The sequence below is a fragment of the Macaca fascicularis genome, chromosome 12, assembly GCF_037993035.2.
Source record: "Macaca fascicularis isolate 582-1 chromosome 12, T2T-MFA8v1.1".
Lineage (NCBI taxonomy): Eukaryota > Metazoa > Chordata > Mammalia > Primates > Cercopithecidae > Macaca > Macaca fascicularis.
In genome coordinates, this window is record NC_088386.1 from 33,886,278 (window position 1) to 34,030,456 (window position 144,179).

Here is a 144,179-nt window from a genome sequence, read left to right on the forward strand (position 1 = left end):
ACCTTAGCAATTTGTATCAACAAGAAAGGAGCAGAAGCTGAGACTTTGAAGAACATAAGACATGCCAATCTTGAACAGCTAGCTTCTGAGGGACTAGCCAGGAATTCCAATGCCCAAAAATAAAAAAATATGGAAGCCCAATGCTGAGTCCCCATCAGTAAGGGTCCCCATCAGTCAGGTAGGGAAAGCATCAGAAATCCATCTGATGTTGATTATAACTCCTGTCACAGCAAACTTCTTGATGGGAGCCAGGATCCACAGGAGAGAGGCTTGGTACAAGCCATATAGGGAATTGGAGTCACAGCCAAGTTAATTGCAGCTTGAGGAGTATCTCAAGCCCAGCAAGGAAAGCATAGCAAATTGATGATCTGAATTAATTTGGTGGGTAACAGGGGAGAAACAAAAACCGTGCAACAAAAGGTTTATATGCTCCAGGAGCTTGGCAGGGCCATGCCAAGTACAAATTAGGAAGAATAGTTCTAGACTCTGTCTATAGGTGGTGCTAAGAAAACTGCTTTTACTACCTGACCTGGTTAGGCTCTGCTAGGAAACTGGAGTCATTGGGGGCAGCTTGAGAGGGGCATTTTTGACTTCAGCTGGATGGACCTGGAGAACACAAAAGTAAAGAAAATGAGTTCATTAAGGACAACAGGCACATATTTGTAACTACATAAAAAGAAGCAACACGAGTCCTATTTCAAAACTATTATATATGTTGTTTCCAAGGAACCCTTGTCAGTGAGGAATCAGAGTTTTTAATGAATAGGGTTATGGGAGTTCTACACTACACATTTTCAGGAACTGTGCTCCTGAGCAGGTGAATGAAAAGAAACTTCTGCACATTTACTTAGGGAGATATTTGTTCAGTGTGGTAACAGGAATTGTTATGTTTTGAGCTCAGTAATAGTTCATGAAGCCTACTGGACAGTCATGGAAATGATGATCAAAGCAAGGACATAAATAATCTATACTTTATTTTTCCAGTAGAGTATGAAAAAATATCTCATTAGCCTTTGAAAAAAACTTGGGAAATAAAATGAGATGTCTGGGGCCAGGTGCAGTGGCTCATGTCTGTAATCCCAGCACTTTGGGAGGCTGAGGCAGGCGGATCACCTGAGATCAGGAGTTCGAGACCAGCCTGGCCAACATGGTGAAACCCTGTCTCTATTAAAAATACAAAATTTAGCCGGGCATGATGGTGCACACCTGTAATCCCAGCTACTGTGGAGGCTGAGGCAGGAGAATCATTTGAACCTGGGAGGTGGGGGTTGCAGTTAACTGAGACCACACCATTGCACTCTGGCCTGGGTGACAGAGTGAGACTCTGTCTCAAAAACCAAAACAAACAAAAACAAACAAACCAAAAAAACAGATGTCTGAAGAAGTCATCAAGAAAAGCAACTAGTTAAAAAGAGATTTTAAATAGCTATATAGTTAATGAAGTGGCTGAAGGTGTTTTTGTCATTGTTTTGTTTTTTCCTGTTTCATTCCAACTAATCCCACAGTGTTGGCTGCAGGATGTTGAATGGCAGGGTATCAATCAGCACTTTTCCAAGTCTGAATAGGCTGTCATTCTACTTTCTTTGGTAAGAGAAGACTTAAAGTGGATGGAAACATGTCTTGGCCTACCAAAAGAGCTTTATGCAGCAACCCAATCCAACTACTTTCCCCTTAGTCCGCAGATACAGTAAACCTGGACCTGGAAAACTTGGAATACATCTTCATCTGTCCATCTGTTACACTTGCAAGGAAAAAATTATGAAGTCAACCCTTATAAAGGCTGTCCTGATTCACAGAATATTCATTCAGTGATTTTTCTTTATTTCATTTCTCCAAGTTCCACTATTTAAAAACAAAAATTAAAATTAAAATACCCTTTAGTAGTTGGGATACTTTTTTAAAAGAGGATAGGTAACTTTTTCTATCTAGTTAATGGTTTGGGGATAGATAGGCACATCATTTCTGGATAAACAGATCTCCTCCAAAGAGTCAAGTAATTTCTGCAACTTTCAATTTTTAATTTAACTCTAATATAGCAGCCAATGGTTTTAGTGCTATAAGAGGTCTGAAAAGATTATCTTGCCCTATCCCCTATATTCTAACCAATAAACGATAAGTAGATACATGCCTTCATTTTATGGAGTTCAGTGCTATGCTCAGGTCTCACAGCAAATAAGAGGGTAGAGAATCCAGGACATGTGTACCTCTTGTGGAGGGTCTTGATCTACCATACCATGCTGCTTCTCTTCCAGATCTGTGACTGATTTAAGCTATGTTATTATAAACCAGGCCATAGACATTAATTCAGTAACTGAGTTCTGTGAAATTTCCAAGCTAGATTAAGATGATTAAAGAGTGTCTTCTCAAAAACAACTTTATTATTAAAATTTAAATAGATCTTGTAGAGTAAGTGTCGGTAATAATACACATTTTTTTCCTCTTAATAAAGCAGTATGGCCGGGCGTGGTGGCTCACGCCTGTAATCCCAGCACTTTGGGAGGGCAAGGCAGGCGGATCACGCGGTCAGGAGATCGAGACCATCCTGGCTAATACAGTGAAACCCCCGTCTCTACTAAAAATACAAAAACAGTAGCCGGGCGTGGTGACGGGCGTCTGTAGCCCCAGCTCCTTGGGAGGCTGAGGCAGGAGAATGGCATGAACCCAGGAGGCGGAGCTTGCAGTGAGCTTAGATTGCGCCACTGTACTCCAGCCCTGGGCAACAGAGGAAGACTTCGAGAAAGAAGAAAAGAAAGAAAGAGAGAAAGAGAGAAAGAGGAGAAAGAGGAGAAAGAGGAGAAAGAGGAGAAAGAAGAGAAAGAAGAGAAAGAAGAGAAAGAAGAGAAAGAAGAGAAAGAAAGGAAGGAAAGAAAGAAAGGAAAGAAAGGAAGGAAAGAAAGGAAGGAAAGAAAGGAAGGAAAGAAAGGAAGGAAAGAAAGGAAGGAAAGAAAGGAAGGAAAGAAAGGAAGGAAAGAAAGGAAGGAAAGAAAGGAAGGAAAGAAAGGAAGGAAAGAAAGAAAGGAAAGAAAGGAAGGAAAGAAAGAAAGGAAAGAAAGAAAGGAAGGAAGGAAGGAAGGAGAAAGAAGGAAAGAAAGAAAGGAAGGAAAGAAAGAAAGGAAGGAAGGAAGGAGAAAGAAGGAAAGAAAGAAAAAGAAAGAAAGAAAAGAAAGAAAGAAAGAAAGAAAGAAAGAAAGAAAGAAAGAAAGAAAGAAAGAAAGAAGGAAGGAAGGAAGGAAGGAAGGAAGGAAGGAAGGAAGGAAGGAAGGAAGGAAGGAAGGAAGGAAGGAAGGGAAGGAAGGAAGGAAGGAAGGAGAGAGAGAGAAAGAAGGAGGGAGGGAGGGAGGAGGGAAGGGAAGGGAAGGGAAGGGAGAAAGAAAGGAAGGAAGGAAAGAAGGAAGGAAGGAAGGAAGGAAGGAAGGAAGGAAGGAAGGAAGGAAGGAAGGAAGGAAAGAAGGAAGGAAGGAAGGAGGAAAGAAGTAAATAATGGTAGAGTCATTGTTTATATTACCAATGCTTATAATCATACAACTTCTTCATATCACAATGAATATATTCTGGCTGGCGATAAAGTTCAAGTCAAGACTGTAATCAAAGGGAAAAAAAATGAAATCACTATACAGAAGGATATGGTAGCATATGCTGGTGAAGTGTGGCAAAAAAAATTTGCATGTGTTCCCTGTGTCTCTTGGTGGATGAGACTAGAAGACATGATAAAGAAGGATATAGGAAACCTAAAATGGGATATTTCCAAATTGGAATAATGGGCTTTCCACTGTGCTACCCTTATTCCAGAGAAAGCCATCATTCTCCACCAAGCATAAGTAAACCAAAACCCTGGTTTTCCGAGGTAGCAGATTACCACAGGGTATGCACTAAGAAGTGAGAAGTGGTGTTTCTGCAGACAGTCTCAAGATGGTTGGGTTGGTGGCTCAAGCCAGTCTTTGAGAAATCCTTATTTCCAATGGAAAAAATGAGGATATAGAAAATACAGTTTACTATCAAAAATATATATTGTTATAGGCTGGGCCCAGTGGCTCACACCAGTAATCCCAATACTTTGGGAAGCCAAGGTGGGCGGATCACTTGAAGTCAGGAGTTTGAGACCAGCCTGGCCAATATGGTGAAACCCCGTCTCTACTAAAAACACAAAAATTAGCTGGGCATGGTGGCGGGCCCCTGTAGTCCCAGCTACTTGGGAGGCTAAGGCACAAGAATTGCTTGAACCCGGGAAGCGGAGGATGCAGTGAGCCAAGATCGCATCACCACACCCTAGTCTGAGTGTCACAGCGAGACTCCATTTCAAACAAACAAACAAAATACATCTTGTTATAAAATGTTATTAAAGTTATTGAAGCATATATTCCTGTGAAATATTTTTAACACACATTTTATGAAACTAGAGATTTGTTTCTTTACATTGACAGTGTAGACAAAGACCTCTATCTGGTAAATTATCATTTCTAATTCCAAGTGTGTGTGACCATGCATATTCCTATCTTATTTTAGAATAAAGTTTTTTGGTTTTATATTGCTTGTAAAACTGCAGGGTTTTTTTCTGTTTGTTTTCTTTATGTGGAGTTTCGCTCTTGCTCAGGCTGGAGTGAAGTGCACAATGGCTCACTGCAACCTCCACCTCCCCAGTTCAAGCAATTCTCCTGCCTCAGCCTCCCAAGTAGCTGGGTGGGATTATAGGCACCCGCTACCACACCCAGATAATTTTTGTATTTTTAGTAGAGACAAGGTTTCATCATGTTGACCAGGCTGGTCTCAAACTCCTGACCTCAGGCAATCCACCCACCTCGGCCTCCCAAAGTACTGGGATTACAGGCAAGAGCCACTGTGCCAGGCCAGAAATGCAGATATTTTAAAACAAGATCTACAAATTGATTTTTCAGACACTGTGGTAACAATATTTAAAGGTAAATTAATATAAACATATGATTGATGATACTTAAAAAACTTTTATTTTTCAAAAGTGGTAGTCTTTTAAATTTTACACTTGCAGGTAAGAATATTTCTGGAGAGCATGTCCAGACTGACTTATTTATATAAGTGTTATTTTATACACTGTTTTTTTTCCTAAAAGAAAGTAAAGGACATTACAAAGATACAAACAGTATGAATCTACGTTCAGATGGCTAGGTTAATTCAAGGAAATATTGTAGACAGTTGTATTTGTCAGTATAGGCTAGGTTATACTTTGCTTGAAAAACATAGATTAATAAAACAGAATTTTGTAACTTATTTACTGTAAGTCTGTTGTAGGTCAAGGTTACTCCTAAGGCTAATGTCCTTCATCCAAAGACTAAAAAAATTGATGCTGCATTTATCACCTTCCAGTGGGTTTCAGAGCATATCATTTTTAGTTTTGTCAAAATTTTTTTAGTTAAAGAATTATTTAAATGGTATATGATGCTATCAATTCTAAATTTTGTTCCAAGCCACAAGCATCTATTGATATAATGTTAGGATATATACTTTCTGTTTTCTGTTTTTGTGTTTTAGGGAGGATGATGCCTATGTATATTTGCACATTGAAATTGTTTCTAGAATAACAAATAAGTTCATGTCAATGCTTACTAAATTTTTTTGTGTGTAATTTTTTTGTTAAACCACTTTATTGAAGTATGATAGATATATGAAAGGTCACAAATATTAAATGTACACAACATGATGCGTTTGGAAGTAGGCATACATCCATGAAACCATCACCATAATCTATGCCATAAATCTACACATCACCTCCAAAGTTTTCTCCTGCCCTTACTACTATTGTATGTGTGTATGATAAGAATATGTAACAAAAAGTCTACCTTATACATTACAGTATTGTTAACTGTAGGCATTATACTGTACAGTAGATCTCTAGAATTTATTCATCTTATATAATTGAAGCTTTGTACACTCTAATACTTTCCCATTAATACCTCACCCACAGCCCCTGCCAACCATCATTCCACTCTCTGCTGCTATGAATTTGACTATTTTAGATTCATCATATAACGAAGATAATGCAGTATTTGTCTTTCTGTGTCCGGTTTACTTCACTTAGAATAATACCTTCTGGGTTCATCCATGGTGTTGCAAATGGCAGGATTTCTTACTTTTTTAAGGCTGAATAATATTTCATTGTAAATATATACCACATTTTCTTTATCTATTCATCTGTCAGCAGGCTTTTAGGTTGTTTCCATTTCTTCGCTATTGTCATGAATCTAGTAATAGAGATATATCTTCAAGATCCTAACATTAATTCCTTCGGATAAATATCAAGAAGTAGGATTATTGGATCATATGGCAGGGTTATTTATAATTTTTTGAGCAATCTCCTTATTGTTTTCCATAGCTGCTGCACCAATTTACATTCTCACCAACAGGATACAAGTGCTCCTTTTTTTCCCACATCCTGGCCAATACTTGTTAACTTTTTTTCATTATTAATAGTCCTCCTAATATGTATGAGGAAATGATCTCATTGTGGTTTTGATTTGCATTTCCCTGATTAGTGATGTTGAGCACTTTTGATATAAGTGTTGGGCATTTGCATGTCTTCTTTGGAGAAATATCTATTGTGATCCTTTGCCCATTTTTAACCAGATTATTTGTTGTCAGGCTTTTGCGGGGTTTTTGGTATGGAGCTGTAAGAGTTCGTTATATATTTTGGATATTAATTCTTTATACAGACCTATGGCTTGCAAATATTCTCTCCTATTTTATATTTTGCAAGATAGGTTTGTCTCTCACTTGATTTGTTTTCATTCACCGTATCTTCACAATATTTATATTTGCCACTAAGTGAGATTTGAAAAGCATGTTTACATGGTATTCTTGCAATTGTAAAATCCTCCCAGAAAAACTGAATCATTTACATTATCATGCCTTATTCCCGCTCCCCGCCCCCCCCCCCCCCGCCTTAAACCAATTCTATAAGCACTTAAATGATCTTGATAGGGATTTAAAGTGATACCATCTCACACTAGTCAGAATGGTGATTATTAAAAAGTCCAGAAACAACAGATGCTGTTGAGGATGCAGAGAAAAAGGAACAGTTTTACACTGTTAGTGGGAGTGTAAATTAGTTCAATTGAAATTAGTTCAATTGTGGAAGACAGTGTTGTGATTTCTCAAAGATCTAGAGGCAGAAATACCATTTAACCCAATGATCTCATTACTGGGTATATACCCAAAGGAATATAAATCATTCTGTTATAGGCCAGGTGCAGTGGCTCACATCTGTAATCCCAGCACTTTGAGAGGCCGAGGTGGGCGGATCACTTGAAGTTAGGAGTGTCTGCGTTAGTTTGCCGAAGATAATGGATTCCAGCTCCCTCTATATCCTTGCAAGGGAAATGATCTCATTCCTTTTTATGGCTGCATGGTATTCCATGGTATATATTTTCTTTATCCAGTCTAACACTGATGGGCATTTGGGTTGATTCCATGTCTTTGCTATTGTGAATAGTGCTGCAATGAACACCCGGGTGCATATATCTTTATAATATAATTATTTATTTATTTATTTATTTTTTGAGACTGAGCCTTGCTCTGTCACCCAGGCTGGAGCGCAGTGGTGCGATCTTGACTCACTGCAGCCCCTGCCATCCAGGTTCATGTGATTCTCATGCCTCAGCCTCCTGAATAGCTGGGACTACAGGCACATGCCACCACACCTGTCTAATTTTTGTATTTTTAGTAGAGACAGTGTTTCACCCGTTGGTCAGGCTGGTCTCACCACAGGCTCTCACTTACAAGTGGGAGTTAAATGATGAGAACACATGGACACTGGGAGGGGAACAACAAAAACTGAGGCCTTTCATGTGGGAGGTGGGGGGAGTGAGGCCATCAGGAAGACCAGCTAATGAACACGGAGCTTAACACCTAGGTGATGGGTTGATGTGTGCAGCAAACCACAATGGCACATGTTTGCCTGTGTAACAAACCTGCACATCCTGCACATGTACCCTGGAACTTAAAATAAAAGTTGAATGAAAAATAAATAAATAAATAAATAAATAAATAAATAAATAAATAAATCTAGTATTGATTTGGGTTGTTTCAGTTTGTGTTCTCCAAATAATATTTGTTCAAAATAAAGTAATTTAGAAAATGCTTTAAAATGTGAAAGACTTACAAGAACTTGAATGTAAGACAACATCCTTTTATTCTAAGGCATACTTTTGGACAAAGTATTAAGAGTCTATTATGTGCTTGGCATCATACTAAATAATAAGAGAAATACAAAGAGGCAGAAAGAGATCAGAAAGCTGGAGATGTGGGTATCTCACTGATATCTCATACACACTGTGGTGTGCATGCCATTTTGACTCAGAAGGCAAGGGTTGGCTTTTCTCAAAGGATGATATCATGCTGACTGCTAAATGAAGAAGAAAGTGAACAACATGGAATTTTGGGGGTAGGACATGGGTAGGTAAGGTGTGAATCATACCAGGCCATAATGGTCATAGCATGGGGTCTAGATTTATGTGTGCTAAGAAGCAGTTCTTGGGGTATTTTTAGTAGGGATGTAGTATGATCTGATCCATATTTTTTAATATTGCACCCTGTCTTGTACATAGAAAATAATAGTGTCTTGGTGGCAGAGTGGAAGGAGAGATTTAGTAGGAGGCGAGGGTTTAGTGTAAGTGGGAGCTGAGAGAAGGAGGCTTGGCTCAGTAGAAGAGATGAAGAGAAATGGACAGAATTCTAAAGACAGGTCGGGTGCGGTGGCTCACACCTGTAATCCCAGCACTTTAGGAGGCTAAGGCGGGCAGACCACCTGAGGTCAGGAGTTCGAGGCCAGCCTGGCTAACATGGTGAAACCCCATCTCTACTAAAATACAAGAATTAGCTGAGCATGGTGGTGCACACCTGTAGTCCCAGCTACTCAGGAGGCTGAGGTAGGAGAATTGCTTGAACCCAGGAGGCGGAGGTTGTGGTGAGCCAAGATCGTGACACTGCACTCCAGCCTGGGCGACAGAGCCAGACTCTATCTAAAATAAAATTAAAAAAAAAAAAGAAAGAAAGAAATTCCAAAGACATAAGGTACTAGGAAAATATTTGAACCTCATATTGCTTTTCTACAGATCAGTAAGAAAAAGACTGAAAACTAAAAAATAAAATGAACAAGGAAGAATGTTAACAGGCAGTTTGCAGAAAATAAAAAATGCTTCTAAATATATATTAAGCTGTTCAATTTCACTCCTAATAAGATAAATGAAAATGAAAATTACATTGAAATGTATATTTACTAAAGATTAGCAAAAAGAAGAGAGTTTAATAGAATATAAACTTGGGGAGGGTAGAAAGAAATATTCTCATACATTTCTGGGGTGCATATAAATTAGTATACTCTCTGTGATGGACAATTTGGAGGTATCTATCAATATTACACATGTACTTATTCTTAGACCCAGAAGAGTCTTCTCATTTTAATTTATCCTAGAGATAAACTTTATTCTATATCCCCTAACAGATGCTGTCGGTGCTATGCTCATGTTCATCAGATCTGCAGCCTCCTATCAATGACTCTCAGAAGTTGGTGTGTATTCACTTCAGCTATCTCACTCTTGAGGTTAAATAATTGTGAGGAGTGTGTTTTTCTTCTTTCTCAGGTTTCCTCATTTGAGCTTCCCATAAGGTTAAACTCCAGTTGCCCATGTCAGTACCTTGGCTCAATACCGCACCATTGGATGACTGCCTTCTTTTCCCTGGATCACTTCCCTCTTCCTTTACTGGTTTTCCCAGTATTTATGAATCAATTACTTAAAATCGAGATTTGTTTCTCGAGAAATTGAACTAAGACAATCAATCCGAGCTTTTTCTCTGAATGTTCTTTCTACTTTTAGATTCCTAACAGGGGTGCTACTGGCATTTGGGTAGCATATGTCTATGTCATATAATCCTGCCACTACCTTTCAGGATGTTTAGCTTGTCTCTTCTTTGGACACAAAATTCCACTAGCTACTGTGACAGCCAAAAACTTAATACATGCATTTCCATATTTCCACGTGTCTTTCTCTCTCCCCTGGAAACAGAGCTTTTCCTATAGCCCTCTCAAGTAGTGCCAATATCTTCTCTCAGATGCCACATACCACTAGGCCAGTCGGGGGCTCCATACTGCTTCCAGATCATTTTCTCTTCTTCTTCCCCTAAAACTCCAGCTTTTAATATCATATCTTCCCATCATAATATTGCTATGATTCACTGTGTTTCCCTTGACCACTCCTCCTTATTCCTTAAAGATTTAGCCTTTAGTTGACTGACATTTTATCAAACGCTATTCCTATAAAAATTCTTGGCCGGGCGCGGTGGCTCAAGCCTGTAATCCCAGCACTTTGGGAGGCCGAGGCGGGCGGATCACAAGGTCAGGAGATCGAGACCACAGTGAAACCCCGTCTCTACTAAAAATACAAAAAATTAGCCGGGCGCGGTGGCGGGCGCCTGTAGTCCTAGCTACTCAGGAGGCTGAGGCAGGAGAATGGCGGGAACCCGGGAGGCGGAGCTTGCAGTGAGCCGAGATCGCGCCACTGCACTCCAGCCTGGGCAACAGCGTGAGACTCCGTCTCAAAAAAAAAAAAAAAAAAAAAAAAAAAAAAAAAAAATTCTTGATGATTGTAATATTCATGTGGATGATTCTTTTAACTCCATGACCTCTCAGTTCCTTGACTTTCTCTCTTCTTCAATGATCTTATCTGTCCTTCCTAAGGGAACCTCCAGAATCTCCTACCAAATACCTACCTATGGCTCTGCATCTGTGCCCACCTACCGCCTTTTCTGTTACTGTAAATGAACACCCTGTGCCTATCCAGACCCATATGTCTTCTAGTGTTCTAATCCCACACTTTCCTGCCTGCTGAAGGACATAATTCTAGCAATTCATCTTGCTCTATCTGCATCCTAAATTTTCCCTCTTCACAGCAGTCAAATATGCTGCAATTTTGCTCATCTGAAAATGATAATATGCTCAACTGGTTTTTATTCTACATCACTGGCTACTTTGTCACAACCTACTTTGCTAGTTTTGTCTTGTCTCTTTGATTCTAACTATTGGAGTGCCCGCAGGGCTAAGCCCATGAACTTTTCTCTATCTGTGCTGGTTACATTGTGATTTTGTTAATCTCTGTGGCTTTCAATATCACATATAAACTGAAAATTTCAGAATTTATTTATCCAGCTTGATCTCACCTCTGAATTCCAGACTTATATATCCACTATCCTTTTTGATAGCTCTATCTGGTACCTGATAAATAGTTCCAACTGGAAATTTTAAAAACCAAATTTATATCCGCCTATCCAAACGTGCTCACTCAATGATCCTCTACTCAGGAAATGGCATACTCATCATTCCAATTGCTCACACCAAAGTCCTGGCATCATTTAATTTCTCTTTCTTTTACACTCCACATCTACTTTATCAACAAATCTTTTTGGCTCTATATTAAAAGTATAAATAGAACTCGATCACCACTTACACCTCCATTGCCCCCAACATTCTAGTACGAACCATAATCCTTTTTTAAAATTTCAATAGCCTCCTGATTGGGTTCCTTATTTTCATTTTCCCCCACAGTCTAATTTAAGTATAGAAGTCAGAGTGATCCTTTTAAGACTTAAGTCAGATCATGTTATTACTTTGATCAAAACTCTGTCATTTGGAATAAAGGTGAATGTTCATACAATTGCTCACAAGACCAGATAGATTCTAATCCCTCAGGCACCATTCCACATGCCTCTTCTTTAACCTCTGAATAAATAACTGGAGAATGGAGACAGATTCCACATCGATTTTTGGAGGTAGAACTACTAAGACCTGCCAGTGGATTCGATGCGGTAGGGTTAGGGAAAGACAGCAATAAAACATGGTAAACAACTCCTGAGGTTTTGGCCTGAGCACCTGGAGAAATGATTGTGTGTTAACTCTCATGGGAAAGACTAGGGGAAGAGTAGGTACGGGCCTACCTAAAGTGCATTTGTAGGATGTAGTTATAGCAAGTAGATAAGAATTCTGTCATATACATGTTAGGTTTTAGATACCTACTGGACATTTAAGTGAAGATTTTGAGTATGCAGCTATGACGTCCAGTAAGAGAAAACTAGGTGAGTGTATTTCATGAAATCTATAGAAGATGATGCTGTTACTAAAAAGATGCCATGTTGAGAGATTTTGATGCTGCTGAGAGATTGAGGAAAAATTGAACAGAGGTTGACAATGAATTAGATACATTCAGGTCATTGGTAACCTTGTGAAACCGTACTAGTGAAAAGATGGGATGGGTTAGGGACAGAATAGGAGGAGTGAAATGGAAGAGAGTTTATACAACTAATATGGTAGTAGAAAGTTATATTGATTCCGATTGAATCCATTTTTAACCATCATTGTTATGATATAATTAACATACCATAAATTTACCCATATAAAGTATACAGTTCAGTGGTATTCAGTGTATTGAAAAGATTGTACAACTATCACTACTATCTAATTCCAGAATATTTTCAATACTTCCCAAAGAAACCTCACATTCATTAGCAGTCACTTTCCAATCTCCCAATCCCTGCCAACCACTGTCTTCTTTCTGTCTCTATGAATTTGCCTATTCTGGACATTTCATGCAAGTGAAGTCATTCAACACACGGGCCTTTGTGTCTGGTTCTTTCACTTAGCATGTTTGCAAGGTTGCAGTGTGTGTCCATGATTTATTCCTTTCTATGACTAAACATATTTGATTATTTTATGTATATCCCGTATTTTGTTTATCTGTTCATCAGATGATAGACATTTGGGTTGTTTCCACCTTTTGGCTGTTAAAGATAAGGCTGCTAGAAGCACTCATGTATGAGTTTTTGTGCAAAAATATTTTCATTTCTCTTGGGTACATCCTAGGAGTAGAACTGCTATGTCATGTAGTAACTATACGTTTAGAAATTTGAGGAACTGCCAGACTTTTCTAAAGTGGCTGCACCATTTTATATTCCCACCAGAAATTCCATCCAGATTCGGGGCTTTTAAAAATATATTCCATCTCTACTTAGCCTTTTGAACATTTGGAACATAGTCACAATAATTGTTTTAGTGTCTGTCTCTGCTAATTATATCATCTGTGCCAATTTTGGGTCCGTTTTGATTGATTGGTTGCTCTCCCCATTATGAGTTGTGTTTTTCTGTTTCTTTGTATGCCTGGTAATCTTTGATTGCATGCATACTTTGTGAAGTTGTTGGGTGCTGGATACTTTTGAACTCTCATAAATCTTCTTGAGCTTCATACAGGTATGATGTTAAGTTACTTGGAAACAGTTTGATCTTTTCAGATGTTGCTTTTATGATTTGTTTGGCAGGTTGAAAGCAGTTCTCAGGCTAGGGCTAATTATTTCCCACCACTGAGGCAAGACCTTCTTGAGTACTTTATCCAGTGCCTGTGAATTATGAGTTTTTCCAATCTGGCTGGTAGTGGGAACAGACACTATTTCTGGCCCTCCTGGCCCTATGTATGTCATGGCCACAGGTTCTGTCTACTTCCTCCAGATGGTCCTTTTCTAGGCCTCATGTAATTTCTTCATAGTCATGATCAAAACTCTTCTGAATACTTGACGGAGATCTTTCTGTGGACCCCCAGGCTTCACTCTGCACAGCTCTCTCTCTCTCCTCTGTCACTCTCTCCTAAGAAATCTCACTGCATTGATCTTCCTGGACTCTCAGCAACGTTGCCTCAATTCAGAATCATAACTGGGCTCACCTCCGTTCTCCTACCACATGTCATGACCTGAAAACTCTCTCAAATTAGTAAGCTGGGGCAACAGTAGTTCTCATCCCTTTTATTTCCTGTATTTCAAGAATCACCATGTCCATTGCCTGATGTCTAGTGTCATGAAAACCATTGTTGCATGTCCTTTGTCTGTTTTTGTTATTGTTTAGTTGTTACAGGTAGGAGGGTAAATCTAGTTCTACTACTCCATCTTGACCATATATTTTTTTCTAAATCAGAGATAGCAGGGAGGACTCTGAAATGGCCCATCATCAATGCCTTTCCTTCCTTATTTATGATGAGAATGAGGGCTTTGACTCAAATCATTTCTATGTATATTTACATAGCTGTTTCTCAGATCTTAAAAAACAGATGGGGCAAGCACTGATACCTCAAATAGATTTCTTTTTTGGAAACAAAATATTCCACTGGGGAATAGTCATTTATAGTACGGGATGCTAGCCCAAGCTTTGTCCTGGCAGAGTTTACAGATCCAAATGTCTGCACAGAGGCTTGACAGATGTGAAGTGTAGGCCAGATGTAAAATGTGATGAACTGAGAACATGACAGTGAACTGGAGAGGCAGGCTTGGTCCAAAGTCCTTCAAATTCAAAAGGATGACAGCAAATGAAAATGCCCTAACTTTCTGACTGAACTTAATCCCACTGTCTGCATCCAAAACTCTGACCACCTGCCTCGATTCTAAGATAGTTTTTATTTATTTTTCACCAACTACAAAAAGCAGCACTGAATAAGATTGTTTTATTAAAATATCTCGTACAAAAATATCTTTAAAAGAAGAGCAACACATACTAATTTTTGTATAGTGATATTATTATTAATGCCTATAAGTCCTTCAAAGGAGGCTCATTGTCTCCCAAAAGATGATTAACTAGGAGAATGCAAAATGACAGATGAGGAAATAAATGTAGTTTTACTGAAGCAGTAAGTATTTTAGCAATCTCAGAATGTGTGTCCACAAAGCTTAGCAATATACTTATGTCAAGGACAGTAGTTACATCTCTTTTATCTTCCCAGCAAAAAGTAACTACAACCAGTTTCACCTGTTTTGCAACTTGCTTTGGTCAATATTTTCTTTAGCTGGGAAGAAAGCTAACTGACACAGTGGAGATGGAAAACTGGTTTTAGAAACCTATTGATATAAGTTAGAAGAGACATATTTGTAGAGCTGGAATCAACATTTTAAATACAACAATTTCTAGACTTTAAATAGTTATACTTTGGTTTACAGTTTTCTAGAAATTAAATGGTAGCTAAGACTATCATATTAGGAATTGAAATATGAATGATTCTATAGACTGTGACTTAGCTGTGATGCTCATAAAATTCTAAGTCCTGCACCTACTTAAGGTAGTCCATACAAGTACAAACCCAGAATATCTGAGTCATGTTATGAGTGAAATATATGTTCCTACTAATATTCAATCAGAGTTACCTTGCCTTTTAAAGGACATCAAAGGATTTCAACATACAAAAGTCAGATATAAAGTGTTAGTGTATATTTTTTAACACCTAGTAAAAATAACAATGGTATTAATTGTATGAAGAAGAAAGGCCATCTTGGTCAGGTCGTCCAACCACAATACTTAACAGGAAGATTAGCTTCTCCAACATAAATACTTAGTTACACACACCACTGCTGTGACAATCACCACTGACTTTCACTGTAGAGTTTATGGATCTTTAAGATTATATTTCATGACTGAACTGCATTTTTAAAAGACTTTTCCCAAATAATGTATGAAAAACCAGACTTCTTTTAATTATTGTTTGTTGTAACAACTTATATTAAAAAGAAGTGACATTTTTCCAAGTAGGTTTTGTTGGATCAGTGGTTTTCAATTTGGGGCTCATTTGTCTCTCTCATTTTTTCCCCCAGGGGACCTTTGGCAATGTTGAAAAATGTTTTGATTGTTATAACTAGACAAGTGGGTGCTACTGGTAGAGATGCCACCAAAAATCTTACAATGCACAAGACAGCTCCCAACAACAAAGAATTATCCAACCTCAAATGTCAATAGAACTGAAATTGAGAAATCATGTTAGATCAAGACTCTGTGATGTTAAGCTTCCGTATAAATTCTAGTTGAGAAATACCTTTGTGGTAACTTTTAAAATTACAATTGTTTCAAGAAAAACAGCTAATTTAGGCTTATTTACTATATCAAAACAATAACTTCTTATTTGCTTAGCATTTTATCTTAAAAAAAATTTTTTTTAATAGAGACAGGACCTCTCTATGCTGCCCAGGTTGGTACTGAACTCCTGGGCTCAAGTGATCCTCCTGCCTTGGGCTCCCACAGTGCTGGGATTATAGGCATGAAACACCATACCTGGTCTTTTTTCTTTTCTTTTAGCCTTTTATCTTTTGCACAATCTTTTCATATGTTTCATCTCATTTTCTCCTCATAGATTTGTGGTGAAATTATCTTTTTTTCTGTTCTGCTATCCAGGGCACTGTTGTGCAGGACAAGAATAGGATTCAAACAAGTGATACTGATTCGCATTCTGAATGAAAAACCCAGTGCTCTTTTGCTATCCTATCCTACAGTAGTGACACTCTTGTTAAGGACACTATATGAAAAGAAATGTAAAAATAAACAAAAACAAATCATTGTGCACCTCTGGGAATGTGACCCCAGAAGATAGGTATCATATGCTCTAAGAATGGAGGAAGCAGGAGAGACATAGGTTGGATATGGGAGGTGAGGAGCAAGTATGGGGAGTAAGAGGTGCAAAAAACAATGACATTACTAAAGCCATCTGGAGAAGCACAGGCAGATTCCTAAACTGAATGTGACTGCTTTCCTGTGAAAATCATTCCTTCTCCCCTAAGCAGGGTAAGACCCTTATGAAAACACAAAATGCATGAATCTGCTGAATTCAACTAGAAAAACAGAAACCACACTTATTTCTTCGAACAAAGAATGTGATACAAGGAATCTGTTGCACAGGTGATGAAAAAACTGAGAAGAATCCAGGGGAAATTCTTCCCTGGAGAAGCAACCACAGGAAACTATTACACTTTTTAGTAGGTGGCAGGAGGAGGTGGTATTGTCAGATCCCAGCGCTGATTTCATGGTAGGCCTGTCCAGCAAGAGAGGGAGCCTTTGGGGAGAGAGCTGCTGCAGGGGATGGTGCCTAAAGCAGAAAGAGATGGGGAGATACATTGGTTTTTCCCACCCTCCAGTCACCGGACAGTGCTCCCTGTTAGCCTAGCCCAGTAGGAAGCCAGCTGACACAGGGGTCTGGAAAACAGCCTGCAGAAGCCAGCTGAGATAAGAAGAGAGAAGGGCAGGGGAGGAGTATCTTCCAAGACTAGCAGGCTAGTCATCACATGTCCCGTGGAGGAATGCCAATGGAGGAACACCATGGATTGGTTCAAGTGATCAAGTAAATATTCCAGGAGCTCAATCATGTTTTCTTTCAAAATAAGATGTTTTAAGTCTATCTTGGACCAAACAATTAAATAACTAAAATAAAAATCAAACTCAGAAGAGAAAGAGTATTTGACAAATGAAGCCCTGTACCTTTTTGTATAAATATCCAGGCCTCGTAGGGTTAAGTGATTATCACAGAAAGAAAAGTTTTTTTTTAAATAGAAAATAGAAAACAGCTCTAATAGGTGGGATTTTGTCACACCTGTTTTGCACACAGTAGGCTCCACGGTAAAAATAGAGGAAAATTCTTGCTGAGCTTTTGACGACATGAAAATAAAGGCATTCATCACCTTTCCTCTCAAAATTGCAGACTGTAGCAGAACACCATTTTTAAAAATCTAGTCTAATTTCCTTTTTGGGGAAAAAAATGAGAAAGGAGACTAAAGAGACAAAAATATATAATTGCAGATTCTCCCTCTTAACTAGATCACTGTGTACCCAAAATATGTGTAATTCAATTCTAAGAAATATATTGAAATTGCAGAATCACTAGTATAGAAACCTCAGAAATCCTGGAACAAAAAAGCCAACTATTAATGGCTATTTCAACTGAGTAATGGTTAACATTTAGAAGAGATGTAATCTGGGGTAATTGCTGGGGATACTTTGACTTTCTTGTATATGTTCTTAATCTGCATAAATCTGCATAAATGATCAGAAAAGCCACAGAGAAGTGTAGTAGGGATGCCACATGTAACTGAGTCATAAAAGGCTCCTTTAGAGAAGGAGACACTCAAAGCACAGGGAAATGTAACAGGCACCTTAAGTAGGAAAATGTGAAGTGTGATTTCTGGTAGCTGTCCTACTTGGGACACAAGTGGCCTTTGCTGGTCAGTCCCAGCAGGCAGGGCAAGACTGAAGGACCCAATATGCAGTCCCAGACCAGGGCTTTGAAAGGGGCTCCAGAGAGCCAGATGAAGCTGCAGCCTTGAGAGAGTCCAGTTATCATTTCTACAGGGTCAAGCAAACAAATGCCACAGTCCAAAGCGGCAGTCGCCTGGGGGCAGGGTCCTCAGAGGTGGAACAAGAGCTTGAAAGGGAATCTAGGGGCTGGTGAAACTCTTGAAATCCAGGCAGGCCAGCTCGCTTTGGGAGTAAGGGGAGTGTTTATCTGACAGCTACTGGCAGAAGGTGAGGAGCCAAGACAGAGGATCAGGCAAAGAAGCCCATTAGGATATAGAAACTGGGCAAGAGAGAGATTTAAGTGATGATGGGGGTGAGGGGCTTGAACTGTGTCATAGAGACGTGTGTAAGTGTTTGCTTCCCTCCCAGTGGCATTTTTCTAATCCTTTGAGGCTCAAGTTCTCACGGTAGGTGCAGTGCCCAGAGCTCATAAGCCTTTCCCAGTCTTATCAAATTGTTTGAGAGCTGGACAAGAAAATGCCCTGGCTCTAAAATACAAAGCAGACTGTAAAATGAAATTAATAAATACTTCAAGAGGAAAATTATATGAATTCCTTTAATTTTTCATAACAAAACATTGTGCTCTTCATGTGGGATAGGACTACATTTTCCAGTGTTTGATAGTGTGTGGGATGAGGCCTCTAAAAGAATATGCAGGGTTTATGTAACCCTTGAATTGGTCTTTCTTCTGCTTGGCATAGTTCAGGCAGGGGAGGTTCAGTGTGTTAAGACTTCAGCAAGGTTGGGCAAAGACTGGAAGGCAAAAGTCCAAATCACACATAGCCAGAAATGTGGGGGAGGGGAGAAGAGACTGGAAGGAAGGGTGTCTGGGACAGTTGCAGAGGTTGGGTTGACTAAGTGCTGAGAGATGCAGGCACAGTGCCCCTGGAGATGGTGCAGTCTGGTTTCTAATTTTGGAAATGGTCATACCAGGGTTTCCAATTCGGCAGGCAGGCTAGCAGTAAAAGACTGAAGTGTAGGAGAACCATCTAGAGGCCGGTGGCCATTCAGTGTTGTGTGGGGGTATAAATACAGAATTGACAAAGTAAGACAGGGCTTAGTTTCTAAAGCAGGTAGGCAGCAGAAGGGAAGCGATGACTGAACAGGAGAATCTGGTTCTTCTGAGGCACCAGACCAGTGGAAAATCAGTGAGTCAAGGAACACTGAGGTCCAGAGGTTCCAAGGCTCCTGGGTTTACTTAGTGTCTGATTGGCTACAAGGCAATTTCAGGAACACCACAGAAGGTCAACCAATGAGAATGGACTTCTAGATTGCTTGTCTGGGATCAGGGCCTAATTCTATTCTATATGCATCCTCGTTGGGAGCAGGGGCAACAGAGTCTAAGTGAAACAGGGAGTGATCCAATTGGAGATTACCCTGGAGACAGGACCCCTTTGTGTGTCCAGAGAAATAGGTATGGAACTGCCATTTCTTGAGTCAGGTTCCAAGATGACTGGGGTGAAGTGGCTCCAATTTAGGAGAAGGACACAAAGACAGGAAACCACCCAGTAGGCACTGCAGGGGCAGATGTTTAAACAAACTCTTCTAGCCAGGTACGGCCCTGATAGGGAGGAGGGTGTGTCTCTCTGAGGAGACCACAGACCCTGACAGGGAGACACTATGATGACTGAGCAGAGATAAAAGAGGAGGAGACCTATCATTTGTACCTCTAGAGCCAATTAGGGCTGATGCAGATGCTGGTGGCCTCTGGCTGAAGAACAGAGTGGAGAGCTTTAGACTTCCCCTGGGTCTGTATCCAGGGTCCAGGGCCAACCACAACTCCTCTCTCTGTTACCTGAGAGCACAGAAGGGGCAGGGCCAGGGCGCCAGCAGGAGAGAGCTTAGCTGGCCAAGCTGAAGAGAGAGGTCATTAGGGACTAGATCATGGCAGCAGCAACTGCCTGGATCCTGGCAGAATAAAAGAATTCCAGCAACAGTAAGCGACTTTGGATAAGAGCCCTCAGCTGATGCCTGGAGGGATGCTGTAGGAGTTTTGGATAATCTTGTAGAAGAGATCATTTTTATTGTTTTTCTTTTACTACATATGAATAGAAGACCTGCAGGTAGCATAGCCAAGACTTTTCCCAGATGATATATTTCCCAGCAGAGGTACTGCTATTTCTAATGTGTGAGACACTAATGATACAGAATCTAGGAATTACTAGCATTTCAAGAGCCTCCATCACGTTTAAAACCTAATTCAAATGAATATTTAACTGAACGGCTATAAAATGTAGCAGTATGCCAACCATTCAACTTATTCTTCAAATTTTTCACAAGAAAAACAACAAAAATCATCTCTCCTATAGTAGACCTGACAGATTATCCAAAGAATCAAAGCAGTAAATTTATGAACATGTATTTAATTTGGAACAAAGAAGCATTCTGAAATATTTGACATAATGTGACTGGGGACATAAAGGTGAGGCTGTTGGCCGGGCACTGTGGCTCATGCCTGTAATCTCAGCACTTTGGGAGGCCAAGGCAGGAAGATCACTGGAAGCCAGGAGTTCCAGACCAGCCTGGGCAACATAGTAAAACCCTGTCTCTACAAAAAATAAAAAAAAAAATTAGCTGGACTTGATAGTGTATGCCTGTAGGAGGCTGAGATGGGAGGATCCTCCTTGGGCCCAGGAGGTCAAGACTGCACTGAGTTATGATGGAACCACTGCCCTCCAGCCTGGGTAACAGAGCAAGACACGGCAAGGGAAGGGAAGGGGGAAGGGAGAAAGAGAAAAGAAAGAGAAAGGAAAAAAGGGAAGGGAAGGGAAGAAGGGAAGAAGGAAAAGAAGAGAGAAAAGAAAAGAAAAAAAGGAAAAGAAAAGAAAGAAAAAGAGAAAGGTGAGAAAGAAAAGAAAGAAAAGAAAGTAAGAGGAAGGGTACCAATGAAGGACTTAAAGGACTTAAAAATGGTCCTGTTCTCAGAATTCAGGGTAGGCCCTGTTCTGAGTTTTCTGAGGATTCTCTGGGAATGATTTTTGAGTGAGTACATCAAATGTATGGGTCCTTTTTTGCCATAGGCATCACTAGACAAGGGTTAGAGGTATAATTGTTTGAGTTCTGAAGTTTTTTGCAACCTTAAGAAGTCAGTATCATATAATATAAAAGTACTACAAAACTAGGAATTCACAAGCAAGATGAAAAGCCAGAGGCAGAAAAACGAAGACATGAGAAGAGAGAATGAAATTATGTGTACAATAATTTACAAGCTATTAATATTAAACAAGGATTTGGTGTTTCCTTCGAGATAAAAGGCCTCATATTTATTACAGTGAAAAATAATCAGCAAATGAGTTGTCATTTCTTTCCACATTGATTCCAGAAACTAAACGTCATTCTAATTGTATAAGTGTTAGCTTGTGGAAGTTGGGACTGAGTTTGGTTTCCTTGAAGAAAATTTAGGAAAGAAGGGAATGATACTTAGAAAAATACGTGGGATGCCAGGCATGGTGGTGTGCATCTGTAAGTTCCAGCTACTCAGGAGGCTGAGACAGGATTGTTTAAGTCCAGGAGTTTGAAACTGCAGTGAGCCATCATCATGCCTATGAATAACCACTGCACTCCAGCCTGGGCAACAAAAGGAGACCCTGTCTGTTTCTTTCTTTTTAAAAAAAAAAAAAAAAAAAAAAAAAAGAAAGAAAAAGGAAACGGAAAAATAGTGGAAATCAGCTTACTAGCAAAGAGCTTGGTGGACTGCATTAAAACTTGTAGAGGCATTAGCAAAATCCCCAGAAGCAGCAAGCCCAACAAGTACATCACCAAGGATTCATAAAGTATTGCATGTTTGCTAACAAGCATATTCCTTGCTTTTTTATCTCTACATGGAAGATAATAATGGATTTGTGAGTTTTGTATAGCTTAGTTTTTGACAACTAGAATTGGAAAATTATTGTATAAAGCAGGTGGTGGTATGGAAGGCAGTGGTGAGTCCATCGTGCCTACACAGCCATGAAATGGGAGCATCTGTGGTGTTTAATTTAGAAGAGGAACAAGATGCTACAGTCACTAAAATATCAAAGTGGGAAGCTTGATTGGTTCTTTAGGCAGAGCCTCATAGGGTTGGGTCATGGAGATCCAGAGTCTGAGGCTCATCTGTGTTTATTAAACTCAGAACGGCTGTTCTGATCATCTTCACTAACTGCTGACATAATTATAGGAAGTAGAACTTCCAAGTTGGCCATATACACTGAGTATAAATAGTTTCCTATAGAAAATCAACAATAAGTAGCAAAATAAATATGCAAAAGTTATATGCATATTTATTCAGTAGGCTTTTAGGCAGGACAGGTTGGGTGATCCTAATGGTTAATGCCTTAAACAAAGCAAGCCTGATACTGGCCTAGCAGAGGCACACTGCGCTCTACACTAATGATAAAGCTGTTATTTATCTATTTTAAAAATTTACTTATGGCAGCAGTAAATGAAAGCCTATCTTATCTCTCTAGTTTTCCAATAGGTATCCAGTAAGTAGGAAATCAAATTAAGAAGGTAGTTCTTTAGCAGACTGGTAATAAAGCATCAAGCTTTAATAAGCTTAAATCCAAGCTTATTGACCATAAAACCATCTTCTACTTTGCTAAGCCGTTACAGTTTTGTTAGCATTACTTACAAGCCATATTCACTCTTACTATCATTTTATTGGTGGGTAAAGTCATTATATACTGCTAGCAAGAGAGGAATGGTGTGTCCTAACACTTAAGGATAGTAAGGAGATCAAGCCTAGGGAAAAGACTCTATGAGAATACCCTGAGGAGCAATTTGACATCCTTGTGGTGGAAGTTTATTGAATCAGTTCCCAACTTTAGCCCAGTCAACTGTGAAGGGTCAGCATTATTCTTAACTTCCAACTGGAAATGTACTTGATGAACTTATAATTTAATTCTTTGAGTGTATTATATTTACTAGGTGTCTTAAAATTTTTAATTAGTGGAAGAGAGGGAGGTGACATACTACGAAGGGGTTGAAAGAGCTAAAAGCCTTAGTCAAAAATTACATGTAATTTTTGCTGTATGTCACATACTACAAAGTTAACACGGTTGCACAGTGAGTATAGCAAATAGTTTTAACTGTTCTTTGCTGGTGTTTGGAGATGTTGAAATGTTTACACTAATATTTCCTCTCTCCACCAACTCTTCCCCACTCCCTATACTCACTTCCACTTCTGTTTTTTAACTTCTGGAGTTTCTTGATCTGCATAAACATTCTATGAACTCAGCCCAAGGCAACTTTGAATTTTATGGTTACACTGCTAATTTTATCTTTATCTGAAAACTTTTGGCACAGATTTTGTTTTATAAATCTGTTTTGTAAATAAGTCAATAAGATTGCTACTGTAAGGCCAGATGTGGTGGCTCACACCTGTAATCCCAGCACTTTGGGAGGCAGAAGCGGGAGGATCACTTGAGTCCAGGAGTTTCAGCCCAGCCTGGGCAATATGGTGAGACTCCGTTTCTACTAAAAATACAAAATTTAGTCGGACTCACGCCTGTAGTCCCAGATACTTGGTGGCTGAGGCACAGAATTGCTTGAATCCGGGAGGTGCAGGTTGCAGTGACCCAAGCTCATGCCACTGTACTCCAGCCTGGGGTACAGAGCAAGACCCTATCTCAAACAAACAAAAAGAAAAAAGAAAAAAGAAAAAGAAACAAAAAAGATTGAAATGAGGGGATCTGACTGTCCAGTATTCAAATCCCAGTAAACTTTGGATGAATTACTTCCCATTTCTAGTTTTTGTTGCTTAATTTTAAGATGGAAATAATTTCTACCTTGAAGTTGTAGGGAGGTTGTTGAGAGAATAGAGATGATACAAGTCTATGCTTAGAATACTCAGCACATAGCAAAATAATAAATGTTTTCCCTCCCCCACCTCTTTTCTTGGAAAGCCAGGTAAGCAATGAGAAGTTGATTTATGGCCGGGTGTGGTGGTTCACGCCTGTAAATCCCAGCACTTTGGGAGACAAAGGTGGGAGGATCCCTTTAGCTCAGGAGTTCGAGATCTGCTTGGGCCACATAGCAAGACCTCATCTCTACAAAAAATTAAGATTACCTGGGCATGGCACACACCTGTAGTCCCACCTACTTGGGAGGCTGAGTTGGGAGGATCACTTGGGTCTAGGAGGTCGAGGCTGCAGTGAGCTGTGATGGCACCACTGCACTCCAGCCTGGGTGACAGAGAGCCCTGTCTAAAAAAAAAAAATTAAAAAAAAAAAATTAAAAAAAAAATTGCCGACATATGCAGTTAAAGTAGAGTTGGGATCCTTGAATGATGTCCATGCCTGTTCAGGCAAAGCCCGAGTTGCTGGTCCCCCAAACTTCTTTAAAGAAGTTTACTCCTGGTAGCTTGATTAAGTATCTTTGTCCCATGACCGTGGGGAATAAAGAGTTCAGTTGTAACCCCCTTTTTAAACTAAATGGCCGCAGAGACAAGGCAGTCCCATCCTCTCTTCACACATTTGTGCAAGTGCAGCTTTATTTCCCACCGTGCAGCCCCAGGAGGCCGCCTGCTCTTCTGCACTCACTTCCTAGGCATCCCTGGCCGCCCCTCGCCCCTCCGCAGGCTCTCCTTCTGGCCTGAGACTTCCAGCTAAGACTCATCCCCTCCACCCGAAAACTGCTCCATGGGGCACTACATCTACCTGGAAAGTTCTCGATTTCCAACTGGAGCCTGTATATTGCTGGTTGTGTCTCAGCAGTTCTTACAGATCTGGGCTCACAACGGGAGTTTAGCAACAGTTCTACCCTGGCTTCCTGGACCCAAGAAAATCCTGTGTGCACATACGGCCGCCGCCTTTGGCGTCTCCCGCGGATTAGACCAGTTAGGAGGTCTCAGTAGGCTTTAAGCAGGACAAGTTTTACACTTGGCCAAATAAGGGTCAAGCTAAGCAAGGCGCCTCCGCACGCCAAGCCAGAGCGGTGCGGGCTGCGGATCCTGCCCAGCCGGGAGCCCAGTGCCAGGCGGCGGCGGCCTCCCAAGCGCGGCGGCAGATCCGGGCCCGCCCGGAAGTGCCCGGCGCTGGAGGAGGGAGCAAGAGCCCGCAGGAGCCCGCGAGCCGCCGCCGCCGCGCGCACGCGCCCTCGCGGGCTGGGGGCCGGGGCAGGAGTCGTAACTCGGAAGCAGGAGCCCAGACGGACCCGCGGCGGGGGGGTGGGGGCTGCGCGGGGGCGGGAGCGGCGGAGGTGGCCGCCCCTGGCGGCGGGTTTGTTTATCCCGGGGAAGAAGTTTAGAAGCGGGAGATAGGGAAGGAGGGCGGGTCGGGAAGGAGGGATGCCGTTCGGCGGAGGCGGCCGCCACAGGGACTTGCCGCCATCACCCCTGCCGCTGCCACCGCAGCCTCGGGCTCCCAGGGCCGACGCGGCCGCTGCCTCTGCAGGAGAGGAGTCTCCGCCGGGACTGACCGCTGCCGCCCCGCACGTCCAGGTAGGCGCCCCTCCCCCTCCCCCTGGTCCCGCGGCAGCCCCGGGCGCTTGCTCCCCTCCCCCGGCTCGCCGAAGACCGGCGGCCTCCGGCTCGTGCCTCACTGCGCCCTCTTCCCTCTGGGTCCCGGACCCCCGCTCGGGCGGCGAGCTCCGGCCTGCTCTGGGGTCTACCTCCCAAGCCGCCGGACCGCCCTTCCCTCGCGCGGCGGCGCAGCTTTCCCCGGGGATGCCCCCAAACCCTCTTTGATTTCCCAGCCTCCGCCTTCCAGGATCCCCTTTCGTTTTACACCCGGGCCTCGCCCCTTCTTTTCCTCTGGTCTCCCTCCTCGTCTATACCTGTATACCTCCACGCCTGCCCCTTTTTACCTGAGTGCTGCCCAAAGCCAGAAACTGCCTCCTCTCCCACCGCGCAGCGTCCACTTTCATACCTCCTCATCCCAAATACAGACACTTGAAACTCTCATCCCTGGTAGCCCATTTTAGGCAGAGTTCTCAGCTCCGCACACCGCTCAGTACCTCCACTCCCATGGTCATGCCTTTAACCTCGCCACCTGCTTTCTAATACATTTTTGCTCACTTATACCAGAGTACATCAAGCTAACCGAGCGGTTCGGGGTCCAAGTCTTGAGAAAGCCCACTTTTATTCCTGCTGCTCTCCTTTTTCCTAATTCTTTTTGAGTCGATGTATTTGTATACTGATTCAACGTAAAAGAAAAGGGATGGTAGCATTTTCTCTCTCAAAGCAGTCACAGAACCCAGTAGAAATAATATTCACCGTCTGCTTATCCTAACTTTCGCTTCTCTTTCCTGACTGAACTCTGTCATTCAGTGATTCTTCCCAGGCTTCTGATGCTTTGTCTATATTTGAATAATCTTGGGCCTAGTTTGACCCGTTGTAGTACTCACTTTCCTACTTGCAATTGAATTCACTGTTTCTTGGACTGGAAACTGACGAGGTAAAAGGTTCATACCTTGAAAAATTACTTCTCTCCTGCCACAATGGGATTGGTGGAATATTTCAAATTATCATTTCATCATTCTTGTGAGAAATGTTGCCTAGTGGTTAAGAACTCTTCTCTAGAGCTCAAACTAGTATAGTTACCAGGGTGTAAATCCTTGCTCTGCCATCTACCAGCTTTGGCTTTGGAGAAGTTATTTAATATTTCTTGGCCTCAGTTTTCTTACAGCTGTAAAATGGGGTTATGTATTACCTCATAGAATGGTGCTAATAATTGCACAAGTAAATACAAGTAGAGTACTTAAAACAGTACCTGGCACAGGGCAAATATCTGATAAATGTTATCTTTATCATCACTCCTTAGTTTTACTTGATCCGACTTGTGGGTAGGTTAATTCCAAGACAGGAAAGTGGGAATGGAAAGCTACTGTCTTTTTTTTTTTTTTTTTTGACATTTAACATCCTTTTTTTGACATAGATAGCATTTATAATTTGTTATTGTATAAATTAATTCCTTCTGATTTGAAAACTACAGGGTTGTAGCCCACCAGTTGCAAGTCAACTGACTGCCAAGCTGCAGATAGGTCAGTCTTTATTTCAGATGTCTATTTGGAACTTCTACAATTTTACTTTTGTTTTGAGAATAAACAAAGTGAAACTACTGTGTATAATAGATTCATCTACTGGAAACTGAGATTTTACAGATGAAAATGTTAGTACTGTAAGTTAAATACTCAAAACTGGTGGTATTCTTCGTACTCATCTGACCTTTATCTTCAATCACTACTCAAGATAGAGCTTTGGCTTGGCTTCATTCAGAAGACTGGTGGCCGTTTTCTCTTCATGTGTTACATTCATTCATATTCACATGTCTTCTTGGCTTGGTGTTTACAGAATTTTACTCACTTAAAAAAATGCTGACAGTTTTTGCCGCATTTGCTTACCTCTTGTGCACTATTGCTTGTTTATTACATTTTTAAAGGACTCACATTAAAGGATCTGAATAGATATTACTTACTTTAGTGTTGTTTTAAATAGTAAAAGTTTGAAATCACTATTTGCTGTCCTAATTACATGTAAAAATATGTACATATGTAACTATCAAAATAAAAATGTTTTTCCATTTATAGTTTAAAATCATTCTTGTGCCACCATGGAGCATATTCCATACTTGGGGTGACACTGTTTTTGGTAATCCTGTTCCCTGACCTAGAATAACCTTTGCTCTTTCTCCTGCATATCCAGGTTCTACCTGTATTGCACCTCTCACTGATTCCACCTAGTTCCTTCCAACATTTCGTTTCTTGGCTTTCCTAATGTCTATATCTGCATTTTTGGCCATGAATTTTTATAAGCAGTGCAGATTGAAGAAAACTTCCCTAGAATCAGACTTTTAAAGCTTATAGAACTTTGAAAGGCTGGGATAAAATTGACATTTAGCATCTACTCTATGCCTAGCACTATTTCTTTGGTTTTGTAAATACTCTTTCCAAAAATATTTAATGAGCATCTACCATGTGCCAGGCATTGGGGATACATGAGAGTGACCCTTCTGCACCATGTTTCTGGGTGAAAATCAAACCCTAATGCTCTGAGGCATCTAAGCTATGTAATGAATTATCTCATCTCCTGTGCACCTAGAATGGTACTAGCTATGTACCATTCTTGAGAGAACTGAGGAAGTGGTTACTCCAGTCAGTTTTTGTGGGGCTTAATTTCTGCAAAGCCCTAGTTGAGAAAAGCTCCTGTACAGAGAAGAGTAATATGCAGTCTCTGCTTTTTTTGTAATTTATATTCTAATGTGGCACTGTCAGGCAGTTTATATATATTAACTTTTTTAAACCCCATAATAATTCTTTAAGAAGACTTTTTTATTCCTATTTTACAAATGAGGAACTTGAGAAACAGATGAGTTAACTTCTGCAAAATCAGACAATTGAGAAAGTATTGCAGCCAGGCAACATAGTTCTCATCGATTACTCTTTTGACTCTCACACCTTTCACTTCCTTGCTGATTTACTTTAGAGAAGACTCACTTCCTTGTTGATCAGAGAAAATTCTTCACCTTTCTGAATATCTTATTTATTTATTTTTATAAATGTAAGCTTCACAGCAGAGTTTCCTTCTCTTTTCATGTTGTTTAGTAAAGAAAGTAAAGGAGATGTAACTCTTGTAAAGCACCTCGTCAAAAGTCTTATGTCAAGCCTTATGAAGGCCTTTACATTTAGTGGTCAGGCTCACTGTTTTGTTTGCTTACTTGGATTTGTTCACTTAACGAAAGTTTATTAACAACTCATCTGTGCCAGGCACTGTGCTAGTCTCTGGTGACATGTGGTAATGGAAAGATATTACTTGTATTCATGGAGGCAGAAGTCTGTTTGGGGAATAAAATAAAGAAAAAAATTACAGGCCAGGTGCAGTGGCTCCTATCTATAATCCCAGCACTTTAGGAGGTTAAGGTGGGCTTATCACTTAAGGTCAGGAGTTCGAGACCAGCCTGGCCAACATGATGAAACCCCGTCTCTTCTTTAAAAAAAAAAATAGCTGGGTGTGGTGGCACGCGCCTGTAGTCCCAGCTACTTGGGAGGGTGAGGCAGGAGAATCTCTTGAACCCTGGAGACAGAGCTTGCAATGAGCTGCACTCCAGCCTGAGCAACAGAGTGAGACTCTGTCTCAAAAAAGAAAAAAGAAAAAATTGTAAAAAGTAATTAGTTACCATTACTGCTACAAAGGAAAATCATTGTAAAGAATGAAGGCCCACCAATCCATCAGGGAATGCTTCTCTGAAGAAATGACTTTTAGACAGAAACCTAAAGGATGAACTTTTAGTGACCCAAGTGATGTTGGCAATTTCAACTTTCTAGAACTGACAGACCCAGTAAGAACTGAACCTTAGTACATGCGGTTGGTTGATGGGGAATAGACTGGAGCAGATCACAATGGCCAAAATCCATGCTAAGCATTTTGTACTTAATCCCAAGAGCACTAGGAAGCCACCAGAGAAAACAGCTGAATAAGTTACCCAAATTTTTGCTTTAAAAAAATCACTTGGCTGCTCTGTAGAGAATAGGTTGGAAGGAGGCAAGTATAAATACGGGGAGACTAGTTAAGTCATTGTCTCTCAAGCTTGTCTGTGTTGAAGGACCAATTTTGTTTTAATTTTCAATTCATACTGGTATTTAGTAACACACAATAAGATGTTTGCTGTGGCAGTGTCAAATTGCTGTAAAAGTTCCTAAATGCTTTCTCTAGGTTTCTATATTTATTTCATTTCAGACCAATAACAAAAGTTTGTGGATCAGTGTCAGTGCACAGATCACAATTTGAATAGTATGGAGATTAGCTGTTATAATAATGTAGTCAAGAGTTGATGGAACCTTGGTTCCGGATGGCAGTGATAGAGGTAAACTAGCCTGATTTGACAAATATTTGGGAGGAAAAATTATATAGATATAATAGATATAGAGGTGGATGAGATTTGGGGATCCTGGGGAGAGGAAAAGGCTGACTTCCAGGGCCAGTAGTTCTTGTGCTTCAGGTGGGAGTACTGGGGGAGGAGCAGTTTTTTATTTTGTAGTTTCAGGGAAGGGGGAGGTATTGGTCATTTTTCAATTTGAGGCTTGTTAAACTTGAGACTAAGACACAGAAGTAGAGATGTCTAGTAGCAATTGGATGTATAGGTCTGGAGCTCAGCAAAGAGGTTTGGACTGGAAATAAATTGGAAATAGTCAGCGTACAGTTTATAATTGATTTCTTGGAGTGAGGGATGAGATTGCTTAAGGAGAGAGTATAGAGAAGATAAGGGGGCTTATGAGTAAGCCCTGTGAATCTTTTGCATTTGAACTTTGGTAGAAAGAAATGGAACTAAAGAGGCTGAGAAGGAAGAAGCTAGAGATTGGAGGAAAATTTTGTTGGTATCACTGAAGCCAAGGCAATAGACTGAAAAAGAAGGGAGTGGCCGGCTGAATATTTTGAATGCAACTGGGAAATCAATCAAGTGGCAAACTAAGGAGCATATGCTGAATTCAGCAACAGGAAGAAAATTTTATATTTCTGGTAGTCAGTCCACCCATAAACTGTTTGACGATGAATTTTGTATTGATCTGCTAAAACTACAATCCTAAATTAAAATATTAAATCTATAACATGAGCCTTATCTGTCTTCCTGAGTTCAGACATGTTTTTGTTTATCATTTGGCTGTTCTATAAGTATCTAAAACTTTTCACAGCTTATTCATTCATAGTATGTATTTCTTAAATAGTCACTATTTATCAGACACTGAATACTAGACTTCTAGGTATGGGATTAGAATTCAGAGATTAGGGACCATGTATGATTAAACAAATATTTGTTTTTCTTGTGTGATGAGTGCTGTCATGGCAATTTATTCAGGTTGCCTTGGAAGCACAGAGCAGGGGCATCAAGGGAAGCTTTCTAAGGAAAGTGACCCTTGAGCAGAGTGTTTCTGAACGTCGAGTTACATAGGTGGAGAGGGCGAGTTAATCATAGGTGGCAGAGGAGTTTAAAGAAATGATACTTTAAGTAATTTGAAAGTCTGCAAAGGCAGAAAATGGGGCTAGATTACATGGGTAGTAGGTTGGAGAGGTTGGCCGTACCATTTAAAGGTTTCTCACTTGAACTTGTATCTTTTTTGGATTTGTTTTTTTGATTAATATCCTTACCACCCATACAGTCAATAATTGTGGAGGTATCTTTTTACTATCTTTAAGAATGAAATATTTCTTCGTTTGAGTATTTATTGCCCAAGATAGTGTTTAATTTTGCTAGTTAGCTTTACATTATATGTATGAAACCCATACTTACAGATTCATTCAATAACTGATAGCATACTTAAATATTTTAGTTATATTCCAGTGACTTAGTATGGAAGAAATTTTATGTAACTTTTTCTCTCAATTTTAAGGAGTTAAGGAAAGCCTTGCTAAGGATTGGTGAAGATGTACTATTAAACCTATGGGTTTATGGTCAGTGATGGTGTTTTTGGGCTCAGTAGAATGACAGCCGTCCCCTGATAGCTTAAATGTTATTTTAGGTGGTTGTATTACATCAAACAGTCTACAAATCCCTGGACTTCTCTCTTGAATCATGGGTAGTATACAGTTTATAGACATGGATAAACTTTTTGAAGAATACTGTAGTTGGTAAAAGCTTAATTGGCAAAGGCAGTGTCTCATAGAAAATAATGGGATAGAAAGGAAAATTATGTTAAAATTAATTGTATTCTTTATTTTATTTTATTTTTATTTTATTTTATTTTTTCGAGACAGAGTCTTGCCTTGTCACCCAGGCTGGAGTGCAGTGACATGATCTCAGCTCACTGCAACCTCTGTCTCCCGGATTCAAACAATTATCCTGCCTCAACCTCCCCAGTAGCTGGAACTACAGGCATAGCCACCATGCCTGGCTAACTTTTGTATTTTTAGTAGAGACGGGGTTTCACCATGTTGGCCAGGCTGGTCTCAAACTCCTGACCTCAAGTAATCTGCCCGCCTCAGCCTCCCAAAATGCTGGGATTATAGGTGTGAGCCACTGGGCTGGCCAAAGTGAATTTTAAAAACACAGTGAATGAAAAGTTCTAGAAGACATGTACTTTGTTTTATTTTTGGCAGAGACAGAGATCTCGCTGTATTTCCCAGGCCTGTCTCAAACTCCTGGCCTCAAGCGATCCTCCCACCTTGGCTTCCCAAAGTGCTGGATTACAGGTGTGAGCTACCCAACGCAGCCATAGAAAGAATATACTTTAAAAGGGGGTCAGCTTTTTCAAAACCTGTTTCTGAAATACCTTCTTGAGTTATTGTGGAAACATCATTGTGTTATTCTGATCTGCTAGGGTGGTCTTCCTGAAATTTCATGTTAGGAAAATTATAACTTTAAACATTTCTTTTTCCTAGTTCATACTGGCTTTAAAATCTTTTGTTCTTGCCTTTTCCTTGGTTTTAAGTTTTGTATGTCTTATATAAAAACTGTATGCTTTTCATGTATTTATTATGGCTCTTACAGGTACCCTTTTAGAGGCCTTTTATCTTTATGTTGAACATAACTATAGCTCCTGTTTGGTATTCTTTATACCTGCTTATATGTTCTAAAAGAGGTCAGAATAATTATTAGCATTATATTCTGAATTGTGTAATACATGAGACTAAACTTTACATAGGTAAAAGCTAGCAGATTAAAATGATTTTTTTATTCTCAAGTATAAAATTTTTGCACCTCAAAGCATCATTGAGACAGGTTAGATATACCTGAAGTGAAAGTATGATGAAGTTACTCATCTCTGCAATATGGATATATTTAGAAAATACTCCCCTTCCCCCAGCACCCACACTTCTTTGGAGTTGGTGTGTTTGCTTTCATCCTATATTAGATAAATAAATACAAATATTTAGGGTTAACAGTTAAAATCAAAGAGGTGTTTTTATTTTCTGCAGAACTGTAAGGTTAATAGTATACCTAAAAAGTAGTATCATGCTTTTGAAATATTATTTTATAGGTGTGAGCTGAGAATAAATTAAACAAAAATAACGAATAAAATATAATGTTTTATTTATTGACAAAGAAAATACCATTGTTTCCTGTTTGGGTATGTTTTCCGAAGCAAATTTAACAATTTTTTTCTTGTGTAAAATACATTTGTATCTCCCCTCCTTGAACCCCCCAGTTAAGTGATTTTTTAAAAAAATATATTTTATGTTTTTGAAGCTGTTTTAGGTTCACTGAAGAAGTTGAATGGAATAACAAATAAAATATAATGTTATATTTATTGACAAAGGAAATAATATTATTTCCTGTTTGGGTATGTTTTCTAAAGCAAATATAACAATTTTTTTCTTGTGTAAAATACATTTGTATCTCCTCTCCTCAAACCCCCCACTTAAGTGATTTTTTTAAAAATAGATTTTATGTTTTTGAAGCTGTTTTAGGTTCACTGAAGAAGTTGAGCAGAATCTACAAAGATTTTCCATATATCCCCTGCACCCATACAGACATAATCGCCTCCATTATCACCATTCCCCACGAGAGTGACCCATTTTTTAAACTGATGAATCTACATTGACCCATCATTATCATCCAGAGTGGATGGTTTACATTAGATTCACGGTTGGTATTGTTTAGTATATTCTATGGATTTGGACAATTTTTATGACATCAATCTACCATTATGATGTCTTTTGCAGGGTACTTTCACAGCCTAAAACTCCTCTGACCTAGGCCTGTCCATTCTTCCTTCCTGCAACCCCTGACAGCCATTGATCTTTTTACTGTTTTGCCATTTCCAAAGAGTGTAGCCTTTTCAGATTAATTTCTTTCACTTAGTATTATGCATTTTAAGTTTCCTCTGTGTCTTTTCATGGCTCAATAGCTCATTTCTTTTTAATGCTGAATAATATTTCATTATCTGGATGTACCACAGTTTATCCGTTGACCTACTAAAGGACATCTTTGTTATTTACAAGTTTTGCAGATTATGAATAAAGCTGCTATGAACAACCTTGTGCAGGTTTTTGTGTAGACATAAGTTTTCAGCTCTTGGTAAATACCAAGGACCATGATTGATGAGTAGCATGTTCAGTTTTGTAGGAAACCACCCTGCTGACTTTCAAAGTGACTGTACCATTTTGCATTCGCACCAGCGATACGTGAAAGTTGCTGTTGTTCCACATCCTTGTCAGTGTTTGGTATTATGCCGCTGTTGGTTGACGTACTCTATAGATGTCCATTATGTCCAGTTGATTGATAGTATTGTTGAGTTCAAATTTGTCCTTACTGATTTTCTACCTGCTGGATCTGCCCATTTCTGTTAGAGGGGTGTTGAAGTGTCCAACTACAATAGTGGATTCATCTGTTTCTCTTTGCAAATCAGATTTTGCCTTACGTGTTTTGACACTCTGTTGTTAAGTACATACAAATTAAGAATTATGGAGAATTTACCTCTTTATCACTTTATAATGCCCCTCTTTATTCCTGATAACGTTCCTCAAGGTATAATTAAGTGATTTTTTAAGGTAAAGATTGCAATAGTCTCAAGGTGTTTTTTAAGCTGTCATTTGGATATATTTTTTAATGTTTTAGTAGGAAATTCCTCTGTAGTTTTTATAATATAAGACAAAAAGTGAAATAACAGTGCGTGTAAATTTGTTCTGAGATTGCCAAGGCAAGTACAAAAACAGGAAGCTACCAAATACCTAAATGAATTTAATTTCATTTAATTACACTTTTTTGGTGACAATATTTAGGCTCAGTTTAAACCTACTAACCATTTAGGAATTACGTCGAGTTTTGGTAGAAAAGCTCAAGTGGGGCATGGGCACACACTAAGCAGATTTGGTCATTTCTGATTGCATTTAAAGTGCAACCTTTATCCTGCATGTAGAATTTAAAAATAAAAATAAAAAAAATAAAGTACATCTTTTAAAACATGAAAATACTTTTTCCTGTAAGCATTTTATCAATGGCATTTGAGAACTGCCTTGAATTGTGAAGTATCTTGGTTTGTGCGTTAATATTGTTGATTTTATTTTCTCGGGTGTCTGATTTATTTTTACTGTTGTCTCTCTGCCTCTCCGTACCCCAAGTCTTTTATCAACAAAAATTTCATCTTTAAGTAGTTTAATGAAACCAGTATTTTTATTCGCACATGGGCCTGAGAAACTGACAGCTTTCTACAGTGGTAAATATAACCTTTACATCAAATTTCCTCATAGATTATTTTACTAAAAGAGAAGAAGTACCCTTTGTAAAGCACTTGTGCCGGACAGACACTGTGCCGAGTACTTAAGACATTTTATCTCATCTACTTCTTATCAGTAACCCATGAGGTATAGATAATATCGTAATTTTTTTGAATCACAGTTGCTATCAATTACCAGATGGATTATTATTTTATGTACCCCAGAGAGAGAGAGCACTGCGGATTTTAATTGTAAGATGCTATCAACTTCAGAAATGTTAAAATGTGACAAAATAGCTGTCTTAGAATTAGTGAAAGATGGAATTAGTGCTACCTTGTTTTGTGGTTATCACTTAGGGTTCTCCAGACAACTCACCTCCCAAAATGATGTGAAGTCAAGACAAATGTAGGTCTGCTTTACTCCAGAGCTCTCCAGGCATCAGAGCATAGAGACTAGGAGCATACAGCCAGCTTGCCATTTAATAGCTGTATGACTTCAGGGAAGTTACTTAAAGTCTTAGTTTTCTTTTCCGTAAAATGGAAATAGAAATGACAATGGTAAAACCATATAGTTATGAGAACTGAATGAGTTGTATATACATTTATAATGTGCTTTCCATGAGGTTAAATGCTCTGCACATATATTGGTTAATTAAAACAGTATTGTTGTTTCTGATCTAAGTAGTTGCTTTAAGCTTAAAAGAGAGAGGAAAAGAGCCTTATCAAATGGTTCATTGATGTTTTGTGCACATAATAAATATTAAAGTAATTTATTGATTTGTCCTTTAAAATTAATGTAAGATTGCAGTCTTGACAATTTTGACATCTAAATTATATTTTTATTTTGATAAAAATAATACTGTATAAAAGTTTGGGTGAAATCTGCTTTCCTTTCATCTCTGTTATGACATATTTAGTCAGAATATTGATGTGCTATGATGGATATCTTGAAAATAACCTGTGATACAGTTGGGATTCCTGTCAACCTCGTAAGAAACTGATTCAGAAATTTTTTTAAAGGGTTTCAGTATTATTGACGCATGTTTTAATTTCAGTTAAAATACACTGCCTTTTCATTGCACGGTGTATAGAGGAAAGATAATACCGAGACAGTTTTTGTAATAGCTTTATGTGCGGATGATTTTGTTGGTTCACTTTGAGATTTAAAATCTTGTCATCTTTCTGAACCACAGTTCTGTACAAATAAAATAAAATCTTTTCATATACCCTGATAACAAAAATGGATTAAGACTTCCTTTGAACTTCTTGCTTTTTGCCTTATTCCCACTTTTGCTTTGTTTTCATTGTTTTGTTTTGGTTTTTTTCGGACTCACATTATTCATTTACTTCACAAATAGTTATTGACCGACTGTTAAATGCCAGGTCCTGTGTTTACAGTGATGAATTGGAAATAGCCCTTGACCTGGAAGAACTCACTATTTATTAAATGTCTAGTCATTGAGTATTTAGGCATGGTGCCGAGGACTTTCTATATACATCTTTTGATTTAATCCTCGTAACTACACTACTAAGATAGGTCAGTGCTTCTCAAATGTTTCTATTAATAGATGGCAGAGAAGAGGAAACTCTTGGGGAATCAAAGGGAGGTGACAGTCCAAGTGTGGTAATGGTGATGGTGAAGGGGGAGAGCTTTGATGTTAAAATTCTTTTCAGTTTAGTGTTTTCTCTTACAAATGATTTGAGGCCTTGGTGGCTGTCACCTGTAATCCCAACACTTTGCAAGGCCAAGGTAGGAGGATTACCCGAGGCCAGGAGTTCTAGACTAGCCTGGACAACATAGCAAGACATTGTCTCTATAAAAATTAAAAAGTTACACTGGACATGGTGGCTCACGCCTGTAATCCCAGCACTTTAGGAGGCCAAGGCGGTTGTATCACCTGAGGTAAGGAATTTGAGATTAGCCTAGCCAACATGGCGAAACCCCATCTCTACTAAAAATACAAAAATCAGCCAGGTGTGGTGGCACACGCCTGTAATCCCAGCTACTTGGGAGGCTGAGGCAGGAGCGCTTGAACCTGGGAGGCGGAGGTTGCTGTGAGCTGAGATTACACCACTGCACTCCAGCGTAGGCAACAGAGTGAGACTCCATCTTAAAAATAAAAATTAAAATTAAATTAAAAAATTAGCCACATGTTGGTGTTGCTGTGCACGCATGTAGTCCCAGCTACTCAGGAGGCTGAGGCAGGAAGATCACTTGAGCTCAGGCATTTGAGGAGGCAGTGAGCTATGGTCTTGTCACTGTACTCCAGCCTAGGAAATAGAGCTAGACCCTAACTCAAAAAAAAAAACCAAAAAAATTGGCTTTTGCATTCTGTTAACATACCTTTCTTTGTTTTGATATAAACAAAATTTTAATGTAAAAAAATTTTAATTAGCATGAGGGAAGATTCAAAAAAGTATCCTGTTCCCATTTTAGGGTAGAGGGAGTGTGATACTGGGAGCAGGATTTTATTACACACTTCAGAGCATCAAGGGTGCTTATTTATTTGTTAATTTTTTTTTTTTTTTTTTTTGCTTTTTTAAGTAAACTTTTGAAGTATAACATGCAAAGACATGCACATATCATCATACATCATGTATGGTATTTTATCCTGGCTTCTTACTCTAAACATACATATATGGTTATGTGATCTGTGAACCCGAATATCTGAGACAGGTCTCAGTTAATTTAGGAAGTTTATTTTGCCAAGATCGAGGACTTGCGCTGGGGTAACAGCCTCAGGAGGTCCTAATGACATGTACCCAAGGTGGGCAGAGCATGATTTGGTTTTATACATTTTAGGGAGACATGAGACATTAGCCAGCATATGTAAAATGAATATTGGTTTGGTCCAGAAAGGCGGGACAACTCGAAACTGGGATAGGGCTTCCAGGTCATAGGTAGGTAAGAGACAAATAGTTGCATTCCTTTGAATTTATGATTAGCCTCTCCAAAGGAGGCAATCAGATACACATTTATCTCAGTGAGCAGAGGGGTGGCTTTGAATAGAATGGGAAGCAGGTTTGCCCTGAGCAGTTCCCAGCTTGACTTTTCCCTGGGGAATGTACCTTGTAATATAATCATTGGGTCATATGTGTGCTTTGTTCAGTTTTAGTATAACCCAGTGATTTCCAAAGTTGTACCAATGTATATAACCTCATCAGCAGCAGATGAGAGTTCTAGTTGTCCCATATACTCTGGAACATTGACTTGATATTCTCTCTCATATATTTAGCCATTCTGGTGGGTGTAACATGGTATTAAGTTGTGGTTAGGCTATTTTCTCAAAGTAAACATGATTCCTTTCCCTACTCCTACCCTTGGTCCCCTCTGTGCACACCAGGTGAAAGTGGAACAGAGACTTGTGTATTTTCGTAAAACCCATCAGATGATTCTGGTCGCCTTGCCAGTTGGTAAGAGGCAAAATATACAACAAATTTAAGTATAATTTAAGGAAAATGAGATGGTCGTGAAAATTATAGCTCCACAGTGTAGTTTATTGGTTTTCTGACAAATAGTGCACTTCTGACTTGCTAAATATGGATGAGTTTTAAGATTTTGCAGGCTGGCGAAAAGTTTTATAGGCTTTTTTATTTTACTGAGTGAGTTTGCAACATTGGCCCAAAGCTCTAATTACACAATGCTGGAATGCGCTTGTTCTTACTTGACCATCTACCCAGATTGCAGGTTGTGTTCATTCATTATTCTATGGGGTTTTGCTACAGTTTAAAGAAGGGAAACACTATATGAGCAGATGTTTCTCAATTTTCAGAACTTGAAAAAAGTTGACAAAGTAACCATTTCCTCACAGCATCCTGTGTGTTGTTTTATATTTAATTTCTTGTTGTGTTTTTCTTTTAAGTTTCACAGAAGTGTTGCTAAGCTGTATTTTTTGTCATTTTGTAGTGAAAGCCCAAGAGTGCAAAAAATATTTTTCCCTTGTATCCTTTTCAGTGTTAGGATTGTCGTTAATCTTTTCTCATTCCTTAATCATTATAGATTATGTTAGAATAATATGTAGGGAAGTGTCATTCCTGTACCTTTTGGGAATAATATTTGTTGATTTCTTTTAAGATATGCACATAAACTCTTAACTCCAGATAAGCCCATAGTTTTCCCTTTCTACATTTTATATGCCTAACTTTTTACAGCTATTATTTTTATAACTGGCTTCATTTCTTACTGCTGCAAACTACTGTTTTAAGGTAGAGCAACCATTTGATAAATACTTCTGCTCTACATATTCAAGTATTTACTGATTATTGCTAGTCACAGAACTCTTGGAATTATTAGCTCATCATCAGAAGAGCTAAGATGTCATTCATTATTTGTAAGATTTTTATTTTGAAATAAACGTGTTTGACAATAATTAGCTAAAAAATAAACAAACAAACCAAGTTTAATGAAAGCATGTGCTTATGAAGCTGCTATTCTGCTTTTAAAAGTTTTCTACAGCATTGTTCATCAGCTCAAATAAGCAGACAGTGGGTGGTTAGATTGATAAGGGGTGGAGGGTTTACAGGATGGTTGCGGTAAAAGAACAAAGGAGTGAAATGTTAAGTATGCTTGCTAGAGGGTGTTTGAAGTGGTGATGCATTGTGGGTTTTGAGGTTTGATAAGGAAGGAAGTGAAGCCATAATGGGAATAATGACTTAAATGGGAAGGGGCTAAGGAAGTATTGGTAATAAGAGATATTGAGGGATTAAATTGGTGACAGAACAGGAATAAGGTCTGTTGTAAAAGATATACTGAGGTTTATTTTCAGAGTTGGTCAGGCTATTGTAGGTAATAAGTTTGTTTGGAAAAGACTGCTATAATATTATGTGGGTGAGATCATTCGGGAATGTCAAGGAATTTGATGCTGGTAGGTTGCAAGTCCACAGGGTACACTCATCCAAGGTGATGATAGAAATAGTGAAGAAAACTATGGAGGGAGACAAGTGCTGAAGTCCTCCATAAGGGAACCTAACTATTAATAGAAGAGGTGAGCCCATGATAGCCAGGGAGAAGAGGGGAAGAGGGTATTGCATTTGACTCACACAGTTGCCAGTTTTGCAAGAAGGCTGGAAAAGTGGTCTGGAAACAACATCAGGGAGTTGAAAGAACTCTAATTGCTCCATACTTCTTTGGTCTAGATCCTTCACAGGTGTAAGAAAAGAGTATTATTTGAGCAGTTCTGGTTTATCTGCTTTAATTAGGTATTTACCTCTTTGACCTTATCGTCATAATCTTTGTTTCACCAATGCCTGACCTATTTAGGTACTTAATAAATGTTTGTTCTGTAAATGCTAGACAAATTGAAATTGTGCCAGTGTCCTGGAATTCTAGAACAAAGAACATTGCTTAGACATTTAAAAAAGTGATTTGAAAACTAGTAAAAGAACTGTTACTTTAACACAATTATATTTTCAAAGTATGGAATTAAGTACCATAACTATAATGAGACATGTTTGTGTTTACAGGCATAATACAGGAAATAAATTACATAATTTTTTACATAAATAGGTGGATGACAGTTTCTTGATGGATTATAAAGGGTAGTTGGGATGTTTGGGAGAACATTCTTGATTTTTAGAAGTTGGCAGGAGGATATTGTGAAATTGATGCGTATCTTTTAGAACTTTCGACAATTATTACACCTCTGATGTCTGGCTGCTTTTTACTTTGTTGTTTCCTTTCATTGGAGCATTAGACTTTTGAGGACTGAATTGTAGCAGATTAATTTTGGGGCAAGATGGGTAAAGAAATCTTCAGTAATTTAAAGTAAAAAATTTCTGGCCGGACATGGTGGCTCACACCTGTAATCCCAGCACTTTGGGAGATTGAGGCGGGAGGATCACGAGGTCAGGAGGGCGAGACCATCCTGGCTAACACGGTGAAACCCCGTCTCTACTAAAAATACAAAAGATTAGCTGGGTGTGGTGGCAAGCGCCTGTAGTCCCAGCTACTCGGGAGGCTGAGGCAGGAGAATGGCGTGAACCCAGGAAGCGAGCTTGCAGTGAGCCAAGATCGTGCCACTGCACTCCAGCCTGGACAACAGAGGGAGACTCTGTCTCAAAAAAAAAAAAAAAATTCTGACCTAGGCCACGGCACAGTGGCTCATGCCTGTAATCCCAGCATTTTGGGAGGCTGAGGCAGGCAGATCACCTGAGGTCAGGAATTCAAGACCAGCCTGGCCAACATGTGGTGCAACCCCGTCTCTACTAAAAATGCAAAAATTAGCTGGGTGTGGTGGCTCATGCCTGTAATCCCAGCTACTTGGGGGGCTGAGGCAGGACAATCACTGGAACCTGGGAGGCGGAAGTGGCAGTGAGCTGAGATCTAGCTATTGCACTCCAGCCAAGGCTACAAGAGCGAAATTCTGTCTCAAAAAAAAAAAAAAAAAAAAAAAATTCTGATTGCTAAATGAAGAAGGAAGAGAAATAATGAAGGCAAATGACTCTATTATGATTTTGTAAAAAGAAAAATAAGACACAAAACCTTGGAATTTGGGGAAGCTTTAATGAAATGTTTAGCCAAATTGTTCTGAAACAGAAGAGGTTGGGGAAGAATGAGAGAAGGGAGAGGGAGAGAACATAGCTTTTATTATAGATGAATGTTTTAGAACTAAGGTAAATTTGAAAAATGCCTAGAGTTAATATTAGTAGGTCCAGAAATGGCAACTAACTGTGCAGGAACTACCCTAAGTGCTTTATAGACCTTATCTCCTGTAATACTCAATATGACCTTTCTGAGTGAAGAATTATTCCCTTTCTGAAAATGAGAAAACTAAGGGCCGGAAAAGGAAAGTAACTTGTTCAAGGGTATAAAACCTAAGTTTTTGTTTAATTTACAAAGTTTTATACACAGACTTTACAGATATATTTCAGTGAGTTTCGAAGGAGGTATTCACCAGTGTAACAACAGCCAAATCAAGATATAGATCATTTCCATTACTCCAGAAAGTTCCCTTGAAGGTTACACAATTCTTAAGAGACATGTTAGACATCAGTCTGTCTTCTTCCAGCTGCACCTCCACATTGCTCGTATTAAAAGGCAGATGAGAGCTGCTGGAGATAATCAGTGTGAGAAGAGCAGAGTTAATAGCTGGTATATACCTGATGGAGAGCCAAGCAATAAAAGTTTAAACAGCAAGACTAAAACCTCAAAAACTATATTTGGACAAATTTAACTCTGCTGTCCTTCATAGTTCCCAAGATTATTACTACTTTGTAAACAAGTTCTATCTTTGAGTTTTATATTGAATAATTTATTGAGTGCTTTCTGTCTACCAGACACTGTACTAGGTGTCTTTTCTACATTCCCATTCGATATACCAGTCATTTGAGAGAATTACCATTTGTTATTCCCATGTTATATACAAGAAAACTGAGACCCAGAGACCTTACACTGCTTTGGGATCGAACCCAAATCTGATATCAGAAACTAAACTTTTAACTGTGATGGTGTTCTCTGGATCATTCTGTAATACTAAATTATTTTTGATGCTTTATTTTAGAAGGCATTAAATTATGTACTGTTTTGTAAACATCTAATTCTTTACTAGTGGTTGACTTCTTATCCAGTCAGCATGTCTTTGCTTACTGTCTGTCACGTTCTATACTAGGCAGTGGTTGCATAAAGATGGAAATATAGTGATCTCAAGGAGCTTAGCGTATTTGATGAATTGGAGAAGTCATAGTGTTTTCACTTAAAAATTCTGGATTCATTTGCTGGGCGTGGCAGCGGGCGCCTGTAGTCCCAGCTACTCGGGAGGCTGAGGCAGGAGAATGGCGTGAGCCCGGGAGGCGGAGCTTGCAGTGAGCCGAGATGGCGCCACTGCACTCCAGCCTGGGCGACTGAGCAAGACTCCGTTTCAAAACAATAAATAAATAAATAAATAAATTCTGGATTCAATTTCTGATTTCTTGGGCTTAAAAAAAAAAAAACTCTGTGACCTTTAGTAGTGTTGCTTTTCTGTGTTTCAGTTTCCCTATCTGTAGAACAGAAGTAAATACTTAACAGGTTTGTCTAGAGGATCAAATGAAATAATGTGTGTGAAGAATAAAGTTTAGGTGGGAGGATCACTTGAGCCCAGGAGTTCAGGACTGGCATGGGCAACATAGTGTGAGCCCGTCTCAAAACAGACATAAAATTACGCAGGTATGGCATGCGCCTGTAGTCCCAGCTACTTGGGGGAGGCTAAGGCAAGAGGATTGCTTGCCTAGGAGGTCAAGGCTGAAGTGAGCCATGATCACGGCACTACACTCCAGCCTGAGTGACAGAGTGAGACTCTGTCAGAAAAATAAAATAAAAAATAATTTTTTTAAAAAAGTAAAGTTTTAATGTGTAAAGCAAACTCTTACAGATTATTGTACTATTAACTACAATACATTTGATTAATTCTATGTGGGTAGCATTTTTTGTGAAAGTCCCAGTTAGCTAAGGAGTAATTTTTACCCAGGAAAATGGTATAGGGCCAAAGGGTGGTTAGTGAAAGTTTTACAGAAGAGGTGACATTTAAGATTAAAATGCAATGTTGGTGCTTAAAGAGATAAGGTTATATTATCTGCCACTTACTAGTTGAAATATCCTTCTCCTCTATGAGCTGAATAAAAGAATTGTGTTACTATAAACTAGAGCTTGAATTAAATTGACTAAAAATTTTGTTATATCAAAACTGTATATTTTTGTATTCCATAATGTTTTATAAAAGACTAATTATGCATAGGTAATTTCTGATTCCTTCTGTCTTTTAAGAACTTTAAGCCATTGCTGAAATTTGCAAAACTTTGTAGGCCAGTACTCGAGTAAATTTATTTTTAGAGACTGTAGTGAACTTGGAGGTACTGCTTTGGTATTACGAGTATTTGGATGATCCTGTTGCTTTTATCATGTTTGTGTTGCTTAAAAATACATACATACCTGCATACACACATGTACACAGACATACATTTGGTCACAACATTTGGTTTCAGCTATTTGTAATTTTTACCAAAAAAGGTATGGTCAGGTTTGCTATTTTGTTTATTTACTTAAGCACATTGGAAGTTGTAGAAGATTTTATCTGGAGGACCTCTGAGAGCTAGTTCAAATTATGAGGTCAGATACTGTCTTTGTGTTGTCCTTCCTTATTTCCACATGGCCTACATTAGTGTAGGTTCCCCCAAAATACTCAAATGGGTCAATGAATAAGAAAGTGAACAAATGAATGAATGATTTTTTTAAAAAAAAGAAGAGGCTGTGCAAGTTTCCTTTGTGAGTAGTCACCTGACTGCTAGTCTGGCCCATTGTAGTTTACTACCCTGTTTATATATTACTATAATTTAAAATCTTATCTCTTATAACTGTAGTTATAACTGTAGTTATAAACTGTGATGCTAACTGAATACAGTTGATTTTTTAAAATCCTAATACCGTATAAGACTGTTAACATAGGTACACTGGGCTTCCTTTTTCCTTACATGCCTGTTTATACAATATTATTAATACATAATAGAAAAAATTGTACTTGTCACAACTAGCATGCTATATAAATGTAGTTGTTTGCAAATGATGATTTTAAAAATTGGTTTCCAGAGATCCAGAATATCTTTAATATGTTATGCTGTAGAAAAAGTAGTCAGGTTCTGCAGTGACCTATAGTTTGTATTTTAAAAGAAGGTAATTGCAGTGTGAGGAAATTATTTGGTGATGTTGAGTAAATTTTACACTACAGTTTATGAATCTGTATTAACTTATGGTAGAACTGGACAGAACTTAGTAATTCTTGCCTCCAATTCTGTCTGTAGCCAGAAGCTCAATGATGTGCCAAAGAGTACATAGCCTGAACCATGAAATTGGTAGAAGTAGAATCCAGGTATCTCAGCACATGGACCCCAGAGCTTTTTTTTTTTTTTTTTTTTCCTTTTTTACTGTTGCCATGGAAAATGACATTATGCCTATATCTAGAAATATTGTTAGATGATTTCTTGCTTTTAATCTTTTCTTTGAAAATACATTAAAGCAACAGAAATGAAGTGATTTTGTGGGATTATATTGTGGTACACAGGGGTTCACTCTTAGTTTAATTTTCAGTTGTTTATTTTTTGTGGGAGAACCCTGGCAGTAAGTGACAAGGCAGCAGTAAACAGAGGCTCTAAATCTCCTCTTTTATAACAGCATGTGTTATTAGCTTTTAGGAATCATCAAGCAGAAAAAGAGTTGTTCCAAAAATATCTGGAAGTCTTTTTTCTACCCTTGTAAACTTTTCATATATCTATACAATGTAATTAAAACTACCTCCTTGCTTTCAGTGTTGGAGGATGTTGTGGATTTCAAAAGAGATTCCCTAACATTGGAATAAGACTCCCCAAAAAAGAAGTTGAAAGTAGTCCAGTTCCTCAGGATAGTACCCAAGTAAAATGGAAGACTTATTCAGAGATGGAGGACAAATGAGCAGCTGGGCAAATGGTGATGAGTTTTTTGGGTGTGTTAGTGAGATTGATAGCTTCCTGGTTCAGCTTTCAGACTAGAACCAAGGTTCTTAATGTGAGATCCCAGGACCACCTGAGACTTCATTAGAAATGCAAATTTGGGAACCTGACCCAGACCCATTGAACCCTTAACACCCAGACTGAAGCCCAGCATTTTGTTTAACCAGCCCTCGAAGGTTATTCTACTGCACACTTAACTTTGAGACTTACTAACCTAGAAAAACATAAGCCTTAAGGTCTACCATTGTAATCACTTAGAGTGGGGGACTGTTGGCTTTAGGACCACATGAAATTACCAGTATTCTGCTTTTGACATACAAAAATGTCAGTGTCATGTAATTCAACCTGATACAATTGACTGAAAAAACACTATAGAATAGCGATTTCTCTTATGACTGAAGGACCCAGGTAAGTAGACTATAAGGTAAATGAAGGTATTTGTTCATCTCCACCCTTTTTTAAAAAAACTGGGGTTCTGTGTAAATATATTACCAATGCCAATTACTTCAGTGTACCCATCCTCTCCTTCCTTTCCCCCAGCTCTGTTGGCTTCCCCCTTAAATAGAAATATATATAAGAAGAAGGAATATTTTTTCATGTCCTTAGCCAGTTTTTTTTTCCTGAGGGTTCAGCTGTTGCCATTACTGCATCTTTAACCACCCACTCTTCTTGCCCCTGTAACATTCTTTTCAATAGCAGTGGTGTCCAGCTCTGCCACTTAGTCTAATCAGTCTGCTGAAAGACACAGCTGTTTCTGTTTCAGAGAGGAGCCTAAATTGACTAAAATTTAGTACAAATTTTAGTCAACTTTAAGTAAACTGGTTTTGAGTAATTAAAACTACAAGATGGACTTTCTGTTTTCATGTGTAGGTCAAAATGAGCTATTCCATTAATTCTCTCAAAACGTGTAACCCCCTTCCTTTTTCATTTTATTTTTAAACCAACACTAAGTGTTGTGCTAGGCTTTGCCTTACAGAAATGAATAAAATAGAGATGATATTATACTTAGGTAATACTGCAGCCATGCACCTAAACTTTATAGTAAAAGACAATAAATGAAGTAGGCTAGTGGGGGTGTATATTAGTCCGTTTTCATGCTGCCAATAAAGACATACCCGAGACAGGGCAATTTACAAAAGAAAGGTTTAATTGGACTTACAGTTCCACATGGCTGGGGAAGCCTCACAATCGTGGCAGAAGGCACGTCTCCCATGACAGCAGACAAGAGAGCTTGTGTAGGGAAGTTCCTGTTTTTAAAACCATTAGATCTCATGAGAACATCACGCAAAACACCCACCCCCATGATTTAGTCATCTCCCACCAGGTCCCTCCCACAACACATGGGAATTATGGGAGCTACAAGATGAGATTTGTGTGGGGACCCAGAGCCAAACCATACCATTCTGCCCCTAGTCACTCCTAAATCTCATATCTTCTTCGCATTTCAAAACCAACCATGCCTTTCCAACTGGTTTTGAGTAGTTAACCCCCAAAGTCTCAACTCAGAAGTCCACAGTCCAAAGTCTCATCTGAGACAAGTCCCTTCCGCCTATGAGCCTGTAAAATCAAAAACAAGTTAGTTATCTCCTAGATACAGTGGGGGTACAGGCATTGGGTAAATATAGCTGTTTCAAATGGGAGAAATTGGCCAAAACAAAGGGGCTACAGGCCCCCATGCAAGTTCAAAATCCAGCAGGACAGTCAAATATTAAAGCTTCAAAATGATCTCTTTGACTCCATATCTTGAATCTGGGCCATGCTGATGCAGCATCCTATGGTCTCAAGCAGTTCTGCCCGTGTGGTTTTGCAGGGTACAGTCTCCCTCCTGACTGCTTTCAAAGGCTGGTGTTGAGTGTCTGCAGCTTTTCCAGGCGCACAGTACAAACTGTCAGTGGATCTACCATTTTGGGGTCTGGAGAGTGGTAGCCCTCTTCTCACAGCTCCACTAAGAGGTGACCCAGTAGGATTCTGTGGGGGGCAGGGGCGGGACTCTGACTCCACGTTTTCCTTCATCACCGCCCTAGCAGAGGTTCTCCATGAGAGCCCCATCCCTGCAGCACACTTTTGCCTGAGCATTCAGGTGTTTCTATATATCTTCTGAAATATAAGCAGAGGTTCCCAAACTTCAATTCTTGACTTCTGTGCACCTGCAGGCTCAACACCGCGTGGAAACTGCCAAGGCCTGGGGCTTCCACCCTCTGAGGTCACAGCCTGAGCTGTACCTTGACCCCCTTTAGTCACAGGTGGAGTGGCTGGGACCCAGGGCGCCAAGTCCCTAGACTGCATAGGGCAGAGGGACCCTGGGCCCAGCCTATTAAATCATTTTTTCCTTCTAAACCTCCAGCCCTGAGATGGGAGGGGCTGCTGCAAAGGTCTCTGACATGCCATGGAGACATTTTCCCCATTGTCTTGGAATTAACATTCGACTCCTCATTACTTATGCAAATTTATGCAGCTGGTGTGAACTTCTCCTCAGAAAATGGGATTTTCTTTCCTATCACATTGTCAGGCTGCAAATTTTCCAAACATTTATGCTCTGTTTCCCTTATAAAACTGAATGCCTTTAACAGCACCCAGGTCACCTCTTGAATGGCTTGCTGCTTAGAAATTTCTTCCGCCAGCTACCCTAAGTCATCTCTCTCAACTTCAAAGTTCCACAGATCTCTAGGGCAGGGGCAGAATGCCGCCAGATCTTTGCTAAAAAGTAACAAGACCCACCTTTGCTGTAGTTCCTAACGCTTTCCTCATCTCCATCTGAGACCACTTCAGCCTGGATTTCATTGTCCGTATCATTATTAGCATTTTGGTCGAAGCTATTCAACATGTCTCTAGAGAATTCCAAACTTTCCCACATTTTCCTGTCTCCTTCTAAGCCCTCCAGACTGTTCCAGTCTCTGCCTGTTACCCAGTTCCAAAGCTGGTTCCACATTTTTGCGTGTCTTTTCAGCAGCACCCCACTCTACTGGTACCAATTTACTATATTAATCCCTTTTCACACTGCTGATAAAGACATACCTGAGACCGGGCAATTTGCAAAAGAAAGATTTACTTGGACTTACAGTTCCACATGGCTGGAGAAGCCTCACAATCATGGCAGAAGGCAAAACACATGTCTCGCATGGTGGCCGACGAGAAGAAAGCTTGTGCAGGGAAATTCCGGTTTTAAAAACCATCAGATCTCATGAGACTCATTCACTATCATGAGAACAGCATGGGAAAGACCCGCCCCCATGACTCAGTCATCCCCCACCGGGTTCTTCCCACAACACATAGGAACTATGGGAGCTGCAAGATCAGATTTGGATGGGAACACAGAGCCAGACTGTATCAGGGTGGTAGAAGTGTTTCACGTGAGCTGACTGGCAGTAACTGATTTGTTTTCCAGATAATTGACATACTGTGTTATATACTGCTTTTTTCCTACTTAATAGTGCTTTTTTGAAAAGAGAAGTTGTGGCTGGGCATAGTGGCTCACACCTGTAATCCCAGCACTTTGTGAGCCGGGATGATTGCTCAGGACCAGAACTTTGAAACCAGCCTGGGTAACAGCAAGACCTGCATCAGTACTGAAAGTAGAAAAAACAAACAAAACAAAAAAACAGTTAGCAAAGTATAGTGGCACATGGCTGTAGTCCCAGCTGCTCAGGAGGCTGAGGCAGGAGGATCACTTGAGCCTGGGAAGTTGAGGCTGCAGTGAGCCTTGATTGTGCCACTGCCCTCCAGCCTGTTAGAATGAGAACCTGTCTCCAAAAAAAAAAAAGTTGTAATTGTATCAATTTTTGCGTTATGTAAGAGAGTAGAGAGAATAAGATATCATCCATTTTCACCTTCACTCCCAGTTTTATTGTGCTTGCTTTTACTTGTATAAGTGATTTCTGTAATGTTCTATATGTTCTTTATTAGCTCTAGATAGTATTACCTATGTTTCTGAATCATGGTCTTGTTCCTTTCCTTACTCCTTCAGTCTCACAATTTTAATTAGTTGTTAATTTTGCATCATCAAGGTATTTGCATTTTGTTCTGACTATAACTTTTTTTACTTTTTAAATCAGTTCTAATGATGATTATATGAATACTTACTATGGAACAAAGTGGAATGTCTCTACAGTATGAAATGTAATCCTCTGTACATGAAAATTTCATCAGTTGAAAATTTTCCAAGTGGAAAGTTCTTGTGGATTCTCATCTGATTGTTGTTGTTTCCTACTCTTCCTCTGAGGTTATTCAGCTCTACTGTGTCTTCACTTCCGTGTTTTCTTCTTCATTTGGTTAGAGCTGTGGTCTTTAAAATTAGACATTAATGTAGAAGGAGGCACACAAAATAATTTAGAGGAGTATCAGGATTTATTAGAAATTAAATTATGTGTTAATTTTTATCTATAATTTTTAATTTTTATTTTGGTATGTTTTACAATACATGTATTAATATAGGGATGTATATATTTTATAAAACTATACTGAGTATATTCAGATTTTTTTTTACTCATAAGGGTGTGCCATACAAAAAAATTTAGAGTTTAATTGGGTTCAGAATACATTTTAAATATAGGATGTCAGACTTTTCAAGTACGTATTATCTGAAAATGTCCTTTATTTGGTCCTCATTCTTGAATAAATTTGAGTATGGATTTTTTTTTTTTTTTTTTGGAGATGGAGTCTCGCTCTGTGACCCAGGCTGGAGTGCAGTGGCACAATCTTGGCTTACTGCAACCTCGGCCTCCTGGGTTCAAATAATTCTTCTATCTCAGCCTACCAAGTAGCTGGGACTACAGCACTTGCCACCACACCTGGCTAATGTTTGTGTTTTTAGTAGAGACAGGGTTTCGCCATGTTGGCCAGGCTGATCTCAAACACCTGACCTCAAGTGATCCACCTGTCTCGACTTCCCAAAGTGCAGAGATTACAGGCAGCAGCCATGGCACCGAACCTGAGTATGGAATTCTAAGTTCAGCTTTTTTTTTCTTAACAGCATTTACCCCTTGCCTTAATATAGTATTCAGATTTTAGTCTGACTTGTTCCTTTGTAGATAACATAGAAGTTTTAGGATTTTCTTTTTTTAATGGAATTTTGGAGTTTTATCCAGATTTGTCTAGGTATAGATCTTTTTTCAGTACTCATTCTTGGCAGTTGATGAGGCCTGTCTATGAACTTGTGTCTCCCTTCAGATTATGGAAATAATCTTGTGTTTTTCTCTTTATATATCTCTTGCTCCTAGTCGTACCTTCTTTAAGAGCACCTGTCAGGTCAATACTGGACCTCCCCGGTCTGACCCACAGTTCCCTGATTTCTCATATTTCCTATATTTGTGTTTTTAATCTGTCTCCTTAGAAGTCGTCTTTATCTTTTATTTTCTACTCATGCATCAGTTATGACCATATTATTATTTATCTTGCACGTTAAACTTATTTTGTGATTTATTTTTAATCACGAAGTCTTTGTTTCTGACCACTTTTGCAAAGCAGCTTGTTCTTGTTTTATTCAATTGTGCTTTATGAGAAAATTTTTTAAAAGTATATCATTCAGTCCCCTGAATTGTCTCCATTTCTGTGAGAGTTCTTTGTTAATTTTTTTCTTCCCATTTTGTACCTTCTCTTTTATCTATTAGTTTTGGGGAAAACTAATAGATAAAAGAGAAGGTGCAAAATGGGAAGAAAAAAAATTATCCTTGGCTTTCCGTTCATATGTTAGGATGAGGGACTGTGTTGCTAAAAGATGGTATTTGGCTGTCATGGTCTTCAGTGCAGTTGTGTAGATCTGTTTCCCCAGCATCCTCTTTCTTGAATAGAAAGGTTATGGACACATTTGGTATAAGTGGGCAAGGTGTCTCAACATGATGACTTCCCTGAAGTTGCATGTGTAAGTTGGGAACTGTCACACATGTCCAACTAAGGAGGGCTTTATTTTGTGTGGGAGGGTGCTCTAATACTATTTAATTTCTATTAGAAGTTATCTTTTCTCCTTTTTCTTCACGTCTCATTCCTAATGTCTGCTATGGTATTGAGAGTTAGTCCAAGCTGTATCCTGTTTGTGTCTCAGGAATTGGCACTCTCACAAGAAACATACCCAGACAGGTGGCCCTCTTCCTTTAGAGGGCAATTGTTGGCTTTGCTGTGATGGTAAAAGCTACAACTGCCACCCTTGGGGAAGGGTAGAGCCCCAGCTGTCTCATCTAGCCTAAATACTGTTTCTGAAATAATTACTCTGAGGCTTGCCTCTTGACCGTTTCCTGTTCTTTGTGTACGTGATGAAAGGTTAATTTTTCTTTGGGCCTCCTTAAAAGAAACATGGATACTTACAGTATCCTGGATTGTGATTTATCTCCCTTTATATATCTGCTAATTTATTGCCATTCCTCTGACTTGAATTTTTCAAAATGTCTGATCTACCAGTATCACACCCTTTCTTATTTTCTAACGTTGTTATTGGTTTTTTGGTTTGTTTGTTTTTTTTTCTTTTTTTGTAAAAATTTGTTGTTATCTCATTGAGTATGGTGTTGGGAAATAAAAGAGATTGATAAATGTGTTCCTTTCACTGCCTTGAACTGTATATATTTTTCTCAAAGTTCCATCTTGGGTGCAATATATGACTCAGGTATCTAGAAATCAGAAAATTAATAGAAAAACTGTATACGATTGTCACATATGAATTGACAAGATGGTATGACTCCCTTTTGTTCTGGGTTTTTAAAACCAAGCATTGTCTGTTACTTACATTCTGGAAAGGACATGTCTTAAAGAATTTAGTGTAAGCTTGGACTCAAATCCAGTCAAGTGCTGCCAAATTTTAGTGCTAGGACTTTGAGTAGGTTACTTTGCATTTTTGCAACCTCGTTTACTTATCTGTAATATTGGCAGAGGCAGTTATTATCTTCCTCTTAGAGTTAATTTGAGAATCAATTAGATAAATACTTAAGTCTGGCATATTGAAAACCTTTAGAAAATATCTGTTCTCATTGTTTTTAAATTCCCTCTTTTCAGGAAAATGTTATTTATACATTTTAGATAGCCCCTTCCTTACAGGACAGATAAGTTTCTGCAGAGTTGACTGTGAAGCAGATTATTATAAAACAAATTTCAAAATAGTTCTCTTTATAATATCTGGGGAGAAAAATTATGAGTTGAAAGCTCTTGGTGAAGAAGTTTGTTAGTGGCTTGCTGGAATGAGTAGCAAGTACACTTGCAGAGAGAAGTTAGCTACTAGAAATGGTTGTCCCGCTTAGGAAGCACCTGCTGAAATAGTAGAGCCCTTTGCATAATTGGGCTCATAGGAAGCCAATAAGTAATACCCATCTTGTATCATTTTTCTGTGTATACTTCTATAAAGTTATAATGAATATGATGTATTCTTTATGGCCCTTTTGAATATGTTTTTGACCACCCCGTTTCCATACTGTTCTTCATTGTTACCTTGGTCATAAATGAACTGTTTGTGTGTGTGTGTGTGTGTGTGTGTGCACGCTCATGTGTCTGTGTGTGTGTGTGTTTCTGGACTCTTTTTTTCTTTAATCAACTTCTCTGTTTTTCTACCAGTACCACTCTGTCTTAATTACAGTTGCTGTATTTTAGGTTTATGTTTTCTAAGTCTTTCAACTTTGTTGTTCATGATTGCTTTGGTATTCTTGACCCATTTGCATTTCCATGTAAGTTTTAGAATCAACTTGTCAGTTTCCACAAAAAGCAGCATTGGGATTTTTATTGTTATTACACTGAGTTTATATGTTAGTCTGAAAATATATACTTTTTTTAAACTTTTAAGTTCAGGGGTACATGTGCAGGTGTGTTATATAGGTAAACTCCTGTCATGAGGGTTTGTTGTACAGATTATTTCGTTACCCAGGTATTAGTCTAGTACCCATTAGTTATTTTTCCTAATCCTCTCCCTCCTCCCACTAATAGGCCCCAGTGTGTTGTTTCTTGCTATGTGTCCATGTGTTTCCATCTTTTAGCTGCCACTTATAAGTGAGAACCTGTGGTATTTGGTTTTCTGTTCGTGTGTTAGTTTGCTAAGGATAATGACCTCCAGCTCCATCCATGTTCCTGCAAAGGATGTGATCTCGTTCTTTTATATGGCTGTGTAGTATTCTGTGATGTACTACCTTTTTTTAATCCAGTCTACCACTGATGGCATTTAAATTGATTCTGTGTCTTTATTGTGAATAGTGCCGAGGTGAACATATGTGTGCATGTGTCTTTATGACAGAATGATTTATATTCTTTTGGCTATATCCCAATAATGGGATTGCTGGGTCAAATGGTAGTTATGTTTTTAGGTCTTTGAGGAATTGCCACACTGTTTTCTACAATGGTTGAAGTCAGTCTGAATATATTAAAATCGATGTCTTTACAATAATGAATTTTCTAATTCATGAATACTATATATCCCTTCATTAATTTACCTTATCTGTACTTTCTCTTAATCTTTTGTAGTTTTCAGTGTAAAGATTGCATCCTTCATTAGATTTATTTCTAGGAAGTAGACTTTTAAATTATACTTTGGTATCTTTTAAAATTTTTGTTTTCCGATTGTTGCTAACATAAAAATATAATGGATTTTTATATGCTGACTTTGTATACAGCATCCTTGACAAACTTCATTGTTACTCCTGTTACTTTGTCTGACTCAAGCATGTTATCTGTGAATGGTGACCATTTTCTTTATGCCTTTCCAATTCTTATGCTTTTGTTTATTTATTTTTACTTTAAGGTACTGGATAGGACCTCTAATACAATTTGAATGGAAGTGGTAATAGTAGTCTTGTCTCATTACCATTTCTCAGGGAAACCTTACTGTAGGGTGTGTGTGTGTGTGTGTGTGTGTGTGTGTGTGTGTGTGTGTCTGTGTGTGTTAAGACACTTTTAAAATTAAGGATTTATTCCTAGTGTGTAGCATTTTCATCCTGAATGGATATTGAATTTTATCAAATGCTTTTTCTGCAACTATCAAAGTGACCTTTTCCCTCCTTTTTCTGTTAATGGGATAAATTACATTAAAAATTCTAATTTTTAATCTAGTCTTAACAGTTGGAGTATTTTGGCTTATGTATAAAAATGTAATTATAAATAATATAATTATATATTTATTTACAATCTTTTTTCTCTTCTTTTTAAAATCTATTTCATTTTTAGTTATGCTGTCTTTTCTTGTAGTGGTTACTGTAGAGATTACAGTGTACTTCATGGAGTAACTTGAGCTACTACCAAGCATTATTTTTGCCCCACTTCCCCAAGAATGCTAAAACCTTACTTAGAATACCTTTTTCCCTATAAAGAACACTTTTTACTCCATTTATCCCTCATGGTTTTTACATTACTGTTGGCATGCATTTTAATTCTATTTATATTTAAGCCCCAAGACATTACAATTTTTCATTGGCCAGTTTTGGAAAATTCTTACTTATCTCTTCAAATATTGCTTCTCTCTTTTGCTTCTGTGACTCCACTAAATAGGTGTTAGACTCTTGCACTGTGTCTCACGTTTGCCTTTGGCTCTTTGTAATACCTATATTTTTTTCTCTGGTTTAGTGAAAATATCTTCATTGATCTTTTAAAAAGTTTTCTAGTCTTACCTTTTGCTGTTTAGTCTATTCAACTTATATTAAGTAATTTCAGTTATTTTCCAGTTCTAGAATTTCCATTTGATTATTTTTAAATGAAATTATTAGTAAAACTCCGTTGCCTGTTTTTTTTTTTTTTTTTTTCCTCCTAGCTTTGATTCATAAGCATCTGTTTTTTGGCAGCCTGATAATTTTTGATTGAATAACTGTAAAAATTGGGAAGGCTCCAGATGATAATCTTCTTTTAGACAGGATTTATTATTTCTTTTCTTAGACATGTTAGCGTGGGAGCTGATAGCTTTCATCCAGTCAGGGACTAAAGTGAATCAAGACTGTTTTAAGGCTATTTGTACATTTGATTTGTCTTCATACAGTCTAGCTTTACTTTACAGGTGTTTCAATTTAGTCTTAAATTCTTGGGACACTGTGGCAAATCTGAACTCTAATCCTTGTCTTGTTTGCAGTGTAAGATGTCTGAAAACTTTGCTGCTTGAATTACTGTTGCATGCAAGTCAGCATTTGGCCGAAGTCTTAAAGAACACCTCACCAGGATCTTAACCCCTTGGGTATCCTATTTTATCTCCAGCGCCATGAGGCCAACAGAATCTTTGTTGATAGTTTCATCCCATGGCAGTGGCTCTGTCTGGGTAAAGTATGGATTCTCGCTCTTGCATTATGGTTACAATCCGCAAATATTATTGAGGAGAAAAGTGGTGGTAGTCTGTCAGCCCAATTTATTTATTTTTATTTTTGTTCGCTTTTTTTTTTTTTTTTTGAGATGGAGTCTTGCTCTGTTACTCAGGCTATAGTGCAGTGGCGTGATCTCGGCTCACTGCAAGCTCTGCCTCCCGGGTTCACACCATTCTTCTGCCTCAGCCTCCCGAGTAGCTGGGACTACAGGCGCCCGCCACCACACCCAGCTAATTTTTTGTTTTTGTTTTTGTTTTTTTATTTTTAGCAGAGATGGGGTTTCACAGTGTTAGCCAGGATGGTCTCGATCTCCTGACCTCGTGATCCGCCCTCCTCGGCCTCCCAGAGTGCAGCATGAGCCGCCGTGCCTGGCCTTGTTTTCGTTTTTACTTCTGTGATGACTTGAAATGTCAGCCCATCTTTAGGTTGTTCTCCCTTCTCTGGAATCTTGTGACCTTTTGTCCTGATTGCTTGAGCAGCTCTAGATACCTTTAAACATACTTATTTTTATTCGAGTTTTTCTATTTCTCAGCAGAATTTACTTTACCTGCCAGTTATTCCATTATCCCCAGAAGCAGAACATCTCATGATAACCTCTAAGTACTTTTCTCATACGTTGTTTTGATCATTACCAGCCTTATCTCCCCTGCCCATCTTTACCGTCAACTGTCATCAGTAAAGTTTTACTTACTGTTTCTATTCAGTACTCACGTTGTGGTAAGAGTGTGTATATGTATAAAATTTCCTATTATCCACTCAACAACCATAGGGCAATGAGGTGCTATAATAATTTAATAAACAGAGGAGAGGCCCAGTACCTATAAGATCACAGAATTCATGGCAAAGCACTGATTCACACTGATCTCAGTATATAACTCTTGCTATTAAAATCTATGCTCTTGTTTGTGGTCTTCCTATAATCTTGTTTGCTTCCTATAGAATACAGCTCAGGGAATATCTTCAGGACATTCTTGCTGTCCTGAAGTGCTTCATTATCACTCTGTACAGTTCTCTCTCATATTATCATATTCAAAATATCTCAGTGAGTGTCTGTATCCTCTACTGTGTTATAGTTTTTGCCAAGAATAGGGAATGTGTTTTGTCTTTGTACCCCAGGGTTCATTAGTGCATGATATATCTAAGCATATAATAAATGTTTATTATATTTCCCTAAAGTCTTTGTATACTTAATTTGAATGGATTTAAGAAATGTGTGTGTGTATTACTATTTTATCACCTTTATAAACACTTATTAGAATCTAATTCTACTCCCTGGTAACAGTCGTAGCAAAACTGTTGAACTATATGTTAAGTTACATATTATATTAACTCTTTTTCATCATATATATAAAGTTGTTTTGACCTCAGGCAATATTTTGTTATGACATCCTGAAGCAGTTCAGAGGACTTTTAGCATAAATATGGTGGTATTTCAAAATTGTAAAGTAATTTACCATTTGTTAATTGTAGAATTAATAAACAAAAATGCTATGTGTGTAATTAAATCACAGTTGATTAAGCTACCTCCTAGAAGATGAATGAGCTGATTGCAGATAACAATGAAAGACATAGCTCATAAACATCAGTCTCATTTTATAACTGTATAAAATTTTGATAATACTCTTTAGACAGCATGATTTTTTTTAACCCTACTTTCCTGGGTAATTTATATATTTTATTGGTCTAGAAGCCTGATAGCTAACACACTTGATATACTGCACAGTTGAAGACATTTGTTAAAGAAACTTAATAGTTTTTCCTTTGGGTGATTAAAAATAACAATTAGTACTTTATTCTCTATTAGTGGCTAATTTAGACTCAATAGTTATAGAAGATATTTTATCGAGTTGACCCTCTGTATCCACCGATTCCGCATCTGAGGATCCAACCAACTGTGGATCAAAAATATTTGGGAAAAAAATAATTAACAATACAACAATTTAAAAAATTCAAATAAAGCAGCACAGTATAACAACTATTTACATAGTATTTACATTGTATTAGGTGTTAAGTAATCTAGAGATGATTTAAAGATACCAGAGGATATGTGTACGTCAAATACAGTTATTATGCCATTTTATATAAGGGACTTGAACAAATCTGTGAATTTTGGTATCCATGGGAGTCCTGGAATCAGTCTCCCATGGATTGTTGTAAACAAAGGGACAACTTTGATTACTTTTCAATCACAAAAGAAATGTGTATATATTTGCATATGGACATGTATGTGCAGGTACTTTTTAAAAATGAGGTAAAATTCATACAAAATTTATCATTTTTTTTAAAATAAAAAGTACAGTTCAGTAGTGGCTTAGTACATGGACAGTGTTGTGCAACTAGCATCTCTGTCTAGTTCCAGAACACTTTTATCAGTCCCAGAGAAAACTCCATAACCAATTACTTACCGTTTCCCCCTCCTGACAGGCCCTAACAACTACTTATCTGCTTTTTGTATGTATGGATCTGCCCAGTATTTAATACAATGTGGCCTTTTGTGCCTATCTTCTTCACTTAGCATAATGTTTTGAAGATTCATTCATGTTGTAGCATGCATCAATACTTTATTTCTTTTTATGACTACATATTATTTCATTGTGTGACCAGGCTTAATGGCTCACACCTGTAATCTCAGCACTTTGAGAGGCTGAGGTAGAAGGATCCCTTGAGCCCATGAGTTCAGGACCAAACTGAGCAACAGTGAGACCTCGTCTCTATAAAAAATGAAATTACCTAGGCATGGCAGTGAGCTGTGATTGCATCACTGTATTTCAGCCTGAGTGGCAGAGCAAGACACTGTTTAAAAAAAGGAAAATTCATTGTGTACATGTACCACTTTTTAAAAATTCATTTATTCCTTGGTGAGCATTTGGACTGTCCAGCAGTGGATGGATTATTAGCTAGTAACCTTTTGGCTATAATGAATACTGCAGCAATGAACATTTACATCTCAGTCATTTGAACACCTGTTTCCAGTTCTTTTGGATACATACCTAGGGGTAGAATTGCTGGATCATAGGGTAATTCTGCGTTTAATATTTTGAGGAGTCCTTAAACTGTTTTCCACAGCGGTTAAACCATTAAACATCTCCACAAGCAATGTCCACGGATTTCAGTTTCTCTATATCCTCGTCAATGCAGGTGATTCCTCACTTGGTTTTTTTTTTTTTTTTTTTAATTTAGCCATTCTAGTGAGTTTTTTTTTCCCCCCCCAGCATTTTTACTGTGATCCATACATTTGCAGATTTCTTTGCTTTTAACCTACTTGGACTTGATTGAGCTCCTTAAATGTATATATTATTGCTTTTCAATAAATTTAGGAAGTTTTCAGCCATTATTGTTTTAGCTATTTTTTTCTGCTTCTTTTTTCTTTCTTCCCCATCTGGTTCTCCTGTTATGTATACGTCAGTATGCCTAAAATAGTGTCCTACAGTTCTCTGAAGATGTTCATTTTTCTTCATATTTTTCTATCTGGATTGTATAAACTCTATTGATTTGTCTGTAAGTTCACTAATTCTTCTATTAGTTCACATCTACTGTTGACTTCCTCTAGTGAATTTTCATTTCAGTTGTATTGTTCAGCTCCAGAATTTTTATTTGGTTCTTCAAAAAAAAAATAACCTTTAACTTTTTGTTGATATTCTTTTTTTGTTTTGTTTTGTTTTTGTTACATTGTCATCATACCTTCCTCTACCTTGATTATGGTTTCCTTTAGTTCTTTAAACATATTTATTAATGGCGATTTGGAATGCTTTGTCTGTTAAATCCAACATGTAAGTGTAATCACAGTTTCTGTTATCTGCTTTTTTCCCCAGCATATGGGTCATACTTTCTGTTTTTTCATGCCTTCTAATTTCCTATTCAAAGCTGGACATTTTACGTAGTATATTGAGAAATTCTTGGAACTGGTTTCTTCTTTCCAGGACATGCTGTTGCTTCTTGCTTATTTTGTTTATGGACTGTTTTAGTGGAGTCTATTTAGTGCCCCCCCCCCCCCGCCCCAGCCCGCCACACACACAGTGTTAATTTAAGCCTCTGATGTTGCACCTCTGGGGAAGCAGCCTTGGGTATTCCCAGTTACCGTGGGTGATAGTGGTTTGGCGGGGCTCTCTTTTTGCCTGACTACACACATCTGTTAAGGTCCATTAATCTAGTGCTAATTACAGTTTTCAACAATGCCCTGGGGCATTATGTTGTTCTATAGACTCATCAAATTTGGTTTCCTTTGAAGAAATAGTTCCCTAAGTCAGTGCTTGAAATTTCTTCTGAACCCAGGTGGACTCCTCTCAGCTGTCTCTTTTCCTGTTTTTTTTTCGGGCAAATCAACTGTCCAGTTTAGCCTTTGTGTCTGTTGATTCCTCCAGTCTCTTCTCATTTGCCTCTCACAGCCTCTACTATTTTTCAGATCATGCTTGCATGTTTCCTTGCAAATGAACTTTGTTTCTCTGGGAAGAGATTAAAAGCAGTCTGCTTTATGGTCCACCTCTTTCCACAGGCAAACATCTCCAAGCCCAGGCTCTGGAGTAAGGAGTAAGGAACAATGGTATTTCTTTCCCAGTGATATGTCTACTGTAGGAGCTGAGCTGGAGGGAGGCAGTAACCTCAGTTCTTCTTATCTTCACGCTCCTGGTATGGAACCCACAGCTTACAAGTCAAGAAAACAGTGATTATTACCCCGACAGCACCATGCCCAAAGTAGAGCCTCCACCTTTCCAGCAGTGACTGATTTGAAGAAGGGAGTCAGCCCCTTACCTCTTGGCTACATTCACGTGGAGTATCAGCATTAGGTAGCTAGAGGTGTAGCAGGATGAGCCAAACAAACAAACAAAACCCCTCAGACACCAAGTTGAGAAAGGAAAGGACTTTATTCAGCCGGGAACGTCAGCAGACTTAACGCCTCAAACAACCGAGCTCCCCAAGTGAGCAATTCCTATCCCTTTTAAGGGCTTACAACTCTTAAGGGGGTCTGCGTGAGAGGGTCCTGATTGATTGAGCAGGCAGGGGGTACGTGACTGGGGGCTGCTTGCACCAATAATCAGAATGGAACAGAACAGGATGGGGATTTTCATGATACTTCTCCATACAGTGTCTGGAATCTATAGCTAACACAAGCACTTAAGTCATGGGTTGATTTTTAACTACGAGGCCCAGGGTGTGACACCGGGCTGTCTGCCTGTGGATTTCATTTCTGCCTTTTAGTTTTTTTGTTTTGTTTTGTTTTGGTTTTTTTTTGAGACGGAGTCTCACTTTATCGTCCAGGCTGGAGTGCAGTGGCATGATCTCAGCTCACTGCAAGCTCCACTTCCCGGGTTCACGCCATTCTCCTGCCTCAGCCTCCCGAGTAGCTAGGACTACAGGCGCCTGCCACCACACCCAGCTAATTTTTTGTATTTTTAGTAGAGACGGGGTTTCACCGTGTTAGCCAGGATGGTCTCGATCTCCTGACCTCGTGATCCACCCACCTCGGCCTCCCAAAGTGCTGGGATTACAGGCATGAGCCACCACACCCGGCCTGCCTTTTAGTTTTTACTTCTTTTTTCTTTGGAGGCAGAAATTGGGCGTAAGACAATATGAGGGGTGGTCTCCTCCCTTAGAGGCAGGATGAGAAATGTTGACATCCTTCCTGTCACAGGAAGACTTTGACTGGACCTGTTGGAAGAGGGAACATAGTGCTTATTGCTACACCAGTCTGGAGTGGAGTTTCTGACTCCTTGAGTTGGGACAGAGCAGGTCCTGGTTCAAAAACACCACAGACTCTCACTTTTCTCAGAGTCTCTACTAAATTTTCTTGAATAAATGTTTCTTCATTTGTTCTGTGCTTCCAGCAGTGTTTTTATATTTTTCAACAAATTTGCTGGGCAGTGTGTCCATGGAACTCCTTAAGTTGTCATGCTGAAAGCTTTTTTCATTAATGGTTCAGTCTTTGCTGTTTATGGAGGTCTGTTCACATTTTCTGTTTCTTCTTGAGTCAGTTTTGGTAGTTCCACATTTGTGAATTTTAATTTTTTTTGTTCTGTTACTGATTTATAGTTTCATTCAACTGCAATCAGAGAAGATACTTTGTATAATTTAATTTTTTAAAAATTTGTTGAGACTTGTTTTGTGGCCTAGCGAGCATATGTTCTATCCTTGAGAACAATTCGTATGCACTTGAGAAGAATGTGTGTTCCACTGTTGATGGGTGAAATGGCTATTAGGTCTAGTTATTTTATACTACTTTGAAGTCTGCTATCTCTTTATTGATCTTCCTGGTTCTATGCATTATTGAATGTTGGGTATTGCTGTCTCCAACTCTTACTGTAGAATTGTCTATTCTCTCTTTAATTCTGTTAGTTTTTGCTTGATATAGTTTAGGACTCTATTATGTGGTGTATATATGTTTGTATTTGTCATACTTTCTTGATGAATTGACCCTTTTGTCAATATATAATATCCTTTGTCTCTTGTAACAATTTTTGACTTAAAGTCTCTTTTGTCTTATGGTAGCATAACCAACCAACTCTCTTCTGCATGAAATATCTTTCTTCATCCTTTCACTTTCAACCTGTTTTTGATTTCCATAAACATAAGAACCCTTAAAGATACTCTTCCAGTCTTTGCAGATTGCCTATTTGTTGGATCACTTCTTCAGTGCTTAGCCAGGCCATTTACAACTCTGCCTTAGTCTTCACTTCCTGTTGGCTCAGCACTGTGAGCCAGCTTAGGACCTTCTTACCTGTTTTCAAGATGTGTTTGCCCCTGGCCATGCCCATGGCTTTGTAGATTTCCTGGGATATATGGGAGCTTTTCAAAGCTTTTATTCCCCAGCTTCTTCCTTCCCACACTTTTTTGCCTGGTCATTGCTTGTGCCAACTCTGATTCCTTCTCTAGGTGGCTATAACTAATACATTTGCCTCTTAATGTTTTTGATAAATGCCAGATCCCAGAATGCTGTCCCCTACCTTGGTGAAGCTCCAAGGCAGGTGAAACTGGCCCTTCAGTCAGTCCTTCAGGGAATTGCCAGACTGGTCAAAGTACATAATGACAATATGTTTTAGAATAAGATCCCTGTTGCTCCCTTTGGTACCAGCACCCTATACCAGGAATGAGGGCAAATGACTTTCTACCAGCATCCTGTATCAGGAATGAGGGTTGATGACTTAGGTGGACCACCAAACTGGGGGAGGGGGCCATAGTAAGCAGATGTGTTAAAATGCCACAGCCCTTTCTCACTGAAATTCTGTAGCTGCTTTCTTCACTAAGCATTCCCTTAGCTGTTAAGTTTTTTATTCAGTTCCAGAATTTCAAACAAGCTGATTCTGACCATTTCACCAGCTATTCATTTCTTTTGTGGAGGGATGGAGTTTTGGAGCTCTCTACTATTTTGTGACATCTACATGTATATACATTATTACATATCTATGAATTTCTACCTATATAGTTTAGGGATTCATAGATATTTTTAAAGAATGTCAATAAATTTATTGGTATGATAATCAGCAATTCAGGATATAGGTTACTTCTGGTAAAGAGAGGAAATGTGATGGTGGTAGGGACGCACCAGGATGGTGGGTACGTGATTGTTTGACGTGTGATTCTTTTTATGTTTTCTGAATACTTGAAATTTTTATATAAAGTTAGATAGTTGTATGTGTCTATATGACATATATAAAACATTGTGACACTCAAGCATTTTGTTGAAGTAGAAAGTCTTGTATATGTTTATTCAAATAACAAATCTTGCTTTCCCTTTAATAAGTAAAAGTAGGAAATATCACACTTGAAATGCTTAAGACTGTACGATGGGATAGGGAAGAATCTTCTACTTATTTGTTGATGTGTATGGATTGATTGTCTTGTGTTTTTCTCTAGATCTTAGTTTCATTGTACCCTCTCTGCAAGCTTTTTCTGTAAGAATGAGAACAGGAAGGCCTGAGTGTTAATAGGTAGTTGATAGTCTACTGTTTTTATTTTCATTTTTCTTCTTATGAAGAGGAGGAAAGAAGTAGAATCCTGGAAATAGCACTAAAGTGGACTTTGGGAGATCTTTGTCTTTGTTCTTTGTTCTAGTATTCATCTAACAGTGTAAATTTGGACAGTTCTTATATTCTGTGCCAGTCCGTTTCTCTCATCTTGGTCCTCATTTGTAAAATAAGAATTGGAACAGATCAGTAAGGCCTGTTTCAGCTTTGTAAAATCCGGAAGGGCACCATGATTCTATGGAAAGAGCATTGACTTTGGAGCCAGGCAAATTTGTGTTCAACTATTTTCTAATTACTTAAACTCTAAAGTAAGCTTTCCAGAGTGTCTCTTTTCTCATCATTAAGATGGGGTATTAACACCCATCTCACAGAGCTACTGAAGAATAAACAACATATCTGATATCTTGTAAAGAGCTCACACATACACTCTGTTCACTCAGATTCTCCATACCCTCATCTTGTAACTACATCATTTGAAGGAGTAGCTGGAGAGAAAACAACGACGACAAAACATCCTTGTAACCTTTTATGTAGCTTGCTTTTTTTTTTTTTTTTTTTTTTTTTTTTGAGATGGAGTCTCGCTCTGTTGCCCAGGCTGGAGTGCAGTGGTGCGATCTTGGCTCACTGCAGCCTCCACCTCCCACCTCCCTTCAAACTATTCTCCTGCCTCAGCCTCCAGAGTAGCTGGGATTGTAGGCGCCTGCCCCCATGCCTGGCTCATTTTTGTATTTTTAGTAGAGACAGGGTTTCATCATGTTTGCCAGGCTGGTCTTAACTCCTGGGCTCAAGTGATCCGCTTGACTCAGCCTCCCAAAGTGCTGGGATTATAGGCGTGAGCCACCGTGCCTGGCCGTGGTTTGCTTTTATATATGAATTACACTTGAAGTGTATATGAAGTATATTTTTATATATGAGGTATGTTGTGAATTATACTTCAGGAAGATAATAACTCTTCTAGAAATTTTGAAGAACTTTCTCTTTACCCTCCAGAGTTTCTAAAACTTTTTTATTTATGTATTTTGTTAGTATTAAATTATAATAGTATCTTTTTATAAAAGCTTAAAGATTCAGGTTAACGTTTTATTTGATTTCTTTCTTTTTACCTTCTACCCCAGGATCTATTACTTAAATAATAACATAGACACAAGATATTACATATTTGTTGTGGTCCATATGAGTTTGAAAATAACCATGTTTCCCACTACCTTTAAAAATAATTACTTGTATTTCTGTATTAATTAAAACATAACACATTGATAAAATATAAATAAACAAAAATAAGAAAAAAAGCTCATCACCCAGAGATAGCCTTTAATATTTAGATGTATTTGACGTTATCACTGAAATGCCAAAGTGCAACTCAGTGCCTCCATCTGCCAGTCTGTTTTTCTTTGTGCACCAGTACCTCCATATACTATTTATATTTATAAAAGCAATGTCCTGTTAGGCATTCTGTTTGATTTTTTTTAGATATATAACATATCCTGAACACTTCTCCCTGTCATTAAGAAAATTTAATACACTCTTAATGGTTGCACATTTTCCATGTATTAATATTACAGAAATATACTGTGCTCAATATTATCTTTTTCACAGTTGTAATCATTTTCCTAGGATGTGTTTATAGGATGAATCTGACAAAATTTCTTTTGATACTAATTATAAAATTGATCTATAGCAAAGCCTTATCCCCAGTATAGTGACATCTGCTTCTCTGCAATTTTGCTGGCTGTAGGGCTTGACAGTTTAAAATAATCTTGGACAATGCAATAGGTAGAAAATGATATGAGTTCTTTTTCTATTTCATTGATTACAAGTGAGGGTAAACTTTTTCTTTTTCTTTTTTTTGGTAATCATTCTTCTGTGAAATGCTTGCTCATCTCATCATTTTTTGTGTGTGTGAATGTTTTTGAAATCAATGCAAGTTGCCAGAAATCATATAAATGCTTTCATGGAAATCAAGTAACACCCTCTGCATTTTTATACTTTTAGAAATTGGTAGCTTGTATTTTAGCATCATTCCCTTCTTGCCAGAAATCTCACCAGGAAATAATAAGGGAGATTATTATACTATTTGTATTCCCACAAGAAAAGTATGAGAGCACCTTTCCTTACACTTTCACTCATCTTTTGGATTGTTCCTAGTTTGATAGGGAAAAAGTGGCTTTTTAATTTAGTTTTAACTTTTATTTTTCTAATTATAAGTTTCTTTCCTGTGAGTTATTTACTTATTGTTTTATTTGTACAAATGCTTCATATATTAAGGAAATTAGTTTTATGTGCTATATGCATTTCAGATATTTTTTCTTGGTTTATTGTTTTTGAAATTGGTCATGATGGTTTATTTTATCATGTTTCTTTACAGTCACTGGCAAAAGTATTGACCAGGACACATCCTTCTCTTATATTACTAGAGATTTTTCTAACAGATAAGTCTAATAATCATTACTCTTTCAGTACATTTATTTAGTTAACTATGAATTTGCCTAAAATAAATATTCAACTTTTGTTTCTGCTTCTGTTTCTACTCCCAACTCTGTAGAAAACAATAGTGGTCTGTCTTGGAGAATGTTCCACATGATTTTGAAAAGAATGTGTTTTCTACTGTTGATGGGTGAAATGGCTATTAGGTCTAATTATTTTATACTGCTATTCAAGTCTGCTATTTCTTTATCAATCTTCCTGGTTCTATGCATTATTGAATGTTGGGTATCGCTGTCTCCAAGTATTATTGTAGAATTGTCTATTCTGTCTTCAATTCTGTTAGTTTTTGCTTGATATATTTTGGGGCTCTATTATGTGGTGTATGTATGTTTGTACTTGTCATACCTTCTTGATGAATTGACCCTTTTATCAATATATAATATCCTTTGTCTCTTGTAACAATTTTTGTCTTAAAGTCTGTTTTATCTGCGGTAGCATATGGTTCTCCAGACTTCATACTTATATTGTCATGTAATCTTGAAACCCTCTTACACCTCAAGAGTGCACTGCTTATGTAGCTTATTCTGATTGTGCCTCTTTCTTTTATTAAATTACAAAGCAGCAACATCTGGTCAGTAATATCCTGATTAGATTATGAAGAGGTAATTGTGCATCCCATTGGATATAGTACGAGCTATAGTACAAGTATAGTACAGCTAACTGGGAGGAAATTTTATGACATAGATAGTACATCTCGGTAAGAAGCACTCTGTTAGGGATGAAAGTCTTAACAGAGAACCTGATAAGATAGACGTAAACTTTCGTAGAAAGTCTGTATTTCTTCTTACAGAGCATTCATTGCCTGTTACATTCCATTCTGTGTTTTGCTTGATGAAAACTTCTGTAGTCTGACAGATGGGTAACTAGTATTTATAGTTCTAACTTTGCAAACCTTTTCGTTTTCATGACAATGTCGATAAAAGGGTGAAGGAAGGTAAGCCAGATATTAACTGATGTCATTATGTTTCCAAGATATTTTGTGATTTTGTGTATATGCTCTTACTCTTAAACTATACGTTATTTTAAAATTTGTGATTTTTTGGAGAACATGTCTTTACAAAATAATCTTATCTATAAATACTATGTTTGTTTAGATTTCAAGTGTTATATGTTACAAAAACTTATTTTATATTTCTTAAAATCATTAAATTTATTTAAAATTGTCACATGTTCCTTCATAATCTAGTTTGGGATAGTAATTGTTTCATGTCTATTTAAATATGTCTTCCCTCTTGATTCTGTCATTTAAACTTTTTAATCAGTACATCAGACTTCTTTCCTTTGTAGGTAAGGTAGTCAACTGTGTGGGGTACTACGTAAATCCTAAAAGACTACAATAAAGTGGCAATGTCTCGGGAACCCACCCCACCTCTACCTGGAGATATGTCTACTGGTCCCATAGCAGAAAGCTGGTGTTACACACAGGTACATGCTCTTAAAAATCCCTCACTTTATGTCACTTATAAATTTTACAGTACGTTGAGAATATTATTGTGAAACACTTTGCCATAGTTATTAGAAGTGTTAGAAGACTGGATCATAGGCTGTTGAACATGTAACAAGTTAAAAGTATTCGTCATCATTATAAAAGTGGTTTTCTGAATCTCTTAGGTTAAAGTAGTAAAATTTTCCTACATGTGGACCATTAATAACTTCAGTTTTTGTCGAGAGGAAATGGGTGAAGTGTTAAAAAGTTCAACATTTTCATCTGGCCCAAGTGACAAAATGAAATGGTAAGATTTTTGTTTGCTTTGGATTTTTGTTTTTTGTTTTTGATGTGATCATCATCTGCTCATGATTTTGTTGTTGTTATTGTTCCTGAATTAGTATTAATATAATTTCATACTAGATTGGTAATATGTTCCTAATCATGTGGGGAATTATAAAGAACTGTGAGGATGTTGACAGGAGTGCTGTTTGTGATATTAACACATGATTTCAGTATTCTCTCTCTCTCTCATGCTTTTCAAGTATTATATTCCTCCATGTGAGCTTATTGTTTTATTTTAGGTGCCTGAGGGTAAACCCAAAGGGATTAGATGATGAAAGTAAAGACTACTTGTCCTTGTATTTGCTTTTAGTCAGCTGTCCCAAAAGTGAAGTTCGAGCAAAATTCAAATTTTCCCTTCTGAATGCTAAAAGGGAAGAAACAAAAGCAATGGGTAAGTGATTTGCAAACTGAGTGAAGACATTTCTGTAACTACATGTTGTGACTTCTTCTGCACCTTTACCTGGAAAAGTCTGGGACTTTTTCCACTAAAATCTGCTTAACCTGAAACTTTTAATTTGACCATTATTTAAATCCAGCAGAGAGCTATAATTATTTTACTGAGTCTTAGACTTTGTAAAACATGTAAAAATGGTTAATAACATTACTTCTTCATGTCCTAAAATGACATCCTAGTTGTCACTTAGAAAAATAGTTGCTGTTAGGGCAAGGTGCCCGGTTCAGTGCTTGGTATATATAATAGGTGCTCAGGAAACATTTCTCTCTTGCCTTTTTTTGCCAGGTAATAAAATCTGAAGAACAGTGAGAGAGATAGAGTGCCCTGATATTTTGTCACTAGAATTTTTTGAGCAGTAGATTGAACACTGACTGAAAGGAGCCGTTTTTCTTAGTTTCAGGGCCTGTTAATTTCAGTCCAAAATTCACATATATAGCCAGCTGAAATGCAGTAGCCTTGAGCTTCATAATAGAAGAGTGATGTAGGAAATGTACATTGTGTATGGCAGAAGAATAATATTTTCTAGAAATGAATCACAGAATCAAATAACTTGATTACAGAAAATTCACATTCACATACATTTTTAAATAATATATTGCTAACATAATATATATTTTCACATTGTCTTACCTTAAGATAGTGGAGTATTTCAGGTAGATTGATTACTAATTTTCCACTTCCATTTTATTCTTTGTATAATAGATGATGAATACTTTCTGTAGAGGATCTTGTTTACTGCCTAGTATATAGTTGTTATAGAGTACCTTAGACATTTGAAATATTTACTTCAGATATTTATTAAATCTATTACAAATTACACGAAAAGCATCTTTTGGACTTTTATGAAAAATTCTTTTTAGGGGAGAGGAGGTTATGTCTGGAGACTTAGGAATGATAAAGGACTTTATTTAGCTTTTTCACAGGTTCATGGATTTTTCTATAGTTGGATAAAACTTAAATCAGTGGGATGGTTATGCCAGGAAAGCTTAAACATGCCTTGGTATTTAGAACATCCGTTTTTAAAGGGAGAAGCAGGAAATAAGATGTATGTTTCTTACCAGATTCTGATATTAGATGATAAGTAGTGTGCCTGTACCAACATGTTTTGATCCTATTTCATTGTCTTTTAGGGCCTAGATTGTTAAAAAGGTCTCTTCCTTCTCCATGACATTTGATCTGACTTTTCTATTTGAGATCCAGAAGTCTGAAATTGAGCTCATTGACAATGGCCAAAATTGAGTAGGCATGTGAAGTTACTGTGTCTACCCGACTTAAAACTCTTACGACATTTGATTTATAAACACAAATATCTGCAATTTTTATGATGGATGTATTGGCAAGTCCTGTTTTCACACATTTAACTGTGTTACCATGTTTAAAAAGTCTCTTGGATATTTATTTTATTTGAACTCTATTCTGTTTTCCACCAGAAAGCCAAAGAGCATATCGATTTGTGCAAGGGAAGGACTGGGGTTTTAAAAAATTCATTAGAAGGGACTTTTTGCTTGACGAAGCTAATGGTCTTTTACCAGATGACAAGCTTACCTTATTTTGTGAGGTGGGTACATCTTTTATTCTAAGGAACCCCATGGTTTATTTAGTGATATGACAAAAGTATAAACTGGATTAATAACCCTTTAAAAATTAATTGGTATAGTTCATCAAGTTTCATTTGTAAATTTTTGACTAGAAAAAGCTGTAGAAAATTCTTGACTACAAATCAGTGTAATGACCCAGTCTGGAAACATGTCATATTTCTAGCTATAATTTGTGTGTACACTTATACTACAACACTACATCCTTCTTCTCTTGAAAAGACTGTGAATGTGAATATGTGAACATTCCTAAATATTTTCTTCATTCTGAATAACTGACATATATTGTCACTTTTTAAAAAAATTTTCAGATTGATTGTATTCAACATTATTACTGAGAGTTTATCAGTTTGAACCCAGAAGTACCTGGAAAACATTGAGAAGCTTTCTGATTGTTCAGGCAGTTGGATTAATCTAATCAAATAGCATTCTAAGAAATAGTTCTCAAATTTTTAAGATATGTATGTGTCTATTGACAAACTTATAAGGTGTAATTATGTGCATAGAATGGCATATTTTGAAAGTTACTACCATTGCCTCTGCCAGTAATGTACACTTATGATTTGTCCTAATTTGATGTTTGGATTTGCTTTTGTCATGTTATCGTTAGGTAGTTTTATCTATATGAATTTTTGAGATTCACCTTTGGACTGAATTCAAGGATTATATTTTTAACCAGTACAGTTTATAGAGAATATACATCAGTAACAATTTTATCAAAATGTTTAAGGCAGTTGATAATTTTCATAAGAAATATAGTTGAAAAGATTTTTATCAAGTATTCAACAGTAGATATATTTCAACAGATTATCATGGACAGATGAGTGTGTTAGGAGTATAATAACTTATTTAACTGTAAGTTAGCTGTAATCTTTTTACAGTAAGTGTATAAGATTTCTTGACAAGATTACAAACTAATTGTATGACATTATGTCAGAAGAATAATTGAAATATGCCCCCAGGGACTATATAATTGTGTCTTATTTTTTACTTAGACCAGTTAACTGTATGATGAATTTATTATGAATACAATTATTTGGTTGACAAAGCACATAGCACAAGTCTTATTAAATAATTGGGAAGAAAATAGTATTTGTTGCTAATTGGCAGATATTCTAAGTAGTATGCTAAATAAATATAGGTTATGCCATATAAAATTTTTAGCATCCTTACTATAGAGTCTTCCAGAATTTTAGCAGTTATCCTAAATTTCAACATGTAAATTTTTAAAATGTTAATTTAGAACAGAAAGGATCTTGAAGACTATTTAATCCAATTTTAACAAAAACAAAAAATGACCAGCTAAAATAGTTTTAGAAATGAACCTTTTTAGAAAATACTTTTTTTTTTTTCCAGAATTGAAATAGTATTTACAGATATTTTCCTAAGTACACTGTGCTGGAACCTAGACAACCAAGAAATTCAGAAATAAGGCTGAAATTAAGTTTAAGATTTGTTTTTTGTATGCTTGGTATCCATATGCTACCTGCTTAGTGACCCCCAAAAACAAAACCCAACATGACATGTATTTTAAATTTAGCATCAATCAGATTCATTTTTGGATCCTGAAATACACATCTTTTTGCTGATATAGATAATTATACCCTGGGCACCGTATTTAGCATAGGTGGGCAAAAGGTACTTTTAACTAACATTCTTCATGCCCTCCATTGTTTCTTCCACCCCGCTCACGGATGCCCTTCCTTCTACAGAATCTCCAGCACTGCTTGCAGAAGAGGAGGAAGCATTGCACTACCCTTCCTAAAGAACTGCCTCCTCCCCCTCCCCTGCAAGTGGTGCTGTAGACAGGTAAGGCAGTTGGGTGCTACCCTTTTTGCACAAAACATAACTTAATCTTGCAAGTTCCCTACAGTGGTAAAAGTGGCCAGAGATAAGAGATTGGTAGCAGTGTAAGCAGCTCTGCCCTCTTTTCTCAAAGTGACACAGAAAACAGGAATTGAGAAATAAGTAGGAAAACTAGAAAACTGGTTAGTTTAATTTATCTTTTGAAATCCAACAGATTTTAAATACTCTGATAGTCTACAGACCCATGCCATTTCATGATATACAGGAAAAATATATGTACAGATAAAATATATATAAACAAGTATTTCATGAGGTTTAACTAGCTCATTTTTAAGGACACATCTTTTATCCCATCCTGTTTATCTTTTGCTAAGATAGCGTCTTAGTCCATTTCGTGTTGCCATTAAACAGAATACCTGAGATTAGGTAATTTTAAAAGAACAGAATTTTTATTGGCTCATGGTTCTAGAGGCTTTGAAGTCCAAGATTGAGGCTACATCTGGTGAGGTCCTTTTTCTCACATCATAACATGGTGGAAGTCATCACATGGTGAGAAAGACAGAGAAGAGGTGAGGGGAAGAGTGGGGGTTGATGGAGGGCAGGAGGGTGTGTGTGTGTGAGAGCAGGCCAGACCCGCTTTAATAAACCCATTGTCTCAGTAAACACATTAATCCATTCATGAGGTTAGAGTCCTCATGACCTCGTTACCTCTGAAAGGTCTCACCTCTCAAGAGTGTTGCGTTAGGTATTAAATTTCCAACATATGATCTTTGTGGAATACATTCAAATCATAGCAGATAGTCTTTCTGTTTTAAAATAATTATATATGATAGTGGGTGGAAGTTGGGATTTTCTAAAAAGCCCTTTCTTGGCAAAATGAAAAGTTGACTACCCTATTTCTGTCACCAGATTTTTAAAAAAATGACACCAGTCTATGAAAGTCAAAAAGTCTAAAACTCACTATTCTGGAAGATATTCATGTGAAATTCGACTGTTAAAAGTTTCTCACTTTGGAGCCAGTGTGGTGGGTGTTTGACTAGTTGATTAAAATGGCAAAATTGTAGTACTATGCAGCACTGGAAATTCCTGGCTTTTAGAATTAGTTGGAAAATTCAGATTTCAAAAACTGGAACCAATAGTTAGCTCTACATTGGAAGAGACCCACATTTTTCAGGATAGTCACAGATTAGATCCCTCAAATGTTCCTTGTCACTCTAAACTATATTCTTTGAGTTGAGCCAAAAGCAAATTTGAAAAAGGACTGTCAAATGACTGAGGTTTTGCTTTGCAACATGTAACAATTTTGAGGATTGCACATTTGCCTTTTTTTTCTTTTCTTTTCTTTTTTTTTTTTTTTTTTGTGAAAGAAGCATAAATTTGACCTCAGAAAAGAATCTCAGCCTTTTTCCTGAATTTTTTATTCTAGGTTCCATTCAGTAAGAGTATTCATTACCTGCATTTGAGTATGTAATAGATAAAACCAAATTTTTAACATTTTCTTAAATATAGGTATCAAGAAAATCGGAATCCATTGCATGTGTCAATTTTTAATTAGATCATTAATTTCTGCTCTATAAGTAGTCTCTTGAATACTCTTTGGAGTATGAAGTGTTAATTATGTGTCTTAGTTAAAATTTGTGGTTGCTGTGATAATACTATGTAGATAGGTATGTCAATAATACAAATCTTCTGAATTGTTCTTGCTTATACAGAATACAAATATAATATCAATATCTGTGATAATATTGTCTTTATTTTTTAATCCTTTTATTACCTGATTTTTTTACCAAATTTTTAATTAAGTTATTTTGAATTTGTTAAGAGACAGTAAATAGAATTCAAGAAATCATTTCTGAAATTAAATACATCATCACATTTTGTAACTCTGCTGTATATATCATGCAAGCCATTGAACAGATCCAGTTTTTTCTCTCTAGAAATTTCAAGAGCAGTGCTTGATATGAACAAATAAATGCTGTTAGGGTCTAAAGAGCTGATCCCTTACGAAACCTTGAATATTAACACCAACATTTTTTGTGTCTGTATCATTAGGTTATAATGTGTAGTAGAATAGGGCAGTTGGGTAAGGATTAGTGAAACTTTTTTTCTCTTTATAGTTATTAAAATTTTAGACATAATTTGATTAAAAACTTGATAAGATAGGAGAACCTTTATTGGCAGATTTATTTGTTTATACAATAGCTTGTGGCTCCCATACTTAGAGAAACATCTCACAAGATTGTTGTAATAAATGCTTCTTGATCATAATTGTGTTAATGTTGCTAATTTTTAAAAATATCAAAAAAATATTGCACAAAGAGCCATAAAGAAAGGAATCTGGGCCAGGCGCAGTGGTTCACACCTGTAATCCCAGCACTTTGGGAGGCTGAGGCGGGTGAATCATGAGGTTGGGAGATTGAGACCATCCTGGCTAACACGGTGAAAACCCGTCTCTAAAAATACAAAAGATTAGCCAGGCATGGTGGTGGGCGCCTGTAGTCCCAGCTACTTGGGAGGCTGAGGCAGGAGAATGGCGTGAACCCGGGAGGCAGAGCTTGCAGGGAGCCTAGATCACGCCACTACACTCCAGCCTGGGCAACAGAGCAAGACTCCGTCTAAAAAAGAAAAAAGAAAAGAAAGGAATCTGGAGATTTAGGAGTAGTCTTCCTTTCGTACAAGCCAGCACAATGTGGTTTGGAACACTTTGTTTACCTTGTCTTTAGCACGGTCTGAAGTCTCTCTATAAAATAAGGTGAATAGATTGGATGATTTCTATGACACATATGATTTCAAACGGTTAATATGTAAATTTAGGGCAAAAGTGGTTAATAAAAATATCCTCAGAAAAATAAAAATTTTCTGGTTTTTCTTTAGAAGTGTATGTTCATTCACATGAGATACATGTTTGTATGTTTGGATGTATTGGAACTTCTGAGACTTAATCTTCTCCAAACACTTTACATAATTAGACTTTGTGTTAGCATGTTGGTAGCAAATTTATTTCTGATTCTGTTTTCTGCATAGTTTACTGTATATATGTGTGTCCTTATTTATATTTTACTTAATAAAAGCCTGATGAAATATTGTTAAATTAATGCAGCTATCTATTGCTGCGTAACAAATGATCCCAAAACTTAGAAGTTGAAAACAGCAATAGATGAGTAATGTAGCACTTTTTGTTTGTTTGTTTTAAAGTCATTTACTTTGAAACATTTACTTACTAGTTAAGGTAGTGTTTTCTTTAAATGTCTTTTTTACATGTATTAAATGTAGTGTGACATTGTTAATAGCATAGTAGAATTCGTTTTTTAAAAAAGTGATGTGCAGCCAGGTGCAGTGGCTCACGCCTGTAATCCCAACTCTTTGAGAGGTCAAGGCAGGTGGATCACTTAAGGTCAGGAGTTGAACACCAGCCTGACCAACATGGTGAAACCCCTTCTCTACTAAAAACTACAAAAATTAGCCGAGTATGGTGGTGCACCCCTGTATTCCCAGCTACTCGGGAGATCTGAGGCAGGAGAATCACTTGAACCCAGGAGGCAGTGGTTGCAGTGAGCCGAGATCACACCACTGCACTCCAGCCTGGGCGACAGAGCCAGACTTTGTCTCAAAAATAAAAAATCAATAAAATTTTTTAAAAAGTGGTGTGCAAGACTTAATCAGTAGTGTTTTAGGATATTCAGTATGTAGTCATCTTTTATGGGAAATAATCCATATTATATTGGAATCTCCATAAAAATAATACGTAATCATACCTACTTTTATTGATTATTAAGTAAATAAGGGTCTGCAAATTGAACTAAATTATATTGCTCTTGCTCTTCATCTTCCATAAAAGATTTTCATGAACTTTAATAATTACAGTTGCTTTTGTGGAAGTTTTTGTACCTTAACATTTAAATCAGTTTAATATGTATTTAAATTCGTTTTACTAGAAGTGAAACATTAGGAATAACACTTTAAACACTTCTCAATTTGCATATCATAGACTGTAATTTTATCACCTTTTTTATACTGTAAAAAGTCATTTTGACTTCTAAACAAAATACTATGTTTATGTACATATAGTAAAATTTAAATGTAGATAGGTTTGAAGTGTAAGAAAATAAAAAAGAAATTTTTTCTCCACCTCACAAAGGTGTATTCTTGTTTGAGTTTTTATATCATATTGTGGCTTTTCTATTGAGAAGTATTTTTGTAATTAATAATCAAGCATTCTGACCAATTGATAAGCCATTTATTTACATAAATTGAAAAAGATCTATATTATTTCTAATTTTTTCATTTCTCTCCTTTAAATTGTGTTTTTAATTTCAGTTTCTAGATATTATAAATTTTGATTAGGAGTACATTGAATTATCCAAATAATCTTAAACATAAAAAAATTTGAAGTATAGACTTAAACTAATTATTGATATTACTTTGTGAAAGTGTTTTTCTTGCTGTTCCTTTTTTATTAGGTGAGTGTGGTCCAAGATTCAGTAAACATATCAGGACATACTAATACAAATACTTTGAAGGTGCCTGAGTGTCGTCTAGCAGAAGATTTAGGTAATCTCTGGGAAAACACAAGATTTACAGACTGCAGTTTTTTCGTGAGAGGACAAGAATTTAAAGCTCATAAATCTGTGCTTGCAGGTACTGTCTACTTATGGGGTAATATAGTACATTTAAAAAATACATTTATGCATAAAATAATGATGCATAATCTTGTTACAGCTCGATCCCCAGTTTTTAACGCCATGTTTGAACACGAAATGGAAGAAAGCAAAAAGGTAAACATGGCTTAAAGGCTAATATTTAATTTATATAAAGGTAAAGTAGTTGGGTGTATGTTTTAAAAGTAGTAGTGCAGTGTTCTCATTGTCATACTGTGATAAGCAGGGAAAATTTTTATAAATAGGAAAAAATGTGTTCTATAATAGAATAATAGATGTAGCTCAATGTGGATGTGCAGTGAATATTCCAGGGAACAGCTATTTTTTCTGCCCATCTGGTAGGTAAATTAGATAGTTATTATGCAAAAGGATAGTTATCCAAAGGACTCTTCTGGTCCATAGCTATTTGAGAAGTCTCTGTTCAAGGTATATATTCTGCCTTTGTAGACTTTATGGATTGATTTTTGGAGTCTGTTTTCTAGCAACAAAAATAACATAGATGACATCAGTATTATTGTATACCAACTGTAATCAGGATGTTACCTACTTGACTCCCCCAGATGTTTCTCTTTCACTTGTCATCATGAAATATAGTTATGTTAGAGATCAGAGCTTAATTCTTTGCTGTTTGCATAACTTGTGGACCGTACGGCTCCAGCTGGACAACTCCAGAGTTTATTCATGTGGCTCAATTTTATTCTTTCTGCAGAACTAGATGCTGCAATAAAATAACTGCTTTCTTTCTCAAATTTTGGTTTGGGGAGATGCTGTGATCAGCCTTCTGATCACTTCCAAGTTGGGAGACATCAATGATATCATATACTGTTGACATCAAGGGATCAGAAAAATTTGCTGTCATTTAGTTAGATATTTAGCTTTATTGATCTCAGCAAAGAAACTAAATACAAAAACATGCAGTAAAAAAGCACTAGTCCTCTTTGGACTTGACTGTTTTTCAGGTAAGCAAGGAAGTGCCAGTATATGATAATACATGCCATTTTTGCAAATGGGAGAATTCTGAGGTAGTGGGCTTTGTTGTTACGTCTAGTAGCTTGCCCTACTTTTGATTAATTCTGGGAATAGAACTGATTGTTATAGAGTCTTAGGTGTTGTATTAGGACCTAGGGATTCAACAAAGAAAGGGTTAATAGCCAGTGTCCTTTAGAATAGTGGTCAGAAACTTAACACAGATGTGTTTTATTTGGTTTATAGTTTTCTGTTTGTTTACTTGGTTTTTTTTTTCTTAGCTGTTTTTAATTGAAAACTTGGGGCTCCTTTTTCCACATGGTGGTGCTTGGCTTGGTCTGAATATCCGGATATGGGCTGTCCAGCTGGCCACGGTTCCCACCTCTCTGATAGTGTATGCTTTTCCTCTTGGACTTGTCCACTTCACTTTGCCGAAGTACTTAATGAAGATGTACCTACCTCAATTTTAAAGTAGAATTTAGAAATATCTGTATATGTGTATTTGAGTTATACACTATTTTAGTGTACATGTAGGGCTTTTAAATTACTGTCAAAGATTCACTTTGGTTCATTTGTGTGTGCATTTTTTTTAACTTTTTTGTGTTGTTTTTTGATATCAGAATCAAGTGGAAATAAATGATTTAGACCCTGAAGTTTTTAAAGAAATGATGAGGTTCATTTACACAGGGAGAGCACCAAACCTTGACAAAATGGCTGACAACTTGTTGGCAGCTGCAGACAAAGTAAGTAAGTAGGTCTTAAGGAACCAAAATATACCCTCAAGCTTGATTTATATAGAATGCTGTCATCAAATGCAAACTCCAAATAACTTGTATTATTTGTAGATGGCTCATGAGAGCTTTATGAAATACCATACAGTAGGATAATCTGGAAATGAAATATTTTTTTTTGAAGTCACGATGTGAAAGCATCTTGAACCAGAAAGAAGTGATTTTTTTCATGGGAGAGTAACCTGTAAACTCAGTCGTTTTGAGTGTATATGGACTTCCATTTAAAAGAACACACACAGTGGCATATGTAATTTTCAGGTATTTTTAGTCTTGAGATGTAGTGCATGACCTTTTTTAAAAAAAGGAAAAAATATTGGATATTATGTAACTTGATTCTCTCCATGTAGAGATGGTTTTTTATGATGACAGCATAGAAAGAGCAAAACAATATTAACAATTTTATAATACTTTTTTGTAATGATTTTTTTGAAGGCAGAGAAACTGCAGAAAACATCAGAAAAATGTATAAGCCAATGGTTCTCAATCATAAAAGCACATTCAGTATACAAGTTCACATATGCGTGTATGTATGTATATATGTACTTATGCATGTGTTATGTGTCGATGGATGGTATATGTATATATATACACATCATTTGAAAAATGTTACTATTGGGGAAACTGGACCAAGTGTATATGGAATCTGTTTTTTCTGACAACTGCACATGAATCTGTAACTGTCTCAATAAAAACTTAAAAACACCATTTACAATAGCAGCATCGTCAGTACTAAATACATAGATATACATTTGAAAAAAGAGGTTTAAAACCTGCACATTGAAAATTACAAAGGTATATTGTGTGATGCTGAGGTTTAGGGTGTGATTCACCCCATCACCCAGGTAATGATCATAGTACCCAATAATAGGTAAGTTTTCATTCCTTGCCTCGCTCCTTCTCTACCCCCTCAAGGAGTCCTCAGTGTCTGTTGTTCCCATGTTTATGTCCATTACACAATATACCTCTGTAACAAACCTGCACATGTATCTCCCTGATTTTAAAATAAAAGTTGAAAAGAAAAAAAAATTACAAAATATGCTAAAAGAAACTCAGGAAGACTTAAATAAGTACATAAATCTTGTCCATGGACTGAAAGTCTCAATATTGTTAAAATGTCAGTTGTCTTTAAAATTGATAGTAGAGTCACCATATTCCTCTCAAGATTCTAGCAGTCTTTTTTCTTTTTTTTTTTTTCCCCCAGAAGTTGACAAGCTGATTTAAGATTTTATGTGTAATAACTTTGGGGAAAAAAAGAATAAAGTAGAGGACTAACACTACTTGATATCATGACTTACTATAAAGCTTTAGAAATTAAGACAGTGTGTACTGGTGTCAAGATACACAAATAATGGAACAGAATAAAGAATATGAATATGAAAATAGACCGTCGCATTATGAATATTTAATTTTTGACAAAGGTGCAAAGACAGTTTAGTAGAAAAAGGATAATCTTTAAACAAGTGGTACAGGAACAATTGAATGCTTACATGTGTACCTCAAACCATACATAACAACAAAAAAAAAAATGCGGCAGGCCTTGCATGGTGGCTCACGCCTGTAATCCCAACACTTTGGGAGGCCAGAGTAAACGGATCACTAGAGGTCAGGAGTTCAAGATCAGCCTGGCCAACATGGTTAATGAAACCTTGTCTCTACTAAAAATACAAAAATTAGCTGGGCATGGTGGTGTGTGCCTGTAATCCCAGTTTCTTGGGAGGGTGAGGCAGGAGAATCGCTTGAACCCAGGAGACAGAGGTTTCAGTGAGCCAAGATCATGCCACTGCACTCCAGCCTGGGCAAAAAAGCAAGATTCCATCTCAAAAAAAAAAGTAATGCAAAATGGATCATAAACCTAAAAATCTAAAACTTCTAAAACGAAACATAGGAGAAAGTCTTTGTGATGTTAGGTTAGGCAGAGATTTCTTAGCTGTGGCACCAAACAATCTGTAAAAGAAAAAAATGATAAAATAGACTTCAATAAAATTACAACTGCTTTTCTTCAAAAGACAATAAAAAGATTAGCTACAAACTGGGAGGAAATATTTTGCACAGCAGATATCTAATGAACAACTTTTATTCAGAATATATTTGACTTTTGTATTCAGACTATATAAAGAATTCTCAAAACTCAGTTATAGGAAAACAATGTTATTTCTAAAAGTAGACAAAACATTTGAGCAGACATTTTCTGAAATAATGTCTGAAATACATTAAAAGATATTCTAGTCAAGCATGGTGGCTCACACCTGTAGTCCCAACACTTTAGGAGGCCTAGGCTGGAGGATCACTTGCGCCCAGGAGTTTGAAACCAGCAAATGCAACATAGTAAGTCCCTATCTCTACAATTTTTTTTTTTTTTTTTTTTTAATTAGCCTGGTGTGGTGGCATGTGCCTGTAATCTCAACTACTCAGGAGGCTGAGATGGGAGAATTCCTTTAGCCCAAGAGGTCGAGGCTGTAATGAGCCCTAATTGTGCCACTGCACTCCAGCCTGGGCAACACAGCAAGACCCTGTCTCAAAAATAAATGATACTCAACATCATTAGGTCGTTAGGGAAATGTAAATTCAAACCATCATGAGATATTCCTACATATCATTATAATGGCTAAAAGTACAAAGACCATACTAAGTGTTCTCAAGGATGTGGAAGAATAGGATTCTCATATGTTAAAGACATGGAAAAAGTAGGGTTCTCATATGCTGCTGTTGGAAATGTAAAATGGTACAACCACGTTGGAAAAGTGTTCAACAGTTTCTCAGAAAGTTAAACATAAACTTACACTGTGATCTAGTGAGTCCAATTTTAGGTTTTTACCTAAGAGGAAAGAAAGCATATGCCCATACAGGCACTTGTATATGACTAACAGCTTCATTTGTAACAGCCAAGAACTGGTAACAACCCAAATATTCATCAGCAGTTGAATGTGTAAAACGTTTTGTTGTATATCTATGTATGATGGAATAAAAAAGACTGAGCTATTGATAGGCAATAACATTCATTATTCTCAGAATAATTATACTGAATGAAGGAGTCAGACAAAAACAAATATGTAATATATGATTTCATTTATAGAAAACTCCAGAAAATGCAAAGTAATCTATAGTGATAGAAATCATATCAGGGGTATTACCTAGGGTGGGGCGAGAGGGAAAGATTACAAAGAGGTAGGGGGAAACTTTGGGGGACGATTGGTATATTTACTACAGTGTTAATGATGGTTTTATGGCTGTATAAACTTACCAGAGTGTGAACCTTATGTGTACTTTATTGTGTGTCAGTTATACTGTAGTAAAGCTGCTCAGCATGTTACATAACATACACTAATAACTGCAAGAATGTTTAGTGGTTGTAAATATGATTTATTTGACATTATAATGAATTCATTCTTCAATACTGAGTGGTGGCAGCATGCAGTATACTTGGTGGTACACATTAGTGTTTGAAATAGTAGAGAAGTATATTTATTAAGAATACTGAGTAATAAGGTAGCTTTTTAGAATAAATCCTACTTTAAAAAATACACTTATGCAAATTGCAGTTTCCTAAACAAAATTAGTCTTTTTTCTAAGTACATTCATTTATATTTTCTTCATATTAGGTTAAAACAGTAACTTAAAGAATTTTAAAATAATTGTAAAGAATAATCTACTTTACCTTTATTTTCCAAGTTACAAATGTATCATGTATTCAGGAACTTAGTTGGAGTAAATGTTTAATGGTTATGTTTTCATTTTGGATAGTATGCACTGGAACGGCTGAAGGTCATGTGCGAAGAAGCTTTGTGTAGTAACCTCTCAGTAGAGAATGTTGCGGATACCCTTGTCCTTGCAGATTTGCACAGTGCAGAACAGTTGAAAGCACAAGCCATAGACTTTATTAATAGGTAAGCTATGCTTATATTTCAGTGGGCATGACACCTTCAATATTTTTTCACCGGACTTTTTTTTAAGTATGTTTAAATCTTCAATGCAGGTGCAGTGTACTGCGACAACTTGGGTGTAAAGATGGGAAAAACTGGAACAGCAAGTAAGATGATATCAGTTTCTGACTTAAAGTTGCTCTGCATAAGTGAAATTAAATGTTTGCATAGCCTTTTGTTCATCTACAATAAGTATGAATCCAGATGTCATATGAAGCAAACTGCCAGTTATTAAAAACAAACAAACAAAGACTACTTAGTGGATTCCTGAGGCTATGCTCCCTTGTAGGTCAGCTTCTAATGCAACCTCGGATAGATGCTGTAATATCTTAAGTGCATAATGCCATGTGGTATATAGCAGAGTCCAGGTATTGCTAGAGATCCAGTCCGTGCCCCTTCAAAAAACATTCCAAAAAGTGTGGGAAATAATTCATTTACTCTTATGAGGAATGTTACCCTCCAGATTTGCTGAGAAAGCCTTTTTGAAGGCTGACTCACTGCCTCTTAGGTTAGCCAGGTACCTTGAGTAATATGCTATATTAGACTAGCTTCCTAATATTCCAAAAATGGTAACAATTTGATATTCCCTTTTCCCTAGTGAACCTATAAGGAGTAGGATAGTTGCTATATCTTCTAAGACTGGATCTTGTGAATATGAGCATACTCTTGTGAATATGAGCATACTATTCTACTTTTTCCCTTCTCTTATTTTTCATGACTTTAATATTCTTTGTAATTATCTGAAATCAAAATGGGGAGTCAATAGGTTGAAGTGTTTGCTTCTGATTTTGATTAGTTTTGCCTATAAACCCTTAAATTTCACTTCCTCAAATTATCAGAAGTTGATGTAAGAAACTGGGAAGTTTTTTTTTTTTTTTTTTTTTTGACGGAGTCTCGCACTGTCGCCCAGGCTGGAGTGCAGTGGCACAATCTCGGCTCACTGCAAGCTCTGCCTCCTGGATTCATGCCATTCTCCTGCCTCAGCCTCCCGAGTAGCTGGGACTACAGGAGCCCGCCACCACACCCAGCTAATTTTTTGTATTTTTAATAGAGATGGGGTTTCACCATGTTAGCCAGGATGGTCTCGATCTCCTGACCTTGTGATCTGCCCATCTCGGCCTCCCAAAGTTCTGGGATTATACAGGCGTGAGCCACCGCACCCGGCCAAATATTTTAAAGAATGAAATGAATTAGTTTATTGACTTAATTATTTCCCATTGCTTTAATCTGTTTTGATATATGTGAAGTTGTTTAACTGAGTTCATCCTATTAGTTTGTAGATTCTGTTTTCTGAAAGTAAAAAAAAAAAAAACTTTAAAATTATTGGTTGTCTTGTATAATATGTTGATCAGTGTATGCTAATATGATATCATCATGGTATTTGATCCTAGAGAAAAATTGTTTTGCGTTTAAAATATATTAGCATCAAATGTCAGTTTAGGATCCTTTGTACTTAGCCATTTTCAAGCGCTAGTTTTACTCTTAAGGAAATACTTTACATTTTATAACTTTTTCAGTGTCAAAAAATAGCTTGTTTTGTACCCCCTTGGGGAAGCTGTATTCATATTCATCAATAGATATTTATTAATAAATGAAAAAGGTATAATAGGTATCTATGTGATTCTAAACAACTAATTGAAATTTTGAACACAATGACACACTGGTATTAGGCTGATGCAAAAGTAATTGCAGATTTTGGCATTACTTTTAATGGCAAAAACCACAATTACTTTTGCACCAACCTAATAATTTGATGTTTGCCAACTTAAAAAATTGTTTTGTTGGTATCAGCTACTATTTAGTTCAGCAAACATTACTCTAGTATCTTCTGTGTGTCAAGTACAATGCTAGGTAGGGTACTGCATATAAAAATAATTTCAAGAGAAATTCTTGGTCCTGAGAAATTTATCTAATATAGATAGATATATAAATATATCATTTCATTATAATATGCTAAGTAATACAATAGAAGAATATGTACAAGCATTTGACTAACCCTGGAAATTTAGAAATGGCTTCCTAGAGATTGCTGAGTCTTAAAACACAAATAGGAGTTAGCAGAACTAAGAAGGAAGTAGCAAGCATTGCAGACAGAAGGGACAGCATGCCAAAGTATAGAAGCGTAAAGTAGTAGTTGATCATTCTTTTGACAGATACTTATCTTTTATTATCCAGTAAATTCCCAAGTTACAGTGCACAGTATAGAGAATACAGTGGTGAGCATGACATATATTTTCCCTGCCTTCATGGAGTTTATGGTCCATGAGATTGATTAAACAGGTAATTGCAATAAAGTGTGATGATAGAGAATATGTAGCATACCCTTAGGAGCATATAGCAGAGACTTAACCTAATCTAGGAATCAGAGAAAGCCTTTTCAAAAAATTGTTATGAAACTAAACACCAGAAATATTGTAGAGGTTACCATGGTAAAGAAGAGGGAAGAGAGGAAGAAAAGTACACCCCAGAAAAAGGGCATGAGATGTGGAAAGTTTTAATAATGAGAAAGAGCAGTATACTGTGTGTGTGTGTGTGTGTGTGTGTGTGTGTGTGTGTGTGTGTGTGTGTGTGTGTTGCGGCGGGGAGGTAGGTAATAAGAAGCAGGAGAAAGTAGGCAGAGGTCAGATCCTGAAAGGCCATGTAAAATAACATTAGAATTTTTAGATATTCAGAGTAGTAGGTGACCAGTAAAGGGTTTTCACCCAGAGTGGGACACGATTAGTTTTGCGTTTTTAACAATCTCTGCATGCAGGGTGGAGAACGAAATGTGGGGAGGTTACGGTGGCGATAGTAGTTGAGAAACAAGGTTGAATACAGGTAGGCTAGTTGGAAAGTTATTGGAGTAGTTCAGGCAAGAGATGAGCGGTGGAAATTAGACTTGATTGGTGACAGTGGGGCTAGAGAGAAAAGAAAGTAAGAAATATTTTGAAGGGAGAATCTAGTATTTAGATATGACTTGGATGGTAGATGGCATAAAGGAGAGAAATGAGGCAAGGAAGGGTAACTAGATTTGTTGCTGGAGCATTTATTTACTGTTACTGTTTGGTGAGAGCATAGTGAACATAGGGTACAATAAGTAGTTCAGTATCAGAGTATAAAATGCCAGATCATGGAAGAGGGGGTTGGAAGTGTGGGTAGAGTAAGAAACCAAACATAATATGATGCTGTATTTGTCTTTCTAAAGAACTTGGATATGAGCAGTGGGGAACAATGAAGAGGGCCTCATATATTTGTGTTACCAAGGTAGCATTATGGAAGCTCGGTTTGAGAGGCGCAGGAAACTCGAAGACCACTTAGGAGTCTGTTGTCATAATCCAAACGTGAGATGATGTGGGCCTTAAACTGGGATTCAGGACATCTCTGAAGCCTTTCAGACCTTAAAATAAGGTTTTGATGATTGGAGAGGAGAGTCTATGGTGACTCCCAGATTTCTAGCTTGCATCACTGGATGATGGTGGAAGTTTTAGCTGACTGGAAAGGTAGGAGGAAGAATTTGGGGTTGGGGAGAGGGATGATGAGCTCTCATCTGACAGTCCTGAATTTATGGGTCTTGAGGCACATCCAAGTGAGAAAACCAAGTGGTTGGGAATGAACTTTGTGTGGAGCCCTAGGATTTAGCAAATCAGTAGTTAACATCATTGAATTTCATAGTTAAAATTGTGAATAGTGGATGAGATAGAATGAATAATGAATGTTAAGGGAGAAGAGTAGAGTTCAATATTTGTAACTCAAGAGAAAATCTGCCTTATAAGAGGCATATAAAAGCAGAGAAAGGGGCTCTTGAAAGAGCTGGTACAGAAATGGTAACAATGAGAGTTGAACTGTGAAGACCTATGTCACATACTTTAAGGGAATAGAACTTCCAGAAAAATTTAATAGTTTCAGTTGCCACAGAAAATACCAGTAAGATAAAGATGGTATTTTAATAAAAGCAAATGATTCGAATACCTAGGTAAAAAGTGTCCAAATATTTTGAAATTTGCAGTGCAACAGTACATTTTGAAAAGTACTCTTTAGTAAACATCTTTTTAATTCTATTTCTCAGCCAAGCAACCGACATAATGGAAACATCGGGGTGGAAGTCCATGATTCAGTCTCACCCTCATTTAGTAGCAGAAGCCTTTCGAGCACTAGCATCTGCACAGTGTCCACAGTTTGGCATTCCACGCAAACGGCTAAAACAGTCCTGAAATCTTCCATGAACAGTTGAAAAATGGAATTGACTTTTACTCCTCCAGGTCCAGAAGGATTCTAATACACAAACCATAAGCAAGAGTTGTTTCTGTTATTTTGTCCACAGAACAGAAGCTGAAAAAGCATATTGCTTGCATTTCAGGTGGATAATTTATGGTTTATTCTTCAGCTTTAAATTAGACTGATTAATTCACTTCAAGGCCTTAAATTATCTTCAGTGACTTCTCTTGTTCATATAATACTTTAATTTTTTTTTTATTGTGCCTTGTCATTTTGACCAAGGCTATGCAGAATTGCACTAGCTCCATAATGCAGTAATATTGATAACTGAAGATATTAAGTTTCAAAAGGATCTTCCATTATTTTGCAAAAAGAAAAATGAATTTTATAGGGTTTGTCCTATGCTATCTCAAAGTTTAAAACTAAGTTCTCTTTAAAAGCACTTGTATTGGAGATTACCAGTAATGTCTCCAGTCTAAGTTCTATAAATATGGGAGAACCCTCTTACCTTCAAGGTAAGTTACGGCAATACACTGCTTCAATTCTAATTTATTTTTCATTTCAGGGGGCAAATATGCAATGAGTTGGCCCAGATTTTTAGTGACATTTGTGATGTTTGTCTTGTATGTTAACTGTCCAACAAACTGTGGGTTTATTCTAAGTTTACAATGATTAAGAACTGATTGAGGTTAAGATTTCATGAAGAAAGCATGTATTGTGTGGAAGTAATTTTTTTTTTTAATTTATACTGACCTACATTTATATGAAGAATTCTGTACATGTTAAAAGTAAGGATGACCAAATGTAAATTTAATGATTGGGCCAATTAAGAAAGATATATATGCACTTTTACTGTGTAACTTTTGTATGCTGAATGGTACATATATTTTTTTGCTTTTGAGGGAATTATTAAGGTATAATTAATTGTGTCTTAACTTTTGAAAGAAATTTTTAGATGGAGACAACTGGGATGTTTATGATAATAGATAAGAAATATCCTTGATTGTAGTTAAATTGGTTTGGATTACAGATACTCATTATTGAATTGACTCCTATTTTCTCACATTTTGGAAAAGACACCTGAACAATAAATGAATCCTGGATAGTCAACTCTCCTTCACGTAGTGAACTGATACTTGCCTATGGGAGATGCATACCAAAGGAGAGAACCCTTAGACTATGTCAGGTCACACTAGGAACCTCCCCGCCTCCCCGTTTTTCTTCATTGTGTTTCAGTTACTGTACTAACATTGTGGATGATACTGAAATTCTGCATAATGTGAACAGGATAAACTATTTATAAACTGAATTTCATGGGCCAGTTCTTTATTATAAATGAATTTTAGCTTTAAATACATATACACGTTCAGTGGTTGATAGTTGTGTTCTCAAGGGAGGTTTGTTCTGGTGCATTGTCCTGGAGAAGCAGAAGTAGTCAGTGTCGGGGCACCACATCTGACTTACTGTGGTGGTGACAATGTGCTTCTTAAGGGCACAATTTATGTTTGACCACAAGGGAAAAAGTGTGTCACTGGAAAAAAATGCATATACCTATGTTTGCAAACATAACTATTCTTCAGATAAAAATCTGTATAATTTGTTTATTTAATGTTTGAAGTCAGGACAAAAGAAAAAATGAAGCTTGAGGTGTTTTCAAATAGACCTTATTTTTGCTATCTCTTTGTTAGGTGTTAACTGAAGCAATTTTAATGTATCCAGATTCATCGGGATTCATATTTACATTGAAAAAACTCAAATAACCTTTTGTTATCCACAACAACCTGGAGTTTAAAAAGATCGTATTTTCACCTGTCTTCATTACTTTCTATGTAGTTTCATTCTTTGTCGTGGTAACTTAAATTTGAAATTGGAAGAATCTCTTGGGATAGAAGAAAGATTCTTACCTGGTGATGGACTTCATCCTTCATCCTGTGTAAGGGTATTATGGGAGGTAGAAATTCACTTCCTTAAATCCGTCATATGATTGAGCCTCTTAAGTTTGCAATATTATAATTTTAAAAATCACATACACACATACATATGTATACATTTCCAATTTAAGATTTTTCGAGGATCTTATAAGAAAACAAAAATTCCCTCAGGCTATAGAATTATGTTGTCATATATCAGAAAAGTACTGATGTATCCATTTATATCCAATGCACACTACACCGGCACATTGTGAATTAATTCACCGCTTGAATCTATATTTCTAACCACAGTGACTTCAGTAAAAATACCATATAATGAACATTTCAGCTTCTTCTTACTTACTCGAGAGTTTATTGCAAATCTTAAGGATTTTATTATAAAGATTTTTTTTTTAGTTTGGTAGCACATTTTGTACCAAAAATGTCAAACACTGTGCTGTAAGAATATCCATGTGTGTAGAAATGTCCACTTTTCAGATAATATAACGCCTACCATTATACTAACAGAATCATATGGTAGTTGATTTATTTTTTTATTTATTATGTATATTTTTGGTATTGTGGGTTCTTGAGGCAATGATAAAAACACTTAATGTATTCTGACATGAGTGCTCTAATAGCCTCCTCCCCCTCATTTTTAAGCTACATACATTACTTTCAAAATAGGCATAGATATTCTGTCCAGCCTTTTGAACTATTAACCTGTTCCTGTTTCCCTTTGTCACCTTAAGCAGGGCTTTTTCTGAGAAAGTAGTGAATGGTTTAAAATGTTACATACTATAAAAATAATCATTGAGTAACTGTTGTTTAGACCAACACTTAGAAATACTATATTTGTGCCTTTTCATTTTTTAATTTTAATGTGTGTTGATATTTGGAGCACAAATAATGAAGGTGCCATAATATGGCTTGCCAATGTTACCTCCTTGAATAGTCATGTGTCATTGTCTTGAAATGGTAATTGGAGAACCTTGCATGAAATAATGTGATCATTTGTGTGTGTGTGTGTGTGTGTGTATGCGTGTGTGTGTCTGTGTGTGTGTAAATACCTGTATTTGTTTGGGGCTTGTGTGTGGTATGTTAAAAAGAGTGAATTTCTGGAAATAGAAATCAGTTAAATGTTGAAAGTTCAGGTTAGCAGAAATATTTCATTTAAATGTGCTTTACTTTGGAGGACAATTGATTAACAGAGCAAATGATAATTTTCAAAAATGTGATCAATTTACTGCATGATGAAATGTGAAAACAGTGCCTTTTTAGGACATCAGTTATAATAAAATTGTTTTAAAATATTAACAAAGATCTCAAAAAGTTGTCATGAACATTATTGGTTTTTTTAAAACTGGATCTAAATAAGAGCTTAGATGGCCAAAATTAGAATTAATAATTTACCCGTTTAAATTTTGTGCATAAGTTTAAAATCTTAATCAGAATTCTTTATAAAATGTGGGTCATAGATATGACCCAGTGTTACTAAAATAGAACAGGGATTGTGAAAATCCAACTCAACATACTTAAATATACTTGGCTTAGAGCCAAGCATACTTGACGAGGTGAATTATTCTGACTTGGACATGCATGCTCTTTGATGGATAAAATAAAAATATTCAATGTATTCTTACAAAAGAAGGTGGGTGGGTGAGTGGATTTGTTTTAGTGTTCTCAGATTATAAAGACAGCACTTTCCGCACACATGAGTGTATTTTACAAACCTTTTTTATACAAGTTAATGAGCTCTACTTTATTTAAGTGTTCATGGAATGATGTAAATTTTAGGTCCAGTTGAACAAATATTGAGTGCCTAACATATGCAGGACTAACTCCTTACTAGGAATGAAATCACACAGTGTCTTCTGTTTGCAGTATGTGAACTTTATGTTTGAAAAGAAATTCTTATATTTAAATTTTTCTGTTGTCAGAGTTTATCATTGTATACTGTAACCCAGTAAATTTTGCATTCAGTTTTAAAAAATGAAGATGTAACTTACGTGAGTCTCATTTTTGAAGATGAAATTCCGCAAAAATTATTTAAAGATTAGTTCTTGGGGAAATTGATTTTCAAGATTCAAGTGTATAAAAACTTATATTGAACTTTTCAGCCTCGTTTTTAATTAGCTGATGTTAATGATAAGATACATAATACTTGTATCTTGTTGCTGAAAATATTTTTTGCATTTCAACATGAGTTAAAATAAAGTTGTTACTACTTATTCAGAATTAATCGGCTATCTTGTGTTTATTTGAAAAATACATACTCTTTTTTAGATTGATACGATGCTTTGCGAAAGAGCCATGTATTTGATATGATAAATCATGCATAGTAATTGTCTTTTCTACATAGGTAAGCTCTTATTTTTTGAAACCAATTGAAGACATTCTTAACTGTGAAATATTAATATGCATTTATTTTAATATGTATGAACCATCAATACTGGATGACTTATTCTAATGCTATGTACGATTAATGTAACACTTAGAGATCACCTTTTCCCTGTCATTCCTATCCCGTCTTAATTTCAGTTTTCCTAGACAGTTTAATCATTTGATGCTATCAAAAAGCAAATTGGGGAAGGATATTCCTGAATCAGTTTAACAACAGTAACACATTTCGTACTTTAAAATTATGGCCAATGTGGTGGTAGAAAGGCACAGTGAAAAGCCTTCCATGTACCTCAGACACACATACATGTACTGAATTTTCCCTAATAGAATAAAAGCGGGGTGAAAAATTTAGAACATCATCTATGCAAGTATAGTTAAGTGGTTAATAATATTATAAATGTTACTAATGAACTTTGTGTAAACTTTTGCTTCTACTCTGCCACAGCCAGTCCCCTTAATAGTTTGAGAACATTGGGATGTGGTGTCTCCGTCTACCACCTCAGAATCATTTGTTCCTAAGAGAAGACGAAGAGTGGCATTTGCTTTGATCACTGTTTTTAAATAGAATACACGTTGGTAGAAATTTTTCACATAATATGTTGTTGCTTTTGCGGGGGCTGTTGGGGAATACCAGAGAGGTCTGCATGCCTCTGCAGTGTACAGTGGCAAGCAAAAGGTTTGTCATTCCTGTTGTTCTCTTGTGCTTCCTTTCCACCTCTCCCTGGCTCTTCCCCCACCCCCTTGTTCCTTTTGTAAAGGATGCAGGTGTAGTCTTTTGCCAGCCTGTGACATAACACCTGAACAATTTCTATGGTATCCTACCCATTTGCTGAGATTCAAACCAGGCCTTAATCGATAACAAGCAAAGAGAAAAAAAGGTGGGATTTGTAAATAACAATTACAGCAAAAAAAAAGTGCACTGAGAACTCTGCTATTCTGCTCTAAAATAGATACATTGCCATAAGCAGAGGTTTTTAGACTTTTTATAAAGTCCTAAAATAATTGTGATAGTCATTATAACAGGCAAAGATGAAAAATGAGAATGACATGCAATTGAAAAAAGGTTCTAAAGTTAGATGCATTAAATTTGATCAACACCAGAAATGATAAATCAGACATTTGAATCAGTAGAAGACAAGGTTGAGAAATGTTCCCAGATTATAAGGACAAGAATAGAGAGATGAAGAAAAAGACAATTCAGTTTAATTTATATTAGCAGTTAATTAAATGGAGTGCCTGGCACTGTGTAGAGCTGTTTACAGTGATAAAGTAGAAATGGTCTGTGTGTTCATAAAGTTTATTTTCTTGAAGAAGGTGCAGTCATATAATAGTAGGGGATAATTGTGATAGGAATACAAGAGGAGCCCCTAAACTGGGATGAGGGTGGGAGTCCCAGATGACTTTTCTGAGGAAGTGATGTCTAAATTGAGATTCAGTGGAAACTAAGCAGGTTAGTGAGGGTGTCATCCAGCCCATTATTTGAAGTCTTAGAGGCTGACCAAGGTTCATACAGAACATTTATAGAAATGAAAATGAACATGACTATATCCTACTGTGTAAAGGGAAGAAAGGACTAACACAAACCAGTAAGGCAGGGTTACAGTTTATTACAAACCTTATTAAAGGAACCTGACTTAACCTGGGAGGACTGAAGTATTTCAGATGGGGGTATTTCATGCTGATCAACAATCTGTCAATCTTTACATAGTTTGGAGGGGCCTTTTCCCATTAGGGGGAGAGTTGAGAGAAAACATTGAAACAACTTGAAAATAAATTACATATGGTAGAAGGGAGAAAGAGGAGTTAAGAGTGGCTTCCAGGTTCCAGGTTTTGCATTTGGCTAACTGGGTGGAGGGTAGTTCTGTTCACCGATAGAGTAATCACAAGAATGGGAACATTTTTGGGGGAAAAAAAATTTCATTTGGAGGCTATTGAACTTAGGGTTCCTATGGTGCATTCTGGTTGGATATGTGAATCATAAAAGTGATCTCAGTTATAAACGAAGTAATCATCAATACACAAATGATAATCTGCTTATGTAGGCTGAAAAGAAGGCAGCTTAGGGTAGAAACATAAAATGTTATCATTATGCTAAAAAGGATGCATAATAAGATTAAATCAGGAACATTTCCCTCCAGGAAGTTGGAGAGGAGAATGTTTCAGGAAAAGAAATGTCTAACAGTGTCACGTTCTGCTGAGTGGCCAAATAGGAAGTTAAAATGTAACTTCCTATTTTCATTTTTTCAAAGAAGAAATGAAAGGAATCTTTGAGGAAAGAAGTAGAATCTGAGTGAGGAAATGGATTCTCCAAGTATAGGAGAAAGTAGGCCTATATTTGGAAATTTTATACAATTGTCTTCCTAGGAGACTCAAATTTAGAATTTCATGTCAGCTTTGTAAAATGGCTAGGAAAATCTAGAGATAATCCACAGGATATATGTACTGACAGAAACCATCGATGGGAAATAAAATTCCAATCACAGTGGCAGAAAATAAAATGGAAAAAGTCTAGGAATTTTCTTGAGACTTACAGACTCTACAAGGAAGAAAATATCCCACAAAATTTTACTGGAAGATAGGAGAAAAAAAAATGAATACTACATAAAGTAGAAAAAATAAGCCATACTATCATGTACCGATATTTAATAAAAATATACTTGAGGAAAATATAAGACAAGAATATAATGATAATATTTGTCTTCAGATTATGTACTGGGGTCGTTTGTTCCAATGTACTGCATTTTCAAAGCTTTTCATAAAACAATGTATTACATTATTAATAAGAAAAAAGGTTAAATATTTTTAAAATGTACACGCTGGGCAAGTCAGTATATCAAAGCTATCCAGAATGGCAAAGATGGTAAAATCAAAAACAGTAAATCAGTGAAATCATTGACTACACCAAGCTTGGGAAAGGTAATATAGGTCATGTGGTTGATTTGGCAGTTTGTATTTAATTCTTACGCAGACCATCATTACTAATGAGATGTTTGTAATCATTTGGAAGTAATGTGGCGTGCAATTGCTAGGATAATGTAAATTCCTCTTATTTTGAAAAGACATTTCCCGGTCAGGTGAGGTGGCTCATGCCTACAATCCCAGCACTTTGGGAGGCTGAGGCAGGCAGATCGCTTGAGCCTGGGAGTTCAAAAACCCGTCTCTATGAAAACTGCAGAAATTTTTGTATTGGGGAGTATGATGGCATGGGCCTGTAGTCCCAGCTACTCGGGAAGCTAAGGGGGACGATCGATTGAGCCTAGGAGGTTAAGGCTGCAGTAAGCCAAGATCACATTACTGCACTCCAGACAGATTGAGACCCTGTCTAAAAAAATTTTTTTAAAAAAGACACTTACCGAGTGTGTGTGTGTGTGTGTGTGTGAGAGAGAGAGAGAGAAGGAGTGAGAACTGTTAACATTCAAGCATAAAAGAACTTAGCACATCGAAGTCTTGATCAAATCCATTCCTCTTGGGATTTAAGATTTTAGGCTGAATGGACAAGTGTCTCCTGTTAGTAATAATTACACAATTGAGCCCTTATTTGGCATAAGATACAGTGATGCCCAAAAAAAATACAAAAATAGACGTGTCCTTTAGTTCACCTTGCTGACAATTAGAGAAACAGTTATTAATAATGATCGATCTTGCTAGATATTTATAAAAAACAGACTTTGTTCATTTTTTCTGTTGGTGTCCATTTTCTGTTTTATCAGTGTGTCCTCATTTAGCTTTATTACTTACCCTTTGTTTCCTAGCTTCTTAAGGTGAAGACTTAAATCATTGATTTTTATGTAGTTCTTTTCTTATAAACATGTAAAGTTTTTAATTTTTCTCTAGCTGCTGCTTTAATTATATTCTATAATTTGTTTGTTGTATGTACATTATCACAAGTTCAAAATATTTTCTAATGTGCCTTGGGATTTATTCTGTGGCTCATGGGTTTATCTTCTATATTTGGGAGAATTTTCCTAGCTATCGTAGTTTTATTGATCTCTTAAATCTGTGGTGATCAGATAATATACTCTGTATGATTTCAATCAGTTGACATTTATTGATACTTGTTTTATGGCACAGAATATAGTCTGTGTGAAGGTTTTATATGCGTTTGAAAAAACTTTTCTGCAGTTAATTGTTGTGTATTATGAATGACGATTAGGTAGAGCTGATTGATAGTACTATTTAAATCTATATGTTTACTCATTTTTGTTTCCTTTTTTCCAGCAATTACCGAACAATGGTGTTAAAATCTCTAACTTTATCCATGGATTGGTTTGCTTCTCCCTTTAGTTCTGTTAACTTTGTGTGTATTTTGAAATTCTGTTATCAAGGGCACACATATTTAAGTTTGTTATGTCTTCTTGATTTGTTGATTTTTTTAAATTTTCACGAAAGATCTTTATCAATAGTGAGACCCTCTTCATTTTAGAGTTATTTTAATGATTACTGTTGTCACATCAGCTTTTTATACTGTTTTAAAAGTTATCTTTCCCCATTCTTTTACCTTCAGTTTACTTCTCTCCAAAGTGTTTCATGTAAATAGCATATAGTTGAATCTTGCTTTTTATCCAGTGTGAAAATCTCTGCACTTGGAGTGTTTACTCCATTTCAATTAATGTGATTATTTTTAAGTTTGGGTTTAACTCTTCCATCTTGTAATATTTATTTATTCCATCCATTTTTTATTCCCCTCTTTCTCCTCTCCTGGTTTATACTGAATGAATTGCACTTTAACATTTTCTGTTTTATCTTGTATATTCAAAATTTCGCTACAATTCCTTTGATCTGTTTTCAGGTTGCCCTAAAGATTACAGTAAGTACCGTTAGCATAGTCTATTTCAACTAATATGACACTTCACATCCAGCAGTCTAATTCTGTTCAACCTTTTGTGCTTTTATCTGCTTATATTTTACTTCTACACATGATATAAAACACAAGATACATTTTTTTAATGTAATATAGGCAAGAGTTTTTAAAGTACATTTAAAACATATACATACGGAGTGTTTGTTGTTGTTGTTGTTTTTGAGAGGGAGGCTTGCTCTATTGCCCAGGCTGGAGTGCAGTGGCGCGATCTCTGCTCACTGCAAGCTCCGCCTTCCGGGTTCACACCATTCTCCTACGTCAGCCTCCCAAGTAGCTGGGACTGTATACAGGCGCCCGCCATCACGCCTTGCTAATTTTTTGTATTTTTTGTAGAGATGGGGTTTCACCATATTAGCCAGGATGGTCTCAATTTCCTGGCCTCGTAATCTGCCTGCCTTGGCCTCCCAAAGTGCTGGGATTACAGGTGTGTGCCACCGGGCTTGGCCTCTTTTTTTTTTTTTTTTTTTTTTTTTTTAACAAAAAATGTAAATTACATTTACCCAAATATTTACCCTTTCAGGGCTCTTTGTCCCTTCTTTCAGATCTTTATTTCCTTCTAGCATAAATTCCATTTAGCCTGAAGAATTTCTATTAGCATTTCTTCTAGTGAAGCTTTTGTGTGTCTCAAATTGCTTTTATTTCTCCTTCATTTTTTAAAACTAATTTTTTCTTTCTAAAATGATCAGAAAGAATCCATTTTTAAATGACCATTTCACTGGATATTGAATGCTAAGTTGATAGGTGTTTCCCAACCTGTCTGTCCCCCGACCGACCTCCCCACCCGCCCCCCCCGCCAAGACTTTAAAGACGTTTTTTCAGTGGGTCCTGCTCTGTGGTGGTTTGTATTGTTCCACTGTGTGTAATATGTGTTTTCTTCCCCTGCTTCATTTGCTTTTAAAATTTGTTCTTTATCTTTGATTTTCAGCAGTTTTACTGCAGGTATGATTTTCTCTGAATTGATCCTCCTTAGGATTTCTTGAGCTTTTTAGATGTATAGGTTGATGTCTTTCATTAATTTTCAAAAATCTCCAGTCATTATTTCTTTAAATATTTTTTCTTCAAACTCTTTCCTTTCCATCTGTGACTCCAATAGTGCATATATTAAGTCATTTGATGTTACCTCATATATCTCAGATGCTCTGTTTTGTTTTGGTTTTCTTTTTTTCATTCTTTAACTGTTTTGTTTTTCAATGTGGGTATTATCTATTGATCTATTTTCAAGTTCGCACATTATTTCCTAAATCGAGTCCAGTTTGCTGTTAAGCTCACCTAATGAGTTTACTTCCAGAGTTTCCATCTGATTCTTTCAGTGTTCCAATGACTCTACTAAAATTTATTATTCTCTTCATGCATATTGTTCATCCTTCTACCATATTCTCAACATTTTTATTATAGTTTCAAATCTTTGATAATTTCAATTTCTAGGCCACAGCTGGGTCCTCTACTATTTCCTATCGTAACCATTTTATGGATGTTGTCAGGCTTATTCGCATGAAGTTATTTGTTCATTATGTTCCCTTTTTGTTAACCTTTTAATGTTTGTAGGACATGAAGTAATAGCCCTTCTTCATTTCTAATTTTGGTATTTTTTTCCCCTTTCTTGATTGCTCTTGGTAAAAGTTTATCAGCTTTAATCTTTTCAAAGGTCAATTTTTTTATCTCTTGATTTTTTTTCCTGTTGTGTATTACCTATTTTATTGATTTCCAACTTGACTAATTATTTCTCTCTTTTTCATTATGCTGTTTAATTTGTCCATCTTTTTCCTAGCTTTTTAAGTTAGAAGCTTAGATCATGGATTTTACACCTTTATTCCTTCTTGACATAGCATTTAAAGCCATAACTTTCCTCTAAGAAAAGGTGAAAGATTTTACACCTTTATTCCTTCCTGACATAGCATTTAAAGCCATAACTTTAAGAAAATCTTTTAATGGCATCTTACAAATTATTTTTATTGTGTTTTCATTATTGTTCCATTTCAACCATTTTCTAACTTCCTTGTGATTTTTTTCTTTTATCAATGAGTTATTTGGAAGTGTTTTAGCTTAATTTCCAAATAGCTGGAATTTTTCTGTATCTCTCATTTTTAATATTTAACTTAATTCTCTGGCAGCCAGAGGATATACTGTAGCCATTGATATTTACTGATGCTTGTTTTAGTACTCAGCATGTAGTTTATCTTGGTAAATGTTTAAATGCATTGAAAAGAATTTAACTGTCAGTTGTTTTCTGTAGCAACCCACAAATGTGTGTTAGGTTCAATTGATTGGTAATGCTATTCAAATCTTCTCTACCTTGCTAATTTTTGTGTGCTGTTTTCTATCAGTTACTGAGAGGGGGAGGCTGATCTCACCAACTATAGTTGTTGAATTGTTTATTTCTCCTTTCAGTCCTGTCCATTTGTTTTACTGTTTGACTCTTTATATTATGTACATGTACTACTCTGATAACAAACAAAAATTGTTAAGCTGATGGGAATACCCAAGTGAGAGGGAGGGCATAAATATACAGGAAACAGGCTAATGGGTTGTGTATAATTTCATGCACATTGTGATGGTATTCAATAAAGTAAATAGGAGAAAGGATAGTTACTCTTGTCCATTTTAACAAGAGGGAAGGAGAGTAGGATCAAAGTAGGTTATGGTAGGTTTCATTAGTGGTGTCAAATATCCAGGTTATGATCGATGAATCTGACCGGTCTGTAGCAACCTCAATTCTTTCCTCCTCAAAAGAAAGAATTCTACTTAGGGTCAGAAGGTAGAAGAAGAGACCGAGGCAAGTTTCACAGCAGGAGTAGAAGTTTATTAAAAAGTTTTAAAGCAGGATAAAAAGGAAAAGTACACTTGGAAGAGACCCAAGCGGGCACTGTGAGGGTCAAGTGTGCCATTTGACCTTTTGACTTGGAGTTTATATGTTGGCCTATTTCCAGGGTCTTGAATCCCTTTTCCCATGATTCTTCCCTTAGGGTGAGTCACCCCTACGGTGACCTGCTAACGCTTTGGAGGTAAGCATGTGCAGTGTGTTTACTGGAGTTGTATGCATGCTTGCCTAAAGCATTCTTCCCATTTCCAGTGAAATGCACCTGGAAGGTTATACTCCGCCATTTTGCTTCTTAATGTGTATGCTGGTGCCCACTCACCCCATTCCTGAATATTTTATTGGAAGCCGCTGATTACCAATTTTAAGTGTTTTTATCTATTGGGAGATTGCCTCTCCCTGGCACTGGCTGGACCAATTATCATTTTAGTATGACAACTGCCAGACCATCAGGAAACTGCGTCCTCTGGCACTGGCTGCAACCAATTCTTATTTTAGAAAGCCAACTGCCGGACCATCATCTGATGATCACCTCTGACATTTCTGGTGGTGGGGTGGGGGTGGGGGTAGGGCGGTTGGTGGGGAACCCTCTCCTGCCTCACTCCTACCTGACTAGCTACCTACTGTAACAGTTATATATATATATGGTGGTAGGAAACAGGTGTTCTGGTTCTGTTTTCTCTATGAAGAAATCAGCATGAGAGTGAAATGAAAACACAGACTCAAAATGCTTTTTACCTGAGAACAGTGATAAAGATAAGATTTCTTTTTCATTTTCAAAATTTTCATTAACTTTCTTTTAGCTATTTTTGTTGTCATGTTCATCCTTATAGCCTGATATGTTACTTCTTAGTTTATTTTATCTATATTTCGTTTTAGAGTTTCTCCTTTTCTTCCACTTAGTCTCAGGTTTATTTTCTGAAAAGACATTTGTAGGCTTTCAAAGGTATGTTCTTTTTCTGCTCTCTGAATAACTCAAATCAGCTTTATTTATGACTATCTGAGAGCTGTTAGCATCTGAGGGAAAATCATAATTGTCCATGTCATCTCTGTAATTTCTGAACCCCTTCTGAGCTTTGGATGGTATATAGTCAAGATTTCAAACAAGCTTAAAATCCAATAGGGGGTATAGAGCAAAGTCTCCTCCTGTGCGTAACTTTCTGTCTTAATGAGCCAGATAGATATGTTTTGTGCCTGGAGGAAGGATTTGGTAAATCTCATATAGTGACTAGAGAGAGCTGCATAGATATTGAAGGGACACTCAGTCTAAGTCAGATGATTAGGACTTGGGTCAGCCAATCAGCTGTATTTCCCTGCTCTCAGCACATACTGATTTAATCAAAGCTATTCGGAATCAATGTCTGCAATTGAATCCTTCACTGCTTACTGTGTAATCTTGGTCAAATTACTTATCCTCTGAGTTTATTGCCTCATCTTTAAAAATGTTGATAACTTTACTATCTCATAGGAATGTTGTGAGGATTGAATGATAGAGTAGATGTGAATGCAGCTATCTTTTTTTTTTTTTTTTTTTTTTTTTTTTTTTTTTGAGAGAGAGAGTTTCTCTCTTGTCCCCCTGGCTGGAATGCAATGGTGCCATCTCAGCTCACTGCAACCTCCACCTCCCGGATTCAGTCGATTCTCCTGCCTCATCCTCCCGAGTAGTTGGGATTACAGGCAAGCACCACCCATACCCAGCCAATTTTTGTATTTTTAGTAGAGACAGGGTTTCACCATGTTGGCCAGGCTTGTCTCGAACTCTTGACCTCAAGTGATCCCCCCACCTCAGCCTCCCAAAATGCTAGGATTACAGGTGTGAGCCACCACGCCCGGCTTGTGAATGCATCTATCACAACTGGCAAACATACAAGTACATTCTGACTACTGGAGAAAACAGCTCTCAGTTGCCCTCCACCGCCAACTGACACTTGGTAGTTAACATAACAGCCTAGTCAACATGACGAAAACCCATCTCTACTAAAAACAAAAATTAGTCGGGCATGGTGGCACTCGCCTGTAGTCCCAGCTACTCGGGAGGCTGAGGCATGAGAATCGCTTGAACCCAGGAGGCAGAGGTTGTGGTGAGCTGAGATCACAGCACTGCACTCCAGCCTGGGAGAGAGACAGGGAGGGAGGGAGGGAGGAAGGGAGGAAGGAAGGAAGGAAGGAAAGAAGAAAGGAGAGAAGGAGAGAAGGAAGGGAAAGGAAGGCAGGCAAGAAATTGTTCTTCAGAGAGTCAAGACTTTTCGCCTTTCATTGAGACCACTGGCAATCAGTTTGAGGTTCTGACGTGGGAACTGTGAAGACAAAATGAAGATGACACTAGCATAAGAAAAGGGAAAGAGGCTGAGATTGGGAATAGGAAGAGGATAAAGCAATTCCAGGACAATAGGTGCTGAGGTCCCATCTCAAGTTCATGACCAGAAGCACGGAGGGTAGGAGCAGACCCAGTATTGCCTAACTGTGCTGATGTGGCTAGCACGAAAATGTAGGTTTAGAGTGAAACTAATGAAACTTCAGCTTCAAGGCTCATCATTGCACACATGAGCTCCTTTAAAGGCTCTGGGAGGGATTCTAGTAATGCAATTGCATATTCATATATTTTCATAAGATTTACAATAAAATATTTTGACTGCAATTAAGACTTCTGCCTCTATTCACTCCCCAACTTTCTGTCACTCTTTCCCTAGTGTTGGGGAGGTAATGGAGTGGCCACAGGCATTATGAGGTTCCAACTAAGGCAACTGAGTTGGATGTATATTTCTGCTGTGTTTTGTTGGATCTACGCATGTGCATGTGGGGCACACAACAGGTTCTAGGAATAATCTTGCCTACCATGCTAACTCTCTGAAACCATGTAAAAAGGTGAAAAGCTAGATGTTCTACATGATATAAACATGTCCTATTGCACCTGGCATTGAAGTATATGGGTAGTTAAATAGAGGAACAATGTTTGAAATATATGGAGCCAAATGGCCTGTGGGAAAGCCTTCCAACTCTCAGATATGTAACATTTCAAGAGGTAAATTCAGTTCTCGTTAATACCTAGACAAAATGGAAGTTGTGTTCTGTAAGAATATATTCAGAAATGCACATATATAATTACCAATGCATAATCGTATTTTTCTTTTTTGATGGAATTTGTGTGAAATTTATCACAATTTCTATGTATGTAGGGCACAAAACCTGTACGAGTACTCCTAACAGCTGTACAGCTTCATGACATGTGAAGTAATGTTTTATGCATCCTAACATACTGCATCTCATTACCAGTAACAAGTTGTGAAGGCAAAAGTTTAAAAAAAAAAAAATCAGATCTATAACAAATTTCATCAGCCATGTTTCAGACTAAATTTTATTTCCATTACATTTTTAGAGATTAGAAATTGTCAATATGAGGAAGTGTTCAAAGGTTTTATGCAGCCCACAAATTGTGGGAAAAGAAGAAACATAGTGTATATCAGACAATTAATAAAACATTGTGTTGTTTACACTGATTTTCTGATGTCTGTGTCAGCTTTTCGAGGTTTGTAATTTATTATAATTCCTTTTCTCATTTGAAATCTTCACTTTTCTAATAAATTTTTTATAATTATTTAGTTTTTTTATAGAGGCCCCCTAAAAATGTATAAACTTCAAACCTCACAATGCCTGTAATGGGCCCTGACAGTGAGAAAATGCAAGATAGGACAGGTTTTCCGGAAAGGGACATCAGTTCACTCCTAACACTCTGAGAGCACCCAGTTTATTACTAAACTGGAATGAATCATTCTACAGATGGGACTACTCTCAGAAATTGACTTATTTGCTTTTAGTACCTAGCTATGGACTCTTTAATTCTGCATAATGGATCAGCTGCATCCTAGAGCAGATGTTGTCCAAAGCCTTTGGGTGTCTTTGTGCTTAATGACTTTCTCTTTCAAATGAGCATGAGACCTCTCAAGCCTTCCTGTTTCCTTCTAGCAATATGGGGCAGTCAGGACATAGGACCTTGAGACACCAAAATAAAAGTTTGTGATGTTCTCTCCGTTACTGCTCCAAGGAAACACTTTACCTTAATTCACTCTCTCTCTCTCTTTGAAAAAAAAATTAGGATAAACCAAGGAAATCCCCTTAGAAGTTGGGCTTAATTTTTTTTCTGAAACAGAACCAGGTGCACTGTGTTTCAGTGATTACAAATGCAATATTAATATTGCAGATATTCACAAGGTAATATTTCAAATGCAAACTCCTATTAAGAATGTGTTCAATTTATTCTGTTACTAGCCATCAAGAATCTGGGTAAACTTCTATAGATCTTGTCATTAGTTACACATTGAAAATAGTAAGGAGTAAACTAGGTTTCCACTGTAATTTTTTTTTTTTTCTCATGGAATTCTAAAGAGCAAGCTAGTCCAATAGATTGATTTACCATAGGATTAATTCTCATTTAAGGGACAGTTGTCATACTGCATTGGGTCGTTTCCTCTGATCTTTTTTTTAGAGTTTTGCACTTACCAATCTCTTACTTTCTAAGGCCAAGTCCCTTGATGTTTCCCTAGGAGAAAAATGACTTTCAATACATAGATAGTAAAGAAAAAGGTGGACAACTTCAAATCAATTTAAAGAAGAACTAATTATTTCAAATTTGACTTGTATCATTTTATATATTTATTTATTTATATTTTTATTGTGGTTGAAACAAGCTGTCTTTTAATAAGATGACCTATGTTCTGTTTCTCAACTCTCAGGAAGTTGACTTCCTGAGCTGGGGAATGAAATGCTGGAAGAACAAATAGATGAAGCTGCAGCATCTTGCTCATCGGTAAATTCAGTGTTCCTCACAGCATCTCTATGCCTCCTGCCTGGATCGGGTATCTGCTCATTTGTGTGTTCCAATTGGGCAGCATCTCATTTCTTCCCTTTCTCTCCAAAATTTTTCTTCATTTTATTTTTTGCAGAAAGGCCTTTAAGTAATGGCTATCTGTATTCCTTTTGGAGCTGTTGGTATAATAAAACATTTACCTCCATATTTCATCTACATTTAGGTTTAGTGATTTCCTATCTTCTTGGTCAATGCTTTTACCTCTTAGGGTTCTGAATCTGTTCTATGAAAAAGATGCTCAGAACCTCTCCCAAAATTGCGTTGGTTTAAGTGACCTTCTGCTTACAGTGTTCAAACCTTTTTTATTATTATTTTTTTTTTTAGCTGATCCTTACTTTTTTCCCCTCAATTTCCCTGTTCTTTATTCTGCTCCCTGGCCACACTTCTCTTACATTTTGTGGTCATTCAAGAAAAGCTGGAGAGAGAAAAATTACCTGGTAATTCTTTTTTTTTTTTTTTTCTTTTTGAGACGGAGTCTCGCTCTGTTGCCCAGGCTGGAGTGCAGTGGCACGATCTCCGCTCACTGCAAGCTCCGCTCCCCAGGTTCATGCCATTCTCCTGCCTCAGCCTCCCGATACCTGGTAATTCTTATCCTCTCTACTGGGAGGATAAGGTGGGGACTCTATCCACCTTGACAAGATGACTGCTGATGACATCAAACAAGAGGACAGCTTCTGCCTAGAGACCATTGGGATCTAACGATGGGTTGCAACCAATGGTGAAATCAGAACATCACACTTACTAGGAGAGAAGACTTTGCGAGTCACTTATTTCAGACCAATAGAAGTGAATTATCATTAACTTAGAGTAAGAGGGAAGTATTTCTTAAGTTTCTCTTGTAGTGAACTGGAGTTTATCTCTCTGCTTCTGGGAGAGGTACCAATGTAATCCTGCTTGAAATGTCATTTTGAGAAAATACTTATTCATGGTGCAGAAAAGTTTGAAAACCCTTGGATGAGATAGTATATCTCTCCAACCACCTGAAATTGAGATTTAATCTGTATTTTTATCTGTGTTTAATGCACATTCCTCACTTCATCCCCAGGGTTCTCCTTAATAGTTTATTTCCTGAGTCTTCCTCCACTTACTCTAACCAGGGATATATCTTCAATGGTCCAAATGACAACAAAATTTTGTGTTTTTCTTGACTCTTTGATAACACACTCAGTGCCCTTCTCTTCCTCTTAAGTTACTGTCTGAACTCAAGGCTTAATTTATCAAATTACATCTCACTACTATTTAGGTCCTCCATTTTCTTAGATAGGGAAGATCACCAGTTACACCAACTACAATTATTTTTATACCACACCTTTTACAAATAAGCTTTACAATACTATAGAAACTTGAAAAATTAAAACAAAAACCAAGACAAAATGTGACAATCATTAAATAAGACGTTTTTGAGATTCCAGTTAGCCAAGGCAAAAAGAGAAAGCTAATAAATTAACATTATCCAGTGTTAATGGATAGTATACATTACGAAAGGAAGGTGTTGATTCCTCAAATAGCATTTTTCTAAATTTTGATTTCTTAATGTAATTGATAGATTACAACATTTCAATAAACCTAGCATTTCCCATGTTCTCCAATATTCTCACATATCTTCAGAATCCTTAAGGGGCATATGTTCCAAGACACCCAGTAGATGCTTGAAACCGTAGATAGTATTGGACTCTACATATTCTCTTCTTTTCCTATACATACATACCCGTGACAAAGTTTAATTTATAAATTAGGCACAGTAAGTTTGCTGAGGATAACTAACACAGGAACAGAAAGCCAAACACTGCATGTTCTCACATACAAGGGGGAGCTGAACAATGAAAACACATGGACACTGGGAGGGGAACAGCACACACTTGGGCTCTGTCATGGGGTGAGAGTGGCAGGAAAGGAGAGCATCAGGATAAATAGCTAATGCATGTGGGGCTTAATACCTCGGTGATGGGTTGATAGGTGCGGCAAACCACCATGGCACACATTTACCTATGTAACAAATGGGCACATCCATGTATCCCAGAACTTAAATAAAATTTTTTAAAATTAGGCACAGTAAGAGATTAACAATAATAACCAATGATAAAATAGGACAATTATAACAATATGCCAGCACCACTACTGTAGCCATTATTAAGTAAAATAGGTTTATTTGAACATAACTGCAGTACTGGGACAGCATATCTGATAACTGAAATGGTTTCTACGTGATTAATGGGTGGGAGCATCTACAGCACAGATAAACTGGACAAACAGAAGATTCACATCCCAGCTGGGCTGGAGTGGGATGGTGTGAGATTTCATCAAACTACTCAGAATGGTGTACAATTTAAAACTTATGAATTATTTATTTCTGGAATTTTCCATTTAATATTTTTGGACTGAGGTTGACCACAGGTAACTGAAATCACAGAAAGCAAAACCGCAGATAAGTGAGCTGGAGGTGAGGGACTACTGTAATAGTAACTATTAAAAATGGACATTTTTCTAGGTCAGAAATAGTTAAATATTGCCAATTTCTTGTCAGTTAACCCCATATCTCATGGAGTTTAAAAGATCAGTTATATAGAGAAAAGTTTCTCCCACCCCATCTCCATCTAAACCTAATGATCCTTTCAATGGTTTATTGTATCTTCTTCCAGAATATCTTTACATCAATGTAAGCAAATAAAAATATCTATTCTTTATTTTTTTCCTTTTCTTGGAAAGAATACACCATATTCACCGTTATAGGCCTTGCTTTTAAAAAAATCTCTTATATATCAGTAGCTTTCTGTCACCCTCCCTCCTCTTTTTTTTTTTTTTTTTAAATAATATAAGTATTCCATTGTAAGAATGTAACATGAGATACTTTACCAACCCTGACTGATGACTTTTCAGGTTTATAATATTTTTTGTAAGATGACTACTGATAACATAAGACAAATGTTTTGCTGTTTATTATAAATAATGTTGTAGTGAATAACATTGACATTATGTCTATGTATGCAGATTGTATGATTAAGATAAATTCTCAGAAACAGAGTTGCTGAATCAAATGGTAAATATATTTGCAGTTTTGATAGTTACTGCCACATTGCCTCCACACAGCCAGTTTGTGCTCCTACTGAGTATGCAATGAAAATGCCATTTCTCCACAGCATCATCAACAAAATGTGCTGTAAAATGATTGAGTTTTTGCCAATATGATAAGAGGAAAGTAGTGTTTTAGTTTGTATTTCTATTATTATGAATAAAGTGTAGTATTTTTTCATTTAAATATCATTTGTATATTTTTCCCCTAAAAAGTTTATTCATCTTTTTTCTCCTTTTACTGTTAAATTATGGATCTTAGTGTTATCATTTTCTGGGAGCTCTCTGTATATTAGGGAGATTAGTACTATGTTTCTAATATAAATTGTAATTATTTTTCCCGTTATTCACCTATATTTTGACTCTGCTTATGCTTTTGTTTATGTTTTACCAAGAGCAAGATTTTATTTTTATGGGTGTGAACATATATATTTATCCATTTTTTCTTTAATAGAGTTTAGATTTTGAGTCATAGACCATACTCCAAGGTTATAAAAGATTTTGCTAAGTTTTCTTCTAGTATCTTTATTTTTCAAAAAAGACATTCAACTATTTGATTCCTCTAAAATTTTTCATATTATAGAATGTAAGATTTGGATCAACATTATTTCTTTCTTAATGTGACTAATTTTTCCATCATCATTTATTGAAAAGTCCAGCTTGTCAGCCTTGTCAGGTGGCATTTCACAAGCCACCTTAATTTAGGTCCGTCTCTAAGTATTTCTTTTGTGCATTGCTTACTCTGCTTAATCTTGCACCTATAACACACTGTTTTCATTATGGAGAATTTATCATCGGTTTTAACATCTGGTAGTCCTAGGCCCTTTCCAATGCTCTTCTTTTTCAGAGTTTTAGAATCACCTTTTTTAAGTTATTTAAAAGTATCCTGTTTGTACTTTTGGTATTACATTTCTAAATTAATTTAGGGAAAAGTAACATTTCTGTGATGAGTGTTTCATTCAAGAATACCTTTTTATTTGCTTAAGTCTCTTGACCTTCTGAAACTTCTGAAATGCTTGCCTCATATAGGACGTATATAGTTCTTGTTATTTTCAGCCCTAAGCATTATATCATTTTTATTGCAATTAGAATGAGATTTTTGTCTTCTGTGACATTTCCTGCCTTGTACATTTTCTGATTTCATGGTATACATGAAATCTATTGATTTCTGTGTATTAATTTTATACTCTGCTGCCTTATTGAATTCTCTTACTGCTTGTAGTAGTTTTCTAGTTTATTTTAAACTCCCCAAATATTAAAATCACATAATCAGAAAGCAGTGGTGGTTTTATCTCCTCTTTTTCATTTCATATAAGCAATATATGACTATATTATCATTGTATAAATATGTCAAACAACATAGAAAGATTTTGAATCACAAACTAGAATCTTTCCTAATTTCCACAATCAACTATCTTTCCCAAATGTAACCACTCTTCATCTAAAGCTCTACAGACCTATTTCTATTTCCTTTATCTACATAAAACAATACATAATTTTGTTTTATATTTTCACATTTGGAACATACTTTATATCCTATACTTTTACATAGTTGTCTTTTAAAATATTTTTTGAAAGAACCACAAACCTACAGAGAAGCTGCAATCACAAAACAAAGAACTTATTTTACTAATCACTTGAAAGTTAACTACTGACCCAATCCTCCATAACTCTGAATACTTTAGTGTGAATTTCCAACATACAAGGATGTTATGCAATAAAATCATCAAAATCAGGTAATCAACATCAATGCATCGAGACCGTATATATTGGTTAGGTCAGGGAAACAGAACCAATAGGATATGTGCATGTATGTAAAGGGATTTATTATAAAGTATGCACTCCCATGACTTTGAAGGCTAAGTCCCACAGTCTTCTGTCCGCAAGCTGGTATAGTTTGAAGACCTGAGAACCAGAGGGTTGATGATGTGGATTCTAGTCTGAGTCTGAAGGCCTGAGAACCAGGAGCTTTAGGGGTAGGAGAAGATCAACGTCCCAGCTCAAGCAGTCAAATAAAAAAGAATTTGACCTTCTTTCAAGTTTTGTTTCATTCAGGCCCTCAGCAAACTGGATGGTACCCACCCATATTGGGGAGGGTCATGTGCTTTACTCGGTCCACCTATTCAATTGCTAATCTCTTCCAGAAACACCCTTAAATAACATTTTACAGGATATCTGGGCATCCTGTGGCCCATTCTAGTTGACACGTAAAATTGACCATCACACCATCTAATCTAAGACCCCATTCACATTTCAATGATTGTCTCAATGCTCTTTATGGCAAAAGGAGCCAGTTCAGTGTCACATGTCATAATTAGTTGTGATGTCTGTTTACCTTCCTTCAGTCTTTCCTTGACTTTCATGACCTTGACATTTTTGAAGATTACCGTTAATTATTTTATGGAATGTCCCTTAATTTAAGTAGGTCTGGTTTTTTTCCCCTCATGATTAAGTTTACGTTATTACCCACAGGAATACAGGGACATTGAACATTTTTAAGTGCTGTTAATTATCCATATATCTTCTTTTATGAAGTCCTTGTTCAAGAGTTTTATCTACTTTAAATGTTTTTATTTTATTGTATTATTTTATGATTAATTTTTATTAATTTGTAGTTCTTTTTATATTCCAGCTATAAATCATTTGCCAAATAGACCATTTAAGAAAATCTTAGTCTGTGATTTGTCTCTATTTTCTTAATGGTAACTTTTGAAGCACACAAGGTTTTACATTTTGATAAAATATAATTTTTCTATTTCAAAACATGGTTAGTAATTTTTGTGTCCTGTCTAAAACAATTTTTGTCTACCCTACATTCATGTAGACATTTTTTTCTGTTTTCCTTTAACACATCCAAATTCTAGATTATACATATGGCTTTATGACTCATTTTGAATTGATTTTTGTGAATGCCATTGGGTAAAGTTTCAAGGTTCTTTTATTCTTTTTAAATTTAGAATGGATATCCTGTTCTGTTGATCCTAGTGCCATTTTGTTGACAATACTCTTCTTCACCCCATGAATTGCTTGATACCCTTCTGTCTTTGTTAGGGTAAAATTCACATAACATAAAATTAACCATTTAAAAGCATACAGTCTAGTGGCGGTCAGTGCCTTCCTGTTGTTGTGCAACCATCGCCTATATGTACTCCATAAACCTTTTATTGCTCCCAAAGGAGACCTCATGTCCATTAAGCAGTCACTCTCCCTTATACTTTTTTGTTTTAAATCAGTGAGCTGATCAATATGTTCAGGTCTTGATTTTGTTCTATTAACCTATATATCTAGTTATATGCCAGCAAACCAAGTTTTTGATCACTGTAGCTTTATAGCAAGTCTTGAAATCATGTTGTAAAAGTTTTCCAACTTTATTATTTTTCAATATGATCTTGGCTACTCAAAGTCCTTTGTATTTCTCTATAAATCTTAAAATTAGCTTGTCATTTTCTGTTAAAATAAAGCCTGGTAGTATTTTGATTCAGAAGGCATTAAATTTATAAATAAATTCAAACTTTGAGAAGTATTGATATCTTAATGATATTGAGCCTCTGAATCTATGAATATGTTATATTCACACACTTGTTTAAGGCTTCTTTAACTTTTCTCAGGGAGTTTTTACTTTTCAGTGAATGAAGCCATTTAATCCTAGAGTTTTCTTTGTGAGAATGTTCTAATTACACATGATTTTAAAAATAAATCTAATGTTATTCAAATTTTCTATTTCTTCAGCACATTTTCATAAGTTGTGTTTTTTAAACATATTTCTCTAGTTCATGTGTTATTCAATAGTTGGTATTATGTTGTTCTTAACATCCTCTTTTTATCTCTTCAGTGTTGGCAAGCTGTGTCATAACATTCCCTTTTTATTCCTAAAATTGGTAATTTGTGTTTTATCTCTTTTCATCTTGATCCAATTTTGCTAAAGGTTTATCAATTTTATTAATATTCTCTAAAAGTGAATTTCTTGTTTTGGTAACTTTTCTATTGTTTGTTTTCTATTTCCTTAGCTTTTATTTATCTTTATTATCGTCTTTTACTTACTTTAGATTTGACTTTCTCTTCTTTTTGTAGCTTCTTAAGGTGAAATCAATTGAGCCTTATTTTACGGGCTTGCATACAATGTTTCATCTTGGTGAATGTTTCATGTACATTCTGCAGTTGTTGGGTATAGATTTCTATGTTCAGTATAGAAACAAACCTACATGTTAAGTTGGTCTATTCCTTAGACACTTAATACATATACAATTTATTTCAATACGTGGTAACAGGTGAGAATCTAATTTTTTTCAAATATGTACCGCTTGTTTTAATACCTATCACAGTTGATTTGAAATGCCACCTTTTTCATATCATTACTATCCTCGACTTCTATATTACTTCTTGGGAGTCACATACACAACTACCTAAGAACTGCCATAAACAACCAGTCTTACCAATAATTTACTGGAAGTGTATTTTATTTATTTATTCATTCATTCATTTATTTATTTACTCAGGCAGCTCTGTCGCCCAGGCTGGAGTGCAGTGGCGCGATCTCGGCTCACTGCAACCTCCGCTGCCCAGGGTCAAGCGATTCTCCTACCTCAGTCTCCCTGATATTACAAGCATGCACCACCTTGCCTGGCTAATTTTTGTATTTTTAATAGAGATGGGGTTTCACCATGCTGGCCAGGCTGGTCTCGAACTCATGATCCACCTGCCTCAGCCTCCCAAAGTACTGGGATTACAGGTGTGAGCCACGGCACCCAGCCCTTGAGGTATTTTATAAATAGATAATTCATGAACACCGTTAGTTTCTCTTTGCTTCTCTATGGGATTTTAACCTATTATATCTATCTATATATATGTGTGTATATATAATATGTATATATGTATATGTATAAAATATGTAATGTAAACATATATATGTTAAAATATATGCATATTTTATATATTCTACCTTATATATATTTTAACTACAAAATTACTAGATATGTTTAGGGCCATGCTAAAAGCCACAGCAACCCAACTATATAACAAATCACTATGAAATCAATGACAGGGACAGTGCCATTTTAGAGAAACCATGATTTTGCTAAATAAATTCTCAACCTATAATAAGTAATTTGAATTGGCTTGAATTGCTGACATCTTTTCTGAACTCCTGGAGATAATACTGGTCCGAGTGCTGGGGTCTTCCTGTGACTGAACTGTGAACGAGTCTGTAGCATGTTCCCTTGGAAGAACTTGTTCTTTTTAACTTGGAGCATCCCTTTGAGCTTAGCTAGCGGTGAGTAGAAAGCACTATTCGAATATCCTGAAAGAGATGGTGTGAGTAGACCATGTTGGTTGTTTGAGTGTGGGCATGTGGTAATGGGCTAACAAATACTTTCTCTGGCCTCTAGGCTTGTCTTTTCCTCAGCCACCTTGGATAGAATTAATTATTTTCTCTTAGAATGCTTAGAACTTCTCTCTTAAGATGTTGATCATGTACTGGTTTGTCCTATTATTTGAAGACATGACCTAGTCTACCTACCAAAATGTTCCTTTCTAGGCCAGAGGCCATGCCTTTATCATAATTGTAGGTGTCACTGAGCCTGGTCCTCTGCTTTAGCACTTGGGAAGTGTAAAGATTAAGCCCTTGGCTGGGCATGGTGGCTCACGCCTTTAATCCCAGTACTTTGGGAGGCAGAGGTGGGCGGATCACGAGGTTAGGAGATCAAGACCATCCTGGCCAACACAGTGAAACCCCGTCTCTACTAAAAATACAAAAATTAGCTGGGTGTGGTGGCGTGTGCCTGTAGTCCCACCTACTTGGGAGGCTGAGATAGGAGAATCACTTGAACCTGGGAGGTGGAGGTTGCAGTAAGCTGAGATACCACCACTGCACTCCAGCCTGGCAACAGAGCGAGATTCCTTCTCGGAAAACAAAAAAAAGAAAAAAGATTAAGCCCTCTAGATCACCGGAAGACAGGGTCAGAGACACAGTGCTAGGGCTGTGAAGCACAGATGCTGCTTTCCTTCCTCAGAGAAGGGTGTGGCCTATATGATGATGCATTTGGCTCCAGAACCAGCTCAGTCTGAACCTTCTAAACAAGAATGCCAGGATTGTCAGAATTATTGTACACTGGGCAATGGAAGTCCCAAGTTTAAAAGTCAGTGAGAAGGCAAGTATTCAAGGTGTTTTCTGCTCAGGATTACTAACCAGGTCAGAGAGTGTCACCAACAGCTGTGCACCATCTGTGAGTCCAAGTTGCAGAGAGAAGCTCTCCTAAACAGGCTGTATCTGATTCTGCTCCATACTGCTGCCTGGCTTCCCTTAATGTCAGACTCCTTGGCTAAATAAATTAGGAATTTCAGGTCTGTGTATGTAGTCTTTTCTAATCTGCATGAAATGCCAGAAAGAAAATTGAAAGCACTGTGGTAAGGGAGAGGAGAGAAGCTGTAAAACAATGAAGCGTGCCAAATGAGACTACAGGGAAATCCAGTTGGATGCCTAGACAGACAGAGTGTGTACTTTCTCTACTTATGTTACCAGATGAAACAGTGGCGGTGGTTTTTGGTGGGGGAGATGATTGTAAATTAGGGGAGAAAATTGGACCAAATAGCTACTTTGCATTCAGCACACAGTAAAAAGTATACTCAGAGGAGCACTCAGTTTTAAGAACCAATTGATCAAGGCACATTTCGGCTGTGAGTGAAGAGCCACATGTGACCAAAGCTGTGAGCAACAGCAAAGCACAGCAAACCGTGGCTGCCAAGACTTCCGATTACGCCATTAATAAACTTCATGTCCTTACTTAAGTAACTCAAACTCTCTAGCACTGTTTCCTATTCTACCAAGGGAAAGCTTGAACCAGGCTCTTTTACTTCATTTACTTGTCACCTAAATGTTAAACACAGTGCAAAGACACGAGCAGACTATGATGAGCAAAACACAAGAGTCCCCGCTCTTGAGGTCACATTCCAACCTGGAGAAAGTTCAGTATCTACCTTTATACACAACCAAATCCAATAAAACTTTATCAGATTTTTTTTATATTTAAAAATCCTATGACTTCATGGAGGATTTGAGATTTATAAAAGTAGCTTGAAAATTAAAAGCACAGTACTAATGCAGGTTTTATTGTCATCACCCCAAAACCTGAAAAAACCTAACTTACATTGAATGTGCAATTGATTCATGGTTTTGTTTCTCATGAGGAAGAAAAAGTTGCAGACAGTATGTTGTAGCAAAAATTTATTCAGGGAGAGATGTACCTCTGCTTATGGAAAAATAGTTTATTGTTCATTTATCCACTCATTGCTGGATGTTTTAAACAGATTTGTATAAACTTTGGTCACCATTTGGATACAGTTAGTGGTGGTTTAGCTACGGAGTTCCAAATATACCCCCTTAAATAAAATTATCTCCCATGGCAGAAAAAGTTATGTATGCTCTTGGTGTGAGTATAAATAAGTAGTGTTAGAAGGCAATTTGGCAGATGCAACCAAAATTTGTACCAAAATGTTGAAAAAGAGTATACTTTGTAACCTAGCAATTCAAATCCTATTCAAAGGCAATGTACACACCAAGGCATATATATAAGGCTATTTGGTGCAGCACTTTTTAAAAGCAAAAAGCAGATATTGTCTAAATTCCAGAACTACAGGAATAGTTAAAATGCTGGGCCAGTGAAACCAATGAAATACATGTAGAGATTCAAATGTAAAAATATCTCATGGCACATTACTACATTTTAAAAAAAGCAAGTCACAGAATAATATATAATCTTTTTTGCTTAATTTATGTAAAGGAAGCTATACATATGTCTATATATACTAAGCTACATCCAGTGGTTACCTGGAAAAAAGAAAAGAATTCTAGTGAAAGGTACAAGAAGACCTTAGTTTTTTGTTTTTGTTTTTTTTGACTTCTATAGTTTTGTGTTTCTTGAATCTTTTAACATGAGAATGTTGTCTTTTATTACTTGTGAATGATTTTCATTTTAATAATTAAAATATAGAGGAAAATAGAATCATGATTCATGTTGTCTTATTCTGTCAAATTAAATACTGTGCAAGAATACAATGGTTAAGAACATGAACTTTATATAGTCAGACTAACCTGTGATCCAAATCTGCTCCTAATACTTATCAGCTATGTGAATTTGTATAAGTCACACAACTTCTCTGGTTCTCCGTTTCTTCAGCTGTACAATAAGGATAATAAATGTAAATGAGATAATTTGCAGAAAGTATGTAGCACAATATTTGGTACGTAGGAATTATCTGAAAAGCAGTAGCTGCCGTTCTTCCACTTGTCTTTTTAAAAATTATTATTTATATCACCATCATCATCACAAAGTGATTTTAATTAAGTATGCACATGAACTTTTAAAACTCACTTTACCAGTGTAGTTATGTATGTGCATACTCATATGCTGTGGAGAGGTCCTATTTCATTAATATGTTTAGAATGGCCACTTTTTTCCATTAAGTTCCTATGATACTGAGTCAGTGAGCCATGAGCTATACTGAAAAAAGTCCCAGTTCCAAGGAACTGACTTTTTGCAGCATTGCCCTAAGCTCTGGGTAGGAGGGGCTTCTGCCTTGGGCTCTGTATGTTAGAGGACCCACATCATCAAGTCTCTGAGACGCCAAATTATATACCCTACATCCTTGAAGGAATAGTTACTTGAAGATTTGTGGGTTTAGTCACTGCCAACTTTGGAAACAGACACTAATTTGGAGTTTGAGGAGGATTTGGGTGGCAGGACCACTTGATAAGAGAAAAGGCAATTTAGTTAATTTACCCAATCTTCCCTCTCTGATATTATGAGTGCTCCAGATTCTTGTCTAACAAAGTATCTTTTCATAGTAGTGTTCAGCATCCATTTTCTTATTTCTCTTCGTGTTCTAATTTGTGATTCAGGAAGAACCCATGAATTAACACTGTGCTACAGTGCACATGGTAACTGAGGAACATTTTGTAATATATAATAATTCAATAAGTGTATAAATACACACACATATAAAATATATAATATACAGTACATATATACATTATATCATATGTAATATGAATAATATATATTACATATCTATCTAATGCCAGAAATTTGATATCACCTCTTTACATTAGCAAACAAAAGGACATTGAAAGCTAGAATTCTTAAGTTTTAATTTTATACGAACAGTAATAAAAATCAATAAAACACAAATATTAAAAACAGCTTTTCTTTGTTTTTTAAATGTTGTTTTATATTTTTAATGGACAAATAATAATTGTACATATTCCTGGGGTATGTAGTGATGCTTCAATACATGTAATGCAGAGTGATCAGAACAGGGTCATTAGCATATTCATCATCCCAAACATTTGTCATTTCTTTATGTTGGGAACGTTCAATGTTTTCCTTTTAGCTATTTGAAACTATAATTTTTAACTATAATCATTCTGCAGTACTATAGAACACTAGAACTTATTTCTCCTATCTGGCTATAATTTTGTATTCTTTAACAGATCTCTCTTTCAAAATAAAAGTTGTCAATGACAAGCCTCCGAAAATGATGCTAACATAGCTGATAAAGGAAAAGGTGCACAAGCCAAGAATTTGCTCCAAATCTATCTTTGTACTTGGCACTCTTTTGTGTAATTCTTTTGTGCTCATTACTAGGAGGCATGGCCTTTACTGTGCCCTTATCCATGACATTATTGGGAATAGTATATAGATTATATGTAATATTTTCTGGTTCGTTTAAAATATGAAATGTTTTGATTAAACCTTACAGCATCTCTTGGACACATAAAGAAATACAACTTGCACCAAGAGAGTGGTGCAAAAGATGCTCGAAAAGAAAATTGTAGTCATCACAGAAAATCAAAGTAATTTATAATTAGTATAAATTTTATAATTAGTATAATTTGTGCACAGTTATTTGGTATAAATGGATGGATACATTAATAATGCTAGAAAAAGTTTACAAAACCCTAAACAAATTTAGTCTTGTTTTACTTTTAAAAGATTTAACACACATGCATATTATATGTATATAACATATCATAGTATTTTAATTATAAAATGTATTTTTATAAGTAATAGAAACTACATGTGAGTTACACAACAAAAAATGACATATCAATAAAATATAAGAAAATTAGAAGTTGGAAACAAAAATGACTCTAAGGAGCAACAAATAATGTGTGCAAATAATCCTGAAACTAATTTTTAAGAAGACTCTTTTCTAGCTTGTATAGATTCAGATATAGTCCTGATTAGAGAGAGATTTAAACAAATCTTATAACATGCTACTATTTTTAGTTTTTTAGTAATTACCCCAGTATTGAAATAATTGAAATAAGAACTTAAAAAAGGTAAAATGGCTTTTTATACTCTTTTATATAATGTCAAAACTGTTATATAAGTGACAGCATTTTTTATGATGAAATTAAATGTATTATAGCTCTTTCTGTGATAATGGTAAATTTTCACATATAAATGAATTATAATGTTTGAACATGATCTATAAAACTCATGGTTCATATCTGAATCTAAGTATTGCTTTAAGCATTTTGATGAAAATATCAGTTGCTTTTGCCTTGGCAAAGCAAAATTTCTCAAGATTAAAGTTTCTAAAAACTACCTAAGAACAATAGCAATTCAAACAATTTGGTCTAATTTGGCAATACTATCTATAAAATATGAATTATGTGAAAAGCTTGATATCAATTTTTTTTTTTTTTTTTTTTTTTTTTTTTTTTTTTGAGACGGAGTCTCGCTCTGTCGCCCAGGCTGGAGTGCAGTGGCCGGATCTCAGCTCACTGCAAGCTCCGCCTCCTGGGTTTACGCCATTCTCCTGCCTCAGCCTCCCGAGTAGCTGGGACTACAGGCGCCCGCCACCTCGTCCGGCTAGTTTTTTGTATTTTTTAGTAGAGACGGGGTTTCATCGTGTTAGCCAGGATGGTCTCGATCTTCTGACCTCGTGATCCGCCCGTCTCGGCTTCCCAAAGTGCTGGGATTACAGGCTTGAGCCACCGCGCCCGGCCTTTTTTTTTTTTTTTTTTAGATGGAGTTTTGCTTTTGACTCCCAGGCTAGAGTGCAATGGCCGGTTTCAACTCACTGCAACCTCTGCCTCCCAGGTTCAAGTGATTCTTTTGCCGCAGCCTCCCAAGTAGCTGGAACTACAGGCATGTGCCATCAGGCCCGGCTAATTTTTTGTATTTTTAGTAGAGATGGGGTTTCACTGTGCTGGCCAGGCTGGTCTCGAACTCCGACCTCAGGTGATACACCCGTCTCGGCCTCCCAAAGTCCTGGGATTACAGGCGTGAGCCATTGCCCCTGGCAACAACAACATAATTAGTGCATTTTCTGAAATAAAGGCAAGACAGTAAATTCTGTGAAATAATTAATTTATGAATTTTGTATGTCTTTATTTTATTACTCATCCTAGCATCACCAGCCTTTCAACAGAATACCCAGACAGATCATCTGATATTTTGCCAACTTTCAGTTAAATAAAAACCACAGCTTTCCAATTCCTATAAAAAATTTGTAGTAATGAAGGTGTATTTGTCAAAATAGGAGAACAGACCATATTTGGCTTAACAATTTGTAGCATGAAATATAACTTTGAAATAACTGGACATATGCTACTTGGGTCTCCATTTGTGTTCTTATCCTGAGCCCTGCAAATTTTAGGGGTGGGCTGATGTGTTATACTTACACAAGTGACCCTTCTACCCATACAAGGCACAAATAATCATTAAGTGTTGCTGGTCTTACCACAGGGGAAGTAAAGCACCCTGTGGGAGTGAGGAGTGAGGCATTGCTGTTTTTCTACAGAAGCACCGCGGCGTTTCAAGCCCTTCGGCTTGATTCATGATATTCTTTCAGTCTAAGTGAATATAGAGAAGGAAAATACCTCTCCCCTACATTCATCTAGACACTTCCTATTCCCTCTTCATGTGCCCGTGTTGTGGTGTGAATTGTGTTCACTAAAAAGATATGTTAAAGTTCTAACTCCCCGTGCCAGTAAATGTGATCTTATTTGGAGATACGGACTTTGCAGACCTAATCAAATTAAGATGAGGTCATACTGGAGTAGGGTAGGTCCACCCTCCAATAACTGGTGACATCATAAGAAGACTATGAGAAACACACAGAGACCCAGGGAGGGGGCCATATGAATGAAGAAGGAGGCAGAGACTGAATTTAGGCTCCCACAAACCAGGGGATGTCAGAAACCACCAGAAGCTGGAAGAGGCAAAGAAAGATTCTTCCTTACAGACTTCAGAGAGAGCACGGCCCTGAAAACACATTGATTTCAGACTTTCAGCCTCCAGAACCATGGGAGAAAAAATGTCTGTTGTTCTAAGTCACAACAGCTGTAAGAAACCAGTGCAAGTATCACTGTATTTTAAGCCTGTGGGCCTGACTCATGAGTGTCTTTCAGAAATGCCCTCTCCTCCATATTCACTTAGATGTTCCATATTTCTCCTCTGCATGCCATGTATGGCTTTCAGGAAGACTTTGTTGGCAGTGCAGGGCAGGTCTAGCTTTATCCTACCAGCAGCCCAGGGCAGGTCTAGCTTTATGCTATCAGAGGGAGTGGGCTATAAGTAGAATGTGACCGGGTTGATGGTGATGCTGCTTCTTATAGCCTGGCATCATATTGGTTTTCTCCTGCAGTTGAGAAGAGTCGTGTGCAAGCCTGTGGCAGCAGCAAGTCCTCCTAATATGTCCCTGGTGTCAAACTAACTCATTAGACTGTGGTAGCTGTGGTTGACTCCTGGTTTCTCCCAACTCCACCCTTTTGGCAGGCAGCAACCCTGGCCAGCAGCTGCTCATGGTCTAGGAAGGACAGCTGTCTTAACACTCATTCATCTGTAGAGAGCAGCCTTTTGGCTCAGCGGATGGATCCACCAGATGCTCAGATTCTTTTCAATTCTGGAGTCTGAAATCCCCAGTGCCATCTACCTGGCATCAATCTCAGGTGCAGCATTTTCAAAAGGACCCTGATGTCAGCAGCTGCTTGTGTGGGTAACACTAGGTATAATCATCCACTTATGTTCTCAGATTAAGAGTTGATTAGGCCAATTGTATCCGGATCATTTTCCCCTATGAACAATGTCAGCAGAATGGCACACTTTTCAAAAATTTAGTCTAAAATACATGAAAAATATACTGTTTTCCTTTTTCTTGGAAATGGGAAAATAGATTTGGACTGAGTTCCTGAATTATATTTTCTCTCTCTCTCTGGGTTTCAATAGCAAGCCTAATGTAACCGTGTGTAAAAAGAAGTATTTTAATTTGGAGGGAAGGAGTTTGCCCTCACAACAAGTCGACATTCTTTTTTCCATAAAACACTTGAGCTTGAATATGCAAATGATCCCCATATAGGCATAATAATTAGTCATTCTTTCACAAAGAAATAATTTATGAACATTGTAGTATATGACAGACAGCATTAAGGTTCATCAAGATTCTTTTGGATCTCTCGGCTTGTCAAAAAGCAAATGTTGATTTTGTGGCCTTGCTGGTAAAACACTAGACTCTTTCTCTTGGTGCACAATTTAGTCACCTTCTATAATTTGCTTTGAAATGAGCAAGATCTGGCATAATATATCTTCTATTTAATGAGCAATATTACAAACAAGATTAAAAGAAATGGCTATGATGCTTTTGTCTTTGCAAATTGAATTTGACAAGAGACTACTACAGACAAGTAATGAACTTACTAGATACGTCACGGGGACAGAGCATCATACTCTGGAATGGCAGAGTTTTCTTTACAAACTTTAGTAAATGTATGGGAGAGCTTATCATTCAAACACTAACAATTACAGAGATTCTAGGATGAATTCCAATAAGCTCATGTGGTTTAATTTTAGAAGCAAATAGAAAGAAATCATTATTCATATAATTTTTGTTGTTAACTAACCTTTTGGAGTAATGTTGACATAGAGTTGGAAAATCTGTACATTTAGAAAGTGCTACTGTTTAGGGTTACTGCGTTAGTCTGTTTGGACTGTTATAACAAAAATATCCTGGACGGGGTTGCTTTAACAACAAACATTTATTTTTCACGGTTCTGGAGGCTGAGAGGTCCAAGGTTGAGGTGCCTGCAGATTCTGTGTATGGTGAGGGCCTGGGCCTGCTTTCCGGTTCACAGACAGCCATCTTCTTACTGTGTTCTCACAGGGTTGAAGGGCAAGGGGTCTCTTGAGAGTCTCTTTTTTTTTTTTTTTTTTTTTTTCTTGAGACGGAGCCTCTCTCTGTCGCCCAGGCTGGAGTACAGTGGCGCCATCTAGGCTCACTGCAAGCTCCGCCTCCTGGGTTCACGCCATTCTCCTGCCTCAGCCTCCCAAGTAGATGGGACTACGAGCGCCCGCCACCACGCCCGGCTAATTTTTTGTATTTTTAGTAGAGACGGGTTTCACTGTGTTAGCCAGGATGGTCTCGATCTCCTGACCTCGTGATCTGCCTGCCTCGGTCTCCCAAAGTGCTGGAATTACAGGCGTGAGCCACCGCGCCCGGCGAGAGTCTCTTTTTATCAACTGTGATTACCCCATTTATGAGGGCCTCACCTTCATGACCTAATCACTTCCAAAAGCCCTACCTCTAAATACCATCACATTGGGGATTAGGTTTCAACGTATCAATTTTGGGGGGCCACAGAGATTCAGTCCATAGCAACTACTAATGTTAATAATAGCAGCTACCATTTACTGAGTGGTTACCTATGGTAGCCGCTCTATTTACTGCTTTCCATTTAATCCTCCCTGCCATAGAAAAGAGATAAGTAGCATTGTTATTCTCATTTTCAAATTAGCAATGTGAATGTTTTAACCATAAACTTGTCCGAGATCAACAGTTAGAAAAGAGAAGAGTCAGAATTCCACCTGTGCCCCATGACTTGAGAGTCTGCACTTCTATTGGCAGGTTGAAACATCTCCCAGTGGAAGAGGAGCATTCCGTGTTGAGAATTTCCATTGACGAAGTCAACTGAGTGGCCTGATCCCTTGGACCAGCAATCTAGAGCTAGGGAAGATACAGCCCCAAGGAAAAGGCACAGCAGGCACTTGGCTCTCCTCTTGGGCTTCTGCTTTCTCTGAGAAAATGAAGTTTGAGGCCTCTGGAAACACTGCATCTCCCTCCAAAGGAAGGTTGTAGGTGTATTAATTAATATGATTTTAATTCAACACTTCCCTAGGCAGATAATTCTAAATGATGATCCCCAAATTATTTTCAACACCCTTCTTTTTACCACCCACTGACCTCCAAATACTCACTTTTCCAGTCTCTCTCGAGCTAAGTGTGGCCCTATGACTCACTTCCAGCCATGAAAAACAAGTGCAAATCTGTTAGGAGTATGTTCTGGGGCAATTTTTGCTCTTCTGATGAAGACAAAGAATGTTGATCCACTGAACCCACCCAAGTAATCACTTACTTTATTCTTGTTCTAAGAGAAAAATAACCCCAACTATTAAAGTTACTGTGAGTTAATTAGTTTTTTTCTACTACCAAATATATTCCTAACTGCTACAGCTTTAAATGTTTAATCATATTTAAAATATTTCTTACTCAGATTAATTAGGTCAACAGTCAGGTAAGGTAATTAGCATAATATTATCATCATTTTAAAGGCAGGGAAGAAGGGGCAGGCATGGTGGCTCACATCTGAAAATCCCAGCAACTCCAGGGCCTGAGGTGAGAGGATTGTTAGAGACCAGGAGTTCAAGACCAGCCTAGGCAACATAGAAAGACACCCATCTCCACAAAAAATTTAAAAATTGTGCCTGTAGTCCTAGCTACTTGGGAGACTGAGGCGGGAGGATCACTTGAGCCCAGGAGTTGGAGGCTGCAGTGAGCTATGATTCACGCCACTGCCCTCCAGCTGAGTTACAGGGTGAGATCCCCATCTCCAAACAAAATGAAACAAAAACGATAAGAAGAATACAATCTAGGGTGACGCAGCTACCCAGTGTAAGAGCTGGAGCTGGAATTCAGGCCTTCTAACTCCTGCCTGGGTGCTCTTTAAAACACTTAGTGAAGAGACTTGAATGGTAACGACCAGGGATGTGGATGCTGTGAGTTTTTTCCTCATCTTTTCCATTAGACCTGCATAGAACTCAAATATCACTGCAGATTGATTTCAAACAGGGAAGGAAAAAAAATTCATTCGATATCCCCTGAAAGATGAAGGGAATCATTTACGGAATAGAGAGAGTTAGATTACCAGATGTAATGAATATGCGAGAGAATTCTTCAAACACACAGAACAGAGAAATGGGAAAAATGAAAATAAACTTCTATTATGGTAGTGAATTGGCTAAAGAATTAGCACAGGGAAAGGGGAAAAGAAATCATCTAAATATTTCAATATGCTCATTTTATTCAAACCTAAGCAAAGAGAGCTTAAATGAATGCAGCCTGAGTGGAGAGAGAGAAATGAAAAAGAGAGAAAGAAAAAATAATGAGGAGACAGGAAGAAAGGATGAGAATCTGAGATAACTCTAAACTGGAGCGACCATGTAGATTCCTTAATTGGAGGAACCAGGAATCAACATACATAATATAGATTTCCACCTTTTCTTCTTCCTATCAAGGAATCTAAATGGAGTCTTCGAAAGGTTCCTGTTTTGGGAGGGGAACAACACACAGTGGGGCCTGTTGGGGTGGTGTTGGGTGAAGGAGAGCATTAGGAAAAATAGCTAATGCACGCTGGGCTTAATACCTATGTGATGGGTTGATAGGTGCAGCAAACCACCATGGCACACATTTATGTAAGAAACCTGCACATCCTGCACATGTACCTCAGAACTTATAAAAATAAAAATACTAAAAAAAAAAAAAAAGATCTTGTTTCGAGTCCTCTCACTGGCATTTCGAGAAAGTTGAATGATGTTCTACATTGATGGCTGCAGGCAGTCACCCTTGTGATGTAGACAGAGGCTTTCTTTGGCAAAGGTGTTGACTCCACATAGCCTGATATCTAGCTAGCTTTGGCCCAAGGGCATTGAAATTTACATTTAAAAAGCAAATGTTCAAGAGGCATAAGTCATCGCTACTCAAAGACATACCAAATCAGAATGCGCCATAGATGTCTAAGCCATAAGATGGGTAGAAGACAGAGTTTGGGTGTGCAGGCAGTGACACAAGTTTGAAGCCTGAGGCTTTGATTAGCAGGCCCGACTGCAGGGCCATGCAAGAGAGGGTTAAAGGTATTCAGATGAGATGCACTACCTGGCTCAGAGGACAGAGGGATGGTCAAAGCAAAGTTCGCCCAGCCCTATCCAAAGTGGATTTGTTTTAAAATCGTGTAATGGCTCTGATGCCTGAAAGGTCTCATTTATGACACAAGTTGTAGTTACCATTTCCACATCAGTGACTCACAAAAGTATGTCCTTGTCTGGTCCTTTCCTTTGAGCTATATTCCTTGGTTTCTGCTGCAGAACGAATAGCTTCAGAAGCTTAGTGGTTTATGACAATGCTCACAGGTCTGCAGATCAGCTAGGCAAGGCACTGCTCAGCTGGATTAGTCCAGACCCAAGCTCCAGGTTGTGTTTGGGTCAACAGCGCATCTTAATTCTAAGACATGGGCTGGAGGGGCAGTGGCCTGCTAAAGCATGCTCTTCTCATGAAAGATCACAAGAGGACAAGCCAAACATGAAAGCATGTTAAAAGTCTCCGTTTGCATCTTGGCCACTGATCTACCGACCAAAGTAAGTTTCAGGGCCAAATTTAAAATCAACAGGTGGGGAAACACACTCCTCCCACTAGTAAGAGGCACTGCAAAGTTACATGGCAAAGACTGTGAGTGTAAAATTCTATTGCAAGTGAGTGAAGAATTGGAAACAAAAATCCAACATGCCACAGAGCTCTAGCCCCATTTATCTAGGTGCCTAGGAGAGACAAATGCTTTTGGGTATCTCTAAGTCACTTTGAATTCAACATGAGAAAACCACACTTATGATCCATCGCCTCCTCACTCCATACATGCACGCACAGCCCATTCCTCCTTCAGCTTCTCCTGTCTTGGTGGATGGCACCACCATCCATCCACCTACCTGGAAAAGCCAAACCCTAGAGTCATCCTTGACATCCCTCTCTCCATCACTCTTACTTAACTAATCAATTGCCAAGGCTTACTGATTTATTTCCTAAATATCCCTTGAGTCCATCCATCTTTTTCCATTTCTGATACCACTATCCTTTGCTCAGGCTGCTGTCCGCTTTTGCCTGGGTTCCTGCAGTACATCCTGTCTGGTTTCTTTACATCCATTCTCACCCACTTCTATCACAGTCTTTGCACTTTATACAGTGATCATTTTAACAATGCATATCTATCTTACCATTCTTTTGTTTAAAGCTGTCTAGTTGCTACCCATTATCCTCATGATAGCTACCAAAGTCTTAAACATGGCCTACAGGACCTGCATGATCCAGCCTCTTCCTAACTGCCGTTCCATTCTATAACCCACTCTCTCCTTGCAAGCTGCACCCTGGTAACATTATGCTTACTTCAGTTCCTTCTTGGCTCTAAGCTCCTCTGACTCAGGGCCTTTACCTGTGCTGTCCTATCTTCTATCAAGCTTTTAACCACATTCTTTGCCTATTTGACTTTGATTCGTTCCTCCTATCTGAGCTTAAATATCTCTTTCTCAGAGAAGCTTTTTTCACTCATAAAGACTATGACAGATCTTTGATTGTTCTCTCTTCACAACATACTTTTCCTCTTTGGCCCTCAACACAGGTTTTATTGTTATGTGATTGCCCAGGAAGGAAATCCATGGGAATTGGCTATAGAGGTGCTGGGCATGTGGGAAACAATTGATGGAAGCCACTGCCATCCCTGGCACTGGAGGGGATGAGGGGGAGAGGCGGTGTCATCAGAACCCGAGAGCTGGAGAAAGCCTGGTGGGTGATGGGGGGAGAAGTAGTGAAGGAGAAAAACATCCCTTGGCTTTTCCCTTCCTCCTCCCCTCTAATTTCCTGCCAATGTCTTCTGTTGACTGAACCTACCAGAAAGACAGAAGGCAAAGGAAATAATAGCAGAGCAGGGAAGGAGCAGAAAACAGCCCTGAGAACAAACAAGCATAGGCTCATGACTGCAGGTTACATATTTGTTTATGTGGTTATTTGTACACTATCTGTCGCCCATACCAGACTGCGCCAGGGCTGTGTTAATGTTACTGGTCACTGATTCCTCAGTGCTTTTTACCGGGATTGGTCCTTAATATTTGTTGAATGGATGAGTGAATGAGAGATCTCTAAGAATGGAAAAATAGGTATCTATTAAAATTCTGGTGGGCACTATCTTGAGAAGGAACATACTTTCTCCCTCTACCTCTCCCTATCCCCTTTCTTTTCCAGAGGTTTCCAGTTAGGACTTATCATCCACAGTTTTGTTGTTGGTGAAATGACAAAAGTATGAAATTGTGATGCTAGTTGTCCATATTCAAACACACGCGCGTGCACACACACATGCACACACACACACACACACACACACACACAGAGTTTCTTTCTTTTCCCTTAGCCACAAGGGCAGGACCCTGCGGAAGGTCTTTTGTAGTTTGCAGAACCTGTTTGTGACACCAAAGAATCTGTGGGAAACCAGATGCCAACCTCTTGTTTTCCAAGGGGAATATTAAATAGCATCTGACAGTCTCTCCTCTGACTTTGAACAAAATTTTTTAAAAATCAAAGTGTTTATGTCTATAACCATGTCACCAAATGATCGAACCAGGTTATTTGCAAATGTGTGTGTTTATTTATTTATTCATTTTTGAGATGGAGGCTCGCTCTGTTGCCCAGGCCAGAGTGCAGTGGTGCGATCTCTGCTCACTGCAACCTCTGCCTCCCGGGTTCAGGCAATTCTCTTGGGTAGCTGGGACTACAGGCACATGCCACCACATCTAACTAATTTGTATGCTTTTTAGTAGAGATGGAGTTTCACCACATTGGCCAGGCTGATCTCGAACTCCTGACCTCAAGTGATCCGTCCACCTCAGCCTCCCAAAGTGCTGGGATTATAGGCATGAGCCACCATGCCTGGCCCAAATGTGTTTTTGGCCCTATTTTCAGAATCTGTCATGAAAGTATTTTAGACTGTTTGGGGGGAGCATTGATATTTGGGGTAAGCTATCACTTGGAAATTACAACTTTAAGGAGAGATTATTATAACCATAGCCACGGATGGGACGGCGAGTGGTGGCCAGAATCTCAGAGATAGTGAGACAAGTCTCCAGGCGTTATTGCCAACTGATTCTAACTGCTCTGTAAAACTGGGTAAGAACCTCCCAGGATCCCTGTTCTTGGTGTTGGTAGGAGAGTAAGGCAGACAAAGACCAAGCTCATGGACCCATGAACACTTCCATGCTTTTAGTGTTCTTTCCTTGATACCCTTAGTGACTAGTGTGGGAAAGGCAGTGGTGTTCCTCAGACATCTCAGTTGCTTCCTCATATTTTTCAGCACCTGCACAGGTAGGCAGGGTTACAAGACTGGTTCTGGCTCAGGGACTGTGACTGGAGATGATGTGTGTCATTTCCAGGCCAATGCATAGACAAGCCACCATGGCACCTGAACTGAACTTGTGTTGAAATGTACAGCTTGCATGGCTGAGTAACACTGGAGGGAAGGTGTTCTAGAGAGTTATTTGGACCCACAGCAGACTTTGTATGAACAAGAGACCTCTGTTACGTTAGGCTACCGAGATTTTGAGAGTATTTATTACTATAGCATAAGCTGGCCTATTCTGACCAGTAATGTGTGGATACAGTAAAAGAAGGAAGATTTCTAAAGCTTTTGTCTGGTTGTATTTTTCTGCCTTTTCTTCTGTCTATTCTCTTTCCTTTGAGAGTGTAAGGAGTCCACTGGGGTGTGTGATATTATTACATATATATTATATATTATATATATGCTATATTATATATTATATATAACACATATTTTATATATAATATATGTTATATTATATATTATAATAATATCAAATATGTTATATTATATATTATATATAATATAATTATTATATATTAGCCCATATAATTATTATATATAATATAGGCTAATATATAATAATAATTATATATTATTATATATAATTAAAGGAAAGAGAATAATATATTAGCCTATATTATATATTAGCCTATGTATTATATAATATATTATATATATTATATATAAACCTATATATACATATAGGTTTTCATCCTTCCTGGCTCATAACTCCCATAGCCCTTGTTATAGGCTTTTCCTATAATGTTGGGGTGATTTGAGCCTGAGAAATCGGCCTCAGAAAATAGAAGCTTTCTCTCTGATTTTCTCCTGCCTTCGTTTCACCTGCTCCTTTGTTTTCCTCCAAAGCAGGACTCTAATCTTCCCCCACCTATCCAAAAAGAAATTTTATGACTTAGCTTGTGTGATTGTAGATCATAAGACCCCCATTTCAGAAGGAGCCCTGCCCTATACCTGGGAGGAAAGAATGCTGCATAGAGAGGCCAAGAAAAATCTGAACAGACAGACCTTGCTGGGTTCCTCACTCAACCTATTAGTTGTCATACCCTTTTTATCATATCTCATTTCTACACTGTTGTCAATCATGCCTATCCAATGAAGCTCCATAAAAGGCCCAAGAAGACAGGGAGCTTTCAGATAGCTGAACACATGGAGGTTCCTGGAGGATGATGAGCCCCAGAGGGTGGTGAGCCTTGGAAGCTCCACACCTCTCCCCATACCTTGCCCTGTGTAATTCTTCATCTGTATCTTTTCTGATAAACCAGTAAATGTGTTTCCCTGTGTTCCGTGAGCTATTCTCACACATTATTCAAATCTAAGGGGTGGGACGTCACGAGACCTCTGATTCATAGCCAGCCGGTCAGAAGCACAAGAATAACAACGTGGGGTTAGCAATTGGCATCAGAAGCTGGGGGCGGGGTGGGGTATTCTTAGGGACTGAGATCTCACTCTGCATTCTAATGCTATTTCCAGGTAGGCAGTGTCAGAATTGAGTTGAACTAGACGGCAGCCAGTGGTGTCTGCTGCAGAGTTGACTGCTTGCTTTTTGTGGGGAAAGCCCCCCACATATTTGGTCACAGAAGTCTTCTGTGCTGATTCATTGTTAATGTGGTTGAGAGCAGAAGAAAAACAATTTTAGTTTTTCCACTCAAAGGGTGAAAAATAAGCCTAAAAATTGAGTTAATTTGGAGTTTGGTTGTGACAGTCTTTATTTCCAATATATTGAATCTAGGTCTAATAATAAAAGGAAGAACTCTCACTGAAAGTGGACAGGCCGAATTCTTTCAAAGCCATTGAACTTCTACTATAGGATACCACCTATAGAACATTCCTGGGCAGAATCTGCAGGTATCATGTGAGGTGGGAGGGGGTGTTAGCAGAAGGCTCCTTATGCTTCAAATTACATCCCACCACTACTCAAGAAGATATATTTGTTGGACTAATAATATTTTGTCTCTGTTAACATTCAATACTTAAATGAATACTTAGGAACACACTGAAGATGCAAAAATGAAATATCCTCTTGAGGCGCTAAAGGAGTTCACAGGGTGGTGCTTTTTTTTTTTTTAATTATTTTATTTTTTGACACGGGGTCTCGCTTCTATCACCCAGGCTGGAGTGCAATGGCGTGATCTTGGCTTACTGCAGCCTAAACTTCCCAAGCTCAGGTGATCCTCCCACATCAGTCTCCAAAATAGCTAGGACTATAGGAGCATGCTACCATGCCTGATGAATTTGTTTTATTTATTATTTTTAGTAGAAGTGAGTGCCATGTTGCCTAGGTTGGTTTTGAACTCCTGGGCTCATGATTAGCCCTCTTCAGCCTCCCAAAGGGCCAAGATTACAAGCATGAGCCACCATGCCCAGCTGGTAATGCTCTTATAGTCACAGCAAGACGTTAAAACCAGTGTGAGTCACAAATAAATAAGTCAAGGTTAGATTTCTAGGCTGTACAACACTGAATCTATTTCATAACACTGTTTTATTTCTCTTGTATCCCTTATCACAATCTGAACTTTAAAATATTAGCTTACCTTCCTATTATCTCCTGCCGTCATTAGAGTGTGGCACCACAAGAGCTAGGAGTTGCCCGTTCATCACTGTATCTCTAAAGCATAAGAGGGTCCCTGGTACAAAGCAGATGCTTGATAATATGTTTGATAAATTAATGAATAAGTGAATAAATGAAATAAATGAATGACAGGATGGAAAAGTGCTACTGTCTGCACATATGGACTTGCTTTCTGGAGAAGTCAAAGCTGGATGGAGTTCAAGCTTGCTCACAGAGCAGGGTGAGAATTTTGGGAGTCGAGGGGCCTGACTGACGGGGAAGGTGAGAGAATTGTTCTCAAAAACAACATTTGAGAGTGGAAAAGGAAAAGCCACCGTCACGGTTTTGCCTTACAGCCAGCGCTAGAAGTTTGGCCTGGTTACATGGTTAACCCTAAAGAAATATCTAGAACCACCTCCTTAGCACTATCTGAAAGTTCACATCTTCTGACCGAGGGCACAGAAAACCTCCGGCTGTAGAGTATCAAGCAGGGAAAATTTATTTTTTAGGGGTGACAGGAAAAGTATTCCATGACGCTCTGTAATATTTCTGGATATTTCAGACAGTATATGGTTTTTTGAATGTCCTATGTACATTTTGATGGATTACCCAATGACTATCTTATGGAGAATAATGGAGACACATAAATACATATGGGCTACATCTTGGCAAAATAAAGTAATCCCGAAGTAAATTCTAAGGATGTTCTGAACTGACACCCCTTAAGCACAACCGAATGTCCTGGTGGCTTTGCCTCCCACTGGGGCTTTCTGGCTCTTTTTTGGCCCCAGCTGCTGCTGCAACTCTGTCTGAGTTCGCACAGGAGCAACATGATGGTGCTCAGACCTCGCCGAAGTGTCTTGCTGAAGAGTTGGGAGATACTTGAACTATTCAGAGGTCAACTGGAAGTACAGGGCAGTCAACACAAACCGAAGAGGCAAACTTTTGGTCCGTGAGACATGGAAAGGGAGAAGAAATACATTCTTCTTTCTCCCCTAGACCCGAGTCCCAGTCCAGCTGGAACCTGCTCCGACGAGCGTCCCTTGGGATCCAGCACATGGCAGCCAGCATGCTGACAGTTCCTTCCTGCCTCCTCACTCCTCCTTATTTCTGCCTCCTTGGAACTGTATTCTCTAATCAACATTAGCACATACATATTGCCTCACACTGTACCTCCTGGGAACCCAGGATAAAGCACTATCTAAACATTTTGTCTTCGAAATTGTAATAAACATCAAAAGAAAAGTACAACTTGAAAGTTAAATATTTATTGTGTGCACTTCTTTTTTTTCATGTTTACACCAAATCATATAAAGGTCAACTACTTTCAGGACTCTGTGAAGTTTCCATTGAAATAAAGTCCAAATTCCTGCCATCAGAAGTGTTCCCATGGCTGGGTGCACTGGTTCATACCTTTAATCTTAGCATTCTGGGAGGTCGAGAACAGTGGATCGCTTGAGCCCAGGAGTTTGAAACCAGCCTGGGCAACATGGGGAAACCCCGTCTCTACTAAAAATACAAAAAAAAAAAAATTAGCCAGGCATGGTGGCAGGCACCTGTAATCCCAGCTACTCAGGAGGCTGAGATGGGAGGATTGCTTGAGCCCGGGAGTTGGAGGTTGCAGTGAACAGAGATCACACCACTGCAGTCCAGTCTGGGTGACAGAGTGAGAGCCATGTCAAAAGAAAAAGAACGAACGAATGAACAAAAGAAAGAAAGAAAGAAAGAGAGAAAGAGAGAGAGAGAGAAAGAAAGAAAGATAAAGAAAGAAAAAGAAGGAAAGAAAGGAAAGAAAGAAAGAAAGAAAGAAAGAAAGAAAGAAAGAAAGAAAGAAAGAAAGAAAGAAAGAAAGAAAGAAAGAAAGAAAGGAAGAAAGGAAGGAAGGAAAGGAAAGGAAAGGAAAGGAAAGGAAAGGAAAGGAAAGGAAAGGAAAGGAAAGGAAAGGAAAGGAAAGGAAAGGAAAGGAAAGGAAGGAAGGAAGAAAGAAAGAAAGAAAGAAAGAAAGAAAGAAAGAAAGAAAGAGAAAGAGAAAAGAAGTGGTCCATGGATTGTAGCAAGCAGTAAAACACCATAGGAAGAGAGTCAGCATCTTTCATTAGCAAGCACTTAACAATTTTGATGCTCTTTTGCCTTATATCTTTTTTCTTATGCCATTGTAATAATACTACTTTTACATAAAGGTAAATTAAAAATAGGAGGTTTAACTGATGTGTTCAAAGTCAAATATTGAAAAGCCACCAGCATGGGGTCTAAAGTCCAGGCTTTCTGATCCTTAACCAAAATGTCTTATATTATACTTCCCTGCTTGATTCTCCAGACCTCACCCTGTTGAAAAGCACATAGGGAGGTACACATGAGTACCTGGAGGAAAAAGCAAGCATATTGACTGAAATGGGTAGAAAAGCTCAAATAATTTTTAACAATAGTTTTAGTTTGAATAAACCTCAAATTTCAGATATGATGGAAAGCTGCTGCCTGGAAGATAACTTCAATGTTCCATTTGAGCTGTTTTTGTTCTGGATGCTGTGTCTCATGACACAATGTTTATGGTTTGACTTGAAATCTAGAGGTGTCACACAGCAGTCCAGGTACTTTGTGACAAATTATTGAATGCAAAGCGTTCTCATACTTTGAGAACCAAGAAAAAGAACACTAACTTAGAATAATAAGAGAAGGAAGAATTAGTAAAGAAATCTCTAGTTCTTTCAGGATGAGGAGTCAGGACTCCACAACTTTATTTTGCCATTTAAAATGTTGCCCAGGGCCAGGTGCAGCGGCTCATGTGTGTAATCCCAGCACTTTGGAAGGCTGAGGCCGGTGTATCGCTTGAGCCTGGGAGTTTGAGACCATCCTAGGTGACATAGTAAGACCCCATTTCTACCAAAAAAAAAAAAAAAAAAGACAACGAAGAAGAAAATTAGCCAGGCATAGTAGCACACACCTGTGATCCCAGCTGCTTGGGAGGCTGAGGCAGGAGAATCACTTAAGCCTGGGAGGCAGAGGTTGAAGTGAGCCATGATCATGCCACTAAACTCCAGTCTGGGTGACAAATTGAGACCCGTTCCGTAAATAAATAAATAAATAAAGTTATTCAAATGGTCACATTTTCAAGTACGTTCCTTTATAGGGGTGTTTGATTGACATTCACTTTAAAAGAGAAGGGGTGGATTAGGGATGGTTGGGGTTGGAGTGGATGAGCTGAACTAAAGGATACCTCTTGGGGAACTGAAAATCTGATCTCAGAGCCCTTTTCGTGTCCTTAGAGAGAGAGGACAAGATGGAGACACAGAGGAAGTTTATTGACTACTTTCTTGATGTGAAATAAAAGGCATCAGGGGCCATCACTGAACAAGATTAGAGATAAGGGTTCCTCCCACCAAAAAAAAGCCAGGCTGCCTCTAGCCCAAGTACAGTGAGCCTCTGCACAAATTGAAACATGGCCCAACATCTCCCACGGACCTGTGTTGCTGCTTCCCTCAGGGGATGGCTACTCTGCTGGTCACATCTGTTCTCTGACGGGGACTGCTGCTAAAATCCCATTAGCTTAGGGAGACAAACAGCGCTCTTGGTAACCCTCCCAGCACAACTGAGATGCACCATGATGTGACTTTTAAATAGACCTGACTATATATACTTGGGGAGAGCAGAAGTACAACACAAACTGAAACTTACAACTGCTACCAGGAGGACCAATCTCATTCAGTCTTTTGAGAGGGCCCTTGTCATCTCGGTCCTGACCTGTAGCCATATGATAGGGATGACTCAAAATGCCTGCATCTCAGGAACACACCAAGAAACCCACTTTTCTTGGCATTTCCCAGGCTTGTTCATTTAACTGTGCAGCAGCTCACATGGAAATCACAAATCCCATCCCCAGAGCAAGGTGCCAAAGAGCAGTCTCGCCCTCCCCATTGTCTTTGGTCCTCCAGCGCAGAGGTCCTCCAGGGCAGAGAACAGGTGGAGATAATTTATTGGCATCTCTCAATCACAACTCATAATTTTATTTATTTATTTTATTTTATTTTATTTTATTTTATTTTATTTTTTTGAGATGGAGTCTTGCTCTGTCACCCACGCTGGAGTGCAGTGGTGTGATCTCAGCTCACTGCAACCTCTGCCTCCCGGATTCAAGCGATTATCCTGCCTCAGCCTCCCGAATAGCTGGGACTATAGGTGCCCACCACCACACCCGGCTAATTTTAGTATTTTTAGTAGAGACAAAGTTTCACCATATTGGTCAGGCTGGTCTCAAACTCCAGACCTTTTGATCCGCCTGCCTTGGCCTCTCAAAGTGCTGGGATTACAGGTGTGAACCACTGCACCCAGCTATAACTCACGATTTTCAAGCACAGGACAAGCTAGTCCTGTTTTAGGATGAAGAATTTATTTAATACTTCAGGGACACACGTCTAAAATATTCAACTTAAACTTTGCTACATAGTTTCCTTAATATTTTAGTCTTAAGTGGTTATATTTGCTGCATGCAAAGCTTCCCTAAGGGCAATATTTGGGTCCTTACCTTACATGTGCATGACTGAAAAGGACTCTTTCCAGAACATGGAGAAGTTAGGGCACAAAGAAAAATTAGGGTTTCCGAACCAGAACACCAGCAACTGCACAGAGCCATAACATCAGATGCCCAGCTTTAGAAAAACTGAACCCTCAGTCCCTTCTAGGAGTAACCCAGATTCACACCAATGAGGACAGCGGGGAAAACTGTCATCAAAGGTGGCTCAATGGGATTGGTCCCTTTCCAAACTGTCAGACCCCAGTTCTGGCTCTGCATTTGATGATTATATTTGGTACCCAAACTGGTTTATATTTCAGACTTTTATGCACTCAAGTATTTACTTCCTTATAACAGGACTAGTCTTCCAGATGTAGAGAATAGCTGTCTAGCTCTGACATTAAGTACAGAGTATGTGTCAATTCTTTATGTCTTTCTACTTACTTCTGCTCTTCTTAGCTACAGTAAGATCCATGCAACTACAAAACATAAAAAGGTTTATTCTCTCTTAATCCGTACTCAGGAAAGGATCTGATCCAGCTGCCTATTAGTGGATGAGTTTTGAAAAGAGAGTAACTTCCAAATTGAGCATCACCTGAAAAATGTCCCCCAATCTCCTAAAGCGACAATCCACCAAGCTACTCCCTGACTTGTACAAATGGACATTTTCCTCTGGCTGCAGAACTTTAGAATTGGCAATCTGACCATTTTAAGCAAATCTATACATAGGATACAGTCTCTCCTACTTCATATCAATAAAAAGTCTACAAAGCCATGGTTCCCTGGATTTCTATTTCTCACTTTTCTTTCCTGGGCTTCAAACTGGTTTTTCCAAAATTTATCTGTGTGCCTCAAAAATATTTCAAAACCATGTTCGATATCTTCCATTGTAAATAGGCTTCTTCTGAATAACTTATATTAGGTAAAGGTTAAACTAGTCACTCATTTGCCAAGTTTCCTAATTCAGCTTAGACGTCTGTCTCTCACTACTCTCATCTATTCTGTAATCAAGTCCAGGCATTTCTCCTTGCTGACTACTAATATCTCTTGATGCTCTTTCCTCCTCACCTCCATGCCACAGGTGTTCACCACGCCTCCCGAGCAGTATTCAGCTGAGTGATGATTTACCGTGAAGGTTTAGTACATGAAGCTTAGGAGTCACACTGCCTGGGTTCAGATCTGACCTGCCACATTCTGTCTGGTCTTGGTCAAACTATTTTATGTCTCTAAGCCTCACTTTATGGAGCTATAAACAAGAGATCATATTAGTATGATGATTAAATGAGATGATGCATGTAAATGTATTTATAATAGTGTGTGCTACATAATAAGTATTATCCTAAAACTCCATAAAGTCAAAGGGCTTGTTTGTTTTATTCACCACTCCATTGCTGCTGCTGAGCACAACAGAATGTACAGTATATAACAAGTGTTCAGCATTGTGGGATGAATGAATAAGGCTTCATGATACACCTCCAATTTATTCTCCACAGCTTTTCCAGAGTATGGCACACTGTATTATTGTTCAAAACTGTTTCTGCTCATCCTTCTGGGAGGATATTCTACTCTGCTCCAGTGTCAGGCTTAGCTGTGTGAATTGCTTTGGTCAATGCAATGGGAATTTTGTATCCTGGGACATATCTGAACAAAAGCTATAAGCACCTGCATGGAGTCTTCTAGGTTTTCTTTCCCTCTCCCACGAGACCAGCAATATTTCAAGTAGAAGTTGCTCTATCAGTGGGTCCTGGAGTAAAGTCAAATGAAACTGAGCTAAGGTCTAATAGTATCAGACATGCAGAATAAGTAAGAAATAACCCATCACTGTTTAAAACCACTACAATTCTGGGCTTGTTCTCTCTTCCTAGCTTATCCTGGCTGATCATTCAGAAAATGTGTTTCTCTCCATTAGCTACAAAATAAGAGTGTAATATGTTCAGTGTGACATACACGATTCTTCATCATTTGTCCACAAATCATCTCCTCAATCTACTCCTGCCTGTTTGTTCTGAGACATTGTGTTTCAACCACACAATTTTTTTTTTTGTTTTTGAGACGGAGTCTCACTCTGTCGCCCAGGTGGGAGTGCAATGGCACGATCTTCACTCATTGCAATCTCTGCCCCCTGGGTTCAAGCGAGTATCCTGCCTCAGCCTCCCAAGTAGCTGGGCCTACAGGCACCTGCCACCACGTCCAGCTAATTTTTGTATTTTTAGTAGAGAGGGAGTTTCACCATGTTGGCAAGGCTGGTCTTGAACTCATGACTTCGTGATCCACCTACCTTGGCCTCCCAAAGTGCTGGGATTACAGGTGTGAGTCACTGCACCCAGCCCCATTTTTCTTTCTTTCTTTCTTTTTTTTTTTAAGACAAGGTCTTGCTCTGTTGCCAACGCTGGAGTGCAGTGGCATGATCACAACTCACTGCAGCCTTGACCTCCTGGGCTCAAGCCATCCCTCTCACCTCAGCTTCCCAAGTAGCTGGGACTACAGGAATGAGCCACCACTCCTGGCTGATTTTTAAATTTTTGGTAGAGATGGGCTCTCCTTGTGTTGCACAGGCTGGTTTTGAACTTCAGGACTCAAGCAATCCTCCCACCTCTGCTTCCCAAAGTGCTTGGATTATAGGCATAAGCCACCGTGCCTGGCCTCACACAGATTTTTTTTTAACATCTCCTAAACATTGATCTGAAGACTTGTTTCTACCTCTGTCTGAAATCATCTCTTTCCTTGATGCTTGCACTTAAGGAAAACAGAACTACCTTTGGCTCTAGTTAGCTTAAGGCAGGCTATGTAGCAGAATATTAAACAATTGACAGAATCATTTGAAAGACTAAGGGAACTAACTATAGATTCAACTTCCAGTAATGATTCCCAACGCTGCACCAAGAGCCAGGCTGACAAGGGAGCTGCTGCTTCAACCATAATCAGAAAACTGCCTTCCGAGCCTAGAGGCTGCCTCTATTGCTGCCAGCTGCTGAACTGTGCTACTTCTGTTATGATTGGCACCAGCAAAACTAGTCAATTAATCCAATTTCATACTCAAGTCTCTCATAAATGTGTATAATTGGCAAAATCCAAGTCACACCCAGACTGCCAAGTTGCAAGGTTGAGAAATGTTTTTAACTTTCTAGGCTCTGTAATGCAGAAAGCCATCCTAGAAAGAAGTTGTAATAAATGCTGAGCAGATTGTTCCACATTCTCTAACACACAGTTTATTAATTTTTATAGTGCTTCACCCTCAAAGAACTTTCATGAACCTTGTCTTATGAAGACCCCTTGAGATTTGTAGAACAAAGATCCTCATTCCCATCTCTAAAATAAGGAATCTGAGACTCAGCAAAGTCTCATGGTGAAGCCAAGACTAGATTTAGTTTTCCTTAATCCTACTCCAGTTCAGTTCCTCTCCCATGACACTCAGGAATCAAGTTTCACTAGAACCCTAGGCTCTGAGCATTTCAACCTGTAGAGTGATGACTGCTGCTGTTTCGCTGTACGAAGTGGTATCATCAGCAATGCAGGAGTGCTCCCAGAGGAAAATCTGCCTCCGACAGGGTGGGGAGAGTCAGCTCCAGGGAAAATAATTAATCCTTCAGTCCTCTGATTCCAATTAGGATAGCGCCTCTCTCATTTGTTATCTTTAAATGAAGTGAAGTGGGCGCTATCAGAAAAGTGGTGCCTTCTCCTCGACTTACTGTGAAGTTGGTGGGCAGGGGGAGCAAAAATATTTTCCACATTTTTATTTTTACTGGAAATTTTCACTGGCAGAGATAAGGCTTTGTGGGCCGATCATACTCCTAGTAAATCTTGTTTGCTGTTATAAAAATCCGACTAGAAAAGAGAATTATTGATTTCCCCGAGAAATAATGAGAACCCATTAATGTATGCATGGCTGTATGCATTCAGAGTTCTTGTGTGAGAGCATTACTCTAACATTTTAGATGGGCACTTGTAGAAAATGATTCAGTTCCAGGTCAAGGAAGAAATAAATTTTAAAATTCAAGGGTCTGGAATATTAATTTTATAGCTTCAAATCTAGAAATTGTTGAATCCTAGAGTGTTTCAGCTAGAGGAAATCTCCAAAATCATCTGTCCAGTGTATTTCAACCAAATTTAGAGCAAAAAATCCTTATTTCAAATAAGATGTTGTGGAGAAACCTCAACCAGAAAAATAAAACTCTTCTAAATGAAGAGGCAAGAGGGCCAAACCTGACGTAAGTCACTTTCTCACAATGTTCCCACCCACCAGATCTCCAAAGAACCAAGGCTTCAAAAACAACAGTTCAAAAGCCACAAACATTGTCAAGCTGAAGGCCAACTCAATGCAATAGAAATTGCTATGAAGCAAAAAGGGTATTCCCAGACAAGGCTTTATTGGAGCTTATGCTCTGGCATGATGAAGGCAGCACAAGAGAGAGAATTCTCTGGCTGACTCCCGGAAAAAAGCCAATAGGGATTATTATTTATTAGGCAAAGTGTAGGAATGGATATTGTAAACCAAAAATAAAACTCTAAGGTCCCCAAACCATCTGAATGGGTCCCTCCTCTGGCCAAGGGCATTCCAAAGTTAACCTGAAAAACTCCTTGCAGGCTGTGATGGGAAGGGGGAGCGAGACATGCCTCGTTATACTCTCCTCCCTTTTGGAATTACTAATAGAACAGACTCTTCCAGTCTGATAAGAAGCATTTACAATCTATTCTCTCTGAAGTCGGCTACCTGGAGGCTTCATCTGCATAATAAAATCTTGGTTTTCCCAACCCCTTATTGTGATCCAGATATTCCTTTCCACTGATAATAACTTTTTCAACCAATTGCCAATCGGAGAATCTTTGAATCTGCCTATGACTTGGAAGCCCTCTCTTCCAGTTGTCCTACCTTTCAGGACCAAACCAATGTGCATCTTACATGTATCAATTAATGTCTCATGTCTCCCTGAAATGTATAAAACCAAGCTATACTCCAACCACCTTAGACACATCAGGATCTCCTAAGAGCTATGTCATGAGCCATGCATCAGTCATATTTGGCTCAGAATAAATCTCTTCCAATATTTTACAGAATTTGACTCGTTCTGTCAACAATATCAGGGATAGGGTATGCAGGGTGGGATGGGCAAAGCACCTGAGGGGTAAGGTATGAAGGCCAGCATATCTAGTTGCCATGGATATCTTGAATAACGGGCCATCTGGTGGTATGGCCAACAGCAAGAAGACTGTAAATCAATTATTTAGCATTCCTGCCCAAGGTGGACACTCTACAAACTTGGTTCACAACAGTGGTTCCATCATGGATCTCCTAAGGCCAGTTTCTGAAATTCTTTAAGTAACAAGCATGGTTAAACATTATGAGAGCACAGAAGAACAACATAGACTGACTATTGTCTTCTCATGACTATTGATGGGTGTGTTAGTCTGTTCTCACACTGCTATAAAGAACTACCTGACACTGGGTAATTTATGAAGAAAAGAGGTTTAATTGACTCACAGTTCTACAAGCTATACAGGAAGCATGATTGAGAGGCCACAGGAAAGTTGTAATCATGGCAGAAAGGTGAAGGGGAAACAAGCATGTCTTACCATGGTGCCTCAGGAGAGTGAAGAAGTAAGCATCACATTCTTTTTTTTTTTTTTGAGATGGAGTCTCACTCTGTTGCCCAGTCTGGAGTGCAGTGGTGTGATCTTGGCTCATTGCAACCTTCACCTGTCGGGTTCAAGAGATTCTCCTGCCTCAGCTTCCCGAGTAGCTGGGACTACAGATGAGTGCCAATATGTCTGGCTAATTTTTGTTTTTAGTAGACATGGAGTTTCGCCATGTTGGCCAGGCTAGTCTCAAACTCCTGACCTCAGATGATTCACCTACTGTGGCCTCCCTAAATACTGAGATTACAAGCATGAGCCACCACGCCTGGCTGGTGTCCCACACTTTTAAATCAATCAGATCTTGTGAGAAGTCACTATTGTGAGAATAGCAAAGGGAAAATCTGCCACCAAGATTCAATCACCTTCCACCAGGTCCCTCCCCCAACATTGGGAATTACAATTCAACATGAGATTTGGGTGGGGACACAGAGCCAAACCATATCAATGGGTATAGCATCAGTGAGGTAGTGGTGTGGGTTTGTCATCAGTGGGAAAGCATGAAAGAATGCTCAATGGGGGTGAGCTGAAGCCAACTCTACCTCTACTCAGCGAATTAACAGCCTTAGGATTAGAACCCAGGTCTTCTTATTTCCATTGTTTTCCCTTGAAAAATTCCTTGGACAAAGTTCTTGTTGGTGACTTCTTCAGCTCCCTTTTTGCCTCATCCCAAGCATTCACACTTGCTTCTCACAGCAACTTAAGGATCAGCTGGGATTCTATTCACGTGGGTCTTGCCTCCAGGCCCAGCCACTTTGCAAGGCAGTAGGGATGAACTGAAGACAATATATTATCTTTGGCCTTAAGGGGAAACAGTGTAGGTGAGTTGTTAAATGGGTGTTAAATCAAGTTTAGCCTAAAGCTGCCTCCTGACATATTTTAAGTTTGGCTTAAAAACTTCTCTGTACATCATGAACTATATCCTAAATGAAATCATATATAGAGCTATAGCCTATTCTTGTGCCAATCACTGAGTTTTGGCCAATCAAATGTGGCCAACTGTTCAAATCGTGTTCAAAAAAAGGCAAATGCCAATGCCAAGCTGCAACCAATCTGGCTGTTTCTGTACCTCACTTCCTTTTTCTGTATGTTACTTTCCTTTTACTGTCCATAAATCTTCTTTCACCACGACTGCACTGGAGTCTCCGAGCCTACTCTGGCTCAGGAGGCTGCCCAATTTGCAAATCATCCTTTGCTCAATTAAACTCTGTTAAACTTAATTCAGCTAAAGTTTTTCTTTTAACAGGGGAAGACCACAGATCGCCAGGGAAATGAACAAATAAAGACATGGATTTTACAGAAAATTCTAATTTATCTGGTACAGTGCCTGGGTCACGACTTTTGTGCCTTATTTCCAGGGTCTGGATATTTAGAGGGACAGAGCCAGGACAAGCTATCCTTTTTCTATTCTGCCTTTCTCTGTCTTCACTCAACAACAGCTCTGTTTTGAGAGACAGAGCTCTCAAAACAGTGGCTCTCAAGGTTAAATTCTAACAGTGGCATGCATTTCATAAAAATTATGTTAATTTACAGAATTTTTACAAACTAAAGTTTACCTCCCAAAGTGTTGTTTAACCTTTGATGTCTACCATTGTTTGTCACTGAGAGCTAACAGATGGCAAACATAACGAATATATAGCAAAGGAATATTTATGCAAAACTTAGAAGCAACTGATCCTACTCAGGTTTGCAGCTTGTTTCTTTGTGGACCCGTGGGCTCACAGGTTTATGCTGCATCCTTACAGTGCAGGCTGTCATAATTCATATAATAATAAAAAGAATAGCAATGTTTATGCTTATATATACTTAGAATATCTGTGCATTATTGCTAAGAAGCTTGTAATAGCGGTAGTGTCCGGGAAAGATAAAATGTCTTGGAGTAAGAGGTGGGAGAGAAACTGACTTTTTATTGTATATCTGTGTTTATGTGTTGACATTTTTATCATGTGCATCTCTTCAGTTTTCAAAGAAATTAAAATTGAAATACGTGTGCTTTAAATATCTTGGTACTGGTATCTCACTCCACAGATTCTGATTTAATTGGTCTGGGCTGTGAGCTGGGCATCGGGGTTTTTAAAAACTCTTTACTGGCTGGGTGCAGTGGCTCACACCTGTAATCCCAGCCCTTTGGGAGGCTGAGGCAGACAGATCACTTGAGCTCAGGAGTTCAAGACCAGTCTGGGCAAAAAATACCCATCTCTACAAAAAACACAAAAATTAGCCAAGTGTGGAGGTGTGTGCCTATAGTCTCAGCTACTTGGAGGCTGAGATACAAGAATTGCTTGAGCCCCAGAGGTGGAGGTTGTAGTGAGCTGAGATCATGCCGTTGCACTCATCTGGACAACAAGGTGAGACCCTGAGAAAATTAGAATATGTAACCAAGACTAAGAATCATTGCTCCAAGTTATTATCAGAAACTTTTCCACTATTATATATTGATAGTTGTAAATTGTTTATGGCAGTCACTCCTAGCTTTTTTGAGAAGGGCCTCTTGAATGTCAAAAACATTCACAGTACCTTATGCCAAAGCTAACACATATTTAGTGTGTGTTGATTGAGAAAATACCAAATGTCAGAAAGTTACTATGAATTCATCTCAACAAAATTGATGCACATTTGGAAAATCATAGCATGTATATGCATATAGGTGGGAAGCAATACCAATGCTCTCTATAGGTAATTCTTATACTTCTCATATAAGATGTGTATAGGGATTTCTTGTAAAATACTTGGTTTCCTAGAAGTTCACAGCCCACAAGGTAGAAACCTCTGAATTTAGGAATTGCTTTTCCTGGACAAGACTGTAGAGAGATATTTAGACCTCCTGGGCAGTAGACAGCAAACAGTAAGCATTTTCCTAGTGTTGACTTAAATTCTGCTTGTTTTTTTGTTGTTGTTTTTATTGTTTTGTTTCCATTTCTACTCATGTACCAACATTACCAAGAACATAGTCCCTACCACTTGCCAATATTATAAGACATGTCTAAATACACAGCAGGCTCTTCTCTCTTGGTGACTTTGCTGGGGCTATTGACTTTGTTTAGAATAATAGCAGAGAATAAAACCTGCTTCTTTCTCACCTAAGCCTCCCACATCATGATGACACCCTGCTCAACCTAGCTTTAGTGGAAATCATCTTTGCACCCATTGTTCACATTGAGAGGTAACTAGCCCCTTAAATATTAGGAGCCAGTCTGACTTTTCTCTTTGAAGGTAAAGATCAGGAAGTCTCTCGGTTCCCTGGTATTGGAGGTCAGTGCGGAGGGACTTAGTGGAGAGGCACTATGGGGAGCTTCTGAACTTCTCTTTGTAAAACAGCAATATGAATATCAGACTCTCATCAACAGCTCATTAAAGACAGGAAAATTGCCAATCTTGAATGCTCTGAGCTTTGCCGTCCCAAATTTTTTGTAGTCATGAATTACATTTACTCTCTTTTTTTCTTTTTAACCTCCAACCAATGATAAAGTTTCACTCAACCAAAATCTAAGGAGAACTATTAAGTATATTGTATTTGGCTTAGATATATCACCATGCCGTAGTATGGTTTTAACTAAGCTGGCATGGTTTGCATGGTTGGCACAGTTTTTACTAAGCTATACAAATTTTTCTGTCAGTTCTGAATACTATGGATTTTTGTCCTCCCTTGTGAATACCTGACTCTACCTTAAAGTGAAAAACAACTAAAGAAACAGGAAAGCACTTCACTCTTTAAATATGTAATAAATATAGGGTTCAAGTTCTACCCATTTCGTAAGCAAGTAAGATTCCAACCATCAATCAACCTGTAGTAACTTTTACTTAATTGTATTTTAAAGGCATATAAGGTGAGAGCAGTAGCAGAAAAAAAGCTGGTCTCACCTAAATAGCCACATCATAGTCAGCAAATAATGCCAAAAGATTCACCAGAATTTGCTTCTAAGTGCACAAGAAAGACGGCTTTTTCTTCCACAGAGTTTCTTCTTTGGTTGTCCCTTAGCCATCCTTGTGAAACTCTGTGTCTATTTAACAACGTTTTCTCTGCTTTATTTTTATATTCTTGTTAAACATGATCACAAAAGTAATATATGGTTATCATAGAGCATTTGGGAAGAAAAATGTATATTATAAAACCTTAAAATCACCTATACAATTCAGAGAAAACCATTCAACATTTGGTTGAATTTCCTTTTCTCTTTTTCTCTATGTAAAGTATGTGTGTGTTTACACAAATATACACATGAATTTATAAACAAAATTGGAACATACTGTATACATATATATTTTTGTATTGTGCCGTTTTCTCTTAAAATCTATTATCAGCATTTGTTTCCCCATTCCACAGGCCCCCTTCTCCGTTCTTACATTCAGTGCCCCAATTTCCGACCTCATTTCCTCTTTTCTGGCTTGTTACAGCAGCCTCCCTACTGGTAGTTTTCTCAGTCCTCACTGGGAAATCCATCCTCAATGGCTACAGTCAGAAGCATGATTCTACAATATGGCACTAATCACATCATTCTCCTATTTTAAAAGCCTTTGACATGTTGCCTCTCCCCACAAAGTAAATTCAAGTTCCTCTTTGTCTCCTCATCACCTTCCCCTGCTTACTCAGGCTTCTCAGTCACATCCAGTTGTGCTCTCCCT

The 144,179-nt window shown here is 37.7% G+C and overlaps 1 protein-coding gene and 1 long non-coding RNA gene across 9 annotated transcripts; both read left to right on the plus strand.

The window, feature by feature from the left end:
- Positions 1-25,164: 25,164 nt before the first annotated feature.
- SPOPL (speckle type BTB/POZ protein like) lies at positions 25,165-90,608 on the plus strand. Of its 8 annotated transcripts, none has more exons than XR_282513.4 (12): positions 25,165-25,517; positions 67,593-67,730; positions 67,917-68,038; positions 68,316-68,467; positions 69,961-70,088; positions 76,392-76,569; positions 76,651-76,706; positions 78,176-78,298; positions 82,088-82,230; positions 82,320-82,373; positions 86,312-86,602; positions 88,149-90,608. XR_282513.4 is itself a non-coding variant. In XM_074008592.1 (12 exons), exons 4-12 carry the CDS (start codon positions 68,438-68,440, stop codon positions 86,454-86,456), a joined length of 954 nt encoding a protein of 317 aa, XP_073864693.1. In that variant the 5' UTR covers positions 25,165-25,517; positions 67,593-67,730; positions 67,917-68,038; positions 68,316-68,437; the 3' UTR covers positions 86,457-90,608. The 8 variants fall into 8 exon arrangements, 6 of the variants coding, with proteins under 6 accessions (XP_073864693.1, XP_005573125.1, XP_005573124.1 ...); XR_012420936.1 differs by having other exon boundaries at positions 68,387-68,467; XM_074008592.1 differs by adding an exon at positions 71,838-71,934 and having other exon boundaries at positions 86,312-90,608.
- Positions 90,609-118,494: 27,886 nt separating this feature from the next.
- Positions 118,495-135,225, plus strand: LOC135966528 (uncharacterized). Its single transcript, XR_010579862.1, has 3 exons — positions 118,495-119,337; positions 121,287-121,782; positions 135,007-135,225. It is a non-coding gene; the product is annotated as an uncharacterized lncRNA (long non-coding RNA).
- The last annotated feature ends 8,954 nt before the right edge of the window (positions 135,226-144,179 follow it).

Bases quoted from the DNA above. Each gene is read 5' to 3' on its own strand.
- SPOPL (XM_005573067.4), top strand. From the start codon at position 67,653: ATGTCTCGGGAACCCACCCCACCTCTACCTGGAGATATGTCTACTGGT. The intron at 76,707-78,175 runs GTAAACATGGCT...TTTTGATATCAG, and splicing joins AAATGGAAGAAAGCAAAAAG to AATCAAGTGGAAATAAATGA. The intron at 82,231-82,319 runs GTAAGCTATGCT...TCTTCAATGCAG, and splicing joins GCCATAGACTTTATTAATAG to GTGCAGTGTACTGCGACAAC.